Genomic DNA, 142,540 nt, shown 5'->3' with positions numbered 1-142,540 from the left:
CAAATTGTAATATAATAAGGAAATATCTTCTCTTCCTCTTTTTGCTTAACTGCTTTTTCTTTGACCACACTGATTTCTCTGGAATTTGTGCAGGGACTGTCGATTTTTTTTCTCAAACAGGAATTAATATCTTAAGTTATGAATATCTTGATCAGAAGCTTTATGCATAAATTATGGATGCTGATCGACTCCACTTTGAATGTATGGTCATGGAGCTGTTTAAATGAGATTGATAAGGTAGGGTAGCTGTGGTGCTTGCTCGTACAGGGAAATGACTCCATTTTCCGTTTCTCTCGTCATTCCGGTAATACGCTGTAAAAAGAACTGCTTTAAATTCACAGTCACAGGATTCACAGTTATATTGTGTTAATTCTGGGAACAGTGTTTTGCAGGAAAAACCTCTGTGATCAGCATCAGGTTTAACGACTGAGGGAATCATTTTGATTCACCCAACAGCCAACGTATTATGCTGTGGCGTTTTTGAGAAAAATAAGACTCACTGATCTTCAGCGTTTTTACATTAATCAGACAAATGTTAGAGAGCATGTGGGCTCAGAAAAAAAAACATTTGAGAAGACAAACTGTGGAAGCTCTATTTTCTATTAAGTAAAAGCACTTATCTCGGTCCTTATTGCCACAGGAATGCTAAACAAAAAATTAACTGGGAAAAGCAACTGAACGTGTCTGAACGGTCACAGTGTTTATTTATTTATTTATTCTGGAAGCTGGAACCGTGGAGCTGGAATGCAGATAATAAAAGAAATCTGATCGGTGGTTCTGCATCTATTTAACACACTGACTCAGAGCCAGAGTGTAAGATTTGACCTTGCTGACCTTTTACCCTCCCTCGCAGGAGATGTCTAAAACATTTGTGAAAAACACCTAAGAGTGTTTTCACATGTAGTCCTCTTAAGAAGAACCAAACTTGGTCCAGTGGACCGAAAAGTTGACTCTTTTGCGTTCACATTATCAGTTTATCTGAAACATATTAGGGCTAAAATACAATGGAAAAAGACGACACGTACGTGGAGCGTGTTGTGTTCACGATGCACAATTAAAGCAAACTACAACACGGATCTTTAGCGAAATGAAATCAGACTCGGACCACCTTTGTTTCCCTTCAGAGTGGTCTGAGTCCTGTTGGAGTGTGCACAAGAAATAATACTGAGGCATAGGTCTGAGTTTGCTTTGATTGCTGAAAGGGTGAAAGAAAGCACTCTAAAACATCCATTCCTAATTGCATTTGCAGGACCTGCGGGATTAGGGGACTGTTTGAAAAGGTGAGATGAACACAATGGTAATGTTCAAGTGACAAAAATAGATATGATTGCACAAAAACAGAACCCCCAGCCCTTATTGACATTTTGACATGAGATTCCGCTCGGACTGGAAACCAGAGCTTAAGGTGCCCACCTCAGTTAGCGTACCACACTCAGGTCCTGACAGAGTTGATCATAGAAAAAAAAAACCCACTTCCCGCTGGTCTTTCTGAGGACTGTTAAAGTCTCCAGGAACTCAAATAACCTCTGCAGCACCTGCTAGCAAGTGTGTGTGTGTAGGTGGCCAACAGGCAATGACTCATTTTTACACAAGAGCTGAGTGCCTGCAGTTGCTCCAACTACAGGGAGGCTTGATCCACAGGCCAGCGTGGTGTAGCGCTCCTATTACGATCCTCATCCAGCTGAATCTTGCTGATGCTAATTGCACCTCTGTAGTGATATTGGTGATCATGTTTGATTGTTTTATTGACAGTTTTATTGCAGCTGTTAGGAGATTAGAGTGCAAATATTCAGGAAAACAGCAATGAGACTTTGGAGTGCATCACAACTCTATGATTAACCTCTTACTACCAAATCTCACCAGCTCTACATCCAGACCTGACCCAACTGCTCTGGGTAGGCAGTTCCTCACATAGTTAACAAGTATGTGACAGTGATTTGTGTAGCTCTGATGTTTGTATTGGAGTCCAATACTCAAACACCACAGATAGACACAGGCTAGACAAAACAGATTATATGCTGAAAAAAGAAGCAGAAAAAGGAGAATTAGTTTTGTGAATAATTATAGTTGCAACTGCCGCAGCTGCACCGTGAGGACACTGTTAAAAAAGAAAGAAAGAGAAATGCTGCCTTTGTGATGCAACAACCAGGCAGCTCCATTTTTGGAGCATTGTGTTTTAGCTGAGGCAATCATGAATAAACATCGTCATTATCTCATTATTTTTGGCGCCAATGTGTCAGACGTCACTATCACCCCCATGGTAATATTAAGTACAGTGATGTTGAGGTGTACTCACTTGTGATATTGCTTAATTTGACTAGTCTGTCCTTCAAAACAGGATGGGTGAATGGCCTGGTGTCTACCTTTATCAAGTGTTTAATTTTCTGGTGGATTTGCCTGTAATTTTTATTTTATGTATCTGCTCCTTGATTGGAATCATCTGACAAACATGGAAAGCGATGTAAAAATTCCACATGATATGTGACAAGAAAAGAAATTGGATAGTTTCTGTTAACATTGTGTCTATTTTTAATGCAGTTTTACAGTTTTAGCCAATCACATTTCCCTGATATTCGCTTGAAAATATTAGCATGTACCAGACTGATTACTGAATGTTGATATTTGTAATATTTTGAGATTTTGAACAAAACAGCGACATCAAGAAGTGGTTACAAAATGAGATTCCTGCGTCTTTCACTCGCCCTGTCGCCCTCCTTTCTCCTCCTAAGCTTGCCAGTAAGCTACGGTGGCCTGTGCACCTCGTCGACCTTCTTCTTTCGTTGGTTAATTTTAAGACTCAAGCTCTCACCCTAATTACAAGACGTCAGCTGCCTGGGAGCGAGACCCTTGCTCTATTTATATGAATGAGAACAAAATTACTTTTATTGTACTGCGATTATACAAGCTTTTACGGACATAAAAATCATGAATCAAGCCAAAGAATGAATTAAAATTGAATTGAAAGAGTTATGCACTGGACCTTTAACCTGAAGCTACGAAAAGCGTAATCTTGTCCGCCAGGTTACCCTTTCTTTCAACAGGTTGGGCCTCTTCTGGAGGTTGTTCTGGGTCAGTGAGTCAACAGACTGAGGCATGACAAATTGCAGGGTTGTATAAAGAATATTGCGTCTTTCTGTCAAGATTGCATACTGAAAATAGACACAGAGAGAAATCCAGTTGTCATAGCTGCAGGATACATCAGTAATCTAAACACGACACCAACGCAGGGGCCCTGCATGTGGTGGGTCTTAAAATGGAAATATTCTATAAAAGTCAAAATGTCAAATGTCAGCTGACCTCGCTTTTTTATAAATTATGGTGATATACTGGTGAGGGCCGCATGGTGGTGCAGTTGTTGGCACTGTTAGCTCACAGCAAGAAGGTTGCAGGTTCGATCTCTGGGTATGGGCCCCTTCTGGAGTTGGAGTTGGATTTGATATTGATTTATGCTGATTTGTGTGTGTTTTTTATAGCTTTCTTGACTACCTTGTCTTTCCCATGAATCTTTCCCCATAATGAATTCAAATGCAGCGAAGCTTTCAGTAAGACTGCAGGTCCTCATGCTGCAGGTTGCAGATTACTAGCGGTGCTAAAGAACTCCCACGGTCCAAATAATTTGAGTACCAGTTGTCCTGTGTTTCTCAGAGAGCACAGCCCCTTCTCCATCTCCTTATTCCCTTGTTGAGGTGCCTGACCATGTACTGTCTGCCCCGTCAGTCTGTTCTGATGCTCTCAGTGACTGCAGGGGACTGATGAAAGTAGTTATTTTTCATTTTCCCATTTTCAGTCACAAATCTCCCGACCCCTGTCATGGCCATAAACATCTGCGCTTGGGCACAATGCATACATAAATAATACATATACATATACATAAATTAAAGTAAAGTATGGGATGACTGGAGACATGGGCATATGGAGGGTATCTTCACGTGCTGTTTTGTCATTCTTGGCCTGTTCGCCTCCATAAAAGCCTTGTGATAACTTGCCACGAATCATATTTCCACTTCCCCTTTAGTTGTTGAGGCACTTTCACTCAACGATTACTTACGGTTGGCTATCTCCCTGGATAATCAGCTGCTTACATAAAAGCATCTGCCTGTAAACAGATTTACTGCAGATTGTTTTGTTGTTGTTTTTTTTTTTTTTCATTTACTGTGGTATTGTTAGTATTTTACTGGGACCAGAATGCTATTGGTGAAAAATTCAGCATTTTTTTTTTTAATAATTAAAAAACTGTCCAAATTGGTTAATGTAAATCAAAAATTAGTTCAAACCGTTTGGTGACGGTAATCATTTATTTTATTTGTTCATTGTACATTTTATTTTTTCCACTATGACAGGTGCCTGTCACCTCTGCCTCCCCTGCCTTTCCAGACATCACGTCACTGATATCATAATAGCTCTTAAGGCACAAGGCATGATAAAGCAGAGGTACATTGTGCGACGAACCTGCTCATTTAAATGTTGAAGAGACTGTGTTCTGTTTTAAAATCCTTGGCAGCAGCGACTGCTGGCCCCAAACGCTGGGGCTTGTTACATCATCCTGTAATCAGGCTTGCATTCATATCCTCATCAAAATTACTCAGCTGCATACGCCAGGATATGGAGCCAATTTAAATGATTAAATACGAACGGAAAATCTGAATGGGATTCACTTTCACTTCTCTTCTGTTCTCATAATGGCAAAACCCAACATCAAAGCAAGGCAAGGCAAGTTTATTCGTATAGCACATTTCCGCAACAAGGCAACTCAAAGTGCTCCACATATTGGCAAACAAGAACATAAAAAAATGAACATTATTAAAAACAAACACGAAAAAGAATTGAAGCAGGTATAAAACAGTAAGTAAAACACTAAGGGAGACAGAAAAACTAAAACAAGAACTAAAACAGTAAAAAGATACAAAATAATAGAATAATGTTACAGTGCAGTAAATGAAACACACGCCAGCAAATGAAAGTCTTCAATGTTGATTTAAAGGCACTGAGGGTTCTGGCAGACCTGCAGGTTTCTGGGAGTTTGTTCCAGATAGTGGGTGCATAGAAACTAAATGCTGCCTTGCCTTGTTAACCTCTGACTCTAGGTACAGATAGAAGACCCGAGAGGTCTGGACAGCTCATAGTTGAGTAGGAGGTCAGAGATGTATTTCGGCCCCAGGCCATTTAATGCTTTGTAAACCATCAGCAGTATTTTGAAATCTATTCTGTGAGAAACTGGAAGCCAGTGCAGAGATCTGAGGACTGGAGTGTTATGGTTCACTTTCTTGGTGTTAGTGAGGACTTGAGTGATATCGTTTGGAATCAGCTGCAGCTGTCTAATGGACTTTTTAGTGAGATCTGTAAAGACATTGTTACAATAGTCAAGCCAACTAAAGATTAATGCATGGACACATTTTTCCCAAGTCCTGCTGAGACATGAGTCCTTTTATCCTTGATATGTTTTTGATGATAGTAGGCTGACTTTGTTATGGTCTTCACGTGGGTTGTTCAGATTCAGGTCTGAGTCCATGACAACACCGAGATTTCTGGCTTGGTCTGTGGTTTTTAGCATCACTGATTGAAGTTGGGTGCTAACGTTTAGTCGTTCTGCAGTGGCACGAAAAACAGTGACCGCAGTTTTATCTTTGTCTCATTGAAGATAATCCCGGCACCAGTCATTGATTTGACATCAGTCCCATCCTCTTGAGGACACCAATTTCAGAGCCAAACAAGAGCCTCCATCAATTAAGTTAGCGTATGTCTGGAGTAGGGGGCGTAATGATGATGGCAAAAGTCATCATAATCATTGTTTCATTTTAAAATGGAAATCCTGATTATTACTAACACTGGTTTGCATTCAGTGAACCATTAAAATACATTGGAATTAAACCTGAAATATAACTTAAATAAAGAGTTCTAATTTAGTACTCAAATAATGATGATGATGAGGATGAAGCAAGACACAATTTGGCGTGCAGCACAAAGATCGTTTTAAATTCACTTATCTTGTTTTCATGATCTGAGGAAGCCAGAATCGTGATCGAAGTAGAAACCTCATTAAGTGGTTTGGTCAGGGGCCGGAGCGATGTCAAGCTGACACGGAGGCTTTGCGAGGTAAAGGATCAGCTTGCTCTTCCTCATCGGAAAAATCTGCCAGAAATGAACATTTCCGCTGAAACTGGCCTTCATCTGAAACTGGCCTTCAGATGAAGGCCCGTAGGGACCCACTGTCCAATTTTAATGGTCATGTTCTTAGCAACAAAAAATCAAATAAGGAGTAGATTTTTTATTTTGTCTGGCCACCAGATGCCTCAGTATATTTGAACTTTAGTGTGTTTGTCAAAACGAATGTTGCAAACATAGCATTAGCCATTACAGTATCTGTGAGACATTGATCGTTTCAGCATGTAGCTACTCAGCCTCACAGCAGCCCACAAATCGAGCTGAAGTTCAGATGGTCTATTGGGAAGTTGTCATGTTACATAACCCACATTGCTTTATTTAACGTTAGTACGTTGATCAGAAAATAAAAAATAAAAAAAAAAAAAAAAAAATCAACACATCTTCATAATGCATCTTTATTAAAAGTAAGTGATGTGAGTTTTTTTTTATAATCATTAACGTTTACTGTTTTAATGATTTTTTGTTTCCGGTGTTTGGAACGTTTGTTTTTCATGACAAATCTAATCTATTTACTTATTGATTGGCTGTGTCAATTTTTGAATGACACATGTCAGCCTCAAAGTACCTGACAAACGAGCATTACTTATATGCAGAATCTCTGTTTTGTCAGTCTGGCATTTATTTTTAGGTCATTTAGCTGCATCCATCTAGCCTTCCGCCACAAACATATCTATAAATGGCTTCTGTCTATTAACAGAGAGCACGTTTCATTTGTTTCTAAGTCATAAATGCTTTTACAGAAGCTAGCCAGTCTCTTGATTAGAGCTGCAAATATGGTTGACAATTATTTTTGAGTTGTCACTGTGGTTGTCACTGTCTGTATAAAAAGTTTCCTGTTATTAAACTAATTGAGCTTGGCCCTAGTTTGAAAGTGACAATAGTCCCCTTTTTTTCTTTTTGGTATTTCTTCGGTATTGTTTTGTTTTCCTGTAAATTCCAATTTTGGCTGCTGCTTTGTCATTACATATCTGATACAGTGTTGGTAGCTAAAGTTCACATGATGGTGCAGCCAGTCTCACAAAGTACACAAGGAGCTGGAGAGCAACACAACACACTACCGATGCTACTAATGGGAAAGTGCTACTCTGTTGTTCTGCGTGTGTGTGTGTGTGTGTGTGTGTGTGTGTGTGTGTGTGTGTGTGTGTGTGTGTGCGTGTGTGTGCGTGTGTGCGCGTGTGTGTGTGTGTGTGTGTGTGTGTGTGTGTGTGTGTGTGTGTGTGTCAAGACTCCCATGATGTACTTCCTCCTTCAGTGCTGATTTCTGCCACCTGTAGAGTGCTGGTAGAGCCACAGGAAAAGCATGAATGGTCAACAAGCAGGATTAGAAGGAAAATGAGAGCAGGATAATATTGAAGAGATCCCTGTTTCATTATAAATTCATAAATTGTAGATGAGAGGAATGACACTGACCAAAAATGAACATAAACTAGTGGGATTAGACAAGAATAGAGAAACAATATATCAGTGGGACTATATCGGATTTTGTATGTTTTGAAAACCAGGGCAGAAAAATAAAAAATACAAAAAACATCCAGGGGAAAAATAAAATGATTCCTGAGCACTCTTGACATTGAGACAAAGATGGAGTGCATTATGTTTTGCAATTATTTTTTGCACTTGAACCTCCCTCCCTGCTGTAAGAGGCTAAATACTGTGTTGTGTGCTACTCTTCCAAGTATCACAGTAGATGGAAGCCAAATATTCCAAATAGAATTGGTTTAATATGTCCAAACCGTATAAAAATGCTCCATGTAAACATCGCATTCAGAATGCAAAGCCACAATCCGAATGGAATTTCATTCGCGTAGGGGTCGAATCTTCCTTTCTCCCAAACTGACAGACAGAAGTAAAATCCTTTCATTTAAACGGTGAAAGAGCAGGGGGTGCGGTTGCATTTTTTCTATTATATTTGTTTATTTTTTTGTCTCTTTATTATTTACATGAAAAGTGTGAATTCTGATTTAAGGAGTAATATGGGTTTTTCATTTTTAATAACCGAGGAAGATTGATTTTACAACACACAGAATCACGTGCTGAAGGGCACTATTGCCAACTGCAAGAAAAATCTCATTTCAGAGAGCAATTTGCTGTGTTATTTGACAAAATTAAGGAGTTTTCCACAGTTACAGTTCAACCGTGACGCTGACGCTGGTCCTCCTCCTGCTCTTAGTGAAACATGAGCTTCCCCATGGAAAACCTCTGAAAACAACATGATCAGTGAAATCAGATGAGCGACGGTGGTTAATCATGACTGTCCCCGTCTCGTGTGCTGATGAACGCCAGCGTGCTGCTCGTCCACCAGACCGGTGCCAAATGTCCACTTGGCAGCCGTGAGGTTAACTCAGGCGTGGGCAAACTACGGCCCGGGGGCCATATGCAGCCCGTTAAGCTTTCTAATCCGGCCCACCAAAACTTGAAGGAATTATATTAATAGTCAGTAAGTGATAAAACAGCTGTCTTTCATCCATTTTTTTCTGTGTTTTAAGAGTCATCTCAATAAAGAGCTGAGCACCGTGGGGCTTCAAAAACACATATTTTGTCGTAACTTTGCTTTTGTTCGTTTTCAATTGACATTAAAACACGTTTTCTACATATCCCATGATAGATTTTGTTCTCCTATGAGATGGGTCCCCAAAACACTCCATACATCTGCTTCTGCTCCGGCTCCTCTGTCATATTTTACAACCCGTTGTGGCCCGCCAGTCAAAAGGTTTGCCTACCCCTCGGTTAACTCCTGGTCAGCAGGACTCTCATCAGGCTGCACTCAGAAGATCCAACAGATTGCTTCAAACCTGCATTTCCAGTATTTAAATATTTTTTCCATTCGTGCTCTCATGACCAGAACTCCCACCTCTTGGTGTTGTGCAAAGCCGGCGCCAGTAGCACGCATAATCAACACGCCAGTCGAGAAAACAACATTGAAATTCATCAGATCCACTGCTTTGCATATGGAGCCGATCTCAGTCATCATGTCTGTGCTGTGAGCTGACCTACATTGACTGGAACAAAGCTGTCCACACAGCGAGCCACGGCATCTGCTGGTCTCGCTGCAGCTCAGACGGGGGTCTGGTTAGTCAACAGGCGGCGAGGAGACGGCGCCGCATCACAAGGCCGAGATCTCAGCGGCAGTCGGCAGAAAGTTTTCTCCATTAAAAGGGAAACAAAAGTTTGGTCCCGGCTTTTTGTTTGCCGCTGATTGCGGCACAGTCACCGCGTCTCAGCAGGGACCTGGAGGCGGAGCAGCAACGGTGGAGTTTGACTGAACAAAGAAAAAAGACTTTAACAAACAAACGGGCAGGCTGGCAGGCAGCGGGGCCGACAGGTTTGAAAGGACTTTATCTGGATGTGAGGTCACTGAGGACACCTGGAGACGCTCTTAAGGCCCAATGTTCCAAACTTGTTGCTGATATTTGTGGGGTGTGTGGTTCATGACATCCGACAGCGCTGATGCTGATCCAGTCTCTAGGCTTTAAAGACACAGTCTGTAGAATTCAGTGGCGTAATGATTACACAGCATACGACAGTGTTCCTGATGATTCTTATTTTCCATGCAGCTTGTGGGCAGTTTGCAGGATGAAAAGTGTCATCTGGTGTAGAAACTTGTATTGAAATGTAGTCTTGTGCAGTAATCGCACAATAGCGATGCGTTTTCTTTCAGTGGGATTTTATTTGACAGAAAACTTTTCATTAATTAACCAACTAACTTCATGCAAATTAACTGAACTCCGAAGCAGAATGGAAAATCCACATCAATAAATGAAATAAAATATACTTTCAGGGTTTTTGTCTGTTTTAACTAAGTCATTGTAGCCAATAAATACATGTTTTTACAGTCATTCACACGTTTAAATTCTCATATATTGACTTCAAACAAATGAAATGCTTAAAGAAAGGACATGATTTGTTCTAAAAAATGAATAAAAAGCCCCGTCTTTTCACGAACTGCAGTTTTTGGCTCACAGCATTTGTGAAGCATGCTATGATAAAAAAAAAAATAATAATAATAAAAAAAAATGTTATTTGTGTTTTTGGTGTGGAGCCCTCAACTACACTGCAGTTGGTCCTTGGCCATTCGAATCTTGCAACAACAACAAAAAAAAGTTGGCTTGTTGAGTCTTTAAATTTGAACTGCCACTTAACCATCTCGACAAACTCCACTCACAAACACGATGAGCCTTGGCTGCAGTTGCATGCGCACCAAATCCATTGGCATCAGTCGTCATATTGACAGATTCCTTTTCGCTCTCTGAAAGAGAAGGACACTGAGCTGTGCGACACAGATTGCAACCTGACGGCCTTGCTGCCTGTCATATGCAAATACGTCTACTGTCAAACTGTCAAACCAAGCAGTAGGGGGGGTCAAGATGCCATCGCTCCGTTGCCTATTTCTTGCTTTTCAGAATACATGTTGGCTGTCTCAGTGGAAATAGTGTTACAGGAATTCAACCTAAATCTGTTTAGGCTTTGTCCGTACAAAATAACTGGCACCATCATAGAGAGACCGTGCTGACAATACACGGGTCGTGTCATGCTTTGCACTTATATTTATCGGTTTGTTGGTTGATAGAGGCTGTGCGACCAGTGTTTTCTGCAATGTACCTGACAAAATGTTCCAATAATCCCAAAATATTCATGTATTCAGTCATAATGACGACTTGAATTGAGGAGGACTTAATCAGTGTCACAGTTTTGAATGTGATTGCCGTATGTTCTTGTTATTATTCCCCTCATTACGCCATCATGGCTCACATCCCTGCATTAATACACCTGGCTGTGTGTGTGTGTGTGTGTGTCCGTAAATTCAAGTTACTCAACAAACCTCTAACTCTTTATAAACACTCACCAATTAAAAACTTGTGAACTTGAACTTGTGCTTTACATTACATAAAATGTAAAGTGCAAAAAAAAAAAAAAAAACACTACAGTGCTCTTATCGACTGAGTAAGTGACAATTTGCAAGGTTAAGTAATACTTGTTACATAAATTTATGGGAAATAATGTTTGAACGCATCCATTTTTTTTTTGTCACCAATACATTACATCATATTGCCTGCTAGTGATTAACAATTCAAGACATGTGTTAAACATAAATATAATGTCTGTTTGCACAGTATGAAGTACTGCATCCACAGGTTAGGATCAATAGTATTTCGAAGGTCAAGCAGTACTGAAGTAAAGACCAGGGGATTGTTTCATACTTGTTCTTCAACTTAATACAACAATTGTTTAGTTCATTTTTTAATTGCTTCACTACTCCCATTTCTACTACGCAGTTTTAGAAATGTACCCCTTGTGATGTCACAAAGGGCACTATTATCTCACTCTCTCAGCCACCAAGGTGTTGGTTCGTCCATACAAACACATATCACCAAGCTAAAAACTGAGCATCTTGGCAAGTTAAACTCTCTTCACTGCACATCTGTAGATTTTTCATGGATACACAATTCATAGTGGCAGGCTGCGCCCCCTGGGGTACAGGATGAAAAAATTAAACCTTCAAATGGGAAACCTTCACGGGACCTTGAGAAAATGTACAAATTGCTGTCGCTATAGGCGGCAACCCATCCCTCATGCAATTTATGTAATCATTCCTTTAAATGATTCCTCCCCTTCTGGCTGTGTTACATAATCTCGTCCAATCTTTTATGAAAACTGCAACCACATGTTACTCTTTCACAAACAAGACAGCCTTGATGAGTTGTTTTCCTACTGGCTGCACTTTACAACTGTTGTGAGGACAGAAATTGGGAAATTAGTTTTTGAAATTGTCACTTGTTGCTATTTTCATCCTTCCAATTTTGTATTCCTTGCTTGTTGATCAGGGGCTTTATTGGCTGAGGATGAGCAATGTGCTGTTTTGATGCAATATTTTCCCCTTCCTCTTCCCGTAGCATGTCTCATGTCCTCCATGTGTCCCAAAAATCAATCCCATCAATGCATCTCAGTTCCAAGTGAGCTGATGGAGACACTTGGCTGTCACCTCAGCCTGGATTAGATGTCCTGGGTTGTTTTGTTTTTTTTCTTCTGAGAATCGCAATCTCTGCCAAGCCGACACCTCTGTATACACCCTCTTCAGCCCAGCCTTCTGTTACACCCACAGCTTGATTCTGGATTGATAATAGCAAAAGGAGTGCATCTGCAGAGTACACAAGTGTTTTGCAGCGTATTCTTGCATTCTTCCGAGGGCCAAGAAACATTTCATCCATTCTTTTGGGGGCCCACAGTTCCATTCCTACTTCTAAATTTGCAGTGAATAGCTGGCCCTGGCCCAAGTGGCCTTCTGAGTTGGTGGTGAGGGGACGTGGCAATTTGCACCAACAGTACCACAGCGTGTTGTTGAATTCAAACTCAACCTCGCGTGGGACATGTGAATTGATGGAAGCAGGGCGGACACACAAGTCTTTTCTACTCAACTTGAGTCTTGTATGTGTTTAAATGAATGCCCTGCACATGTTTAGCACTCTTAAACTTTGTGGCTTGCATTATGAGCCCAATGTGTTCAAGGTTGTTTGTGTTGCCGTGCTGAACCGAGCCTCCTGTAATTTACTGTTGGATTGTAGTTTAATATTTTGAAGTTGATTTCCTCTATAAACTAATGATGTAATGGGAAGGCAGGCTTTGCAAAGGTGTCCAATAATCAGACTCTAGTCTTAGTCAACGCTAACATTTGAGAAGATGTAGGCAAAATAGGCAAATGCGTAAAGTGTGGCTGACGGAATTCTCAGAGAAATCCTTTGAGGAAAATAAGGTGCAGGTGAATGTTGTTTTTGTGAAGTTGTTTTTACCCAGTTTGTGAATCACAGCAGCTGAATGAACACAGTGTAAAAATGCCTTACAATATCTTTAAAGTTGATTATAAGTGAAAAGTTGCTTCATCAGTTAAACGTAGATGCATATATGAGTAATATTTGATCCAGTGCGGTCAGTGTAGAGCATCATAGAAATAAGCCCCTGGTGGGAGTGGTCTGAACATCTTGCTGGGCTACTTGTCACTCACCCGGGAGAGATCTCAGTGAGATATCTGAGTCCTCAGCGACATCACAATAGGACAGTCCTTCTTTTTCACCCCCAACAAAATCAAACTGGTTCATATGTCAAAACTGGTCTGGTCGGTCTTGTTTGTAGCAACCACTGTCCCTTGGTTTGGCAAGGAATACGCAAATAGACTGTTCCCAAAGCACGGCACACATTATCTTGTTATATTATTGTCCCATTTTGTCGAGTTGTGTTTCCCCTGCCCACGAAAAGCAATTTCTCAACAAAGCTAATATTTTTGCGGCTAACTGGTGATCGAAAAAATAAAGAAGTCGCGGTGGTCTAAACAAAGGATTAGATTGTTGACGCGCATGCAAAATTACATCCAATCTTGCTTCGAGGTTATTTGTATCTACTTTGTTCTTATCACTACGAGCTCCAATAAACAAACAAACACAGGAAACACAAAGCGATCTTAATTCAGGCAAAGCGGTCAACAGAAAATGTCGCCTCCGACACTCACCCCACCCCACCAACACCTTCGAGGCCCACAGGTGAATGCCATTAAATAGCGTCGTGGCTACACCCCAGAGTGACACACACACACACGCACACACACACGCCCCCTACCCAGGTGTCAAAGAAGTGCACTCACAAATAAACATTCGGCACTCACGGCTCCTACAGCTAATCTTGCAAACAGCGCGTGTACTTTGAAAACGTGTGAGTCGGTCACAAACGGAACATAATTAGTGAAGGTAAAGAAGGTGAGGCTGAATATATCACAAGAGGAAAATGTGCCTCAGGATTGTTGCAGCTCTAATTTGAGATTGTGTACGAGGTCTGAACGCTTTTAAGTGTGAAATACTGACCAATAGCATGTGATTTAGTGGCTCATTGGAGCTCATTGTTAAGTTTTTTTTTTTTTTTTTTTTTTTTTTAAACATTCAATACTCTCCGACTGTCCTAATTGCTTAAGTTTAGTTAGAAGTTCTCCAATTGTCTTTAGACATTTTTTACAGTCTAAAAGAATTTGAAGGATGTTTAGCAGCTGCTCCAGACGGCATCGTCATGGACATCTGAAAATCTTACACACCTTCTTTTGTCTTGGGGGACACGGTGTTGCAGTGGTTAGCACCATCACCTCAGATCAAGGTCTTGGGGTTCGATTCCGGACATGAGGCCCTTTCTGTGTGGAGTTTGCATGTTCCCTCTGTTTCTGCGAGGGTTCTCTCCGGGTTCTCCAGCTTCCTCCCACATTCCAAAAACATGCATGTGAGGTGAATCGGAAACTCTAAATTGTCCAGGTGTGTGTGTGTGTGTGTGTGTGTGTGTGTGTGCGCGAGAGAGATTGGTCATTGTGTGGCCCTGCGATTAACCGGCGACCTGTTCATGTTGTAACCCTGCCTTTGCCCCATGACAGGTGGATAGGCTCCAGCAGGCCACCTGCTGCAGCAAACAGGTATAAAAGTCGACCGACTGACTGACTGACTGACCTTTTTGCCTCTTCGACCCTCATCAGGTTGCAAGGTGGGAGCACCGCACTCGAAGACTCTCCAGGCTTTTTGGCAGCCCCCACATGGCTTGCTACTGCCTCAGCTTTGTCATCATCCTCCTCAACGCGTACCGCAGCCACAGGTGAAACGCTCCCTCACATCTTCAGGCTCTGACGCACCAAACCACCGTCTCACTAGGTGTTTTTTGGGGTGACTGTGTGGTTTCCGGCCAATCTCTGCGGTGCGCTGCAGGGCGCCGTCGCCTCACAGCAAGCAGGTCACAACTGATCTCACTTCTTTCTAATATCAGTTGTGATGCCAGGCTGAAAGCATAAAGGCATGTGCAGATCCACATTCTGGGCTATTGCAGGAAAATGATAGCAGAATGTGGCCACATGCTCACAAGTGGACCAACTCTTAATGTGAATGTTAATGCTCTTTAACAGTGAGAAAGTTGTCCATTTAATAAGTATAAATAAAATACAAAAAAGAAACATATTTGTTGGTATAGGTTTTATGTCATAACATTACAGAATAATAATTACTCTTACATCGGTCTTATACAAAAAGTAAGGTATTACATTTATTTTACGTAGATTCTAATGGAAAAATGATTTGGTTGATGAAATAAGAGCATAAATAAATGTCTTTCTATCGTCAAAAGTGAAGGCTACCAGTCATTGTGGAACACTAATGCATTGATATGATTGCATACATGGCATCATGGTTTGCACATCAAGTTCCCATGTATTCATTTCTCATGCTGCACTATAGTGGAGGAAGAGCTTTGTGCAATTAATTATCCATAAATCTATGTGCCACCTGAAAACAGTGTATGTGGCACTTTGTCCACGGCCTCCTGCTAAAACCTTTGCCTTCTTCTTCGGTAGCGTTTCACTCAGTGAGTCCAGTTTTCTTCCCCCCCCTTCCGTTTCCTCTTCGGTCGTCAGCTTCTTCCCAGTATTCTTCCATTTCTGTCGGCAACCTTTCTGTCCTTTTTTTATTCAGTCCGGCCATCCTCGTCCACGCTGAGCATTCTGCAATGCGCCAGTGTCGCCCCACGCCTCCCATCATAGTGCCCAGAGGATGTGCACATCCCACACCGCCCACTTGGCACCCAGCAGTGACAAAGCACCATTCTCAAAACCACATATTTACAATATGCCAAGGGAGAGAGGTTGTTTTGTTTTTTTCTCTCTCTTTCCTTTCCCTTCTCTCAAAGGATGTCTGCGGTGCCAGTTGCTCAGCAACATGCTTTCGCAACTAGCTGTGTGGAAGCGATAAATAGTCGGGCCAGTTTTCTCTTTTGCTTCAGAAGAAATTGTTTCACGATAAGCAGTTGTACGTCACAAAAACTGTATTTTGGACATTTTATAAGCCTCCATTCACTGGGATGCGCAAGAAATGGTAAGAAGTGAGTGACATAACTTGTTTCCTATTCCTATATCCAGATTTTCAAGTTGGGTAGTTATTATATTTATGTGCTGGGTGGCTTTCCTGCTATTGAAGGATTGAATGTATGCATGGGTAGAAGTAGTAATTGCCTTGTATGACGCCAGAAATTGCAAATTTTTGGAACAATCTGTTTTTTAACTACACAGTTTGTGAAAGTAGGATGAAACAAACAAAGCAAAGGATAAAATGTCTCATTTCTTGGAAGCTCATTGCCAGATAAGAGATGGATATTATAGTTCAAAAATATGTGGCCGATGTGGCAATCTAATGTTGCATTTAATGGGCCCTGTAAGCAGAAGTCACTTTTTAAGTCTCCATTCTGAAGACATCTACACACACGCATTCCAATACAACATCCAAACACCCTTTTCTAGTCTGATGATAGTTTCAAGATGTGTCTTTTTACTGTATTATTCATTTATCACTTAAGTCCAGTGCACAAACATTACTTGAAATGAACACTCACTGATAATTGTGTGACTTGTACAGCTCCTTGTTGACGTCCCAACAGCTCCAGTTCTAGTGAGTCAATAGCTGACACACCAAGATTAACTTCTGTGGTTTATGTCATGCAGTAGTTTAATAATGACATTTCATACTGGCACTAATTTGAGAATAAACTTCTCAGAAAAAAAAGAAAAACCTTTTGTTTCTTTGTTTGTGTGTGTCTTACAGCTACTGGTATAAACAAAATGTTTATTGAGGGAAAACACCATAACTTGGTCAAATCCCAACTAATAGATGCCCAATGCTATTGAGATCCCCTCACAGACTAACGTGCCTGACGTGTGTGTGGCCACAGCGATAATGTTCTCCACTGATTATGCAGAGGGAAATCTCATGGGCCTCGACTGGGTTCCGCAGTTAATTATCTTTAATCAGCAATCTTTCTACTTACAGGATGCGTAATGATGGGCGAGAAGTGGGATTTATATATTCAGAAAACTGAACGGTGGGAGAGGAAGGAAGTCGCTCAGGAAAAAGAAAGAGAAAGAAAGAAAGAATACACAGAGCTCATATCTAAAATACATCCAGTTGACAAAGTGCCACAGAGAATTAAGGAGCAGCTTTTCAGCTTAATTTTTTTGGCCAAATTGGACACACTTAGCACCCATGGGGATATTCTGTATAACAACATGATCTGGAGTGAGATAATTGCCAGCATTTTTTACAACAGCTCCATTAAATGAATAATAAAAAAAAAAAAATCCAAATACTGTAAAATATTGTTATTTCATTTTAATGTATTTGGTTTTTAATCATGTATTTTTACTACGTTAACACAAATAGTTCCACAAAAGGACCAGGCTGACTAGTTTGCAGTTCATAATGTGAAGTTTTTCATGAAACAATTTCTAACATCTAAATTTATCTGACTGAAACGAACAAAGGAGGATTTTAGACCAGCACTGTAGCGACAAACATGACACACCAGCTTGTTATCCCTGTAGCCTGCAATATGTTTGCACTCCATATTAGAGACTTTAGTCAGATGTTGATACAGTTCAGTTTTTCAGTTTTAGCCTCTCATCACATCTCCAAGTGCTGTTCTCTGCCAGTGAGGGCACCGCAGAGAATTGATTCACGTTTAGTTAGTCATATGTTTTTGGCAAGCACTATGAGTCGGCTGCTGTCACACGTGTGTATTTTAATTAAAACCATCTAACAAAAAACAAAACAAACAAAAAAAACTTTCAAGCAAATATTTAAACTCGGGAAAGTTTCCACTTTCTTTAATTCATTATTTGATCAATAATCTGCTGCTCAAGGAAACGTTTACAGTGCATTATCTTAAAAAGAAGTAGTATTTAAGAAGTATTTTAATACGCGTGACAGCTGTAAAAAAAAAAAAAAGGATAAAATTTTGCGAAGAAAGTGACATTGGAGTCAATCAGTAAGAATGGTCCGCGGGTGGAACACGTGTATCAATAAAACAGGTGTTGTGCTGTTGTGCAGAGGAAGATCAGGACTCGTGTGGTATTTTCGCTGTTGTGCTTTAGTTTGTGACAGTGACAGTTTTTAACTGAGGTCCTCTGCTGCTGCATCACTTTTATCAAGATAGAAAGTTTTCCTCCCTGGTAAAAGTGGTCAACTGCAGGCTACGAGGAAAATGGAAAATGGGAGGTTGTGTCGATGGTCGCCGCCGCTGGGCATTCATTTTTTTATCCCACATCAGCCGCATGTTAAAGCTGACATTTTTGAATAAACCTGAATAACTTGAACAAACTGGCAACGTCCTACATTCTGTTGGAAAGACCATTTGCAACAGAATGCATGAAATGAAAGTAGTGAAGAATCAGTTAGCAGTCTGCTAAGCAAAATGCTGCATTTGGGATTTTAGTGACTCAACCGTCTTTGCTCCAGTTCACCCTTTTCTATTTTTTAATCAAACCATTGAAAAGGTCTTTTCCTTCTGTCCTTGACCTTCGTGACTGAGCAAACACTACCTATGCATTTTCAGTTCAGTTTCTTCCATAGAAAGACAGGAAATGAGACAGACGGCAGACGTCGTATCGTTTCTCAAGAGTTGCAGGCGTCAAACAAAGCAGGATTTTAACTTGGCTGCAGACACGTTTTCACGTATCTTCCGATGTGACAGGGTTCATGCCAGAGGTGCGACTCATTATCACTCATAACAGTGAGTCCATAGGGTCAGCCCCTCGTACCCAATGGCCCCCTACTCGCACCGCCATCCCTCATGGCCCCTTTCCCATCTCTTTTCCAATCCAAATCCCAGCAGTGTGCCGTGCACCTTATTTACCAGACAGCCCAGGGGTTGTCCTTTGTGTCTGACTTCCTGGAACAACGTTACACCCCTTGCGTCGGATAACAAAGAGAAAACACCATAATACTTGCAGCAAAGACCCTGTAACCCAGTTTTCACTATTGCACAAAAAAAAACCTTCAGTTTATTTGAAAACATAGAATTTTGCATTTAGCAACTCAGGGACACGTATTCATGCTCGGACAAATACATGTAAACACATCGGCCTTTTCCACTATGTTGTGCAACTGCCCAAACCTGAAATCATGTGATCTGAAGAGGAAAGAAGGCTCAAAAAACGTTAGAATGTTTAAAAAGGTGAAAAAAAAACACATAACTTTTCATGAATAGTCTGTCTTTGATGAAGGAAATTGTTCCCCCAAAAGTAGACGGTTCACAGATCTAAATTGCAAAAATCCATTCGATCTGAGAAATTCGTCTTTATTCTCCAGGACATCAACATCTTCCGTGTAAGGGAAAATATTTGACTGTCTGAAAAGTTTTGATTGACAGTTCGAATGTGGTGCCCACAGAAGGTCTTTTGGCCATCTAACCATTTCCGATCTTCTAAATCCACTGGCTGATATTATCAGCCAATGAGAGAAATGGCATTTTGATGAAACCAACAGATTTTATTGAGCCATTACACACAAATTGACATCTCAAGCAGTTCTTTGTTGTAATTAAGATTTTCAGCTTATTAAAACCACAAACCCACAAACTAATTTTCTGAGTTTTTGAATTTGAGTTTTTTTTTTAAGCCGCAAGACCTGATCAGCAAAATCCAAAGTAATAAAAACTTGAAATATATTGATTTGCACATTATTTGTTTATATAATATGTCATATTCACATTTTAAGTTGAATTGCAGAAATACAACAACCTTTTCGGGATATTCTAATTTTCTGGGTAGTACCTGTATTTTTACATATTTAAATTAAAAAAAAAAAAAGAAAAATAGATAGTCTGCGCCATACTGTTCAAAATTCAGCATACAGACTTCTGACCAGGAGCTGGACATGATCTCATAGCACTCCCGTTTTAGCTGCTCTGGAATGGATCACAGTACGTTAAAATGATTGATTTTGATATTTTGCTGCTTACTGTGCACCACTCCGGTCTTCCAAATGAATAGCACGTGCACAAGACAGAACTTTGTCTTTTAATAGTCCAATTTCAACATTATTTGATGGTGGTGTTTTACTTCCTTTTTTTTCAGTATGACTGTGGCAATGAAGTCCCAGGCCAGGTGGGAGATGATGGACAGGACAGACGTCTTCTACATTGGAACAGGCCTCATAGTTGTTGGCATGTTGCTGGTTGTCAGCAGCTTCCTGGCTCTCGGAATCACTGGAACCTTCCTAGGTTTGTACGAATACACCCAGTTCCCTCAAAGCGTTGCATATTCAGCTTTAAGTCCATAACACTGACAGTGAATAAAATAAAAGCCTGTTGCGTGCACATTTCGGACCAAATGTCATCTCAGATGTCCCTGAGACAAGCATGTGTCTTCCTGCCATCAAATCTATCCAGAAAAGAATAAGTAGGGCATTACCCTCACGGCTGTAGAAATCCCAGCTTTCTGCTTTCTGGGTCAGTTCCTTTGGTGAGTCAGACCCATGACCCTCAACATTGTGTCGTGACCCAACACAATCTTTGCCCATGTGAAAATGGCCTTCATAAAATAAAATGAAATTTCTTCACAAACATAGCTTTGAGTGTGGTTGCCAAGTTGATCCTTTTGCAAGTGTTAAACCGTCAGCGTTAAACATGTTTGATTCAAAGATGTAATGACAGTCATGAACTGAAAACAGTCAAGTTTTGTGTCATGTTCATGTTTAGAGTTTCACCTTGTCTCATCTTCACTTCCTGTTTTCTTTTGTACTCACTTTCTTCCCCTTGTTCCTTACCCTAACTCCCATATTGTGTACACACCTGTCAGATTAGTCCTCGCCACATGGATTGTCTCCACGTTGCCCATCATAGGGAGAGTGTGTGTGTGTGTGTGTGTGTGTGTGTGTGTGTGTGTGTGTGTGTGTGTGTGTGTGTGTGTATTGTCTGCGTTTCCCTTTGTCGTGGGTCAGTTTGTCCTTCCAAGTCATGTTTGCCAAGTTGCTTGTCGCCCAGAGTTTGTAAAATTTGAAAAAGTGATTTAAATAATCCTCCAATTGAGTCCTTTGTGTTTCCTTTCTGATCCTCTTTGTGAGTTTTTTGTTTTTTGACCATTTTCTCTCCCTTGTCAGGATGTTTGTTTGTACTTTGTATGTAGAGTGTTTTTTTCTTTCTTTCTTTTTTGTACCTTGCTTCCTTCCTTTGAGACCAATTGAGACCAAAGGCCCCATCTGGGCAAGTAGCTTAGAATACTTGGAGTGTTGGGGTTTGTTGTTGCAGAATGTAAAAAAAAAAATCCAGGAAATCACATTGTATGATTTTCAAAGAATTTATTTGTATAACGGTAAGTATTTGATCAATAACAACAGTCCACCTCAATACTTTGTAATGTAATCCTGGTTGGCAATGACGGAGGTCAAACGTTTCCTGTAGTTCTTCACCAGGTTTGCACACGCTACAGCTGGTATTTTAGCCCATTCTTCCATACAGATCTTCTCAAGAGCTGTGATGTTTTTGGGCTGCCACTGGGCAACACAGACTTTCAACTCCCTCCACAGATTCTCTATTGGATTGAGGTCCAGAGACTGGCTAGGCCACTCCAGAACCTTGAAATGCTTTTCACGTAGCCACTCCTTCGTTGCCCTTGCAGTGTGTTTGGGATCATTGTCAGATACTGGAAGACCCACTGATGGAAGGAGGTTCTTGCCCAAAATCTCTCTATACATGGCCCCATTCATCCTTTCCTTAATACGGATCAGTCGTTCAGTCCCCTTTGCAGAAAAGCAGCCCGAAAGCATGTTTCCACCCACATGCTTCACAGTGGGCATGGTGTTCTTGGGATGCAACTCGGCATTCTTCCCCCCCAAACACGGCTAGTGGCGTTTATACCAAAGAGGTCCGTTTTGGTCTCATCTGACCACATGACATTCTCCCAATCCTCCTCTGGATCATCCACATGGTCTCTGGCAAACTTTAGACGGGTCTGGACATGTGCTGGCTTAAGCAGGGGGTCCTTTCGAGCACTGCAGGATCTTAATCCATGACGACGTGTGTTACTAATAGTAACCTTTGTTACTGTGGTCCCAGCTCTCACTGGTCAGGTCATTGACCAGTTACCCCTGTGTAGCTCTGGGCTTTTTCCTCACCATTCTCAAGATCATTTGCACCCAATGATGTGAGATTTTGAGGGAGATTTTCAGTGATCTTGTATTTATTCCATTTTCTAAGACAACAACCACAAATTGATCTCTTCTCACCAAGCTGCTTGTCTGTTGTAGATTGGCTAATCCCAGTCTTGTGCAGGTACAATCTTGTCCCTGGTGTCCTTAGACAGCTCTTTGGTCCTGGCCATGGTGGAGAGGTTGCAGTCTGACTTTTTAGGGGTGTGGACAAGCTTCTTTTATACAGATAATAAGTGGAGGGTAGAAGTGCTTCTTAATGAAGAAGTAACAGGTCTGTGAGGGGGCCAGAATTCTTGCTTGTTAGTAGGTGCTAAATAATTATTTTTTTTGCACCATTATACAAATAGATTATTTGAAAATTGTACAATGTGATTTCCTGGATTTTTTTTTACATTCTGTCTCTCATAGTTGAAGTGTACAGATGATGAACATTGCAGACCTCTCACATCTTTTTAAGTGAAACAACTTGCAGAATCAGTGACTGCCAAATATATTTTTTTGTCCTTCTGTATAACGTGGGAACTTCCACTGCTGTTTTTAAGGAGTAAGGTTGCATTCACCACAAATCCAAAAACACAGCAAACTGTTTGAGATATTAGAGATTTGCAAATGAAATTCCTCAAATGGAAGTGTCTTGTTTTCAAATCACTTGTTTGTTCCGTAATTGCTCTTAATGCTTGCATTTTTCATGTTCAGTTTTTTCGAAGTTTGATTCATTTATTAATTGATTTAAAACCACTCAGGAAAAGGTTTTGTATACTTTTTCTACATCACTCTGACTTTCTCACCTGAATCTACCTTTGTGTTCTCCTCTGGCATTATACATTAACAATATGCCCCCAAATAGCAAAGAATATTGCCTCTGGCTTTGTTTGGTGTTTTCATGCGCCTTATTTGTTTTACGTGTGGAATCGTGAGTCATTGGAGCCTGTTGATAGAGACCGCTGGCACTGGGACAGAATGAAAGATCTACACAATCCAATTAGACCAGAAGGACAAACCTAAGAAAAGCAGACTGCAGCTATTGATGGCACCATAAAATACCACAATTTGCCCTCTATCGATGTGTGAGTCATTGGAGGTATTTTTCTAATGGCATTACAAAGCCAACAGGACAATCAAGGTTTATAACTTGAACTATGGTTTCAACTCCAGCAGCCTCTAGTTGTTCTCCTGTAGGAAAAGTGGATAATAAAGTTTGCCTGTGAAAATAAGCAAATAATACTGTTACTACTAACTATGTCCACTGATAGAACAGGGAGCCTTGTTTAGTGCAGACAATACAAGACTAGCTTCAAAGACCCTTATGCTGTTCGGGAAAGTATATTTTGGAGGGAAATAATGCAAGGTTGGGTCTTCAATGAAGTATATAGAGAAATAAATGTATCGCTATTGCCTGTATGTAAAACTATTATAATAATAAAATACACAATTAAGGTATATATATTTCGTAAATTATATTGTCATGTGTATTGTTTTGCTGTAGCGCTTGTGTGCTCTGCCGCACGCCATGTAAATGCAGCACATTTTACTGCCAAAGTTTAGATTGCTCTTGTTTTTTATTATGAAGCCGTCAAGAGGTTTTTCTCTTACTTTCTGTTGGGCTACAGGCTACTAACAGACCGCAGTTCTTTTATAAGTTGACCTAGTAGTGTTCATTCAACAATTGTCACACAGACCTTAGCTGTGGCCCACAACAGTGCCGTCACTCTTCTGCCGAAAATCCAGGTTAGCCATCAACATAAGGGCACAAAGACTTGAGAAAGAAAAAATAAGTGTGGCTTTTAAATCTGAATGGGATCCGAGTCATCACTTTAAAAAGGTCAAAATTCAGTTTTCATTTTCTTCTTCTAGAGGCTAATTTCAGTGTTGGAAAATGCCTTTTTAACAAAAAGCCAAACATTATTGTTTATATAATCTCTCTTTTTTTATTGTCCTACTTGCTGTGTTAAAAGGGTCATACATAATGAAAAATGTTATACAACTTGAACGTAGTGGAAGTGACTGATAAAGGGGCCGCCCTTATGTATAGCTCAGTCAATGCGTAATAAATACATGCACTTCCTGGTTTATCGAAGTGGTTCAGACAGTGTATACACACATACAAACACACGTGTTTGGATAATGACCTCACTGCGTCTGTCTCACAGGTGATTACTTTGGCATCCTGATGGACAAGAAAGTAACGGCCTTCCCCTTCAACCTCATGGAGAACCCGATGTACTGGGGCAGCACTGCAATCTACCTCGGCTTGGCTCTCATGTAAGTGTCAACATGTGTACATGTGTGTTTCTCAGTGAGTTTGGTTTGTTTTGGGTTTTTTTTTGTTTTTTTTTAGTAGGCTCATCATTGAAGTAATACGCTGATATTTTCGTATTATGCAAATCGAACTGAGGGCCTATCTCACACCTGTGTGTCGTGCTTCACAGGGTTCTAAATATGAGATGCCGCTGACAATCAGCTGCTACCTGTAAATGAAAAATATTGTTTTCTTCTCCCCAAGTTGACTACTCTCTGTCAGAGATGGAGAGGGAAAGTATTTTCTCTGTGTTTGGTCTCCATGACGACTGTGTCCACATCTCTCTGATTAAGCAGGCAGGTGTCTCAAAGTTGGAGTGCCCATAAAAGCTCTCTGGCCCCTGTTTTTGTACACGCTTTTTGTTTTTAAATGGAGTCTTGCCATCTTAGTGGTAAGTGTGCGTTGAATTTATTTTCTTTTTTTTTCTTGCATCTGATTAAGTCTGATTGTTAAGAGCTTGTTGCAATGGAGGGAAACAAAGAAGAGAGAAGACAAAAGTCAAGTTAATAGCACCAATTAGAGTGATTAATAAACAACATTAACTAAAAGCTGTAGGCATAAGTTGGGGAGAGAGACTGAATCTGTAATGAGCGTAATGTGTGGGTGAGTCATGTTGCGTGAACCAAGAAAGCCGAACAAGCCTAAAACCAGGAGGACAAGGAGCCCAGGAGAGAGTGAATAATTGTCAAACCAATTTTAAGCCAACAATTTGGTTTACAAATTTAAAAATAAAAACAATAGTGCTTTTATAAAGCAATTTCATGTGAATTACCGAAACCGTGAAACATAAGTTAGCGACTGTGTAAGAGTGACACTGTGTGTTAAATGGATGCAAAGAATACAGAGACAACCAAAGGACACATTTCTTGTCTCCAACTTTACTCAGTATTTCTCACGTATTTTGTCTGTAAGTCTGTAAGCTCTAATTGTTTTCATATTAATAATGATGATTAAAAATGTTCCTTATTTTTTAGTCGTTATTTTAGGTCTGGACCAAAAGTTTTATCTTTTGACTGTGATATTTATAGCTGCACTTTGTCTTTTGATGTGTGTGAAGCAACCTCAGAAGAAGACCTGGACAAAAACCTGCTGCTAAAGAGAGTAACGTGGGTGCTGCAGTACTGGCACTTTAGGCAGACTGCAATTACACGTTGAGAGAAAAACAATGTTAAAGAGGACCTTGGCCATTTCCAGATTTAATAAATAAATTTTAATTTATAAAAAAAAAAACTCCCTGACAGCACAACATTAATTTGCCAAATCCCAATACCCAAGAAACTAAATTTCACCGTCTGCAAGCCATTAATTAATATTTTGGAATCTGCGAAATTATCTTTTGCACTTGTGTAGTCGGATATAGTAATATTAATTTAGGTCTGTTCTTTCAGGAGAGAACTAACAATCTAAAGGCATAAAAACAATTCATCTGTACAGCATCAAGATCTGAGGTTCAGTTCATTTTTTTGATTTCTCTGAACAATGTGACCCATTTGGACGCCCTCTATAGCTACTTCTACAGAGGACACACGCAAACAAAATCCATTCTCTCTCTTTATCCCCATTTGTCCATTGCGTCTCTTGTGACGCGAATGTGTCTGTGAATTCAGGCACAACAGATCCACGAATGCGAACACTCCGTGTCAATGATGGGGTGTGTGTGTGTGTTTGGTTTCTATAGAGCATGTGGCAGTTATATTACAGAGCACAAGACATGCTGTTAACCCAGTTTTTTGAGGGGGGAAAAAGGGGGAAGTCCTTCAGAGCAACCTCCTAGAGACTAAAATTGATGATAATTATAAGATGCAGTGATTGACTGAAAGGGCCAAGATTATTTCATGGGCCCCATAGTGGATAAAGTTCAGAAAAATAGGTCAGTAACTGGAGAAAAAAGTGTTGGTCAAATGGTTATTATCTTTTATTATTTTTTCTTTTGGCAGATAGAGCAAATATGACATTTCACTGTTTCACTGGACGCTTGTCAATCCTTGGTTAATAGTTAGCATACAAATGAGTTTGCATTACCATTAATAAAAAAGAAAGTGTAAACAATCACATGCTCACATGACCTACTAGCTAACCTTAATTATTTGTTCAGTGATCGTGAGTCACGCGTAGCGTAACAAGGTGCAAAATGGGGCACTTGAAAATGAACAACATTCAGAGGGTAACGGCACAAAAGAATTAGTGTCACGAAATTCTGCACAAATTTGAAAAAAAAAAAAAACATGCTCTAAATCCATTCTGTTTCTGAAATTAAGCCTTTTATTCGCGGTTTTCAATTTTGGCACAGGAAGATCAGCTGACAGCTTGACCAGTTTGCAATTTGGGTCATTGGTGATGGAGAGATGACGACACAAAGTCTGCTTACTCACTGTGTCAGATTTGTGGGTCACACACATTGCAACAACATGACGCCAGCAGCTGCAGACATAATTTCAATTAAATTACCCTCAGAATCACAGCAGACCTGCTCACAATGGCTTTAATAATGCTTTTTTTGTACTATTGAATATTGACATAGCAAATCTTGAATGTCACATTTAGGCACTGGGGCATCCAAAGAAGTTATATATATATATATGTATGTATGTGTATGTATATATATATATATATATATATATATATGTATATATATATAATATATATATGTATGTATGTGTATGTATATATATATATATATATATATATATATATATATATATATATATATATATATATATATATATATATATATATATATATATATATATATATATATATGTATGTATATATGTATGTATATATATATATATATGTATGTATATATGTATGTATATATATATATATATGTATATATATATATATATATATATATATATGTATATGTATATATTATACAATGGAAAGATGTGTGTGTGTGCACATACGTGTGCAATGTGCATGTTTCATTTAGATCCTTCCTACTTTCAGGTTCTTCTGTCCTGTTGGTTAACTGTAGCTACATTTTTTCCTACGCATTTATGTAAATGTGTGTCTTTATGTAGGTTGGTGTGAGGAATGAACATGTATTTATCCGCAGGTCAGACAGAAGTTCACTTTTTTATTATTTATTTATTTATTTTTATTATTATTTATATTGTCCTTGCTGCCCTACATATAGATGAGACTGGCTGTACACTAGAATCTCTGCAGCTCTGCAACAAAACAAAAGCAAATGCTTTGTTTTCCAAGGTCGCGTCGACCTGCCCTGACACCTCGTCCACACGCGTGCATGTGTTCTATTTGTTTGTTTGTTTGTTTGTTTGTCTCAGACAAATGTACCTTTCTTTCTTCCGCCTTTTGTCCACACACAGACAGATTTTTAGGTCACTGAAACCATTGAGCTCCGTTAACTTCCTACTCCAGTGTGATGTCCAGTAGTAGAACGTTTACTTCCTGTGTAAATTAAAGTAAACATACATAGCCTGGTGTTTTTGGAGGGAGAGGTCTCTTCAAATGAGCTTTTGGCATTCGGACACTTTGTTGTTCAACCATTTATCCAACCAATGCCTTTTCGTCTCTTATCACACATTCTCTTCTCTGTCTGCAGTGGTGCGAGTCCCGTCGGCCTCGTCCTGACTCTCCTTGTGGCTGTGGGGTACAAGGTGGCCATCAAATTTGAGGGGTGAGTACGTTAAAGTGGAATGGATTAAATAAAAGTTTGCAAATTCATCAACAAATGTGCACTCAAGACTCAAGTCTCAGATTTGGAAATCCACCACCCTCACAGGGCTTTTTTTTACTGCACAGTTTTTTATTGAAATGTTTAACTTACTCTACTTACTTTAAATTGGGAACAGAAAGTTAAATTATTAAGTCAAATTATCGGTATTAATATCATTTAAAAAAGATATTTGGATTCACATGAATTTAGCAACTTCTTGTAAGAATGAAAAGTTAAATCTCACCAGAAAACCAAGTCTAATTGGATCTCTAATGGACAACATGATGGATTTGTGTGTCAGCGACATGCTTTATGTTTTATATATATATAAAAAATGTTGTTCTATAAAGCTGGTCAAATCTTGTCTTTTAAACGTAAGCACATGCGCAGGAGCTCTGCTCTCTTTTTAGTCCGACTGTTTCGTACTTTCTGGGTGGGCTTATTATCGGTGTTAGTCTGGTTTAGACACACACACACACACACACACTCATTAGTTCACTTGCATCGCAAAATGTTCCCCATATTCTGAAAGATTGAGAGACATTTAGGGAGGCACATTGAGGTGTCTGTTTTCTCAAGTATAACTTTCATTCCATGCTGGTTTCATGAAAACACTCAGAGGAAGATTGTTAAAGACCGCAGGAAACCCCCTCTGGGGAAGACTTTTCAAGAAAACAAAAAAGGCTTTCATTATTCCTGATATTTGATCCTTTCTTCCAAAGGTCAAGTTGCTCCAAATTCAAGCTGCGTTTGTTTATTATTGTGTCCCAGTTTTGGCTTTTTGAATACTCCACTCTGTGCCAGTTGTTTCTTATTTGTACCTCAACTTTGAATACAAGATGAGTGCCAAAAAGAAGAGCAATGCAGTATTTCAATGTAAAAATGTGTTGTGGTCATATGGATCACTTCTCTGATAAGAGTTGACATTAGAGTTTATATATTCAAACTCCAGAATCTGTGATACCAGAGGTGCAAATATAATGTGTTTCCGTGACACTGCTTCATTGAGGGGGGGGGGGGGGGGAGGAGGAACCTTACAAACTGGTGGCAACTATAAACACTCATTCATTGTGGTCGTTGGCTTTTAATTGAATGGATTGACAAGTCAGAATGAGTTAGAATCAAACGACAACATTTAATAAGTCCGGATCAGTTTCTGTTTATTGACAGACTCCAAATGCATTATATGAGAGACACTGCTTATTTTAGTTTTCAAATAGCACTGCTGCCAAGGAAAAAGTCAAAGCAATTAAGTTGAGCATTTCTCATCTGATTACTTCTGTCCAACATTAACTTTTCAACTGTTTGTTTGTATGTTCTTCCATTTTATATGGAATATTTCCTGTTGTGCTATGTTTATTGAGAGCTAAGCAGTGTATTATCAGTGTTTGGTTGCCACAGAGAATCTTAGTTGCTGTTTGATATTTTTGCCTTTTTCCCTTTTCTTAACATATGCTTTAAAAAGCTTCCATATGATATCAGCATACCACTTGGGTTTACTTAGTATCAGATTGAAATAAAAACCCGTAGTTTGGCACGTCACCAACTAATGAACTATTCCTGTGCCCAACTCCTTCTGTTGGCACGTTTGTAATGATTTTTTAATGTATTTTTGGTCAAAGTTGTTAATGTTTTATTTAAGCTATTCAACAAGAAGTTGCCGTTGTGGGTATTAAACACTTTAAAAGGCTTTTCCCTCTCTTCCTCCTGCCATCTGACGATGAAAACAAGGAGATAAGAGCTAAATAAATAAAAAATATGTCTGACCTACTTCTGGTTGTCCTTCCACAAAGATGCTAGTCCCCAAACACACAACCATGCAGCGACTGCATAAGCCAGTTAGAAAGAAGACAGAGCTCTGTGTGAAAGCAGCAGCTGCTGCTGGATGCTCACTCATTAAGCTGTGTGTGTGTGTGTCTGTGTGTGTGTGTGTGTGTGTCTGTGTGTGTGTGTGTGTGTGTGTGTGTGTGTGTGTGTGTGTGTGTGTGTGTTCGTGTGTGTGTGTGTGTGTGTGTGTCTTATCACACAGGGATGTTTGTCAATGTGTGTGGTCACCTTGCAGCTGTACTTGGCATTGCATGTAGAATCCAACAAGAATGTAACTGACATAAATTGATTGATCGTCTGAAGCAGAGCCAGGAGCAGATCCTCCAACAAGTCACTTGTTCCTCTCTGCACCTGCGCCTGCAGGTGTCTAGCGGAGCGTCTGAAAGAGCCATGGGAACACAACCAGTGACAGCTGCGAGGCTGTGATATGGCAACTGCACAACAGGAAACTGAAGTGTGTCTCACGTTAGCAATGTTGCTCGTGAACAAATCACCCAATCAACTGTCAGATCAAATCATTACCGATAGCCAAAACGCATGCCAATAGCCAGCATGCCTTTTGAACACGTGTAACACGTTCAACACGTGCGTTGTAAAGTTGTAAGGATTAACCTTCGTTCTGTGACAAATAAGTTACACAGACTGCCTGCGATATTTATAACAGATCGTCGCTACAGCAGTGAGATAGCGAGCTCGTTGTGTAGCGAGCTATGTGGCTAGCAGACTGCTTCACTAATGTGAAAGCCAAGATGGCTCTGTCTTCATATAGCAACAAGATCCATATATTACCTTTCCTGTGATATTTTTTATCAGCAGCAATGGCTACAGAAGATATAGTTTTATGTCAGTATGTGTACTGATTGTCTATAGTGGTTGAAATAGCAAATTTTCTAAAAACTGAGAAGCCGATGAAATCCTTTAAAGGTTAATAAGTGTGTAATATTTGGAGATTTTGAGAAGAAACAGCAACATCAACAACTGGTTACATTTCAGATTGCAGCGCTCTTACTCTCTCCCTCCCTCTCCTGACTTTGCCAGTGAACTACAGTGGTTTGCGCAACCAAACCTGGATACCTTGGCCACCTTCTGCCTTGTTGGTTTATTTGAGGACGCGAGCAGTCACCCTAAATATGAAACGCACTGTCAGGCGGGCTGTATTGTCCACACCAGGCTCATTTAGAAATATGGTGGTGCAGGATGGCAACTAACTGGCAGCAAGACCCTTGATCTATGTATATTCTCATATACATATATGTATATATATATATATATATATATATATATATATATATATATATATATATATATACATTTATATACATATATATATACCCATAGAACAACCGTTCTATGGGTAGGAAGACCAAATTAATTTTATTGTATTGCAAGTATACACTTTTATGAATGTGTTTTACGGGCAGTTAATGAAGCTTTCAACAATGTAAAAATCGTAAATCAGGCCAGATATTACACACTGGACCTTGAGTGAATATGGGTGAATCCACTCCCAATACATTAGTTGCCACCTGCATTGTCATCAACCTGAAGTGTAGCCTCCATATAAATCATTCACATCCCTTCATCCCGCTAAAATGAAGGTTGTTACACAAGTCACCCATAAAATTTAACCTATTTTCTGCCATTTTCATAATGGCAAACTAACTGGGAAAATGAAAAAAAGTCATATTAGACGTAAAAGGGAGCGTGAGGTAAGAGTTTACAGCGGCTTTTTATGGGGTCTAACACATTTACACAAGCTGGGAAAGAGAGCGCAGGTGTCCGTGCAGCTGCACCAATTTCTGCTGGAGCTCGTCCATTACTGTGTTATTAAGCCCAAAAGTGTGAATTGGGGAAAAAAGCCAGGTGTCTCTCTCTCTCTATATTTATCTTCCAATCTGCCGCGTGTTCTGAATGGACTCGTTACGCTGGCGTCTGGGTGGAATTTTAAAGCGCACGGTGAAAGGAAATAAGTGACCAGCGGGATAGGAAGAGGTCCGTGCGTGAGGAACAGTGTGTGACCGGAGCAAGTCCATTAAGTAAAATCATGGCTCTCAGGTTCATAAGACCGTTAGTGAGTTTCAGATACACTGTGAAGTACAGATGGATGATTTTTTTTTTTTTCCCCTGAAAAACACAGAGAAGTAAAAGACAAAGTAGTTGTGTCTTAACTAAGTCATTTGATGACATTAACATTTCTTTTTTTTAATAAGGATGTCTGTGATGTGTGTGTGTGCGTGCGTGTGTGTGTGTGTGTGTGTGTGTGTGTGTGTGTGTGTGTGTGTGTGTGTGTGTGTGTGTGTGTGTGTGTGTGTGAGTGCACGTGTGTGGAGGGGGGAGGGGGTGATTACTCTTATCTTACTGTTGTCATCGTCAGATAACAGGAGGATGCGAGGAAAAACGTTTTTTAAAAGTGTTTAATACCCACAATGGCAACTTCTTGCCACTGTGGCAAATCACAGATTCTGTGTGGCAACATCGCATGCCATGTATACAGCAGGACACATTCTATATAAAATGTGAGAGCATAGTGGATATTGGTCAGCAGTCTGCTACACTGTAAAAACTGAATACCAGCACCTGCTCTGTCAATAAATGGACAAAACCTCCCCAAAAAAAACTGCATCTCCATAAAACAACCAAACTTTTAAATCCAGAAAGATGAAATATCCGCCCCGCTGCTCTTTGATTCGTTGTTTCTCACTCGCTGGCACTGCTTGAGGATACGGCCTGGTCTGGATGGAGGCCACTGATTTGCTGGAGCCCCTCCTGGAGGGAACTCTCTGCTACAAGATGACGCAGGGCCGGCCGTCGCTAGGCGTGCGAGTGTGCAGTGGAGCGCGGGAGCGTGTGAGGGCACAAGGCACCTCGCTATCGTCCACCACACTAAACCCCGGAGCTGCCTCACGCTTGGGCACACACGCGGTCCCGGCGCAGCCTGGTACGGCATTCCAGCCTCTGATTTATCATCCCATTACCTGTTTGTTCTGCTGTATTTGCAGACCATTCACTGCGGCGATCTACCAGGAAAGGAGTCAGCGGCAAAAGCGTGAATGATGCCCCCCACCCCCACCCGGATGTTTCCTGATCCTCTCTTGGATGAGCGGACGGTGGGAGGGTGAACAACCGTCACCAGTCAGCTTCTCCAAACTGCTCTCTCACCACAAACTGTCGTTATTTTTAAGTCATGCTGAGCCACTTTCGAGCATACAAGCATACGTCTCAAAAAATAAAATATTGTGAAAGAGTTGAATATTTTTGGTCAGTCGTTTCAGAAAGTGAAATTATATATAGCTTCATTACACATAGAGGGAAATATTTCAAGCTTTTATTTCTTGTCATTTTGACGGCTTCCGGATAATGAAAACCCTGAAAAGGAAACCCAACCCAAGTATTGAGGGCATAGAAATGAACAAACTTTTCAGAAGCCTGACATTTGTGGTGAAAACAGAAATGTTTGATTGGGCTTATGTGATATTCCAATTTTATGAGACTCTGAATTTCAGGTTTTCATTATCTATAAGCCGCAATCATCAAAATTATACGAAATAGAAATTTCCCTCTGTTGAAATTTCACTCTGTCTAACGAAACTATATAAATCAGCAGTTTCACTTTCTGAAATGACAGAAAATTTAGAACTTTTTCATGATTTTCAAATTTTTTGAGATCTACCTGTAGTTTTGGTTGACAGTGCTGTGATGTACTTGGTTGCATCATCATGCTTTGTATTAAGAGTGGGATTTAAAGGTTGATACTATTCTTGTTCCTGAATTGAAATATATTCATTTTGCTTCTATCATATCTTAATATACAATCAAGCTTTGTCTACAGTTGTCTTTGTTGCTTTGTGTTCTTTGCCGTTTTTTCCTCACTTTTACTGCCCACTGAGAGAAAAATGCTACCTTCTGCATTTGGGTCAGAGGTAATGTGGCTGTAAGACATTTCAAAAGTGACATTTCAGTTCAAAACATTTTAAACTCTTTTTTTTTTTTTTTTTTTTTTTTTCTTCAAAGAACTTCTCTTTATTCATTGCCAGGCTGAATCACATTCTATTATTTGGACGCATTGATAAAAGAGCCCTTTCTGTGATCAATTAAAAGGAAAAACCCATTGGTGTTATTAGAAAAAGACTGAGAATATTTGAGCTATTGGGGCCAGAAATCATTTTCCTGAAGTGTTCTTAAGCATTAACCACTGCCATCCTTCACTGTCTCATCCTAGCAGAACCTAATTCAGTTTTAATGACATCACATTTGAACCACTGTGAGTGATGGTTTGACAAAGTCTTGCGAAGCTGGTGTCACTATTAGCCCCATGTTCAATGCTGCCCTCGTAGGAACAATATTGCCGTCCCAGTAAGTCAGCCAGTTAACTCAATGTCAAGTCAATGTCAATCCTTTTATATGTGAGAGGACCAATAGACACTCTGTTCTGTACCTATGCAAAGCGTTAGTGGGAACAACACAAAGACCACTGTCCATTGATGTGCATTGCATCCAAGGAGCAATGATGTAATAAATGGTCTGTATTTCTACTCTGGTCTGTGTTTATTTCCCAAAGGAATCAATAATATCAATATTTTTGTTTCAGTAAATTCTGCATGTGGACAATGTAGTGCAGGGGATGCAGGGCTGCCACGTGTTGAGTCTTGTGTAGACACAAGCCAAACCCTTGTGTTATCAGTCAATATGTCAATGCCAGAGAGCTAAACATGGGAGAAACATGGGAGATCAGTTACAAATCAAACAAAAACACTAAAACCCTGAGCAATCCAGGTTTACTTTTTAAATAGTTATTAATAGTGCTTGGACTTGAGATTGGAGAACACTTCACCATCAACACCATTAAGTAGAGTTAAAGTAAGGGGAAATGGAGTGGGTGAGTACTGGGGAATACAGTTAACAGTGAAGGATCAAGGTGATAAGTACTTCATAATGACCAATAAAGACAGTATGCTTTTAATTTGCTTATGAATTAATATAGTAATAAATTAATAGTAAATGTTTCCTAATCAGAAAGTGCTACCTAATAACAGTAATAACACAATTTAAAAAATAGCTGTAGGTCTACTGCATGGGGACTGATATTTCTAATAAATGCTGCACGTGGATGCTGACGTGATGATACAATTATACCACAGTCAACAACAAAACAACGGACACTTGTAGCACTCCACGCCGCAGGATTCAACATCTCCACGCTCCACACTCCTCCGCCTCTCGCTGTGTCTTTTTACGAGCTGCCGGGAAGAATTTCTATTTGCTCACCATCAGCGCCGTTTGTTTTTCCACCTCCCCCTGTTCCTGCACGGTTCGCCTGCGCTCTGCTTCCTCAGCTGTCTTTCTCTGTCGGCCAGCCAAACATCAGCTGTGTTTTCTTCACATCAACTCTCCTTCTCGGAAAAGTGGCATTGTGGACATTTTCTTTCCACCTGAAGCCTCACACAAACAATGTTTTTTATTTGGGAGTTTTCTTGTGTTGGGAAGGGGGTGGGGGGGGGGGGGGGGGGGGTTGGTTAGTGTGTCTTTTTTTTATATGTTTGCAGCAGGTGGCCTGGACTCAGAGGGTCAGTGTTACTCCTCAGCTCGTTAAATATCTTGTTTATGTGAGGGAGATTTCACCTCGTCCGACACCTTTTACTCAAAGCAGGCTAGTCTGTTTCCGGCCACTTGCGTCCTCGCAGTGCAACTCTTCCACCAAAAACACAGCCTCAAGAGGGCGCTGCTTTTGCGCCCCTCCATGACACGATCCTCGCATTTGTTGGGTTTTGAGGAGGCTTGGCCATGTGGGCGGAATCATTTCCGTCCATTCAAAATCCGGATTGGTCTGATCAGTGATTTTTTTTTTTACTGGTGGAGTCTCAGGAAGTCGCAAGCCAAATTTATTCCACAGCGCTCAAACTGATTTGACAAAAATAAAAACCCTAGCCCACTTTCTATCATGTCTTGTAAATAAATTATTGAAATCATTGAATTGAGTTGTCTGTCCTGCAAAATAAATGCCTCATGTTCTCTCTCTCTCTCTCTCTCTCTGTACATATATGTCATACAGTCTGAGTCAGTTGCATACTTCAAAAGAAGTTGAATTCAATGAAGAGCTGAAGTAAAGTTCCAGATAACCATTTATTGAAAGCAAAATATCAGATACACCCCTCAACCTCTCATGTGACTACCAGGAATCCTCTCATCCTTGCACTCGAAATTATAAACTGGCGTCACAATCTGTTTCTCTTATTCACGTGAAGAAGCTTGCTGTCTCGTGTTTTTCAGGTCTGAGCTTTTTTCCCCCCCAACGTGTTTTGAAGTGGGGAGCAAAGCTTTAAGGCAGCCCAGTCACGTGCCTGATGTGCGTCACCGTTTACGGTGTAAGTCTGTCTCCATGGCTCTTTGTTCTGAGCTGCACAGCTCCGGGCTACAATTTCCACATTGGCTGATGCTGAAAGGAGATTTTAATTTTGGGGGTCACGTTTTGACATTTGGGTTTTTATAACAAGAGAATGAAAAAAGGCACTTTTGCCTCTCTCATGTTGACAAGATCACTGCTCAGAGTTGCTGTTCATGCTCAGTCTGACGTTGAGCCAGGGTGAGATCCTGAGGCCGAGTTGAAGAGCCCCCTCCTTGAGACACTTATTACTTTTTTTTGCCACACAAATTGATCAACCTCAGATTATCTGAAGTCCACGTGCAAGACAGAGAACAGTGTTTGCACTGTGTTTTACAACGTCCCACAACATCATATCTAGAAGGAGGCAAAAGGATAAAACAAACCTGACTGGGGGTCTGGTCAGTAGTCTGGAAGGGGGACAAGTGCACCATCACTGTCCTTTTTGACGTCACAAAGGACTGTTTTCTGGAGCTGCTTACTTTAGCAAAGAATCTTCAGAAAAATGAAGCAAGCTCAATCCATTTTCATGTTTACTTTTCTGTAGAATTTCACATGCAATAAGGTTGCAGGTTTGATTCCCTGAGCCGGGACTTTCCTGTGTGCATGTTGTCACTGTGTCGCTTCTCTCTGGGTACATCAGCTTCATCTCACAGTCCAGAAAAATGTGCATCAGGCTAACAGGCAACTCTAACTTGGCTCTAAGTGTGAATTGGGGTGTGAACGGCCCTGTGACAAACTTGCCAGTTTATTTTTAAGTTTTCTAACCCAGATTGTAACCTACTTTCCCCCTAAAACAGCTGGGATTGGGCAGTCCAGTGCAGGAGAAGCATTGATAGAAAATGAATGGATGGATCCTTTAATATAATAATAATAATAATAATAATTATTATTATTATTATTATTATTATTATTATTATTATTATTATTATCATTATTAATAATAATAATAATAATAATAATAATAATAATAATAATAATAATAATAATAGTTGTGTGTGTGTGTGTGTGTGTGTGTTGTTAGGAATCAGGAGGTTTTCATGGGTATTGAATGGCTGTTGGGAGGGGGGACGTGGAGGTCCAGCGGTAAATGCACCTGCCCACTCTACCCCAGCGTATTTGAACAATATTACTGTCATATTAACGTTTTTTTGTTTGTTTGTTCAAGGAGAGGCGTTACTTGGTTTGACAACAGCTTTCTCCACTTGACAGATAGTTAGCTGCAGTGAGGAGCACAGCAGTTTTGCATTTGACAGCAATGACAGGAAGAAAAAAAAATCTCTCGAAAGCAACGCCGAATAAACAAAGGAGAAACTGCTTACCGCTCGTAGACACAGAGGTTTTTTTTTTTGCACGCGGAGCGTTCTTGAGTATCTCGTGCCATTGAAATACGGGAAATCTGTACTTCGGCGCCCCCCTTTGGTATTGTGCGTAAACATGAGTGCAACTGTAGCCCAAGTTATAAATCCAATAACTTATGAATGCAAAACTCTTATCTATCCATCTATCTATCTATCTATCTATCTATCTATCTATCTATCTATCTATCTATCTATCTATCTACATATGGAAGCAAACCAGATTGTTTGTCTCTAATTTCTCCCTCCCGTTTTGTACCTTGGTTTGATTCTGCCTTTGTGCTGTTGTTGAACAACATCGCCACTTTTCCGAGCACAAAACAAACGAAACAATTCCCGCTTTCGGGGCGCTCGTGTTTACCGAATGTGCGGGGCGGTCAGCGCGGCTCTCAAGCGCAAAAACACGAGTTTTTAACAGCGGAAGAAGCGTCGATCATTAACTTTAACGGTGTGTGTAGCATTATTGTTTTTGTCCCTCAGTATGCTGCTTGCTCTCCATTCTGCCCCGCCGTCTCGTAGTTTATTTATTTCGGCCGCGCTCTCAGTCAATGTTTTCCCACGGCTGCCCTGTGTTTTTTTTCCTTTTTTTTTTTTTTTTTTTTCTATTAGAAGTGACAGACTGACGCGCCAGTGAGCGCTCGGTCCGCTAGAAACCCACTAGGCTGTGACGTGTACGGGAGGAGGGGCGCTCGGCGCATAAATAGGCGCCTCCAGCACGCAGACGGGCAGAAAAAAAAAAGAGTCAAGTCGCGTCAGAGACCGAGCCGCAGCCGAACCGCAGCCGAACCACAGCCTCCCTGCTTCCGACGCATCTCTATCGCGAAGCCATGATCAAGAAAATGATGCCGTCCGAGAGTGATTTCGCCATCCCGGCCAAGAACTGCTACCGGATGGTGATTTTGGGATCCACCAAAGTTGGGAAGACGGCCATCGTGTCCCGCTTCCTGAACGGGAGGTTCGAAGAGCAGTACACGCCGACCATCGAGGACTTTCACAGGAAACTGTACAGGATCAAGGGGGATGTTTACCAGCTGGACATACTGGACACGTCGGGCAACCATCCGTTCCCCGCCATGAGGAGACTATCCATACTGACAGGTAGGCGCGCGCAAGATGCAGTTCCCCCTGTGTGTGTTGTAAGGGAGTGTGAGTGCGGGTGGTTTGCAAGAAGTGGGCGCACCGCGCGCGCTCGGTGCACACTGGCTGCAGGGCGCACCTGAATGCATGAGTTGGGAATGATGCTATGTGAATTATTTTCAGTTTATTTTTTTCTTTTTCTTTTCTTTTTCTTTTTCTTTTTCTTTTTTTACTGCATGCATGAAGAAGAAGCATCGCAATTAACGCGTGTTTCCCCTCCTCTCTGTCCCCCCCCCCCCCAAAGGTGATGTCTTCATCCTGGTCTTCAGCCTGGACAACCGGGACTCCTTCCAGGAGGTCCAGCGGCTCAAGCGGCAGATCTTCGAGACCAAGTCGTGTCTGAAGAACAAGATCAAGGAGAACATCGACGTGCCCCTGGTCATCTGCGGCAACAAGGGCGACCGCGAGTTCCACCGCGAGGTGCAGCAGGAGGACATCGAGCAGCTGATGGCCGGCGACGACCAGTGCGCCTACTTCGAGATCTCGGCCAAGCGCAACGAGAACGTGGACAAGATGTTCCAGACGCTCTTCACGCTGGCCAAGCTGCCGCACGAGATGAGCCCCGACCTGCACCGAAAGGTGTCCGTGCAGTACTGCGACATGCTGCACCGGAAGTCGGTGAAAAGCAAGAAGATGAAGGACATCGGCGAGGCGTACGGCGTGGTCACGCCGTGCGCGCGGAGGCCCAGCGTGCACAGCGACCTCATGTACATCAAGGAGAAGGCGATCGGCGGCGGCGGCCAGGGCAAGGACAAGGAGAGATGCGTGATCAGCTAGGCGGAGGTCGGTCAGCGACTCGGCTTGGTTTAGATCTCACCATTGATCGGAGACAGTCTGGCGCTTCGGATTGAGCGGAGAGGAGCTCCCAACCTGCGGAGACGCCGCCGCCCCCGTGCGTCGCCGGCGTGCGCCCTGACGCAGCGCCCGATCCAGGGACACTGACTGGAATGCGCAAACCGCCAAAAAAAAACAAACAAACAAACAAAAGAAAAAACAAAAAACACAACATCACCCACAAGACGTGAGAATGTTTGCGTGTGCTTGTCAATCAAAGCCCATGTGTGTGACGTGGCTTCATACTTTACCGGGACTCGAGAGCGTCGGCGCTTAAAGAAATATATAAATATTTTTTTTGTTGACGTCATCATGCCTTGTTACAGATGGCAGAGCAGCAGAACGACGTCGACTGTTGGCTCAGGACGAGAAGTTCTGGGGGAATGTAACCGCTGTTTACATCTTGTAAGATAGTTTTATAACGGTGATGTACAACTTGAATGTTTTGGTTGAAATCCAAATCTTTTTTTTATTGTGACTGTGTATTTATTGTTGATTGTCAATTTTGCAAAAAACAAAAAGAAAAAAGAAAAGAAAATCTAAATATGTAATAAAAACATATAAACGAATTCTGTGGAATTGATTGTCTTTTCTCTCAACATCTCAAGACATTATTTTCATCTCTTTAGATTCAAACCAAACACTTTGTATTATTATTTGTATTAATGCAGTAAAAAAACCACATTTTTTTATGGACCAATCCCTCCATCCTGATCTTCTTTGGGAAACTAGTGATCCAGGATTTTAGCTTGCAGATGCATCAGCTGCAACTGCAAAAAAAAAAAGTCACATTATAAAATGTGAACAGACATGTGGTCCAAAGTACGGAGAAATTCCTTTAAATTGAGTAGCGACAACAATAAAACAATCAGTAGTCTGAAAACCATGATTGGCCTCCGCAGAAATGGCAGCTAAAGTTAATGATCTCACCTCTCCAAAATCTCATTAGCTCCCATAAGCACTCAGCTTCCTACACAGAGGAGGCAGTGGGTTTGACTATTTGTGTGAAATCAAAAAAATAAAACCTCTTGCCATAAAACATTGCTATTAGTTTGATACTCACAGAGAAACACAGTGTTTCTGAATACCTTTTGTCCCCCTTTTCAAATAACATTTCTAAACATATATATTTATTTTTTTAAATAGAACATTCGTGAGAAGAGAAACACTGTTGTTCTCCTTTCACTGAATCATGGAATTTAGCCAACACGTAACGGATTTCATTAAAATAAAATGTGTGTGCGTGCATGTGTGTGTGTGTGTGTGTGTGTGTGTGTGTGTGCATGTGCGCGTGCGTGCATGTGTGAGAGCTTCATTTAGGTTTTGACTTCTGTAGTCCATTTTCACATTGACTGACTCATATGGAAATATTGATGTTATTTAGAAGTAGTAATTAAATAAACTATATGGATTAAATAGATTAATTTGGTGTGCGTGCATGTATTCATCAAAGAACAAATGTTCAGGGAGCTGTTCCCTGTACTATTTCTTCCTCCACCTCTGAATGAATGCTTCAATTTGCCAAAATGTGTCCGTGCTGCACGCCCACACACGGCTCCACTGAGGAGAGAAGCAAAAACCTTTGAATTTGACAAGACAACCCACATGACGAGATGCTCTTGCATTGTGAGGAGGACCATTCCAATTTTGAAGCTGCTAGACTCTGTGAACTGTTTACAATTTGGCAAAGTCTTTGTTCCCACTGAAATTTGAAATGGAATCATTTTTGATTTTAGAAAACTTGGAGATGTACATAGAATCACACCCAACCCACTTCACAAGTATGTATGGCAAATGTATGTATGTATTTAAAAAAAAAAAAAAAAAAAGCAAAGGTTTTCCAGGCTGTGTTACTGCTTAGTGTCATTGATTTCCATCCTCTCTCACTTTCTTCTAGTTTCAGTCGTAGTCTCGCTGCAGTTCTCGCACAATAATGACCCTTTGTGCTCTCTGCTTCTGGTACATTGTGTCAGGAGGTTGCGGCTTCAGCCAAGAGGTTGTAATCATGTCCCTCACTATCAAGAGCAGCGCTCTCATCAAATAGCTACAATCTCCGTCCATCAGATCTCTGGGCAATATACCAGACACGGTTGAGTCATGCAGATCAGTAGCTGGAATTTTCTTGGCGTCCTTTTGTATACATTTCCAATAATGTCAATGTCTAGAGTGCAGTCACGCAACGCCCCACAGTTCAATTTAATCAGACGTTCTACTGTATTTTGAGGTGTAGCCGAGGTGCTGAAATGTCGCTACTTCTGTCGCTACTGACAATATGTTGGACCATTGACTTCTATCCACATCGGAACGCTTCCTCCCACTTATCTGTTATCATGACATTTGCTTCAAGTTCATTTTTCTCTGACCATCCAAACATTTGCACATTTGTCATTGCTAACAATGGCGCAGAATGGCATCCATATTCGGTGTAATCACTGTTACTTGCAGTGGGTCTTTTGTGCTGCAAGTGTTGGCTCAGTGTTTGGGCATGCAGTGGTAAAACATGTATTTCAACGTGGGACTTTAACACTTCAAATCATCACTAAAGGGGAATCCATTCCATTCCATATCAAAATCAAGTCTGATCTGTGAACATCTCTGAAACCAAGCTTGGTCACTGAATTGAACCTGCAAGAAGGTTGCAGGTTCAATTCCCGGGCTTGGGGCCTTTTCTGTGTAGAGTTTGCCTGTCCACCCTGTGACAGTGTGGCATCTCTCCGGGTACTCTGACTTCCTCCCACTGTCCAAACCGTCCAAGTGGTGTGAAGGTTGTTTGTTTTTTTCTATATTGGCCTGCGATAAACCAGAAAGTTGTCCAGGGTGTCACCCTGCCTTCGCCTGATAGTCTCCAGCAACTCCCACGAGCATCAGTGCAGGAGGAGCAGGTATATAAAAAAATATTAAACACTCAGTCGAACGACACACATTACACACTGCAAACTGTGTAACGTGAATGTGCAAAGTCAATTTCTGCTGGAAATATCTGCAACTTGCAGCTGTGAGATGACCGCATGCACAACTTGTTCCATGACCCTTTTAATATCTTCCTTGCCCTCGTTAAATTTCCCTTGAGACGGTCCAGAAAATCCAAGTACAGTCCCCCTCCCTCGCTGCCCCGAGCCCTCCGGCCCTCTTCATTTCCTCTCTCCGTGACGTACAGACTCAAACGGCGCACAGACTCGCACTCGGGACCGTTGCGTATCATCTGGTGTTGGAGAAGATGTGCGTGCCGTCGGGGACATCCAGCAGAGCAGCGCACCGTAACGCCGCAGCGGCGCTCGTAATCGCCAGCCGTAATCAGTTATCAATATGCATCAGTGCCACTTTGAGTCAAGGGGCAACATCTGTTTTTCTTTTCTCTCTCTCTCTCTCTCTCACTCTCTCTCACTCTCTCTCTCACCAGGAAGGGGATGATCTGTGAGGATCAGCGGAGGAACGGTTCACATCAGCCTCGGCGGTGGCGTGTTTATTGCATTACGATGTCTTGTGCACAGCAAATCACTGTGAAACGCACGCTAATCGTCGGACATCGCAGCCACTGTCAACATTTTGCAAGGCTGTCAGAGCGCCAGAGGAAGGCCAGTGTCACTGTGCAAATAAGTACGGAGTGTTCCAAAAAGAAGAGAGAGGATCACAGTGTGTGTATTCCTCCCCGCGGACATCTCCTCATCTGTAAATATGTCAGTCGGCAAGTTTGTGTTTTTTCTGTTGCCGCAAGTTATAGAAGACGCACACTCGCGGTCTTTGTTGGGCAGGAAGAAGCGGATTTGCTGTAGTGATGATGTCACTGCTTTGACCCCAAAAAAAAAAAAAAAAAAAAACCCTGCCATTAAATACTGTTACATAAGAGAAGAACTTGTTGAATCCACTCTGCATGCGGAGGAGATTTTTTTCAAATGGACGTTTTACATGTTATATTTTAAACTAACATGCTTTGACTGTCATATCATTGTCACGGCAACCTGGGCGTTTTTCTCATCCCCTCAAGACAAGTCAAAGCACAGCAGGACTGAGCTGCTGTGAGTGTCACCTGCTTAAATATAAACTACAGACTGTGCTTTTTTTTTATGGTCGCTTCATGGCGTCAACCAACTATTCATCCATCCCTGTACTATTATTATGCTACAGTTACAGTTTTTCCTGCAATAAGTCCAATGCGAGGTGGTGCAGGGATCAGCACTGTCGCTTTACAGTGATCACAGGTCAGGTGGTCTGTCTGTCTGTCTGTCTGTCTGTCTGTGTGGAGCTTGCATGTTCTCCCTGTTGTGTGTTCTGTCCAGGTTCTTCAGGCCTCCTCCCTCACTACAAAGACATGTTTGATTGTCAGCTCTAAATTGGCCCTAGGTGTGTGGATGGTTTTCTCTCTGTTGACCATGTGATGAACTGGAAAAAAAAAAATTGCGGGTGATTGTGTGCCACCACTTTGAATAGTATAAACCGAGATCCCGTAGATTACAGATACATAGATTCTATTGTTTTCTGTTGTTTTTTTGTTGTTTTTTTTCAACATTCAAAGCCCTTTTGACTATTTTTGCCACTATTTTTGATTCCACCCCATCGGTCTTAGAGACTTCTTCGCCCCCTCTCTCTCAACACTACCACTGACTAACAGGTAAGCTTAGACAATCTGAAAAGATTCATGATGGATGAGATAAAGCAAAAACGAAAGGGTTGGAATCAGCGATGTGTCTCGTGAGCGCGGGTTTTTTTTTTTTTTTACATCTCAGCTTTATTTGCTTGATGTGTCTAAAATAAGCACTTGCACACACATCACACACACGCACACACACATTGCGTTTAATAGCAGCAAAACTGTCCACCCGGTGTGTGCACAAGGAAATTAAAGGACACAGTGATTGTCATGGCTGACCTGCACTTCTCAGAATTCTACATCGCTCCGAGAGAAAGAGCCATTATGAGGAGAAGAAAAAAAAATACAATCTCCTCTCCATTTAATAACCGGCCAACTTCACCCTGAAACACATCATGGAACATGTATGGTAAGAGACTGGAGACTTAATCACTGAGTGGGTGAGTAGAATCACTGAGTCGCTGCTCATATCAGTGCTTGTGTCTGTCATATCTGCTATGTGAGTTTTTGAGACTTTAACTATTAACATAAGTAGTAGAGTATAGAGTGTAGTTCCCAAGATCATCCCAAGAGCCCAGAGGGCTCACAGTGGCGTTAACACCGTGTTTATAACCAAAATATCCTGAAAAGAAGCAGAGGATGAACTTTTACCTAATTTCTGTTGAGTTCACTGACACCATTAATGGATTGCAATAGAAGCATTAGTGGTAGATGGTTGCTGTGGTGATGAGAGAACTAAAAAAAGAAATGGTCCAGCTTTTAAAAGTTGAGAAGCAAAGTTCTATTGTCCTGACTTTTAACCTCTCATCGTTATCATCTTACATAAGAGCCTCAAAGGAATGGCTAATGCTTCAGGCAAAGTTGCCATTGAGATGCTTATGTTTATGAAGAACAAAAACCTTCAGTTTTGCAGATGATGCTCCACTTCTTCATCTTGTGCCAGGGGAATAAATGATCTGCAGTCGTTGCACAACCCGGATCCGAGAAGGCACCTTGTCGTTACTCTAAACTGTCAGCTCTTGCACAAGAAATGATGTGCTGATACTGAGGCGATGAGAAGCCTCATCCCCGCCAGGACACGGCCTTAATCCGTAATGTATTTAAGGTTCAGCAGGGCACCGTAGCACAGCGGACAAGGCCCAGACATGCCAGGGTCGATCTGATAGGAGTGGCCTGCATTACACAGTGACATAATGGCAGACTCTCACCACCTGCGCAGCCAACTGTGGTGAAAATAAAGCCTGAATCTGGTAACGACCTACCCAAACAACCTATGAGCAAAAAATATTCACAAGGAAAGAAAATATATCTAAAAACAATTGTAAGAAAACAACTAAACAAAAGGTTCATTTGGAAGAAATGGTAATAGTTGCTGGCTAATTAGCTGACTAACTAGCTAGCTAACTAACGAGTCTTTAACTCTGCAGAGTTAGGTGATGCGCACCATGATTCAATGGCTTCGCAAGAAAACAATGATGCAGAAAAAAATTCATCAATGCTTTGCAGGGCCTTCAGTCACAATACAAAACCGCGTTCCGTTTTTCTTTGCTCTCTTATGTCAGTAACTCGATGCAATGGTTCGAAACACACGGGCAAAAACATATAGTTAGCTCAAACTCAAACAATCTCAAACCTTCTCACGTTCAAAATATTAAAATCAATAAGCAAGTGATCAGTTGCTTGATGTTATTTCACCACCTTCCACCCCCACCACTCTTCAGCCCATTGTATGTTGTTTTTAAAAGAAATGATGCACTTTTCCACTTTATTCATACAGCTCTGCATGCAGACTAAGAGACTTTGGAAAATATAAGCAGATACTGACTTTGCATCATGAAAAGATGTGGGGACCTACAGTGCACCTCTTATAGTGATTTTATAATTTCACCACCTTTTTAGTTATGCCAACAGGGAGTTGGCAAACAGAAGTCAATGGCACCTTGTTGCTGCTCGTATGCATATATGTGAATGCGTGCGTGTGTGTGTGTGTGTGTGTGTGTGTGTGTGTGTGTGTGTGTGTGTGTGTGTGTGTTTCTCCGCCTTGGCTCCAACAGCACATTGCCACATTCTCCTCCGGATGAAGAGGCACATGACAGCCAACATGGTTACAATGTAACTGAGATACAGGAAGTCAGGTTTGGTTAAAAGTTAACAGTGTTAGCGAGTGTTTTGTTACTATGTATCGGGTAGACAGATTAATGTACACGTGCAAAAGAAAGAATCAAATATATCTATTTGTATGTGCAAACTGGGCGTCTTTCTCAATAAATTGTGTGACTTTTCAGACCACTTGGTAACATAAATTGTCCAAAGCAACTATTAAGAAATGTCGCGACAGAACCTCACCACTTTGAACCAATGCTGCAAAATGAGATGTGTGTACACAACTTGTCTTTCCCCATTGACGTCCACTGTACCCAAATTATGAAGCGCGCAAATTTGTCTTATGAAATTGTCCAGTTACTTTTTTGGTTGTTGCTTTTCTCCCAGGCAATTTGGCAAGGCTGTTCCTGGGCTGATGAAGACATTTTCTCATGGCACCATCATTAAGAGCAGATACAGAGTTTGACAGATTGTCATCATTGCAAACGTCCCTCACTGGCGTGTTAGTTACTCGGTCTAGATAGACTGCATTTGTTGTGTTGAGACAGCCTGAAATCAGATGCGGGCTGTATTCAAAACTTGCTAGTCAAGTGCTTATGAAAGGCTGATTTTGTCAGAGACAACTGCATAATGTTTGGCTGATAGGAACATTTTGTTCATACGCTGCGAGTGCTACATTTCCCAGCTGCAAATAGATTTGATGTTGTCGATTTTTTTTTTGCCTGTGGTCTTTACGTAACATTTTACAGCGGTGTGAGTGAATTTTCCTACTTGTACTTGACAGGCAGGCAACTCGAAATCACTCATCAGAAGTTGGCAATAGCTTCCATGCAGGCAGACGCAACGTGTCTCGCCGGTGATTGTTGTGAAGTTGGTTCTCTGCAGCAGCCCTGATAGTCTGCACTGAGCTCAGTAAAGCAAGCTAGGAAAACTCACCGCTGTTGAACCACAAACAGGTCCTCAAACGCCATCAAATTGAATGATTAAAAAAACAGGGACAGAGCGTTAGTAAGACACAAAGTCACGTTACCATGCATTTAAATACAACTGAAAGCGACTAGGACAACTAGCAGTTTTTGTGTGATTTTAATGAGAGAGAGGAAAATGATTGAAATTACCTTAAACCAAGAAAACACAATTGTTTTTCCTAACGTTTAATGGTACACTGTGTAAAAATCTGCCATCTAGTGGTCAGATTTTAGATTTTAGCGCTCATTCACTTCCCCTCCCTCTTCCAAGCTTGCCAACGAACTACGCTGGTTTATTTGAAGACGTGAGTGTTCACCCTTTATACGAAATGCACTGTCAGACGGGCTGGATTGTCGACAGCAGGGTTCTTTTTGAAAAAAAATGGCTGTGCAAGAGAGCAGCTAATTGAGAACAAGACCCTTGCTCTATGCATGTTCTTAGATATAAATAAGAACAGTTCTATGGGTAGGAAAACCAAATATCTATTGTACTGTGAGGATACACTTTTATGAATAGATATAAGTAGAGTTTATGAAGCTTTTTATGTAAAACTCATAAATCAGGCTAAATTTTACACACGGGACCTGAAAGTCTTTATTAACAGGAAAAATATGAAACATTTGTGAGTTTCTTTGGATGATTGAGTCTTTTCCGCTTTAATCTTGTCTTGGAAACATCTCATTTGAAATGTCCTGAAAAGTCTTTGTTGGGTTTTTGAAACAGCGTAATTTCAAAGAACTTCCTCTAATCTAGAATAAAGTTTAGACAATCGCCCCCGACGCCCCCACGCGCCTTTCCAACAGACACACGTGTCTTTCCTGGAAAATTGGCCCTGTTTTTCATCCCACAAGAGGGTCTCTGCTTTGCACTGGGAACTTTTTTTTAATCTGTTTTTTAATCAGCGGCGGGTCAACGGGGACTCGTCTGACGGGACTCATTCTTTACGAGAAGCAGATGACTTGTGTGCGTTTGAAGATGATCTGCCCCTCCAAAAATGGTTTCAAACCCGAGCGGAGGAGGAGACGCAGGGGCGAAGATTCGGTTAGCGACGACACAGGTCGTGTTGTTCATCAAAAGGGCCTCTCTGATGTGACTTGGAGATGTGTGTGTGTGTGTGTGTGTGTGTGTGTGTGTGTGTGTGTGTGTGTGTGTGTGTGTGTGCTCCGTGGGCGTCGCTCAGACAATAAACTGCGTTAGCAGGGCTCAAAGCGCCATGTAGCGTTGGCCACCAGGACTCGTCCTCGGTGATGGATTCGATGTGTCGCAGGTGGGCAATGACTCAAAGCTTTGAAGGACATAATGGCTCTGTTGCGGTGCGTGTGTTGACTGTCCAACACGTCACTCCGAGAGCTTCGCTAATGCAAGTCAACACTGGAGCTTTATCCCTCAATCAGTTTGAGTGCAGTTTTGGCAAAAAATAAATAAATAAATAAATAAAAGTTCTCCTCTGCGCATATTTGGTCTTTGCTAAAAGGACAAAAACAAATGTCAAATGATGCATGCATAATACTGCTAATTTGTGGATAATGGCTTAAATAATGAAGCAATAGTGTGATTGTTTTCCCCTCTACTTAAAAAAATAATCAAATCATGGCGAAGCTATATAACAAAGTTTCAACGCTCTGGAATGCCAGGGTTGGAGTTGAAGTTTTGACAAAAACAGGAAGCCACAGCGAGCTTGTTAACAACCGGTGGTCCCACTATGGAAACTGCAGCGTCAGCTGCTTCAACAGAACTGAACGGCATTGCCTTATTAGAGGAAGAGCCAAGACTAGCAGGACCGGCTTCTCCAGTCAGCTTCTCCTGGGGACGTCAATTGACTGGTACGACTCAGTCAATAAGCACTGAAGAAACGCGGTGTTTAATTGGCATTGCGATTGTGTTGCTCCTACCGCCCTCATCTGGGCTGGTGCCAAATAGTTTTGAATGAAAAAACAAAACAAAAAAACAAAGCCTTCACAACCAGATGAAAGTATAATAAGAAACATACTATTATCACTGTCCCTAATGACTACAGAAATCTATCTATTTACATTCCCTGACACATTTTCTATTTTTCCTATTTGACCAAACCAGTTGTCAACTGTCTGAGCCAGAGCCGTGCAAGGTGGAGTGATTTGTTTCAAGGCTGTACTGAAAAGTGTCTCTCTATCCTCTCAGTGAACTTCAGGATTCCATACTTTACTTTAACTGCTGGCCTGACTTAAACAAATGTTTGTAAGTATCCAATTATAGGAATTTATTAGTGCTCAACCTCAATGAATCCAATGAAACTGGCAGCGATGCAACCCACCACACTAGAGGCGTTTCAGCTCGCTTTTGTTTTTGTATAGTGGCACGTAGTAAACTCATGGGAGTTTGACTTTTATGTGTGTTGTGCAGCAGATGAGCGTTTTATGACGCCGATGTGAGTTTCACGGTGCAGGCACCCTCTTGCATGGCCGTTCCAGCTATCTGCGATCACATGAGCAGGGATTCACGTCAACACTGTTTGAGAACATGACAGCATAAGATTAGCTGCGATGTGTGCTGAACTGTTAATGCCGGTGTCAAGCTGGATCTGGATGAAAGTTCAAGCTTTGAAAAAAATAAAAAAAAACAGCGGAGCAGACGTCAGTTCCAGGTTTTTCCCCTTTAATATAAAACGGTTTCAGCAGCATTTTTCGCACCTTTCTTTGTTTCTTACGTAACACAAATCTCAAAGGCTTGACCCCTCCTGAGTGTTTTTTGGTTTTTTTTACAACTTTGCGATTGCAATCGTTGTCATTTCGTGTATTATCCTTGGGAGTGGGTGCGTAATGTGCGAGGGCTGATGCAAGAGACATCCGTCACTTGGCATCTCATCACAACAATTAGTCAGCCCGCCGCTCTGAACATCAGGTCACACTGACAGGTTCGGAACACCTAATCACTGTGTTTCACACCTCGGATTGAAATAGGCCAGAGCCAAGGACCTCCAGGATTAACCCAGGAAACAGCCTAGCGCGAGTGCGCACGCACACACACACACACACACACACACACACACACACACACACACACACACACACATATTGACATCTTGTAATACTGAAAACAGAAGTTTGCACCTCTGTGTGATGATGGGTTTGGAATCAGGATCAAAAGAACAAAAGCTTTCTGCGGTTCAGAGAGGTGTGATGGCGCTGTTATGTGATGGCCTGTTATGTCAGTTCACTCACAATTGAACGTTCACCCATTTTACAACTCGCCTCCGCCGTGGCTGGCGGTGACGTTCATTCATGCACAACCGCTCCTGAGCTGCTCGCTGCGGTGAGATTTCTCTTAAAGCCGCGTCTCTGACATCGTGGCTTTTTTTTTTGTCACCTGCCGGCCGTCCGCTACGTGCGTGTCGCCCAACAACTGGCTGTACGAGCAGGTGCACGGGAGCTAGCTAAACGATAACGAGCGCCTGCTCTCCTCCAGGAGGTTCCGTTGGATATTTGGACTGAAAGCACGGTGGCAATGTTGCTGTTTCAACAGTTTAGTCTCCCACCGGAAGCTCGGACGACGCTGCGCGAGTCCTATGGAGGCTGGTTGTGCATTAACCAAACTTCTGTTAAAGTGTAAAGAGCTGCTTTGCCAACAAAACAATGTGTGCATTTTTTTTTTCGGGTGTCTTGTGAGTCACCGAGCGGAAAAGGGGCAACATGACTGGTCCACTGTCTACTCAATTATAAATGCTCAAATTTTCAACGTTTGATCTTTTTATTTTTCCAATTTTTTTATTCTGCATGAAAGGAGGATATTGTCTGATTTGAATCAATAAATTCAACAATTTCCCTCCCACCCCCCAAAAAAATGTCATGGAACTAATGGAGTGTCACTAATCACATTCTGAGACGACGCTACATTTGCGTCACTCTGCCTGTTTGTGTCGGGACGGCCATGACTAGAAGGCCAGATCACACGTGACTTGAAGATCAGCACGAGCGCTGTCACACGAGCGCTTGTGTGACAGCGGATGAATATCACGCTATGAGAAGAGGAAGAAGAAGAACCGTGGACTGTGGACTGTTTACTTTTTAAGGATAAAGTGACAAAAGACTTAAAATAATTCAACAATAACTGGAAGAAAAAAACTAATTCAGCTTGTTGTCTGTGTTCACTATTGCCACTAAAATGACTGTTGACATCTTCTTGTATTTGCTCAGACCTGCGCATCATAGTCAATCGCTAAATGATCAGTCATGGTTCATCAGTAACACCCTGTTCTCCGCTACGCCCTCTGCAAACATCTGTGGCTGGATGGTTTTACAGTCTGCAGCAGCAGGACATCCGACACACCACGTGTGAATGCTGACTGGAGAGCAAATATTGACGTTTTCTTGCGGCCATGCTCGTTGCTGGTTAAACCAATTAGCACAGTTTGAACCCGCGCACCTCATGAGTCAAAGTGATGAACTGGCAATACTGTACACACGAAAGTAATGACTAATAACTATAGACGTAGATTATCGTGCATGTTTTTTTTTTTTAATCACTTCTTTTTCACCTCCTAATTATTGTATTATTTTTTCTTATCTTTTTCTTCTGGCATAAGAATCACAGATTTTATTTGCAATCCGTGGTCCATTGTTCCCCAAGCCCATAGTTTGGATTGTTTTCTATTGCATCAATGATTTAACATCAGGTTTATTATCCTGATGTTGTCATATAAGTTATTCAACATTCATAACATATTGCTTTTGTAAATGTTCTGAAAACCCCATTCTCTCTATACTCTGGCCACAGCAGATAACATTTATCTAAATCTTGATCCACTTCAGCACTTTTAATTTAACACGGACTCTTCTGACAGTCCACGCAGTTCACAAACCTCTTGAACTGCAAACTTTCCCCTGAAATGCAGCTTGAAATCAAATCACAAGCTCATTTCAGTCGTCGCCTGACAGCTGCTGCACATCATATGATCTTCCAGCTTTCATAGGCATGGCACTGACAAGCAGTAATTTCGCCTGCGTAGTCTCAAATGATGAGCCGTGAGAGGCTGGATCGAGAAAGTTGCATTTCTAAATTAGATGTTTTATTTGTTGCGCATCAACCTCGAGATGGCAAAACAGAAAGGTTCGTTTTGAGAGCATCTTAATGTCAAAATGAGATATATTCTGTTGTAGATGCCTGTTTTATTTTATTTTATTTTATTTTATTGAAGAAACTGGGGACGTGTTGGTTTTGGGTCAAATTAGGACATCTTAGCAGCGACGTCTCCCTATATCGTCGCTAACTGTGAAATAAAATGACTGTTTTACATCACATAGTGCAGCTGCTTGCTGGTAGCTTGTGACGCGTGGCAGCAGGCAGCTGTGAATTTGTGCACACTTCAGCTGGCGTAGAAAACACTCGGCCTGATAACAACCTTAATAACAGTGTGATGCGTTCGAGGCAAGACTTACAGTGAAATAAATCACAGGGGACAGAGATTGGAAGGAGCAGTTGGTGGGGGAGCAGCGATTCTTACTGATGCTCGACCCTGAATTTCTCCAAGTCTTGAGAGCAGGAATCAAACAAACGGAGACAAAGGGAAACAAATGCATTTGATTAACGTGTCAAACTGCAATGAGCGGGGAAGGAGTTTGTGCGTCACTGCAGAAAATGTGCCTTCCAGTTTGGTGACCTTCCAATGGAACCAGACTCAGAGGAACAATAAAGCGACAGTAAAAAGTGTGTCCGTGAGACTGCACTGTTTGAAGTGTTTTGTGTCATCAGTTGCACTTGGAGAATAAACTACCACCCGTCTAGTTCTTGCAACCACCAGAACCAACTTTGTGCAGCTCGCTAGTGAGTGAACCATAGAGTCCGTAGTCTTGTGATTGCTGGAGGGTGAAGAGATACTTTGATAATTTTATAGTGTTTTAACTATGGTGCTTTCACTGTATGCACTACACGCTATACAGTATGGAATGTGTGTTATGTGAGGATGTTTTTTCTGTGGGATGTGTGCACCACTGCAATACGTTACTGAGATATATTCTTTGCATACTCAAATAAAGATCCTTAAAGCAAAATATTATTTGAGTACAAGACAAAACCTTTCCTGAGAGGAAACAAAGTTTTTTTTTATCGTATTGTGTCGTGTTGTGTTGTATCACATGATCCCCAGAAGTGATTGCAGGCTGCAGCTAAAGGGATTAGTGTTGGTTTTACTAGAACACGTTGGCACTTTTACACAGAAGGAGTTCTAAAAAAAAAGAAAAGAACTGAAGTCCTTTCTTGGTTGGATTATTTTACTTTAGTCATGTCTGCCGGCTTCTGGTGACAGATGTGTGTTGGTATTTCTGATATTTTCTCCTTGGTGTTGAGCAACGGTTAGCATCCATCTTTCAACAACAAATACACAACGGCTCCAGAATGTGGCCAAGTGATTCATTTGCATTCAAAATTAGTACAGAGCTAATTGTCTTAGAGTAATCACATACAACGTGTTTTTATTAAAGCACTCATATTAATGCACATCTATAAGCACTGGTGCATAATAACACAGACGATATTTTTTTTGATGTGTGTACTCAGCAGCAGCTGTTAGTCATAATATAACGCACATTACCTAAAATAGACTTTATTGTTTTAGTGAACGCACCATGAAACCCACCTGAGAGACTTTGATTGGGGCTTTGTTGCTGTAATGAGCAACAGGTGTGAGGCGTGTGGGGCGTGTGGGCTTGTGACACTGCAATCCTCAGGGGCCAGCCCAGCAATAGGGTGTGTTTGTTTGCAGATTAACACAGACTGTGTTGCTAAACAATTATGACCATAGTGAAAACAAAATGGACAGGTGACGTGCAGAGACATCTCATCAAGTCAAGCGCAGCCTGTTAAAGTTTTGTTTATCCTGTTGTGTCCTGGGCGACACGGTGGCGCAGTGGTTAGCGCTGTCGCCTCACAGCAAGAAGGTCGTGGGTTCGATTCCGGGGCCCGGACCTGGGACCTTTCCGTGTGGAGTTTGCATGCTCTCCCTGTGTCTGCGTGGGTTCTCTCCGGGTTCTCCGGCTTCCTCCCACACTCCAAAAACATGCATATGAGGTCAATTGAACACTCTAAATTGTCCGTAGGTGTGCATGTGAGTGTGAATGGTTGTCTGTTTCTATGTGGCCCTGCGATGAACTGGCGACTTGTCCAGGGTGTCACCCTGCCTTCGCCCTAAGACAGCTGGGATAGGCTCCAGCAGACCCCCGTGACCCTGAGCTCGGGACTAAGCGGGTATGGAAAATGAATGAATGAATGTTGTGTCCTCACGTGAGATCACAGTGGAGAGACACCCGAAGAAACATGCAAGTTAAACTGAGACTGGAGCAAGGAAAACTTGTCTTACTGGAGTCTTGCTTTCTAAAGAATTGCTCTGTTGTGAGTCATTTTCAGTGGGAAACTGTACCTAATGCTTTCAGAGGTAATTGACAAATTACTTGCAAAACAATCCGATTTATAATAATGTCATGCTTGATATAATTAATTAAACTAAACTAATTTATGATGTAACTATTATGTCATGATAATAGTTATATCAGGCAGATCAGACAAATCTGAGACTTCTGAGTCTCAAGAGTAAAAATAGATGTTCCCATCTGCTAAGCCTCCTCCACTTTATTGGGTCAGTGTGCTGCTCATGAGTGATGGCGGTCCATTATCGCGCAAACACAGGACAAATTCCAAATTAGCCCGGTTTAGCACCCGGGTTTTGAAAATGACTTTTTATTTGCAGATTTCAGTAAAACTTGTTAATCAGGTATACTGAACACCTGCCAAAGAAAGTGTCATTTCCTTTGTCTCGACACTTGAATGAAAAGAAGTGAAGTGATGTTCCACAACCTGTTGTGGCTGACACAGCTGACACTTCTGAACCACTAAAAGTGTGTACTCCTCATCACATGTTCACGATTTTTGCATTTTAGGCAGATAGTTTCAGTCAGAGACATGAAAGGAACAGCTCTTGTATTGTCGTACATTACAGCATGTTTAATGTTTGTCCATCTGACCTTTTCAGTAACAACCTTCTTTGTTCATTGAGGAAAATCACATGATCCTTTCAGGCTCTTGTTCGAGCAAATGCAATGTTTATGGGAACGACTTGTTAGCAGTGCATCTTTTGGGACCCAAGCCTTTTCACTCTTCTTGTGGTCCTGGAGCAGTAATTTGTCAATGTTGGTCTTTCTACAGGAGCTGGAATTTCGGAGTCAGACCTTCAAGTGCGTGATAGCGACAGTCTCAACATCATTTCCAGCCAATATTTATCCTTAGTTGACAGCTACTGTTGACTTTATACTCAGCTCTCAAGGTCCCCAGTTCTGCGGTTTTCCTCTTTTCACACCAGTTACCTGTAGCTGCAGGTTTGCCACCGTCTGCTCTCTACGGGTTTAAATCCCAGTCGTAGTAGCAATTCTCGTTCACCAACAACTTCACACCTCCATCCCCCCATGTCCGTATCCTCTTACGCACTGGCACCGCTCCAACCCGCCCATCCCATCTTTATTATCACCTCCTCTGAAAGCAGTAAATTTGTGACTTTGTAGCAGTGCCTGATACACTGAACGGCAAGGCGGGATAAAAATGTGTCAAACCACGCCTCCAACACGCAGTAAATGTGAGATATTTTTTTTTATCACTGGTGCCTTTGTATTAATGGTCTGGTTTGCTCCATTGACGGCCTATAAATATGGACGTAGCGTCCGGTGTCAAAAGGGAGGCCAACGTGGAAGTTCCATAAACCTGCACGTGGTCGTTTGTTTGGCAAAGACTGACAAAAATGGTTGCAATGGTTGTCTGGTAATCCATAGAGAAGCAAAAACATTTATAAAGTAGTAAAAAATAATAATAGGTTGGTCTGAATCGCTAGAAGAAAATTCATTAAATAGGCCCATTTCAATTTGGTCTCATTTTGAGTTAAAATGGCCAGAAAGTTGATGGCCATTGGTTGATGGCTGACCAGCAGGTGGGCAGATGTTGGGGCTCACACTCTAGTCACACACCAATCCTTGTTCACCTCTGGTTGTACTCACCTGGTTTCAGAACAAAACAGAAACTCAAGGTGGCGCTGACCATGAAACCAAACTCTAGGCTTCAGAACAGGTATTCGCAACCAACGGTCAAACCAAGTCAGCTTCAATGGTATGTCAATACCAAACATGCACACTCCAGCGCTTTCATTTGTGCGAAAGTGTGAAAGCAAAGGGAAGACTTTTCCATTTTTAGAAATGACTCCCAATTAACTGTGACCTCAATCTGCGAAACCGGGCGGTGTTTTCCCTCCAAGCATCAAGTCTCTACCCTGCGACCTTCCCGCAGCTGCACTGATCACACAAGAGCACTTTATTATGTGTACCGTATGGCTGTAACAAAATATATTACTACTCACATGAGATTAAATAGGCCACAGTGTTTGTATTCTTCAACACTGTGTAAACCGTTGAGAGAGATGTCGGATAATGACCCCCAACTATGGAAGGCTGGTTGAAGACCTGTGGCAGTAGTGTGTGCGTGTCTGACAGCTAATAGGTAGTCATCTCTTAAGGACAACATGAGCCATTGAAATACTTGCCCGGAGGCATCAGGCTGAATCAAAGGTACTCGTCTCTCACACGGCACCTGCCCCCTATTGGTGCATCTGCAAGAGCACGATAAGAGCCAATAAACACTGCTGCTGAGTGAATCCTTCCTGTGCCACATGATGATGATGTCATGTTTAATTTTCTTCTCTCAGGGATCATGGAAGATGTTCTGTTAAATTAGAACAATTCCCAAAAACTATAAACCTTGCCAGGAACTCTCAGCCCCTGATAGTGATTCATGCATTTTCACCCTAAAATTTGAAGACGCTGATGAAGGCGATGCAATGACTTCCGTTAACTCCCCACATTCCCCAAGGCTGATTGTGGCAGCCACTTCAAATTGTGATTCTGTCCAACGTTTTTCATGGGTGACACAATTAAAGTGGATCATTTAAAGGAAAAGACAAGATTAAAAAAAATAATAATAATTCAGTGCAGTGGCGTGAAACAGTTCCCAGTAGGCTTGTCACAGTTCAGCATTACGCAACAGCAGCCGTCATGTGACCTTTGTTTTTCCGGTAGAACTTTCTGCCATCCATATCATCAGTTTAAATGTGATTACTGCTTCTAGGAAAGTATGTTTATAGGGTTGGCCATGTCATCTTCAATGAGATCAAAGCCTCATCACTGGGCGGCTGTGGCTCAGGAGGTCGAGCGGGTTGTCCAATGACCGAAAGGTTGGCGGTTGTGGCCGTCATTGTGTCCTTGGGCAAGACATTTAACCCTAAATTGCTCCCAATGGGGCTAGGCAGCGCCTTGCATGGCATCAGCCCCCCCATTGGTGTATGAATGTGTGCGTGAATGGGTGAATGTGAGGCCTTTGTAAAGCGCTTTGGGGTACTGCGAAGGTGCTGGAAAAGCGCTATATAAGTGCAGTCCATTTACCATTTACCATCATCACGAAAACACATTTAGAAAAAAAACAATAGTCATCAGAAATTAGAATGTATTTTCAATGACTGTCACAGTGCTCCCATGAGTTGATGTTGTTTGTTCTTGTTCTTCTCTTTAAGGAGAATTTTTGATGTTTTATATTTTTAATGTAGGCATCAACATAAACATTTTTTTTTTTAAATGTATCCACCTATTCTAAAATGCCAGGTAGCTCAACCAAGTAGCCTAATCTATGTTGTGTGCACTACGATAGACAATGTGAGCCACAAAGTGATAGATTTCAGTACATATTAATGAACATCACATGTAAATAATATGTCAGATTATAGCCATCTGTAGTCCCTTGGCAGGTTGATATTCACTATAGAATGTTTACAGAGAATGCACATAGTCATTTTCCAAGGAAAGGTAAATCATAAATGAGATGTGATGAGTGTGCAGGGCTTTTGCTAAACTGAATAAAATAATAAAATAATTTCTTCCCATACACATTAGTTGCTGATGATGCTTTCCTTCGCACCATATCAAAGTTGCCTCAACTTAAACCTTCTGCATTAAGATGACCTGGAAGACTGAAATTCTTCACAGGCATATACAACCTGTCCCATGTTTTCTTGTTTGCCTGGATGCAGAATCTAAACAGCTCACAGTTATTGGAGCTGTTGGTGGATAGTCTCAGCCTTTTTAATAAGCAGTAACACTGCACAGCGGCTGGACAGCTCCAGTCACTGGCAAAGGAATCTCAAGCTGATTAGTTTTTGTCTTTTCAATGTTGTCTTGTGACTTGCATCTTCCCATTTTGTCTTTCCAGTTGATTAGATTACCTTTCAGTGCCCCATCTATAGCTCCGTATCGCCACATGTATAGTTTGTGTTTACATTGTTCTTGTTGTGAGTGTCAGACCTCCAGCTTCCACTCTGTGACACATTTTTTGACAAGTTTAGTGTTTGCTTTGATACTTTGTGCTGTTTCATTGTCATCGTCTGGATTTCTCAATTTAATACTTTTCCTCTAAATTATTTCTTTTTACCCTTTTCAGCTGTTAACGTTGTCCCCTTTTTTCTTCTGGGTGGTTGATTATTATTGTAGGAAGACCTTTCCTCTCCAAGTGTTTTTGAGTGTTTTTTTCTTGATACTTTGAACTTTTTGAGGCATGTCAGCTGGGTTCAGGTCCAATCCCAGTTGTTACACTATCATCTTGCCAAGCTGCAATGAGGGGGGTGTCTTTAGTATCGCTTAAAATTTCAGAAGTTTTTTTTTAACACGAGTCGGCTTCCTCTGTGCATGAAAAGAATGCAAGGGTGAAGAGAAACTGCTCTGAATAACCAAGAAGATTACGAAGAAGGACAAAGCTGCAACAGTAAATCCTTAAGAAAGTGCAACAACTGTTCTTTTACATAAAAAAAAAAAATATGGCAGTGACAGTGATGCTAACGTCTCACTGTAACTGTATCTTACTAGTCTTCTAGATATTGATAGACACGTGTTCACCCATTCACCCCCCCGTGTCTCTACCTTGTCTAATTTACGCATGTGATAAACTGTACAACTAGCAGAGCGGTAAGCTTTGAAAAACAAGAGGCCAGACTCCAGTTTGCCTAAACAGCCATCTGCTGAAATGGTTCCCCTACTTTTGTTTCATCCCTCCCTTGTGATCGGCCTCCGTTACGTCAACAGAATCACACTGACACTGTGGCGATCCACAATCCCAGAGGGACAAACATTGATCTGAAGCTTCAGCGTCACACAGTGACGGGCCTGTTCGCAGGACCAGCGGGTCTTTGCCTCTGCGACCACAACGAGCTTGACGGCTGTGATTATTAACCGAAGCCAAATAATATAAATAACATTTATTTGCAAATAAATGTGGATAATAATTTCAAGAATTTTTGGATTACATGTGTAGTTCCCCTAGATTATTTGGCTTGTTTGGATGATAGCGCCAGATACTGCTTCACAAATCTATTTGCACTTTCATCTAGAAAATGCCCGTAGAACGTGTTTTGAAATGCTTCACAAAATAAATGAATAAAACAAGGTTATTAGATCATTGGACAACTGCAGAGGTACAATAAGGGATATCTGTTACGTTCATGCTGCAGGTCAAAAATATACATCATTTATATATTTATAGATTCATTATAATGTGGTTGCTCACACTCTAATTGGAATACTGTCATCTAAATGGACCCTTACAGAGAAAGTGACGATGATTGATTGATGAAATTGCATTAATGGTGTTAGTACCTGGGCAACATGTGAGCCTTGAGTCAAAAGCAGAAATTGCAACATGTTCTGAGACTGTTAGTTCAGTGCTCGGTTATGAAAACAGAATGTTCTGAAGGTGCGGAACAGTTTGGGTGATTTCCGATGATTATGTGTGATTTATGCATGGGAGGAGCAGGCAGAAATGAAATATCGCTAATTTGGACACTTCAAGGACTTTTTAATGTGAGCCGGGATAAATGTAAATCGGGTCTCCGTCTGCATTGGTGACGAGAGGTGTCAGGTACTAGCTCCTTGCGCTTAAATGTAATATTCAGAAGTAACTCAGATTCAAACTGCAGAGGGAGCTCTCACAGATTACCACTATTTTATGTTAAAACAGTTCCTGACTCACAGCCTATTTCTTATACCATCCAGTTACACACAGCATGTCATAGGACAGGATGAAGCAGGCTTCCAACTGGCTGATGACGACACACAGCGTCATTCTGTGGCTAAAAATGACAATGCCCCATGGAAATGGAGGGAATGCCATGCAAGCACTAACATACTGACTGCTCAAAGACTCTCTTTCTCTCTCTTTCTACCTCTGAGCGACAACTTGGCATCAGCGAGGTGGCACCGTGAGCCTCCCTCTCTCTGCGGCAGCCTCAATCTGTTGAGCAAAGACGTCAGCGTGTGAAGTTTTCCTGGCAAAGGCAAAGCAGGCAGAGCCCAGGATGCAAAAAAAATAAGATAATAATAAAAAAATAAGACAGGCGGAGGAAGTCGAGGACAAAATGGTCAGCAAAAACCTTCCTAAATTTATGAAGGTAAAATTAAAGGGGTCCAAATATGAATACATTTTTCAGTTCTTTAACATGTATTTTTGCATCACTTTCATGCCAACAAACACATCAAGTACAAACAAGATGTGTAGATTGGCTGGCTTTTTTGTGTTACTATGCTGAAATGAACCATGAAGACACATCACATGTCTACATCACAAGTGAGGGAATGAGCAGGTAGGGGAAGAGTTGTAGAGAGAAAAAAAAGAAGAAAAAAAAGACTTTAAAATTAATTTATTAAATCTGGTTATAGTTATAATAGGGCACCATTAAAGATCCTACAGAGTAACCAACATCGGTTGCTGCTTCCTGGCACAATCTAATATTCAAACAACTCTGTGGGTCTCCAGAAAACAGCATGTCTATCACTGTGTTTACAGCCTCCTGTTGAAGTTGATGTTTTGCTGGAGCCTTTATATTTTTGGAAGCTGACAAAAGCAAGGCAGCTGAGGATGGAACCGGCACCTGGCTGACGATGTGTCACTAACCTGGGCTGGTCTCCAGAACCACTTGTCTTAGCACACACTCTTTTGATATGTGGAGCAAACAAAAGAAGCATAGTTCAAAGACTCATTTCTGAGGAGCTCAATGTCAGGCTACACTTTTAAACATCAATAAAGTGAATTTTGCACAGTATGGCACATTTTTGAAATGAAATCAAAGAAGATGACTAGAAAAGGGAAGCAGCACTATTCAGAGCCATCAATTAGTTATTTTGGTCACACGTCCTCCCAATCGTGATGATTAAAACCAGCAGGACTTCCCTGTCAAGTCCCTCCCATTAGGAGCTCTTGGAAAATATCCTGTTGGCAGTATGACTCATTGTCCAAAAGAGCAAAAAATAATTCATACCGTATCTCATGTCTCTACTTTTAGCCCTTTTTTTTCTCACATCACAGCGTGATCATTCAAGGTTTGCAGTAGAAGCTCTCGCTGCCTCCCTCGCTAGCTGGCTGTCAAGCTCACCAAACGGCAACAATCAGACACTGTGAGTCAATCTGTGCAGGGCTCTGCTACAGAGCCCTCGTCTCCTTCACCCGTCCCACCTTTCTCGGGATCACAAACCTGTGATCAGCGCACAGATTCAAACTCGCATGGGGTCTTTTGCGTCATCATCGTCTGGCCTGAGGCTCCTCGGCTTGCAGCCTCGCCTGCATTATTCATCTCCTTGCGCCGAGTGGAAAACTCGCCGCCTCAAAAGTGGCCCCTGAAACCCAGTCGCACGGCGGAAAGAATCGGTTAATCCACTGATTCTAAAAATGCTAAAAATACATGGCGATACCCAGGAAAAGAGTGCCTCAGATAAGGTGGCCATCCTTGCAAAATGTAGCAGCACACATGCATTTTCAACATGGTGAACATTTGAAATGTATCACTGTGTTAGGGTCTGCCTTGAGTGGGCACATTATACATAAATATGACTTCAGCTAATTAATTGTCTGATAGAGACGAACATTTTGTCCTGCCGTCTTTTATTTCGGCAAAAAAACACTTTGATCAAAATCCGCCATCTGGGAAACAGTGGAGAACCTGTTCAAACACAGTGCAATGATTGTGTTATGAAGGAGTCGGTGCCATTAAACATCAGGACTGACAAAAACATAAAGTCAGTCTAAATTGCTTCCAAAACTGTGTGTTTCTGTCAAGTTTAGCAAGGATTTCTCTAAAAGGCAGCCTTATGTAATAAAATTATTTTGTTATGGGGTAGAATATAAATGATAATGATTGATCATAATGATTAAGCTGATTGTGTTACAAATAAATTCACTTTTTTACGACATAAAAACTCAACAAAAACACTGGAGATTAGTGATTTTGGATGTACAAAATGAAATCTAAGTCATCAGGATGCATCGTTGAGTCCGAGACAAGATTTCCTTTTCTTTTTTCCACCTTTTAATCATCATGTCAATACGTTTTTGTTGGCAATGTAGGTACATTCAATCAATGGAAGTACTCAATTTTCCATTGCTTCATTTTGCAAATGACCTGTGAATGTGTCTTTGGAAATGGCTAAAATCATCAACTCCCATTGTCAGAGGAAGGTATCGTGAATTTGTTTGATAATTGAACTTAGAGTGAAATGCAACTCGTGACCTATGTGTTTTTCCTTTTGAAATTGATGGCGCCACCACTGATGAGCCCCTGGCAGCTGACTGGTGCGCTGGTATCAACGCATGTGCACAAGTGTCCGTTTTAACAACATTAGCATGTTACCACATAAAGAACCTCTAGACACTGAAACCTAATTAACGGCATTATGGACTGACATAAACACACAAAAACGTGTGTGTGCGTGTGCGCGCCTGTGCCTCTGCCTTGTGCCTTGTGCCTGTGACGTAAGCAGCCTAATGTGAAAATTTTCCAGCTCGCCCCTGTGCCTGGAAATGGAGCAGCTCTATACAGAGATGTCACTTCTGCTGCCATCAATGTGTCAACAGCAATATCTGCTCCTTGTGGAAATGGGTGGCAAAACAATTTGGTGTTCTCTGTGGAAATTTACCAGTTTTGTTTTCTCTGTGTTCTAAAACAGTGACAGGAATAGGTGGACGCACAAGACATGCTGTTCCTCTAGTGGGGACCAAACATATGCTGTTATTTTCCATCTCAATGCTGGCGATGACAACATTTCTTTGTTCTAATATATGCATATTACATTTTGATTAAAAGAAGTAGATTGCAAAGACTCTATTTGTACAGTCTGTCACCACAGCATTAAAGTTAGCGCCACTGGTTACATAACTAGAGTTCTCCACCCCCACATGTATACATGAATGTATGCGTATATGTAGATAGATAGATAGATAGATAGATAGACAGACGGACGGACGGACGGACGGACGGACTGACAGGTAGGTAGGTAGGTAGGTAGATAGATAGATAGACAGACAGAAAGGCAGGCAGGCAGATAGATAGATAGATAGATAGATAGATAGATCACTTTGTGTTCAAGATTAGGGTGTTATGAGAAAACCCAGTTTCGATCTATGATCTTTGAGGGTTTAGACCAGTACTGGCAGTAACGCACATTAGAAAGTAAACGGATAAGTAAATGGACATGTTTTTCATTTTAATTTGAGGAATGAAATGGGCAATCAATAACAAACTGATTTATACATATACACACAGTATGTATGCATACTGTGTGTATGTATATTACATATATATATATATATATATGTATACATATATGTCCAATCTGTGTGTGTGTGTGTGTATGTATGCACTGTTGTTTAACTATTTAACTATATTGTTTACTATTTGTCTAATAGTTGATCGATTGTTCCACATAAAAGTCACCGACAACCTCCAACTTGCATGTAAGAGTGGCAAAGATGATTCGCTCTAGTTGACGAAAGGGGGGTTTAAGTGACTTTGAACATGGTCGACATGGCTGTTGGTGGCAGGCGGGCTGCTGATCCACTGGGGGTCTCCGTACTGGCACTGCCATCTCTGGGGTTTACAGGGAGTGGTCCCAAAAAGAGAAAATATCCACTGGAAAGAAAAAATGTCTTGTTGAAGTCAGGGGTCAGAGGTCAGACTTGGAAGACTGGTCGAGGATCATAGAAAGGCAACGGCAACTCAAATAACCAGTGGTAACAACCCTGTTCTTCCAATAACCAGACCCCCCTCAGACTCGTCCATTCATTCCTGAGCAGCTCTGTGCCTCCAGGCCTCTCTCCCGCATCGCGCCGTCTTCACACGGACTTCAGCCGTTACCCCTGATGACAGTTGAAACAATCGTCCCTCAGATCTCGGCCCCTTCAACCACCACCTGTTTTCCCTAGAGGACTTATTTGCTTTAGCGAAAGCAGAGATGCTCAAGACAGAAACAACAGCGGCCAGTGTCAAACCTGATGGACTGCCGCTGCTCTAATCGAGGGCAAGCACGTGCGGGCGTCCGTGTGTTTGACTTCCACCAGCAACACCAGCTCAGCAAAACCGGGCGTCCAGTTTCTCTGGCGGACAGACGGCGAGCGAGCCGACAGACGAGAAGAAGAGGGCAGCAGGACGGCAGACTGTGGGAGCGCTGCCCGGGGGATGAATCACCGCGGGCAGCCGCTGGCATAAACACGCAGGCCACTGACTCAGCTCAGACGTCGGCCCGCCAGCTGAGACTTTTCTCACGTGAAAAAAAACAAACAAAAAAAAACACACAAGACTCGCGAGCACGTGCAAACAAAGCCGCGCTGATACGCAGTATGCGAGGCAAACAATAGGAGTGAATGACCGCAATCACAAAACCACTTGTACATTCCAAATTAAACACTGTTGACCGGCCAAATGTAGGTCAGTGCGGCACCGTCGAACAGGATAGCGGCCTGCAAGGTGCAGTGGAGGGCCGATGGCGGTTTGCTGGTGTAGGGCAAGATAAGAATCACAGATTAAACTTTGTAGCTGCCGCAGCGTCACCAGGAGCTTGTTCTGTGATGATTGTGCTTTTCCCAGTGTGATGACCTTCTCATTTTAATCATAATTGATTTAAGACTGAGACAAACGTTTTGCGGGTCAAGGTCAGCTTTGTTGGTAGAAAGAAAAATAAATGAAAATGTTTGTCAAATGATGTGAACTCCACTGGTGTCTCCATTCCGAGCTTTTGCAGGCACCCTGGACTCAATGAAATAACAGCGGCGCATCACATGGCCCGCTAATTGCTTGTTGCGAGTCTCTCAAACACACCAAAAATAAATAAATATATCTGCCTTCCTTTCTATAAATAGTCAATCAATGCTTTTGAGGGAAGGATTATTGGCTCAAATATGAAAAACAGTAATGAATAAATGAACGAAAGCATTAATGAATCAGGAAGTGAATGAAAACTGGAGCTCACTTGAGGATCCTTGCCTGCACTGAACAGTCAGATGGACGAGTTGAGGGAACTTTAATTCAGATTTGTAAAAGAGATGAGCTGAAGGACCTGATTGCTTTTGGTCTGGTGGAGATTTTGATGACTCTGGGTGAAATGTTGATCAATTTTATGACAGCAGTACTGCTTTAGAGAGGCAGCATCCAATCCACGACTACCATAACTTGCTTTTGTGTTGTCAAAAACGGTGGCCAAAGCCCAAAAAGACTTCACCTCAGCGGAAATGGTCATTGCGATGAAGCTGTTTACATGTTGGGAAGTCGGTGCTGCTGCCTTGTTGGCCGTGGCTCGCTTAAAAAAAAGATTTTGTGATCTCGTTGGCACTCAGCTTATTAAATAAAGAATAAACAGAATTAATAATAAATAAAATAGCCCGAGTATGACCAGCATACTCCACGTGTGACGCAGTTACTGCTGACTAGGAACGTGACCGTATTCCGATGAAGCTGAAGACAAGCTGTTTATCATCCTCGGTTTATGAACTTATGGCCTGGGCTGCTATCAGAAGAGTGTGTCGTGTGAACTGTGGCTTTCACTGACAGACGAGTGACATGTGTGATTCTCGGAACAGGCTGGTGAAGTGAATCCTGCGTTATGCTGATTGCACGAGGTGTTGTTTTGAGGCCAACACTGAAACCTATTCCAGTTTTTCGACTTAGGCGGCTGTGCGGAACGAAGGAAGGAGAGCGATCCAAACAGTCAGCCAGCCAGGAGTGTCAAACACGAGCGAGAGGGAATGGAACAACAACAGGTCAGCAGACAGGAAGAGCGCCACCTGTGCTGTTTTCCGCAGGCCACAATATTTTTCTTTCCAGTGGTGCTTCCGTTCCGTTCCGCTCCGCTCCACGCCACCGGCTGCCCTGCGTTTTCCACAAATCATTAGTTCACGCACGGCACGACGGAACCCGGCAAAGCTCTGGCGAAACACGCCGACTCCGAACGCCGGCAACGTGCGCTCATAGCCGTGAGCGTAATCCAAACAGCAGGCCGGTTCCGACCATTAGCGCTGACGCGGGGCCCCTGCGTATCGAGGGCATCTTGTTATTTGTATCTCTGCGCTGTGCAAACATCACAGCCTGTGCAGTGTGCAGGCGGAACTCCTTGAGTATGCCTCAATGTTATTGCGCCGCGTATTCAAATTGTAAGAGAAACAATTCTTGCTATGGCACACTTTAATTGCTGCCCAGGGATTTCCTCGGGGCTCTGACGCATTTGCCCAATGAGGACAAAGTATCGCGCACGTGGCACATGGTCAGCAGCACGAGGCCGTTGCTCTGACTGCGCGGCCGTTTGCAGATCTTTGAGGAGAGGCTGCGGCCACACGCAATGATTGCCGTTGCATATTGAATACATTTTTATGTTACTTATTAGATTTGAGTCGAGATGCTGCGTGTAAGTTGTGTGGTTAATATGATGGTGACAGGGCTCTCAAGTTTTGAATGCAGACCAGAGTGACACCCGCTCAAACAACCTGAGATGGTTCGCTGATGTGTGTGAGTATTTCTGACTTGCTCTGTTCGCATACTCCGGTGGTCTCTGTGATGCTCGTAGCTCATGAGCCAGTCGGAATTTCCAAAGAAAATAAAACTTCCAGGGAATGCCGCCGGTTGTAGCAGAAGTGCTTTTTTCATTGGTTGTTGCGTTAAGATTTACCCAGACACAGTAGTGCTTCTGTTTCTGATTGGCTACACCATAGCCAATCAGAAACAACTTCCTTTTTTTGACTGACGGTACTGACACAGGCGCTCTGATGGGAGTCGTGCTGGATTCCTGCCGGTTCCGTAGCGAGAGCGGCATATATATATATATATGTACATATATATATATATATATATATATATATATATATGTTTTTTGTGTTTTTTTTCAGCGTGAGAAATACAATGTGTGGCAGGAGTGCGTGCGTGACAAAAGATCCAAAAAGTGACTGTCACTCTCAATGCGTGACACTTGAGAGCCCTGCGGTGAAAACTGCCTGAAGGAACATTAGCTTCGGGATTGTTGTTCAGTCTTGTGTGACCTCCAGATGTTTTCTGAGGGAACAATCCTGCTTTGTGCTGCAAAAACAATAGGTTGACTGACTCCACACATAATGTAAAAGGTATTTTGTGCCCACAGACAAATCTGATTTAGGGTTTTTTCTTTTCTTTTCACTGCAGCGGAGCAGCCTTTCATAATTCAATATTCAAAGAAAAACAAAAAAAAAACAACCTGAGAGCACGAGAAACAAGCACATTTAACCCTGTATTTACAGGCTCCTGTTAAAATGCTCAGCTTTAACTTGATTATTTATCTTTGCTCTGACTCTTTGTGTGAAGGGTTTTCAGAGGGCCTGCTGCCTGGAGGTCTTCTCACTAACCTTGAAGAGGTATCGGTGCCCTCTGTGACATCACAAAGGCCGTATTTCCAGATTGAGCGTTTCCGCATAACCTTCCAGAAAGTCGCAGCTGGCAAAAAAAAGATGAACAGATGAATATTTCTCATCGCTCAGAATCATATTGACTGACAAGAGGCACGCATTAATAGTCAACAATTTGCAAAGTGAATTTAAAATTGTGTTACAAAAAAAACAAAAAAACAATTAATACAAGCATTTATTCAAAGCACCTTGTAAAAACAACATTATGAATGTTCAAATTGTTTGTGTTTTCTCTTTCTGACAAATTTAATCCACTTTGTGTTTATCTATTGATTGATTTACTTATTACGACTTGGTGAAATATACTTTGATCCCGGTGAAATGATCGCTGCCATGGATTTGGTTGCAGTGAAGCAGTAACACTTCTCTTCACTTCTCAAAAATGAGGGTCAAGGAGACGTCGGGCAGCACCAGTATGAATCTTGCTGCTGTTTTGCCAGCAGATACACAAGAAATATGGCTGTTGAGTTTGTGTCTACCAGAAACGCTCGAGAGCGGCCACTGATCATCGCTTGTTATCATTCTGTGTTGGAAATGAGTCACTGTGGGAGTGATGATTCGCGGCACGTCTTGGTTATTTAAATACAGATGGAGGGAATTATGCACAGACACAATTACCTGCTGCCGCGATGCTCCGTGCGGCTGTGATTTGTTCAGGGGATATTGCAGCCCCTGCATCGTTGGGATAATCTCATAATTTAACTAAGGAGAACTGGGGACAAACATGTTTGAAGGTTTGGCACAGCGGCTAATGCTGTTTTCTTGCTGTTTCCAGGAAACTCTCAGACGGAGAAGCGGCATGTCACGAGCTCGCTGATTTGGAAGCTGCTGGATGACTTGTCAGGGCCTTTTGGTCAAGAATCTGCTTGGTTTTTGTTTGCCTCAAGGCTTATGAAAAAACTACCATAAGAAATTCTTGGAAACTTAGACAAAGAATTAGTCACAATGTTACCACGTGGAACTTCCTAAAATTTGAAGCAACAACAATCCACCCTCAACATTCAATGCAGCTCCTGTTAGCGGCTTCAGACCACCAGGTTTGGTACATAGTGTCCTTTGTGTGCTTTATAATAAAACTGATGTTTCGACCCTCATCGTGCATTAACTTTATGCCCTTCCTGATGGGACGTTTGTTCTTGACGTCACCGTCAATGTGAACTTGTCCTCAGTCATCATCATAATCACCATCATCGTCAACTTATAGAGGCTGATGATGATGAGGAACAGTTCAGGACTTGCAGCACCTTAATCTCATCAGCAGTGCGTGACTGGCCAAGAGTGAAGGTTTTGCTGAGTTCCAGCCTGGATCCCATTGACCTTCCTGCCTTATCAAGTTTTTCCTCGCCGGAGTCACTTGACTGACACTCGCAGCATCCCAGTGGAGCCTTCTTCACAAGTTAAGAGATGGCTTTATTATGACAAACACAGTCCGAATAAATTGAGAAATGGTTTTAACCAGTTTGGCCGAACGCCAGGTGACTGTTGAGGCAAAAGAAAAGAGAGATTTTTGTTAACTCTAAAAAACATGTGTATAGAGCAAAAAATCCAAACAGATTGCACCGTTCTCAGCAGTCATTAGACATTTATTTTAAAAAAACAAAAAAAAACACAAGGAACAGAGAGGCTTGACATGCTACTGACACACATGTTTTCTTACCGCAGCAGGAAGGTTGTTGGTTGGGTGATCACACGGAACGGACAGACGCTTCCGCCCTCTGCTGAGGCTTCACTTATGAGACCAAGGTGACCCACTAGTTGTCGGTTAAATGGCACTTGTACGTAAGCAGGTCACATTTTGTATTTTTTTATGCCAAAGAAAAAAAAAAGATGAGTAAATCTTACCAAGTGTATTTATGTCACTAAATTGGCTCAATGGACATGGAGGTCGGGAAAAGGATGTGGAGATGTTGGCTTTGGATCAAGATTGAAGATCCTTATCTCCACTTGAAGTGATCTTCAAGAACAACTGCTAGAATGAATTGAACTTGTGCCCTGTGAATTATGAGTAATGTTGGCACCCTCTTTTACTCAAAGTAAAAAAAACAAACAAAAACAGCTGTGAGCGATGAAAACCGACGGTATCTTTGGCACTGCTGCGTGGGAGAAATGTCAGAATCCTTTCATTGAAAACTGTATGTGGTTGAAGTGAAGAGAATTGCAGCATGAACAATAGTTGCCTAAAAAACCCTCAGAGTGGTGAAAACTTATTTTAAATGAATACATTTTTGTTTTTTATTTCGTTCAGTCGTATTCACCATTTGTCCATGTAACACATCAGGCAAATTGAATTATTTTGTGTCTTTTGTTTGACCCCCGACACATACACCCAATGGATTATGTGACACTAAGTGCTTCAGTTTATTCGTCCAGTGTGGTGGGTGGAAGAGGAAGTGGTTCGATTGAGGTGTCTCATTTATTCTCACTAAGGATTTTCCGTTAGCGCTAAATTGGCTCTCAAGTGTATTTCTAAGAAGTCTGATGGTTTTGGCACATGCTTTTACTTTCAGCTAACAACCCTGAGGTGTCATAGGGAATGGGAATTAATCCTTAATCGCATGCATTTTAATACTCCTGTGTGGTTGATCCAGGGCCGGTTTCTGTCTCTGTAATGTTCAGTGGAGAGGAAGAGGAAGTTTTTCTTCTCCAGTGCAATTGTCCAGCGTGCAATTTGTGCAACTTTTGGTTAAAAAAAAAAAATGAGTAAACATAGTTGGACAAGGCTATGACAATTTTAGTAAGAACACCAATGAAAATTTTGTCTGCATTATTTTATTCATCTCTTTGACGTGTTTCAACTGAGGTAAAAATAAAACACAGTACTTGAAATGATCCATGTTTCATCTTCGGCATATAGGCACGACAGCACAACACTTAGCACCATGTACATCTGCTGTGGAGCATAATTCGTAAACATGCTTCTTGTAAACTGAAAGCATGTTGGCAGCCCCAGGCAACCTGCCTGAACCCAGACAAACAAACAAACAAAAAACAGTGTAAAGGCAAGTTGAATATAACTACTATTTATGATTCATGTGATAATTTTAGAATAAAACGCTTTTCTGTGTTTTCTTTTTGTTAACCTTTAAAAAATATTAAAATACATGAATTTTGTTGCTAAGATATGCACATTTTTTTTTTTAAAGTGATAGAATAAAATGCATGCATATGCAATGTGTAACAAAACATATACTTCTGCGGTTAAAAGAAAAAAAGATAAAGCGTGCAACATTTTGATGTTTAAAAAAATAATTAATTTTTTGTTTATCTAGTCATGCTAAAGTTGTTAATTTTAATCAAATGTAAAACAATATATTATCTTGTTAGTATTGCTCATATTTTGTTTTCTTATTTTAACAAAATCATATTTATATAGTTTTTTTTTTTGTCTAAACATCTGATTGTGCCCCCCCCGATTCCGTTCGTTACTTTGAACGTTCAACCTTTGAGTACATGCATCTGTATGTCTCATGTCTGTGTCGAAGGTGCATTGTCTTCTTCTTAGTTGTTCACTGCGCCTCTTAATGTAAACCGAGGAGTTAACGGTAAAAAGAGCACCCATGTGTGGCCACAGTGGCTCATCAAAAAGTAAAGGTTGTACCCGTGCGTGTGTTCTCTTTTGTTTTTTTCAAAGACACGCTGGCTCATAATCCACATGTGCCCGCGGTGACTGCTGAAAGCTGCCGACTGTTTACACGAGCGTGGCGCGTGTTGAGAAACGGCGTGTTCCGCCGACTGACTCGGGTGCAACGCAGTTCAACCGTCGCTTAAAACAAAACAAAACAAAAAATTATCTAAACACACTCGCTCTCAGTGGAAGACAGAATAACAAAGACTCTCCCCTCTCCTTGGCTGCGTTGGTGAAACTGGGTTGTGGAAAGTGGTTCGCTTCGGTCTCGGCGCGCCACCCTGTGGCCAAAAAAAAGGTGACCGTCCTCTCCCGACGGAGGTCACCGAGAGATTGCTGAATGAACGCCCGCCTTCCCCTCTCGCTGTGCTGTATTGCATTTAGGTGTGAAATTCAAACTTGTTGACCCGGCGATGCCGTGGGCGACTCCCCCCACGCCTGGACGCCTCCGGGTGTCGGGCGCTCATGTCGAGGCTCCTTGCGGCGGTCAGGCGTCCGCCCAGCCCGCACCCAGCCCGCACCCCCCCCCACCGTCACTGCCTCTTGCTGTCCAGGATGGCCCTCCAGTCGTCCGACCAGGACTGCAGCCGCCTCTGGGGCGGCCTGGTGGCGACGTGCTTGTTGTGGCAGGCGGTGAACAGGATGTGCTCCCATGCAGGATTGGGCTCCACGCCTGATTGGGCGAAGGCACAATAGGCGTTACGCAAGTGACGACCACGCACATGTCACAGTATGGGACGACGGAGGCGCCGCTTAAGACGCCGCGGACTAATAATGCGGCGCTCGCCGCGGCAGCTGTTGGAGGGATGCAAATGAGGGAGAGAGCGTGCCGAAGATGTAATTACACCCACATGGCGTTACACAAACAAGAGTTACGCAATTCTGTTTCGAACGCAGCACTTTTCCCTCCCGTTCTCCTTTGATTAGTCGCCGGGCTGCCCTTTATTCAAATGCCGCTAATGGCCTCCCCTCGCCGCACCTCACGCGTGTTATGTAAGTACATTTGTGTCAGCGGCGACCTGTAGCTCAGCAGGTATGCGTCAGTGAGGTGTTGGCGAACTTTGGCTTGCTTTCAGTCCCCCCCCCCCCCGAACCGTAAATGGCAGACTTGATTCATGTCATCTGACAAAGTCAAAGTCGTTTTCTCCCACTTAAAAAGTGAACACAGCAAAGAAGGGAGGGTTGCTCCTCTTAAAGAGCACTTAAGATGGAATTATTGGTCTTTGAAGAGCCCACATTCAACCCATTTTCACACCTTTACTTTACGGCTTGAGCTACATTGTAGCCTGATCTCTGACCCAAAAGACTCTATAGATCCACACAAAACGGCCTCGCTATCAAAACTCTCTGCCAAAACTGATGTTGTGTTACACCTGTCATGTATCTTGGAAGGGGACAGATACAAAGTGGAACCAACATCTGTCTTGTTACTAACCCGAAACAGATGTCACCGCCCTTTGTGACATCACAACGGCCTGATTTCTAGATCAGTGCGCCGTAGGCAATGTACATGACCTTTCTTTACCATGGGGAGCTCACTGACAGGCTGAAGACACATTGTTGTTTGTTAATGTTGGTCCACGAAAAAAGAAGCATATGTTGCATTCGGTTTGGCTTTCTGCCAAAACTAATGCTTTGTTATTATACCACTGGTATATTTGGAAGGGGACATAAACGATTGAGAGACGCACTATAACACTACTGGCCCATTGGCTCTCTCAATCAGAGCGTCAGCCACTTCCTTTGACTTCCTTTCAGATATAAAATCAGGGCACAAGGTTTCCTAATGACGAAGGCTTTATGGCAGCAGGCGCCTCCAGGTCCTTTACCTTGAATGTCAGGCTTGTCATCGATGAGGAAATCTCCAGCGATTAAGGTCTTGTCCCGGGTCAGGATGACCTTCTCCAGAAAGTCATGACCAAAGTGTTTCTCTACCCATGCATACTGGACACACACACACACACACACACACACACACACACACACACACACACACACACACACACACACACACACACACACACACAAACAGAGATGAGTTCATCGTAGATTTTTCCTTATGATAAATGTTCTGGGTTATCCGTGATTATTTAAGATTTTGGATGGTTTAGGATACGCAGAAATAAGCCTTGGCTTGGGCTTCAGCCGACTCCTTTTTTGGTCACATATCGTGATTTTCTATGCTAAGCCTCTCCTTTTTATTTCTGCTTTGTTGTAACCAAAATAAAGTAATTTGTTCATTCTTTCGTTCAAGAAAGCTTGTAATAACTGAACAAAGGTGGAAGTAGTCGAAGAGGAGCAGTTTACCTTCTCGTACGGACAGTGTTTGTACTGTTTTATCGGGCTGGTGCAAATAAAGACATCTGTACTGAGGAGAGAGGAAACAGGTTCAGTATGGAACAAAGACAAAACATTCCTGTATGGGGGGGTTGGGTGGTAAACTGGCTTCAAGGACAGATTCAAAACGAAAGTGAAACTACAACAGATCACATGACTGACTTCCCAGAATAACCGCCCTTACGCCCCTAAAGAAATGCAGTCAGTTCCTTTAAGGCAAAAATGTATATATGACTCCGTTCCATGCCAGGGATGGGTAGTTTACCACATCGTTCCGCTGTTTTGTATTTCATATGAGTTTTTAGATTTAGAGATTTAGTTTTTAGAGGGAAAAAGGAATTGGCCATCAGTGCACCTTTCAGGTTGACTGAGACCTACTTAGACAGTTACAACATTCTTTTGCCTAAAGTACAGAGTCTATGGACAAACACTTGCCTAAACTACTTATTGTGTGATAGATATTCAGACTGACGTTGAGAGGTTTCAACTGTATCTATTAATATCTAATGTTTTTATGATCCGTTTGTCTCACATTTAGATCTGGGCACAGGTGAAGCTGCCTCTGCAAAAACAGCCAGTCAAGACACAAGAACTCCGCAGATAAGATGCTTTGAGCATTCAAGCGTATGTTCTCTTGTCAGTGATAAGTATAATAACGTCATGTTATTATACAAATGACAAACATCGACTCATAGACTGTTATTCCATATATGTTCTTTCTGAATTGACTGTGAAATTCTCAGAAATGCTGAATATTAATCTTCAGTTATTCCAAAGTGGTATTTCTCAGATGATGACTGCAACTGTGATAATATTGCTGTTGTTAGACTTTTAAAGGTCCAGTGTGGAAAATTTTCAAGGAAGCCCAGTATTTAAGGAAGCTCGCCTGATAGCGCGTTTTGTATTTAGGGCACTGTCAGGTGAGCTTCCTTAAGAAATGGTGGTGATAGATGGCAGCTAACAAGGAGCAAGACTGTTATTGCTCGATGTATGTTCTTACTTTCATTGTACTGCGAGGATACACTTTAATTAATGCATTGTATATGGGCAGCATGTTAACTTTTACCAATACAAAAATTACAAACGAATCTGTGAAGTCAAGACCTACTTATCCATCGTTGCCATCTCCTTGACTGCCTCCACTCCACCTGGCAGTGGCTCCAAATCTATGAAGAAGTTCTTTGACTCCCAGATAGTCATGGCTTTCTCCTGCAATTCAAAAGCAACAACAGATCAGAGATGACTCGATATCAGTGTACACTGATGAGGCGCACGTTTGTCAGTGCAACTGGTCCTCGTGTGAAATTAGAAGGCATTCACGCACGACTGATCGACACGACACAGTTACATGCATGCTATATGAGACATAGGGAAAAACAATGTTGACCCATTTTCAGATCTTGTAGAAGTGGATTTTGCATACTATATCGGATCTCTAAATCTGTTACTTACTTAACTAATCTGGAAAGCTGCAGCTTATCTGGAATATTTGAATAAGATTTACAATAGGGGTTAGGAAAAGAACAACCCTTGGACCTTTGTGTGGTACTCAACTAGACGTTCAAACATGGCTTACTGGACAAGTCGTATCTTTAGAAGTGAAAAAATAAATAAATAAATAACAGTTGGAATTTCAATACCAAAAGTTGTTCCAGCTAGGGAACATTAGTCAGATCTTCTTCTCTGTGCTGTTTGTTTGAGTGAGCTGACCATGTGTATTTATCTACATGAGGGAAGTCCCTCACCGGAACGTCTAAAGAACCCTTTTTTAGTGTCCTCAAAGCAAATAACTAATTTAACAGAAGTTGTTCATCTTTAAGTAACCATCAGATCTCAACTGCAGGTGTTTTTCCTGCTTTTTTTTTTTTGGGGGGGGGGGGGGGGTATGATTTAGTTCACACGGAACCTTTTTTTTGGGGGGGGGGTGTCAGCATAATGAGGGGATGCCTTGACTCTCCAGGTATCAGTTATAGTGATGAAGATGCGTTCACTTACACACAGGTCACTCCTCAGTTGGCCATACTGTGCAGACACCCAGAACCCTTTCCTGTCCTCCAGGGAGATGTAGGGGTCGTTAGGGTACCTGGCCCGGTACTTCTTCAGGAAGCCCCCCTCGAAGTCCGCCAGCACCCCGTCCACGTCAACCAGGACCCGAAGCCTCTTACCGGAAGCAGAAGACATATTCGCCGAAATCCTGTGAAGCGGATCAAGCAAAGCTGTCCCTCCTCGCAGTAGGCGTGCTGCATTCGAAAGAAGCATCGTTGGCTCTCGCTGTCGAAAAACGACACTTTCTCTTAAAGACAAACGACCGAACACCGAGTTCGCATCGGGGAGTCGAGAACTTCTCCGAACAAGTCGCAAACTTCGAGATCGGCGATGTGTACGGTGGTCGGCGTCAGCTACGTTGTCACTTTTCTTCCCTTGGAATTACACTGTCAGCTTAATGTTACACATTCTTTGCGTCTCTCAGTTGGCCAGCTGCGGGAGCTATCTTTAGCGTTAGCACAGCGGCGGCCAGGTCAAATGGGACGCCACACCAGTCACAGTGCACATGGAACTGTTTGCACGGCTTGGACACTGTGCATTAACCCATAGACAGGCACAGGGACACTCAACATGTGCATAGGAGGCAGCTGGAGGATGCAGAACATGCCATCGTATTCAGGCTCTGCAGTTGTAAAGGGCAACGCGAACAAATTCTTCTGCAAATCAGCTCGCAGCGAAGATAGTCTATGGGGAACAGATGCTCACTCCTCAGGTGCTGTTTTGGTTGTTTGTGTTTGTCTCATTTGCAATTGTTGATGAGTTTGTGCAGTAAAGGGATCCCTCGTTGAGAAGTGCACTGACAAATTTAGGTTATATCTTCATGGTTTGTATTTTTTTTTTATGTAAAAATGTTTTTTTTTTTTACTCAAACAATTTCCACATTTTTACTAAGATAAACAGTTACATTATGATAGTTATTTGTTGTTGTTTTTTTGATTACACCACAAGTGAATATCTAACAGTACACATACACTGCCAGCACAACAGTGAAACAACTCGTCAAATATAACTCAAATAACTTACACATCAAAGTTAGGAAATGCTTTGAAGTAGGATTTTAAGAATAGAATAGCATGCAGTATGAGACATTGTGTCACACAAATGCATAAAAATTCCACAATGATACGCATTGAATGAAATCTTTAAAATAATCAAAGGGACACGTTTACAGCTCATGGTGCTATTGAAGCGCACCAAAATTGGGACATGGTTAAATGGATTATGGACTTATCTTTTCAGTACCCAACTATACGTACTGTAAGGTGCGCATTTGTGTGGTCTGAACTAATTACAATTTAGTAGATTATATGTTTGTATTTGTGATCTTAGACATTGAAAACACAACCAGACAGGAGCGTCTGCATCATAACGTATCTTTGTAGGAAACCCGGTCAACAGGACGTCAGTTCCTGTAATTCGAAGTTTTCCGAAGTGAGTTTGGCGTGTCGATGAAAAACACATAACTTACGTGTTATCAATCATAGTGCAAGCATAATACATCATAGTCGTATGTTAAGAATAAGTACGATTGTATAACCTTCACGTGGAAACAACGCACCAAAAAAAGTGTAGCAAATATTGCTACTGTCACTTTAAGAATTCGTCGGTCCACCCGAAAACGCGTTGCAGTCTGTTCTGGTTACATTTTCTCGCGATAGTTTTGTGTCAGTGGCGGCTGTGTGGCCCCCTGTCTCAGTCCGGACGGAGTTGTTTCTGGCGTTTGAATGAAAAACAGTGAAAATTACCTCCACTTTGGACCCAGGAAATAATGGCTTCAGCCTTGGAGCAGTTCGTGAACAATGTGCGGCAGCTCTCCGCTCAAGGTACAGTTGCCGAAGTCATTAGAGTGGCAAGTCTTAGCCAGTTAGCTAGCTTATGCTACCCAATGCCTTGCCGATAGCTAGACAGTTCAACTGGCCAGAGCCCTCTTTTTTGCTTTATCATGTAAACACACATCAAATGATTGCTTTCTGGGACTGCGGGAGTTCTGTAAAGTGCCGGCAAACGTTGCGTTGGCGCTCTGGAATCTCTGTGATAATCGCGGGCCATGTAGCTAACCACAAAGCATGTCTAAATCACACTTTTTGTTTTTGATCTAGAAAATATTTTCGGGGGATTGCCTACCGGTAGTCCCGCCCTGGTCGAACGCCATTGGTCAGTGGTCTGAAATGGCAAATGTAATTGGGTTAAAGGCACCTGTCAATCCCGGTGGCATTGCCTCTGTTGCAAGGCCTTGACAGGACACTTGACCGGCCGATTTCGGAACATTCTCTGAAACAGCACGGTAGCCGTAAATACATTTGCGAGTTACTTTAGTCCCCGCATATAAAATGAGCGACCTTTGGTCTGTGCAGAATTTTATTGTAATTTATGTACATGATTACTTAAGGATAAACGATTAAGTCCATCTCTGGTTACACATTGTTGGGAATCTCATAAAATCTAACTCAGTTTCAAAACAACTAGATTTTATCACTTCGAAAATGTGTTGTATGCATTTTGTAAGGTGTTTATTAAGTATTTATGCTGCCGCGATGCCATGAAGGCTGCGTGGATAAATCAATTTACTGTGTCCTCTGCTTATTTACACCCTGACCCCCCTCCCCCCAGGCCAGATGACTCAGCTGTGTGAGTTGATCAACAAGAGTGGAGAGCTGTTGGCCAAAAACCTGTCCCACCTGGACACAGTACTGGGGGCCTTGGACATCCAGGAGCACTCCCTGGGCGTCCTGGCTGTGCTGTAAGTAGTAAACACCGCCCAAATCCCTCTAAAGTCTGCTCAGAACTTTCCCTTGATCTCCAGTCGCTTTTCTTCCAGTTTTGATTCTTTTGCCTTTCACCTCGCCTGATTTGTCTGGAAATGTCGCAATAAGATTCCTTATTATAGGGCTTAAATTACTCGTTGCTGTGGACACAAGGATGGGAAATAATTGTGACTGAATGGAGACACTATGATGCACACCGCTTTGATTGCGACTTAGTTTGTAGTTAGCAAACTTGTGAAATTCTACGAGTTTTCAGCATTTTGTATTCATGTTAAACGGAACGAGTTCTGTTTCCCTGAACACTGTCCTACTAGATTACTAGATTCAGTGTGTAGTGTTCAGCAGCGTTAGGCAGTTTCAGAATTACCTGTTGCGCTCACATCCAGTAATTTTGTGTAACACAATTGATGGAAAATTATTCCTCTTTCTATATAAATAACCAATGCCTTCCCTGCATGAAAAATGAAACCCTTAAAAAGCCAAATGTATTTGTAAAAAAGACAGAAATATTTTTTTTTATATCAAAATCAAAGGTTGCAAGTTGAATTCTTTTTAATATATGAAGCTGTACGTTCTCATTTAAATCCAACATGTCAAATGTTGTTGTTTTTTTTAAATGTTTTTTATGTTGCATAAAAGTCTCCTGATTGTCTGAACTCGACTCTTCCTCCCTGGTAGATTTGTGAAGTTCTCCATGCCAAACGCCCCCGACTTTGAGACACTCTTCTCCCAAGTCCAGCTCTTCATTAGTACCTGCAATGGGGAACACATTAGATATGCAACAGACACTTGTAAGTCCAACTCACGCGGTCTCACTTTCTCTATGTGAACAGTCTGTTCATAATTCTTCCGTTTGTCTGCATGATTCCCACACCTCACATTGTCTTTATTATTTTTTAATCGCCGATTTTCGAAATTAGAAAGCGCCCTCGGTGAAATGCATTTGTTTGAAATAAACGGCACAGTCATGCTGTGATAATGTGGTGTGTGTAAAGGACGCTAAACACTCGCCACATTAACACGGGAAGTGACATTGATCGCTGCCTTATCTTCATTTACAACTGCTACGGCACAACAAACCCTCGCTAAAACGACCGCGTCAATTAAAATACTGCACCGGTGCCACAGGAGGCAGCGCTGATCTGCAAAGGTGTCCGGGCAGAATGTTTGTTCATTTGTCAATGAACGCCAGGGTCTAGAACAGCACAGCACACCGCTGTGTTTGCCATCATTTCCTTTGATGCATTTCTTCCCTTTCCATTGGATGCTAGAGGCACCATTACACCACACATCTGCTTGCTTTTCCATAAAGAACTGAAACCACTGCTTTCCCTCCCACTCTTCTTTATTCCTCTCTGTCCTCATGCAGTTGCTGGTCTATGCCACCAGTTGACAAACGCCCTTGTAGAACGGAAACAGGTAAGATTGCTGTTTTGTTTAAGTCAAGAGTCAGCCGTCACACATTATATTTAGAGAGCAGGTCAACGTGCGCCCGATGCATTGCTTTTATATGTGCACCGAATTTTTCTTTTTTTCCTTTTTTTTCTTTTTCAAGAGCATTGTGTGTCAAGTGAATTCAAACGATTTTAAATATCTGCAAATGATCTTGAATAGAAATCTACTGTGAATGTAGGCATTGGCTGGTGCCTTTCATGTTCCACTGCAAAACATCAGCAGCCTGTGGATCCGCCAGTCACAGCCTTTGCAGCAACTCGCAGCACTCTTAGTCAGAATGAAACACCGTGAGACAAACACATCAGATCCATTTGCAGCATTCTGAAAATGAGGAGTCCATCACCACTGACAGCCGTCATTATAACTATGATGTGAATGTTGAAAAGCAGTGTGCGCACAGCACTTGTGCCTGAGTGAGTTGCTAAAACCGTTTAAAAAGCTCTCTTTGCAACGGCAATGAATTTGTTCACTTTATTCGACCTGCGTGCGTGCGTGAGTCATCCCACTCATTTTCACTTCAGTCACTTTCACTATCCAACTGTAACATGTTTCCTTTTTTCCCTCCTCTTCATCTAAATATTTTAAAACATTTCAGAGCAAGACGCAGGCCAGGCCGTCCTGGCTTGCGCTGCGTTTGCGCGCCTCAGAAGGGCTGCGCGTCTTTAACGTTTCCTCTCCCTCTTCCTCCTCTTCCAGCCTTTGAGAGGTGTCGTCATCCTTAAACAGGCAATAGACAAAATGCAGATGAACACAAACCAACTTACCTCAGTTCATGCAGACCTGTGTCAGGTGAGTCACCTGAAGTCTGCTGCATCGTTGCCACGGCAACGGAGGATTTTGCTTGTCCAATGCATTTAATTTAATGTTTTGTTGTCCCGACCCAGAAGTCCCGTTGTCGCCTGGATGTTTTTGTTTTTCTCCTTTGAAATTCATCCTTGTTCAATATGCCTTTCTAATGGGTTGCATTCAATAATTCACACGCGGGCTTAGTCTCGACACAGCTCCTCTTTAGTTTGACGAACATGTAACAGAACAACAACAACAACAACGTGCTCATCCTCCCTGCGCTTTTGTCTCGCTGCAGCTGTGCTTGCTAGCAAAGTGCTTCAAGCCCGTGCTGCCCTTCCTGGAGCTGGATATGATGGACATCTGTAAGGAGAACGGAGCTTACGACGCAAAGCACTTTTTATGTTATTACTACTATGGTGGTATGATCTACACGGGCCTCAAAAACTTTGAAAGAGCACTGTATTTTTACGAGCAGGTAATTGAAAGAGAGCCGCGACCTCACGGGCAAAGTTTTAATCCAGACGGACTCGGTTGCAACCGTGAATTCACCTTGTGGCTCTCGTTCCCTCTCATCACTAGGCAATAACCACTCCAGCCATGGCAGTGAGCCACATCATGTTGGAAGCCTACAAGAAATACATCCTGGTGTCACTCATTCTCCACGGCAAAGTGCAGCCGCTGCCCAAATACACCTCACAGATAGTAGGAAGATTCATCAAGGTAAGCACAGGGTGTGTGTGTGTGTGTGTGTGTGTGTGTGTGTGTGTGTGTGTGTGTGTGTGTGTGTGTGTGTGTGTGTGTGTGTGTGTGTGTGTGTGTGTGTGTGTGTGTGTGTGTGGCAGATGTTCGCGGCCCTCAGGACTTTAGGTGATAACCAGAGTTTTTTCTTTTCTGAAATGTTGCTACTTAAACATAAACCCCAGACTGAACAGTATTCATTAAAAATAGCAACATCAAGTATCGCAATACTATTAACATCTGCTGTGATTGACATTGAGATGACAGCATTGACATCCTTGCATTAGCATTTAACTGTGCCAGTAGAAGTTAGTTGGCATCCTCTGTATTATAACTGGTAGAGAACCAGAAACATATTTTAAAATGTAACATTTTTCATTTTTTAGTTGACTAAGATCAACATGCAGAATGAAACTTATGAGACTGAGAGCAGCGTTGTAACTGATGCAGCACTGCAGTGTCTGGGATGACCTTTGTCCTGAATACAAGATACACTGAAACAAAACATTGACTCGCTGGGTACATTTAAACACCTTGTTACTTGGAAATTTGTATCCAAGCCACAAAAACAGTTGTCTTTCTAATAGTAATGTGCCTGCATCTATTGTTACTGTTACTGCTTCACACAGCATCAGTGCATATCAGGTTTTGTCTGTTGGAGAGCAGAATGAAGCGGCTGAAAGTTGCCCTTTCCAGCCATCCAAACAATTAACAAGGTTTGTTTAATCAGTTTGACCTGTACAGGCCTCACAAACATAAAGTTATTTTCCCACTTGGCCTGAAGAGGCTGTTTTTGAGGTTCTGTCACCTTGATGGCATCAAAGGTATAATTCATCCACCCCATTCTTCTTTCCTCTGACACAGGGAGCCTACTGTATGTAAAGCCTGGTGCTGATGTTTGCAACCCTGGACCGAATAGTTAGTCTGTGTCTTTAGAGGTGTTGCAATGAAACTATGAACCCAAAGGCTCAGTTGAGTGCAGTAACACGGACAAAGCGAGCCCATCTAGAAATGCTGAAGTTGTCGTTTTCTTTATATATGCCACACAATTAATGCAAAAATACATGTTAAAAAGCTAAAAAAAAAAAAAAAAAAAAAAAAAAAAAAAAAAACGATTTTTTTTCATAATATGCAATTTCTAAACCAAGTTTTTCATCATGCTGCAAACATTTTGCCATTTTGTGTGTCTTTTACTTTGTCTAAAAGTATCTGTCCACTCTTTTCCCCCCCAAGGAGAATCATAAGTAACTTATTGAATTGTTTGCATTGTGAGCGCAGCGCAAAGCAGTTAAGATTTCTATTTTTATTACTCGCCCCCTCTCTTCTGTTCCGTAGCCCTTGAGCAACGCATACCATGAGTTAGCTCAGGTTTACACCACCAACAACCCCGCTGAGCTGCGCAGCGTGGTCAACAAACACAGCGAGACATTCACACGAGACAACAACACAGGGTTGGTCAAACAGTGCCTCTCCTCCCTGTACAAGAAGAACATCCAGAGGTTAACAAAGGTAGGTCTATATGTGTGTGGAAAACTGCAGGAAGACACTTAGGTAGACTAACTTTTAGCAAAGCATCTTTTGTGAAATCTCCATCTCCACTTTCTCCATTTTTTATTGCATTGCCTCATTTGTGTTAATATGCACAAGAATATGTTTAGAGTTCCAAAAGTAATATTATGACACTTGGAAACCCAGGTAAAACTGTAAATCACTGCAAATGTTATGTTACTAGTTCCATATTTTTATTCTGAATGCCGCAGCTGAACGATTCAGAAAAAGAACCTTTTTCAATTGAGTACAACACAAGGCTACTTACTGTAAATCACTGGGCGTATGTCTCACAATGAAAGGTCCTTTTGCATAATTGCCACACATGGAATGAACTTTATTTCAAGATCTTTTGGTCCTTTTCTGTTCCATTCACACCCGGCAGACTTTCCTGACACTGTCTTTGCAAGACATGGCGAGTCGAGTGCAGCTGTCAGGCCCGCAGGAAGCAGAGAAATACGTCTTGCACATGGTGAGTTGGTCCTGGAGATGACCACAAACTGCTGATTTTGATGACGGCGTACTAAAAGAAGTAATTCTTCATTGCATTCACACAATGTTAGAACTCCTTTATGACACAAGTCTTTTTGGGGTGGCGGGATTGTGCACAGATTGAGGATGGTGAGATCTACGCTAGCATTAACCAAAAGGATGGTATGGTCTGCTTCCATGACAACCCTGAAAAATACAACAATCCTGCAATGCTCCACAAAATCGATCAAGAGGTGAGCAAAAGTGGCTTCTCAGTTTTAATGAGCATTTATAAGCCGCTAATAAAGCACATATGAACTTGGAAGTTGGAAATCACTTTACACATGGCGTTTTCTTTCCCTTTGCAGATGTTGAAATGTATAGAGCTGGATGAAAAACTAAAGTCCATGGATCAAGAAATCACTGTAAACCCACAATTTGTGCAGAAGGTGAGGCAGCATGTCCGTGCCAAATGTGTAAATGGGATTTTTTTTTGTGTGTGTTATTTGGTCTGATGGATTGTTGTTTGTTTTGAATTATAGTGACAAATCACGTGCATGCAAGAAACACTTTAAACAATGTGGCAGAGTAAAGAACCAAACCATGAGCATTTAGTTCACCAGCAGCATTTTAACAGCTGAAGTATAGCATTAGCCAGTACAACATAGCTGTTTTATTGTCATACCAAGTGCAATACATGTCTTTTTTTGTCTTGAGTTCATTAGTGCAGTATTGAACTGTCAATGGTTGACTTTATTGGTCTCCAGAAAACAGCATATTTAGCCCTCTGTTTACAGCCTCCTGCAAAAAAAAAGCACCGTCCATGTTTTTGGAAGGTGTGGAAAGTAGAACCAGCAACTAACACCTGGCTACCTGTTGTCTTTAGCCTGGAAGAGAGAGGTGTCTGTGGATAGCAATGCTCAGTTTTGAGGGAGTTTGGAGACGCATTATTTACCTCTTGACAAAAATGTATGGCTATTACAACACAACAGCAGCTAATGTAAAGCTGAGGCTGAGGTAAAAATTCATTAGTGGGAAACTGCATTAAGCAGTGCATTTGAGACCATTGTTAATGTGTTTGTGGGCGCACTGGCTACATGTATTGATTTCATTGATTTTTATATGACAAAACCCATTCCATTGATAATAGATTTCATGAGTCATAAATAGTCCAGTCAAAACAACTAAGCCTGCAGCCAGCATCATCATTCGCCCATTTACAAAGTCATCATAACGGTGCAACGTGAGTAAATAGTATCATGGAAAATACACCATCAGCATATCACAGTAAGTTCCATGACCAGATATCACAATACCACAATGGCTTTACAAAGCCAACAGTACACAAGCAATCAAAAGACGTGCCAAGAGATACACTTGTGGTGAAAATACAAGTCAGTCGCATCATTTGTACGCCGTGGCCCAAATCCAGTGATTCATTCACACCAGAATCTTAAATAGTGGACAATTCATTTATCCAATCCCCAATTCAATGAGTTCTTTGACCCATGTCTGTCCTCAACTCAATAGTACATTTTAGTCTCATCAAGCCATGTTTTGTGTTTTTCGCTGAAAAGGCCATTGATGAGTAAGAAAAATGCTGTTGGAAATCAGCATTCCTTTCTTCATAATGATTTCACTCTCTTGTTTTTAGAGTATGGGATCGCAGGAGGACGATGTTGGAAGCAAAACGACAAGTTATTCCTGAGGGGCCTTGGATAGAAAGACGACGCTGCAGCCACCCAACCCGTTCTACCCCGGATGAGTTGGACTTTTGTTTTTTTTTTGTTTTTTTTAAGGAAAACAAACATTCTGTTGCATACGGACATTGTTCAAGGAAAAATCTAATTGTGTGGAATGATGATGAATTTGGTTATTCTTTATTCACTTTGTCTTAAGGATAACAAATGGTCCTTACAGAAAAGGAAAAAAAAAAAATTGAAATTTTGTCAGTGTTTTATTTATCAATGTTCAGGTTGGAGCACCACTGCTACATTAACAAAAAAAAACACAAAAATAAAAACTGGACTTAGTCGTTCCAAACTTATGTGTGAATAATCTCACAGTTTGTTTTGGTTCTGCTGCATGACGGCGGGAAAAAAGAGGGCATTACAAATGAGAACCATCTATGGCTGACGAGGAGTAAATCTGATACATCCACACTTGTAAAGACTGCAACAATCATTACCCTCGCACTCCTTTTTGTTTTTGTTTTGTTAGAATGTAGATATCACCATCGATGATTCTTTATCTGGACATGCCCTTGACTAAACTCGCCACAACGGGAAGAGTCGTTCAACAATCTGGTGCACTGTTTGTTGTTTTGTGTTCTTTTTTTTTTTTTCTTTTCTTTTTGTTTCGTTTTCTCTCACTTTCATTTCTTTTCTTTTTTTTCTTTTCTTTCTTTTTTTTTTTTTTGCTAGGCCAGATCCACTAGAGGTCGCCAGAGCACTGTGTAGATAACCGTTTTTGACAACTTGTCATTACAAGAGGTGAACATCAAACAGATGAGACCAAATTGTCATGTCATTTTGGGAGCTTAAGCTTTGCGATTGTGGGTCTGTTAATAATAAATTGTTTAAGAATATATACCCTGGGTTTGATGCATTTATGAGAAGAACAAAAAAAAATCATCTTATCTGCGTGGGCTGCTCGCACTACGTGAAGTTCTTTCCGCTCCTGCCTGTCTGTCACATTCAGCCACTTTTGTTGATGCACGAAAGCCGACTCTTGACTCGGCCAATCAGCGTCGCGCCACTAGCGGATGTGGTTTGATGTGGAGTTGGAGCCAATCGCGACGCAGCGTCTGTACCGGGAAGGCGGGACTTGAACGAAAAAGGAAGGCTGCTAAGTGCCAATCACGCTTGGCGCTCGCTCCTCATTGGTCGGCTGTGAACGGAGGTGGGTCTTGACGGCACTCACCGTTTAAGCTACTGTTGAAATTCCACAGCTAACCAACTTTAGCCGTCTTGCTAACATGTAATACAGCGCATTGTAAGGTTTGATATGTAACAACCGGGATCACAATTTACGTGCGGCACATTTGCACGCCCCGGAGCTGTAAAGCGGGCTCGTCAATTGGATGCTCGCCGCGGGCCGCGTCTCTCCGGAACCCGCAACTAGGACATGTTCAGATAGCCGCCGCTGGAGCGCAGCAATTGGTGGACAACGAACCTGGGGAGAGCTAAACCAGAGGGAGCGGCCCCGTTCGGACCGGGACAGGGACCGGGACCGGGTCTGCGCTGAGGGAATTTTCTCCGCCTTAAGAGGACATCGAGGACCCCGGATGCTGTGACTACCATGAGTCCCGCGGGCTGCCCTCATGTCAACAACTTCAAAGTGGACAACTGGAAGCAGAACCTGAGGGTCATTTACCAGTGTTTCGTGTGGAGCGGCTCCGCCGAGACGAGAAAACGCAAGGTAACAAGTGACAGAGAGCCGGGAACGGAGGGGACGGAGGTGGGGAACGAGGGGAACTAAACGGGGGACACCCTCCCTCGGAAATCACGCACGGCGGACAATGCGTGTGCTTGTGTAACGCGTGAGCCGCAGCAGTCGCGTGCGTGCGCGGACGCTTCCCCGCCCTTCTGGAACGCGCGCGCGTACTCTCTCTCATACACACACACACACACACACACACACACACACACACACACCCGACACACTTGACACGTGAACGCCACTTTTCCTTCCGCGCATCTCCCTACCTCCGCGCCGGGCCGCGGCATCAAACACTTCCGAACCGCTCGAGCACGGTCGCTTGTGTTTAACGCGGGAGGCGCGCGCCTCAAGATTAGACCGCGTGATAGATGCATCAGTTAAAGCCCGCGTGTGCGTGTGTATCTGTTTGCGCTGGCAGCGCGCCCGCAGCGGCGGTGCCTTCAGGGTCCTCGCTGCTTACACGGCACCGTGCAGCGGGCCGTCGTTAAACGACCGTATTCTCGAGTTGGAGTACGATATCGTTTCATGAATTAAAACGCTTAAAACACGTTTTTTTTTGTGTGTGTGTGTTGTTGCCTCTTTTGTCCTTTAACCCTTTTTATGAGGCGGGCTCCCGCTTTAAATGACAGGGATGCATCACCGCCGTTTAAACCATCACGGTGTAATGTAGCAGAGCGTTGTCATAATAGTCCGCCCCTCTGTCACGTGTCTGCGGAGGAAAATCATCCTTGTTTTTTATTATTATTATTATTACAATCCGTATATATGTAATGCCGCCCGCCCAATGTGTGCTCGTCCATGTAAGAGTGATGATGATATGATGATGATGATGGTTGTGTGTGTGTGTGTGTGGGGGGGGGGGGGGGGGGGGGGGGGGGGGGGGGCGCGTTCCTGACGCACTCATGCGCTGCACTTGCACCTTGTCATCTGCTCAGCATCATCGGGGAGCTGGCTGTCCTCGAGCATCCATTATTCACCAGAGTAAATGTGTGTGTGTGCGTGGGGGGGGGGGATTGGGGCGGTGAGTAAACATTTGCAGGGTCCCCCTCCTACCGTAATTGTCTGTTCCTCCCCCTCCTGCCCTCCTCACACCCCCAACACAACCCACCTCAAAGAAAGGATAGAGGAGATGTGACTGGCAGGAGGTGTCGGCTCTGCATGTTCCTCATCGACCGCGGCTCAGTTCAGGCTCATCCTTCAGTCGTCCTTCCTTGGGTCTGTGCTGACCGTGTACATCAGCCTCAGATGATCACACGCATGTTTTCTTTTTATGTTGCGGTTCAAACGGTTCACTCATCCTCAGACGCAGTTTGAATGTTAAGCATCCGTTCACCTTAAAAAAAAAAAAAAAAAACACACACACACCACAGTGGCTTAATGGCAGTTGAATGGCATACTTGTCAGAGTTGAGTAATCCATTGTTACACCGGCTCATTTTGCCTTGCTTGAGGGAAATTCTTCAATAGACATTTGGTTCTTCTGGCCGCCGGTCCAGGCTGTGGCCCTCCTTCGCCTGAAGACAACTGGGATCAGCTCCAGCACCACCATGACCCAGAGTGCAGGACCGACGCTAGATGGGAAATAAAAATGGCACTTTTCGTCTTAGTAGATGGTCTAAGCGGCTCAACGTCTTGCATCTTCTTTCACGACTGATCTTACCAATGGTAGAAGAGAAACATCTGCTGCAGAATATGCAGGTCAGGAATGTCAGGTGGTGTTTTCTTTACTCTTTAAGCTCTTAGCATGCTAATCTGAGATGATTGTGCTCTCATAGTGCATTGTGCCGGTTGTTACCGCTGATTTCCACGCTGATCTTCTCGTCAGCCAGTTGTTTCCAGGCTCGTAGGTTAATGTTGCACCTGGACATGCTGCCTCTTGCACTTGTCCTTGAATCTCAACTTGGGGCCTCCTCTATAGATAGAAAATAATTGGACAAAAATAGATGAATGCACGACATGGTGGTGCTGTGGTTAGTGCTGTCGCCTCACAGCAAGACGGTTGTGGGTTTGGGGGGTAGGTTCTTCAGCTTCCTCCCACAGTCAAAAAACACGCACGTGAGGTGAATTGGGAATTTGAAATTGTCCGTAGGTGTGTCAATGGTTGTTTGTCTTTGTTTATCTCTATGTGGCCCTGCGATGAACTGGCCACTTGTCCGGAGTGTCACCCGGCCTTCGCCCTATGACAGCTGGGATAGGCTCCAGCAGACCCCCACGACCCTGAGTGCAGGAGGAAGCAGAGTATTGAAAATGGATGGATGGATGGATGTGTGTTTCATGCTATACAAACCACAATGATGGAGCAGTCTATGTTCGCGTGCACCCAGCTGCAGCTACATGAAACATATCATGGATTTAAACATGTGAGTCATTCTATTTCAAGTGCTCAGCTCAGTAATGGGCCCATCTGTGCTGCTGCTGCTGCTGCTGCTGCTGCTGCTGCTGCTGCTGCTGCAGTATGTTCAAGCATCCCTGCTGTAAACACTTCAACCCTTCCATCTCCTCTGATTATAGTTGGCAGCTATAAGGAGTCTGGACGTGTTGATGTAGGAAGACACAAATTCCAAATGTTCCCCGTGTCGAGAAGCAAAAAAAACCCCAAATCTTTACTGTGACTGCGTGACAGACGGTTAGTAGAATGACTGAGGACAGACTGCTGCATATTGATACATTTCCATAATTCGAGTGCTCTCTGAAAAAATCCTGTTCTAGTTTCAAAACTGAACCCCCCCCCCCTTCAAAAGCCGTCGTCTGACTCAGTTTCAGCAGTTCAAGTCATGCCCAGACTAATCAGCGTCCTTTCGATGAGAAAAAAAAAATTGCTTTCGACTCGAGTTTCAGGCTTTCGTTAGTTCTAAATTGGAGAGCTCAAGACGCTTGTACACACTGGCGGCAGTTTTGTCAGAGCAGGAAAATCCTTATCATTAAAAGGAGAACAGAGCCTGGAACTTGGGGTTCTCCTCCTTAATTCTGACTGGCTCGGTGTAACTGTGCGGCCGTGGGCCAGTGAAATTGGTCTCGTGTCCCTCGGCGGCAATGAGAAGCTTTGCCAACTCGCTTATGTAGCTGTGAGGGAATCTAAGCTCGTCTGTAATTTGACCAAAGGTTTCATTTAGTCACCTTTCCATTTTGTCTGATGGACCCAGAAGAATGTGCGAGTTCAGTCCACATTTCTTATGGCATGTCCAAAGGATTTTAGCATCTTTAATAACGTATAGTCATCTTAAATCTGAGGCGTGTTTTTATGTCTGTTTAGAATGTGTTTCATTGTAATTACATTTTTTCCTGGATCTTCATTTCATCTTGTCGTCGTGTTGGCCTTTTCTTTCACTGCACACGTTGCAAGTTAATTTGGACGTAAAAGACAAGCCTGTTTTCAGCCCGATACAACTTCCTGCTGTCAGGCCATCGAGCAGAAGGACGCCAGTCGCCGTCGCCTTTCCATAAAAATAATGGATCTCCTTTTGCAACAATAGCTTTCTGTATCCAAATTTGCTGAGCAGACGGGAAGTAGTGAGGCAACACACACGACTGACTGAAATGTTTTGTCCTCTTTTGTCCACGACACTCTGCCTCTCCACCGTTTCCTTTGGTATCGTTACTTGTGTCGCAGAAAGGATTTATTGTTGGAATTGTGGATTTTCCCTCACACTGTCTAACCCTCTGCAGGTGGTGATAATGTTGGGGATGCTGAAGTGCCATTTAAATCCACATAATTATTGTCAGAGATATTGATCGTATTGTGGACATGGTCCACGTAATATATTAGCCTGGATTTACAGTGTTGGCCTCCACAGAGGTGCATTAATGTCTGCCACCCTCTCGACGTTCTGTTTCCCCATCATGCTCCTCTCTCTGGATTTAGAATGACTTACTGCTGCTTTCTTCCTTCATCCAGAGTCTCCTGTTTCTCCCCTATTCCCACAAGATGAGCATCAGAAATACCCGTATTGAAAATGAACCATCATATACTGCATGCTCCAAGGTCTTCCTGGTCCAATGTTCACCGAGGTTTCACGCACATATAAATACGTTTCCTTGTTTGATTCCTTTTGCTTATTAAGATTCTATACCAGGAAGCAGGAGGTTTGAGCAATTAGAGGAAAGAAAGTGGAAAAGCGGCCTCGGTGAAATAGCAGAGAGAGCTGGAAGTTGTTGACAGCTAACCTCAACAACCACTTAAATGTCTTGACTAATGAATTCAAGAGGGACATTTGACATTTGAAGATGCCAAACATTATGTTTGTCCACAGCAACTTGTTTAGTGAGTTGGACTTGTCTCCAAAAAATGAACGCAAACGATTGATTTTGATCTCAGTTGGCCGAGTCCTTGAAACAAAAACGTTGTTAAAAGTCTGAGCGAGACAAAATGATCTTTAGACGACAGAAGTCATTTACGTGCCATGAATATAACCTTGTTGCACTCTGGCTCAACACTTGCCCAGGTACACTTTGCTGAAGTTTGGATCATGATGTGATCCCAGAGTGTGATATTTTATATTTTGGTTATTATAGCCCCTCATTAAGCTCAATGGTCTAGTGGTAGAGTGTCCACAATGGTTAGGTTGTGGGTTCGATCCCCCGGCACAGTCATACCAAAGACTGTTAAAATGCTAGCCACTAGCTCCCTGCTTGGCAGGGGAGCATGGCATTGGTCCGACCTCGCCTAACTCCACCCCTATCCCTACTGGGAGGTCGGACCAATGGGCAACGTGTCAGACTAATGGGCAGTTCCCCTTGGGACTCAGTATTCAGGGTTAGAATTGGGGGGTTAGATCAGCCAGTGATTCCTGGGTGCGGCACCGCTGCTGCCCACTGCTCCCTCGGGGGATGATGGGTCAAATACAGAGGACAAATGTTGCAATCACTGGGACTTAACAAAAAACTCTTCGTTCAATTCATAGCAACGTGCGAACGCTAACCACAATATGAGCTGATGTGCTTGCATGTTATTAGTCATCACGCTGGCCCCTTCTTTCAGTTCCATTTTTAAATTGTTGACACAAAAACTAAAAGGTTGAGCTGACAAAATGTCGTGTCACTGTTCTCCAAGTGGCCATTAAAAGCAGCACATTGTACCTAGATATTGAATTTGCTGCTAAACAAAAGGAAACCTGGAAGCAGCAGAATTATTTCCTCCTCAATGTGGTCATTCCAGATGGCAGAAAAGCATCGTGGGAGGAATTTGGCAGTACCTTTGCTCAAGGACGACCACTGTCACTGTCTGGGTACCGAAAATAAAATAGAATGCGTCATGAATTTTTGATGACCATCTCCATGATTTGACTGCTGTTCAGTCCGTGCACAGCAAACTGCCCGTCTACCATCCATCCACGCGCAAGACTGTTAAAAATCACAAAGCCTGCAGACGTCCTCAGCTGTGTCTCTACGAAAACCGTCGTAACGATCGCTGTGTGTTTCTCAGTCACAGCCATGTCTCCCCTCTCTCTCTCTCTCTGTCTCTCTCTCTTTTTGTCTTTTTCTCTCTCTCTGTGTTGCAGGCCAAGTCATGCATCTGCCACATGTGCGGCGCCCACCTCAACAGACTCCACTCCTGCCTTTACTGCGTCTTCTTCGCCTGCTTTGCCAAAAAACACATCCACGAGCATGCCAAGAGCAAGAGGCATAACCTAGGTGGGGCAGACCTGCTGTGCACGCACACATGCACACACACACACACACACACACACACACACACACACACATACATGTGAAACGTTGCCTCGATGCTGCAACGCTGGTGTCACAACAGCAATCCAGAGACCTGCAATTAGGCCCATTAGCTAAGATCAGTTTGCCCCGCCCACCCAACCAACCAACCAACCAACAAACCAGCAACCTGCCAGACATAAACACGCACCCTTATCACAGTGATTTTCAACCTTTTTTGAGCACACCATCAACACAAAGTATATTGAAATGACACTTTTCAGTCTAACAATGACATTGTAGTCTCTTAATTTATTGATACTCGCACAGTATGAAAGCTGGGCCTGTTTAGATGCACACAAAAAGCTGATCTCCTTCTGAAGCAGAGTCACTTGACAATGGAATGTTATATATATATATTTTTTTAGACCAATTAAGTGAAATTGGAGGTTTTTTTCACAGCGCACATGACGTCATAGAGTGCAGCGGCACAGTGGTTGAAAAACGCTGCCTTACCGGAGTAGTGGCATCACTCACTCCTCTTGTCTCAAAACAAAAGGATGCTGAAAAGGCTAATTACACAGCTGACTGCTAATGAAGACAGAGTCTAATTTGAAGGCACAATGCACACGGGCTCCGTAAACACGGAGGCAAATGTGAGCTCCGCGCGGTAATTAATGCACTCGTACATGTGTTGGACGTTTTGTTTTTCGTTGTAATCAGACGTGCAACAACAAAGCGCCCTTATGCAACTGCGTGCAACGCGGTTTCAGCAGGACCCCGGCGGCCTCTGGGGAGGGGATTTTGCAGGTCACCTGTGGATTTGGGCCCGTGCAGCCCATTAGTGGGAGTGTGCGCACCGGTGAACTTATTAATGAGCGTGGACGGAGGTCTGTCACGGTGGCTGATTCAAAATGAAGCTCTTAAAGAGTCGGCCGCGTCGAGTCCGCTCCCTCCATGAAGACACAAGAACCGCTGGCGTTTGTCTGTCGTGTTCAGGAGATTTGCGTCAACCTTGTTTTTGACGGGATTAGTGGTTCAGGTCAGCCAAGTTTACAGGAAAACATAGCAGGCGAGTGATGTTAAGGCGTAATCCTTGTTGAATTTGTTGGGCGGTGTACACTGCAGTGGAAGAAAAAGCTTTTTGGACACCCATAATATTTGACGGAATCTCAATTACCGTCATTAAATATTTGCTAGAGAATATATATTTTTTTTTTTTTGGTGTGTTTGTTTCAAACGGTTTGACTGCATCAGAGGAGAGGTTTCCTGTTAATAAGACAAAATAAGAAGACTGCATTGTTGAAGTTCTTGTAGCCTTGTTAGGACGTCATCTTGATGAAACATCAAATTTAGAGCTGGACAGAACTGAGCACGTGCAGCATGTGGTTAAATGTTGGTGACTGCACGAAAATACACAGCACTCTGAGACTGAAGAGCGATTCTTGACTCAAGACTGTACATCACAAACGCATGAGGTGTCCAAAAACTTTTTTCCACCTTTGTGTGTGTGTGTGTGTGTGTGTGTGTGTGTGTGTGTGTGTGTGTGTGGGGGGGGGGGGGGGGGGGGGGGGCTATTTTAAGGGACGCACCACCACACTGTCCCTCTCACCACAGATCACAGGCTGCCAATGCCGGCCACCTCTTTGGCAAGTGCTTCGCAGTGACAAATGGTGAAGTTGCAGTCAGGTCCCCCACATTGGGGGAAAAAAATATGAAGAATTGCATTCACCAATTCACCAATGGCCTCTAAACAGAGTGACAAATCCAAAAGGCTGACAATTACCCAAGTAATCCTATCCAGGTTCTCAGGAGAGAGCGAGGAGGAGGAAATTTCCCCAAACATAAAACAACTCACACCTAAATACGGAGGATCTAAGAAAGCCTCTGAAACTTTAAAAATGAAATCAAAATCTTACTTAAAGAAGAAAACAAAACAGCGATGAACGGAAACTAAGACGATCACTGTGACTGTGGACGGGCTCGGGCGAACTGACCTGCGGACAAAGACACTCTGGCACGAGACAAGGGACATGCAGACTATTTAAGGGGGAACAGGTGAAGACAATTAGGAATCAGGATCAGACACACTGGTGACACATGAGGAAGGGCAAGTGCTCTGAAACGAGAGGAGAGTTAATTCCTTTTCAAAATAAAACAGGAAATGACTAAAAAACCCAAGACAAGACAAACCCGACCACGGTGTGACGTCGTGTCAGTGGAGTTTCTGATGACGAGACGATAACGAGACCGAGAAGGCTGCTTGCTGCGCACGTCTGAGGTGACCAGCAGTCAGGATGTGCGGTTGGTGTATTTTGGACCAGCTAACAGTGTGAAGACGGAGGTCAAACGTTCCAGTTGCCACCCGAGTTCTCAGGTTCCTTTAAAGATTCATGATTGCGATTGTTCCTCAACTCTTTAGAGATCGTTGAGAACACTGTTTATGATACATTACAAGTGGCCTTAACCAATAGTCAAAATTCATTCTCTGCTATACACAGCTAGGCGACCTCATGTAGCTAACCTTCGCATTCTTCAAGCGTTAACATGCAAACCAACAAACGCCCAATGCTGCTGCAGCACAGATGGAAGCAATCCTGCTTCCAGAGCGAAACCCGTCCCCTGTCCGCGGCTCCCTGGATGCAACCTGCCTTCGCTGTCGTCAGCGCTGAGGAGGGCGGGACTTGGCATGGAGCAGGGAGCCACGTGTCGAGACATTTAGCGCCACGGAGGGTAGAAATGCACCCAGCTTTTGGACGCACGACGCCTTGTGGGGAGGGAGGGGTTGACACTGCGCCATGATTTTAACCCAGCTTTAAAAAAAACATGAGGCTTCAACTCCGACTGCAGCACAGCGCCCCCTCCTGATGTTTTTGAATGCAGCGGCGCGGCGTCCACGCCCGCCTGGCTCTCCCCTTTTATTCCCACATAATGGAATCAGGAGGTCGGAGCTGCGAGGGCGATGCAGTTCGGAGGAGAGCATCGCCGCTGCTGCTGCTGCCGCTGCTGCTGCTGCTGCCGCTGCCGCTGCCGCTGCTGCTGCTGCAGACTCCCAGGGTGCCCACAACAAAAGCCTGGGCTTGACAGATGTTGAGAATCTGCCAGTTTCTCTCTCTCTCTCTCTCTCTCTCTCTCTCGCTCTCTCGGCTGTGACGCCTCCCCTCTTTTGCTCTGCGTTATCGCTCGTCTCAGGAAGACCCCCTCTGGTGCGTGTGTGTGTGTGTGCGTGTGCGTTTGTGTGGCTGTAATTGTGAGTTAAATTAGGTTAGCTAATGATTTGCTTCAAAAATAGAGTGAGGGACGGTGGCGCTGGGGGGCGGGGGGCTCTCGGCAGACTGCTTCGGAGGTACTTAAGTCGTCTCTGACAGGGCCCACTGGAATCAGCCTGTGTTCACCCCACCCCCCACCCCCCCTCCCGCGCACACACACACACTCCCAGCCTTTCTTCCTCCCCTCCTCCCTCCTCTTTCATCAGGCGGCCTCGCGCTCTAACGCTCGCAGCTTTGTGCTGGAGGTCGCTTGCAGTTGCAGCCTGGCTGTGTGTGTGTGTGTGTGGGAGGGGGGGTCCTCCGTCCCGCCTCGGTCCTCGCCTCCTGTTCCCATGGTTACCCGGTGACCCTCTCCACGTAGCGATTCGCACGAGCCTTTTATCCAAATGGTTTCCCATCGCGGCAAGACGACGTTCCGTTCTGCCTTCGACCGATTTATTTCCTCCCTTTGCCGCGTCCTTTATGCCCCACCCCACCCCACCGCCCCTAACCCCCCCTTCCTCCAATAAACCTGCAGCAGGGTGGGGCGGCGGCAGTTGCGGGCAGGTTGGCAAACGGGTAGCTGCCGCAGAGGCGGCCAGTGGCCCGTCTCTCGGCGTTCAAGTGAGCGATTGGCCTCTCGTTCCCTCTGTGTTTCCTGGACGGCGTCGACGGTAGAGTTGATAAGTCAGCAGATAAGGAGCGCAGCCAAAAAACGCGGCCTGAATAGGAAGAAGGCAAGGAGGCGAAGCAGCAGCATGCCTTCTTCCTATTCAGGCCGCACACAGCAGCGCACAGCAGCTCGGCCTCCTGCCAGAGAAACAGCCACGGTTTTCAATTCAAATAATAATAAACTGTCTGTTTTGTGTTGCTCAGCTATAGACCTGCTGTATGGCGGGATTTACTGTTTCATGTGCCAAGACTACATCTACGACAAAGACATCGAGCAGATTGCCAAAGAGGAGCAGAGGAAAGCCTGGAAGCTGCAAGGTGAGCGGACGCCGAGGTCGCAACCAGAGTGCAGCAGCGAAGCTCTTCAACCTCCACACGTCTGACCTGCCTGTGTGTGTGTGTGTGTGTGTGTGTGTGTGTGTGTGTGTGTGTGTGTGTGTGTGTGTGTGTGTGTCCAGGCATAGGAGAGAAGTACTCGACGTGGGAGCCCACCAAGAGGGAGCTGGAGCTGCTCCGCCACAACCCCAAGAGGAGGAGAATCACCTCCAACTGCACCATCGGTCAGTATCAGCAACACCTCTGAGGAGCTCATCAGTCCAGTGCAGCTCAGGGACAGAAGAGGCAGAAGAAGACGGCCGGTCGACCCCCGGAACAAACTTAGTCTGAAATAGAATGTCCTCATGACATTCTCGTGTGTGTGTGTGTGTGTGTGTGTGTGTGTGTGTGTGTGTGTGTGTGTGTGTGTGTGTGTGTGTGTGTGTGTGTGTGTGTGTGTGTGTGTATGTGTGTGTGTGAGAGAGAGAGAGAGAGAGAGCGCATCTCCCGCATCGTCTTCCCTTTTGTTTTTTCCGCAGTTTTTTTCACTCTGTTGCCTGTTGCGCATTCTGTTCCCTCCCCTCCAGGCCTGCGAGGGCTGATCAACCTGGGCAACACCTGCTTCATGAACTGCATCGTCCAGGCGCTGACGCACACGCCGCTGCTGCGGGACTTCTTCCTGTCCGACCGGCACAAATGTGAAATGCAGAGCAACTCCTGCCTGGTGTGCGAGATGTCGCAGCTCTTCCAGGAGGTAAACCTCCCCGTTCTCCTTCTGGAGGTTAGAGGTCCAGCGCCATGTTACGCTAAACTCAACTGACCAATGTATTTTGGTGTTTTACAGGAAATTTCATTTCACTTCACTTTTCAGAAAGTGTGCTAAAACAAACCCTCTGTGATGTCACAAAGGGCACAGTTACCGTTTACCAGTGTTTGGGAGTAACAAGTTACTTGTAAGGTTGTTTCGTAATTTAATTACAAAATAAAGATAATTGTAATCTGTTAATTACTGGGGGAAAATGTGCAACTAAATTACTGTTACTCTTACAAATTTTTCATGTTTAACATCTGATCATTTTTTTCAGTCTGAGCTTTATGTTTAATGACTTCTGATTGCCCCCTACCACTGACCTCAACAGTACGCTTGTTGGATTGTCTCACTCTGGAGCGTAGTCTGAGGGATTCCAACGCTGCAGCAGCAACAATGTTGATTAAAAACGCATTCCAGTGCTGCAATTATAAAACAAAAAACAGTTTGCACAGATATCAGGAAAGGGTGCACATACCATTGTCCAATGCAAAGACCGTTTGCCGGACATCAAGACACATCTGACATCTGTTTCGAGCCCTGCTGGAAGCTCAACACTGTCGAGTCTGAACAGCTGATCAAATATATTCAAAATTTAGACAAGTAATCAAATGTAATCAGTTACATTACTTTGTATTGCATTTGTATTGCATATTTGTATTACTAAGTATTTGAAATAGTTTCACTACTATTCTATTTTCAAGAGGGTAACTCATCATTGTAACCAATTACATTTTCAAAGTAACCTTCCCAACACTGCCTTTGACGTGCGCCGTCTGCACAGTGAAGTGCAACTCATTCATTCATTCATTCATTCATTCACTCAGCAACCGGTTGTTTTTCTTCTCCTCCTCCTTCTCACACCCTCTTTTCCCACAGTTCTACTCGGGCCACCGTTCGCCGCACATCCCCTTCCGCCTCCTCCACCTGGTGTGGACGCACGCCCGCCACCTGGCCGGCTACGAGCAGCAGGACGCCCACGAGTTCCTGATCGCAGCCCTGGACGTCCTGCACAGGCACTGCAAAGGTCGGCTACCGTTTGGGATAGAAAATAAAAAAAAAGAAGAAGAAGAAGAAGAAAAAAAAAAAATGCTGCGAGGGACAGATAAGAAAAGGAGCACGCACGATAAACTGAAATAAAATAAATAAATAAAAAGCAGATGCAGTGACAGAGAGGAGGCTTTAAAGTGGAGTGACAGGCGGAGGGCTGCTTGAGAAACGCGGAGCCGAGGGGCTGAAGACAGCTGACAGGGAGACGCAGAGGCAGCACGCGCGGCTTTTGGATGTGGACGTCTCTGCAGAGATGATGTGCAGAAGAAACATCACTGTGAAGTTGTGATGATGGAGTAGCCAGTGTGTGTGTGTGTGTGTGTGTGCGTGCGTGCGTGCGTGCGCGCCTGTGTGTATTTTGTGTCCACGCAGACGACAACGGGAAGAAAGCCAACAACCCGAATCACTGTAACTGCATCATCGACCAAATCTTTACCGGGGGCCTGCAGTCGGACGTCACCTGTCAAGTCTGTCAGTAAGTGTGTGTGTGTGTGTGTGTGTGTGTGTGTGTGTGTGTGTGTGTGTGTGTGTGTGTGTGTGTGTGTGTGACCGCAGTCTCTGCTCCTGCCGTGCCAGAGTTCCCCGGTGGCCGAGTCAGTGTTGCTCCCTCTGACTCACAGCTCTGCGTCCTGAAGCGGCTCTCCAGCCGTCTTCGCACTGCGCACTTTCAATGACTCGCTCGCTCTCACACACACACACATGCGCACACACAGCAGAGAGCCGGGGAGAAAATAAAGAGAGCCATGAGAGGCTCTGCAGACAGCAGAGCTGATATCTGCCGCCCCCCGGTGGCCAACGTTGATATTGGCAGCTCAGTTTGAGGGGAATCGGTCCGTTTGAGGGCGACTGAACGTGAAGGTGCTTGTGAAGGGTCTCCGAAAATGGGCCGATTGATTTTATCCTCAGCCAATGCGCTTTCATTTCAATCAATCCCTGTTTCTGGGTGATCTCCTCCACCAGCTGACAACAGATCCATACACTGGGCTACAGGAGATAATTGCTGGCTGCCACCTTCCAAGTGGACCTGCGTGTGAATCAAAAGGAATCCGTCTGTATGTTATTATCATTTCACGCCAGTAGCCTCTATAAAGGCTGCGGACGTCCTTCAGAGCCTGCAACCGGGTGAATGAAAACCCAGCCAGGTGTCCCGAGGTCTCTAGCAGACACGCACCGCTTTGTTTTATGTCCTTCAACTTGCTGGCGCTGAGCTTCTGCTGCTGCTGCCCCCCCCCTCCCCCCGTCTGTGGCGGCGGCTGCCTGTGTTCACATAAAGAGGGGGGAAACTATATAGCGTCGCCTGTGAAGCGACGCATCTTCATCTCTGTGTCTCCCCCCCGCCCCCCAGCGGCGTCTCCACCACCATAGACCCGTTCTGGGACATCAGCCTGGACCTGCCGGGCTCCTCCACCCCCTTCTGGCCGCTGAGCCCCGGGGGAGACGGCTCGGCGCTCAACGGAGAGAGTCACGCCACCGGAGCCACCACGCTCACCGACTGCCTGCGCAGGTGAGCGACGTCGCAGCAACTCATACATACATGCATAGCCAGCTGTGTATCCAGCCAGATCACCGTGGGTTAAGAGAATACTATCAATAAGTAAATAAATGCAGTAAAAAAAAAAAAAAAAAGAGTGAGGCCTCCTCTCTCTCTCTCTCCCTCCCTCTCTCTCTCTGTCTCCCTCTCTCTCTCCCTCTCTCTCTCTCCCTCTCTCTCTCTGTCTCCCTCTCTCTCCCTCTCTCTCTCTGTCTCCCTCTCTCTCCCTCCCTCTCTCTGTCTCTCTCTCTCTCCCTCTCTCTGCCCCCCCTCTCTCTGTGTCTCTCTCTCCCTCTCTCTCCCTCTCTGTCTCTCTCTCTCCCTCTCTGTCTCTCTCTCTCTCCCTCTCTCTCTGTCTCTCTCTCCCTCCCTCTCTCTCTCCCTCTCTCTGTCTCTCTCTCTCTCTGTCTCTCTCTCCCTCTCCCCCCCCCCCCTCCCTCTCTCCCTCTCTCTCTCTGGAGCCGCTGAGTCCGACTGGCTGAATGTTCTCCTCCCCAGGTTCACCAGACCAGAACACCTCGGCAGCAGCGCCAAGATCAAGTGCAGCGGCTGCCACAGCTACCAGGAGTCCACCAAGCAGCTGACCATGAAGAAGCTGCCCATCGTGGCCTGTTTCCACCTCAAGGCAGGGCTGCGTCTCCAGCGCTCCTCACCCCAGGCCTGCGTTTGCACCCGGATCCGTTCGGTAGCTTGTCGGCGTCAGGCCGCGGCAGCCAAACACATGCTTCAGCAATCCGTCGCCGCACTTCCGTGGCGCGTTTTAACGCACACAGTCACCGTCTCCCACACACGGCCGGCACTCGCTAGCCTCGGCCAGGTGCCTTCGCTACCCTCGGATCCGGTGTGAACGCAGCCTTAACGGTGCCGGCTGCTCCCGGCTGCTCCCGGCTGACTGGTTTCTCCGTCATCTTTCGCTTTCATTTCAGAGGTTCGAGCATTCAGCCAAACTGCGGCGGAAGATCACGACTTATGTTTCCTTCCCGCTGGAGCTGGACATGACCCCCTTCATGGCCTCCAGGTGAGAATCAGTCCAGGGTTCAGTACTGTGAGTGCAGGCTCCTAGTTCTGCAAGATCCAAGTGTTGCAGGAAAAGAGTGAAGAATGTTTGTTTTCTCTTTTTAACTGTTGTTGTTGGCATCGAAGCTTCTGCTGGAAGATTCGTCCACAACATTTTCAATTTTGCACACTCAAAAACGCGTTGAAGTTGCTCCAGTAGTTCCTTGTAATGATGTAAGAAAATTAAGAAAAGTATGTTTTCTGTAAACCTTCTGGTACTTGTAATGTCAATAATCATGATACAAGTGAAAGTTCCATAAAGGTGAGACAATTTTTATTTTTTTTGGTAATTTTGTTGTACACATAGGTTTTTATACTTTATTATACAATGATGTTATTTTATTATCAGTGTGGCATCATGAGGAAGGTAAAATCAAGTGGAAATGCTCTCCAGATGTCTCTATTTATTTATGTTTATGCATTTCCGTCACTGAAGCTGAGACGGAACCTGGCGACTGCACTTGATCTTGTGTCTCAATTTGCTCCGTCTTTGTGTTCCAGTAAAGAGAGCAGGATGAACGGACAGTACCAGCAAACTGTGGACCCCTTCAACAATGACAACAAGTAAGTGAAACCGTCTGCGTGTCAATAAATCTGACTTTTCAAAATGAGCCACGTCATTGCCGCTAACAGACGTCCATCACGGATGCATTGAAGCAGCGAAGCCGAGTAACGCAGTGTATTGACTCTTTTAGCTTGTTGCTGTTGTCTCTTGGCAATGACTCATCATTCACTGGTCGTTCACAGGGTTGTTTTCTCCCTGATAGTGAACAAATTTATTTCGTTATCAGGACATGACAGAAGGTTGTGGGATAGTTATCCAGAACCGTGTGCAACGCTCACTATTGGCAGCGGGTTCATGTGATCGCACTGTGTCAGTTATCCCCTTGGCAGCTCCTCCCGTCACACTCGCCCTCCTCTGTTTCAGGTACAGCCTGTTTGCAGTTGTGAACCACCAGGGGACGCTAGAGAGCGGCCATTACACCACCTTCATCCGCCAGCACAAGGACCAGTGGTTCAAATGCGACGACGCCATCATCACCAAGGCCAGCATCAAGGACGTGCTGGACAGTGAAGGGTGAGCCACCCAGGCCACACTGACTCACTCTTAAAGGTCCATTACGTAACTTTTACTGGTCCAGAATGCGCGAATATGTTTTCTAAGGTCACTTGACAGCGTTCCGAACCAAGCTCAGCTTCCACATGTTTTTCTTCCACATTTTCTTTTCTTTTCTTTTCTTTTCTTTGTTGAACTGGCAGGATGTGGTAGGCGGGAGGCCCTAGAGGAACGAGCAAAGAGGACATTCATGGATGTTGTGAAAGAGGACATGAAGTTAGTCAGAGTGAATAGGATGCAGAAGATTAAAGTGATAGATGATTGGTCGTGTCCACCCCCGCCCAAACAGCCCAAAGCCAGAGAAGAAGATCTTTATATGAAGAGCAGGTTGCTAGTAATAATGGAGGAGGAGGAGCAATGCAGGAGTTGCCTGCTTACTTGCTGGTTGCAGTTTTCCATTTGATTTTTTTTTTTCATGTTGAACAATAAAATGAATCAAACAACAGAGAGACAATGCAATGTAAAGTAAAAGTAAAAAAAAAATAAAGTATTGCAATACCAAGAAATAAACAGATATACTGTACATTGGCTCAATGCAGTTAATGCAGTACAACAACAACATATTATATCATGAATATGAATAAATATTATGACACGTATATGTGATGTCTATAGCTAGCAACAGCATAAAACCATCTCTGATTGATTCTGCATGTAGGTAAAAATGTATTATTATTATTTGCAGTTCCCTTTTTGACCACTAGATGTTACCAAAAGTCACAGAATGGACCTGATTCGACTGGATAGTTTCCGTCCGGGATGATTGGTGGGACTGCTCGTTCTCTATACACTGATGGGTTTTTTTTCTCCCTCTTCTACCAACAGGTACCTTTTGTTTTACCACAAACAGTTTCTGGAGTACGAGTAGCTCCTTGCATCCCTCCGGCCAGCAGAGGGAGTCATGGGAGGTGGCGCCGCCTCTGCTGCTCTAGTTAGAACGAGGACAAACAGAGTGACAAGTAGTGGCCCGGCGACAGCCGCGCGAGCTGAGCACCAATCTCCAACTCACTCCAACGTAAAGCCACCGCCAGTACATATATTACCCACGTCCACTCAAAGGCTTTCTAATGGAAGCTTCTGCCGCGCAGGATCATGCAACGAAATAGGACGAAAAAGGCCGATCTTGAAGCGAGCCGTGTGGAAAAGGGGGTTTTTTTTTTTTTTTTTTTTTTTTTTTACAGAGGGGTTTTCACTTGAATTCAGGACATGGAGGAGAACAGCAGCCGTGCTTCTCAACTGTGAGCGCAGAGTCGGGCAGAACGGCGGGAGGGTTCGGTTGTTTCGCATCGTTCTCAACCGAGCGAGGGTTTACTTAATCACAAATGCTGTTCTTCACCGACATCCCGTCCGATGCTCAGCGAGCAAAAGCGAAGCGGACGCCTTTTCATCGCGCTGTTCCAGAGCCTGTTTTAGTGGAGCCGAGTGGACTGAAGTGAACCGGCAACTTCCGGACACAAGCACAGATCTCATTTGCCACGCTCACAACCCAAGCATAAAAAGAAACACGCACGCATATTTCAAGGACGGAAGTTGTCTTATTATGCATTTTTGTTCAGTGGAAACAGATGAAAAAAAAAAAAAAAAAAGAAAAAGAAAAAACAACCTTCACTTGACACCTAAAGACGGCTGATTCTCCAGCCGGGGTTCACCGGCGCTTTGGAGTCACCTGACACTTCAGAAAACAGAGAATCTGCCTCTCATGCTGCTTCCGACAGTCCCACAGGGTGGGGGTGGGGCTGGGGCTGTGGGTCAATGACAGTAAAATATTCTATATTTTTATACATACTGTAATTTAAGGTGTTTGTTTACAGTTTTGGCATTCTCCCCGGACACTCACACTCTGTGTCACATCGTGCGGTCGTGTTTTCTCGTGCACACAAAAAGAGAAAGAAAGAAAAAATAAAATAATGAAGCTGCACCTGTGAAAATGTAATGTTCCATGGCTCCATTTCACTTTGATTTGATTTCATTTTCTTCGGGCGGGGGAGGGGCGTATCTGTGTGAACAGCGCCCCTCCCCTCTGTGTGGCCGTTTCAGGCAGTGAAACAAATTAAAAAAAAAATAATAATAATAATAATGATTTTCTTTTTTTTTTTTTTCTTCTTTTTTTTTAAAGATGAAAAGATGCAAAAGAGGAGCAGAGCGTCTAGAACAGGATCGGAAGTCAGATCCTGCAGTGTTTAACCGCCGGCCGCATGTCGCTATAGTTTTGGTGTGTTTGTGCGTGCACGTGTATGTGAAAGAGAAAACAAAACAAAACAAAAAAAGAACACGAAAAGTTTAGTGTACGTGTGTTCGTGTAGCAGGTGTTATTGTGCATAAAAGGGTAGTTGGGGGATGTGCGAGTGTGTGTGTGTTTGTATGCACGCGCGCAGGAGTGTGTTTGTATGCACGTGCGCGTGCATATGTGCAGTTTGTCTGTGTACTGAATCAGTACTTCAATACAGCATGCCGTCTGAGCTGGGTATCACAGTTTGATGGGATTCTTCTTTATTTTATTTTATTTCTCCTGCCCTACATGTTAATGATGTATGTAAAGATAAATATATATATATGCAGTATATGTATATACTGTATGTACAGTTTGTATGTAGGAGACAAATGGTGAAACCTTCAAAGGTGATTCTGTTTTTCTGGCCGGCCACAGCGAGGGGGAGGGGGCTAGGGGAAGCTCCTCGGTCCGGCCCGGTCCGGTCTGGTCTGCTCTGGTCTGGTCATTCCTCGTGCACATGTGTAACTGCTGCAAGAAACTGGACTCAGTGATTGAAAGACACTCAAATAAAGACAAATCTATATCTGTAAAGATTTCCTTGTGTCTCTTGTCCTTTCCAACTTGAACACGTCTGATGAGTCAAGTCGGAGTCTCGCAACGCACCTGCTGCTCTGCTGAGATTTAGAGCAGCACTGTTGTTTCTTGGTGTGGTATGACTACATTCCTGTGGGTGGCTGCCCAGCACCAGTAAGAACACACCAGCCCCCTGCAAAGTTTTTCATATTGAAAGTTCCCCTCCGGAAGTAACATCGCTGCGATGGCTGACAAGATTATTTGATTTGATTCAGCAATGTGTGGACTCAGCCTGATGTAGAATCTAGACTTTATAACATTTGATGTTTTTGTTTTTTTTAAGTCCAAACAACCTTTTGTCTGGGAAGGTTCTCAGTCGTCCAGGTCTATGGAAGTAAAACAGTGCCATCGGGTTTTGAATCTGAATTTATAACACTGAATTTTTCTAGCATCGAAAACAGACTTTGAATTTTTAGAACCAACAAATTCTTAGCACTGAATTTTGTAATGCATATGAATTGCTTTCGATGTTGAAATAAATTCAGTGCGGGAAAAAAAATTAAGTTTTTCAAAATTCGTTCATGTAAAAAAATTTAACATCTTAAAAAATTTGTTGTCTCAAAAACTTCAGCTGCAAGATCGGGGTCAAAAGGGAGAAGCAATCGAGCCAGGACTCAAGCCGTTCGACGTCCGGCCAATCAAGGTACGATTGGATTGGCCACGTGACACCGGTTCACGTTACGCTAGCTGCAGACTGGTCACCCTGCAGACGACCAGCGGCAACCATGGCCGTGTTTTCATTGCCTCGCCACGGTACGGTTGTAAGGTGTTTGCACTGGCCGCTACACGGTTGTAGGGGGTGCTGTTTCGGTACCTCAATCGGGGGCCAAGCGGCCAGGGGCCAAGTGAGACGAAGCGAGTTCAGTGGTGACGTGGCAACGAGCATGCCACTGATTGGCTCAGTGTCCCCGTCGATATTCCCTCTCGTAGCGGACATCGACGCCAACTCCTTCGACACAGAACTTCCGTGTCAGGTACATTTTACCATGAATACAAGCAGCTACTATTGATGGTGTACAAATACATTTATATGTGTATACATTTTTTGAAAACAGCTATTTCAATACATGTTTATTTTGTCTTTTGGGGAAAGGCAGGCGAACCGGGAATGCCCTTGATGTCGCGAGTGTGTTCAACCATATTCGCGAAAACGACGTGCGGCAAATGGCGCAGCACTTGGTAAAAAAAAAAAAAAATCGAGTTGCTCGTGCGTGAGGTGCGTTGAGCTAGGGGATCCGAGGAGTCTTGAGGCGAGAGGAAATACGGATTCGTCGAGAGGACGTGGCTCTTCGCCGCCACGAGGACGCCTCGAACACCGCGGCATTTAAACAAGCCGTCCTTGGCTTGCTAGGGCAATTTCAAATAAGTAGGAGGCTCTATTTCGGGCGTGTTTACTGTCTGTTTTTCTGTTTGTTTGTTTTTAAATAAATGCTATTTTCCCGTTATATCTGTCTCGTGTTTACTTTTGGTGAAAATATAACGGTTGAGCTACACTTTTACTCTCCCAGAAAACGAAACAATAAATTATACATTTTGCCTGCATAAATCATCAACTGTGACTTCAGTGAGGAAAACTGTTCTTTCTTTAACAGAAAAGCAACCACAGACCGAGCAGCAGGTATAAAACAACCTCTACTTTGTCTATTGCTGCGCAGTGCGCTGTTGTGTGTTGCACAGAAATGATGCAGACGGAAACATTGTCCCGCTTTACCGCGTCGACTCCGCCCACGGTCTCGTGATTACACAGAGCCAATGAAAACACAATCGTAGCGAGGCAATGAGAACACGCCCCATGTCTACCAACCCAGGTGATGTCACGCGGCCAATCCCATCGTACCTTGATTGGCCAGACGTCGAACGGATTGAGTCCTGGCTCGATTGCTTCTCCCTTTTGACCCCGATCTTGCAGCTGAATTTTTTAAGACGTTCAATTTTTGAATTTGAAAAACTGAATTTTTAGAGACATCAAATTTTTTTTCACTAAATTTATTTCAACATCGAAAGCAATTCATATGCATTACAAAATTCAGTGCTAAAAATGTGTGTTATAAATTCAGATTCAAAACTCGATGGCACTGTTTAACTTCCATATAGGTCTTTGTACTTGTACTACATCGAAGGTTAAGTTAAGCCAGCTGGACTGTTTTTTATTTATTTTTTATTTTTTTTGTATCTTGAAGGCGTTTCACCATCACTATGAAACTGAACTCAACTGAGCTGAAGACTTTGTGATAAGAGGTTGAAAACCTCTTCAAGATACCATGTGCCTCAACTTTACCATCAAGACCATCCAACCTTCTGCTGAAAAGCGGCATGTAAATGCAGTCAATTTACCATTTTACCATTTTTAACTCAGAATTTGCGGTCATCCTGTTGTCCTAGGCTGTCGCAAAACATTTTCAGGAGTGTCCAGAAATGAAAACTTGTTTGTGACTCCCTGTTGCTGTGGACAAACTCTCATTTTCCATGTCCAAGCCGCTAACTGAGGACGATGAGGCAGTTTGAAAGACTTCTAGTCACCTTAACCTCAGTGCATTCTATGACATTTAATTGGTTTGATTTGTTTAGTACAGTTGGGATAGGTTCCAACAGACCCCCACAACCCCGAGTGCAGGAGGAAGCAGGTAAAGAAGATAGATGGATGGATTTGTTTTGTTCAGAAAAAAAACATGGTTCACTTGTTTCCTTTTTCCCCCCCCCACTGATTCAGCTCCATGCGAATGGCCACCAGAGACTTCAGTCACAGCAGTCGATGCCAGGTGAGCTCATTATGCCCAAATAGTTAACGCTGCTTCTGTGATGAATTACACAAACTGCTGACGGACCATGAGAACAAGAAGCAAATAGTTGCTGCAGCACCAGAGTTCTGCTGAACAGGAAGTCAGTGGCTAACTTATTGTGGTTTTAAAATCCGGTCCTGGTTCTGGCCTGGGGTCACGTGTTGATGTTAAGAGTCTGCAGAGACATTTGGCCAGACAGATTTCCTTGGTGGTCATTGGACCTTTCACTGTCAACATCCCTGTTCGCACAACCATGTCAGTGTTTGTGTAATGTAGCTTAACGCACAAAAATCTGCTGCCACTTTGAGAGTTTTCCACTTCCAGCTTTTATTAGTGATGAATAGAAAAAGTAAACAAAGGCACAGAATTACAGTTTTAATCGTCAACCTAGAAATACATACATCACAACTTTTTTCGATGGTGTGTCTCACTTGTTTTGGTCAAGTTACTAGTAGCCCGTTGACACTTGTTTCCTAACCTGCAGCAAAATCATCTCCAGCAAAAGAAATCAGCTTTCAAATGATTCCTGCCCATTCGTGCGTGTGTGTGTGTGTGTGTGTGTGTGTGTGTGTGTGTGTGTGTGTGTGTGTGTGTGTGTGTTTGAGAGACAGGGAGAGACCAAAGCGGCTTCTTAACACAACTTCTTTCAGATTCTCAACCTGCATCACAACTTTGACTGAGTTTTTTCCGTTGATGTTATTGATCTTGGAGACGAGGACGGTGCGCGAGTCTTATCTCACCGCAGCATGTCCCTGCATCATTTCCGCAAAGTTCACCTCAGTCTGGTGCGCTGTGTCATTCTGGGCCGGAGTTTTATATGTGAGCAGGTTGGGGTATAACACGTACGGCCTTTCGCCGCTGTGGACGACTGACTTCAGATCGGGAAAACAGTGGACGCACACGCAGGTCTCGGTCGGGATGGAGTCGTCCGACGGCTCTTGCTCTGTGGGGTAGCTGTAGTTGGGTGCAGTTTCTGGGGGACAAGAGGAAACAAACTTTATTCTTTATTCAGACCATCAATAGCTTCCACAGCTGTGCTCGCTAATCTTTCTGTGGTCCACATAAAACTGGTGCAAAATATGATGTTGGATTGAAGGATGTGAGTGAGGTAAAAGTTCAGTGTTGCAGCACGTTCTATTTATTCCCTCCTACACTGACCTTTAGAGCTCTGCGGCGGCTGTCCGTCCTCCTGGACGTGCTGTATGACCGACTCCTTCGCGTTGCCGCCCTCCTGCGGCCGCGGCTCCGGTGTTTTCGCCCCGTCGCCCCTCAGGAAGACACCCAGGGCCAAGGACAGGCTGAGGAGCAGCAGCAGCAGGCTCACGGCCAGCAGGGAGTACACCAGCAGGGTGGAGTTATCCAAGCACATCAGCACAGAGGAACACGGTGCGAGCGTCGTGACCGGGTGTGCTTCAGTTGTCAAAGGAGTCAAAGGAGTCGTCGTAGCTGAGACACAGAAACAGCAGCAGCAGCAGCACTGGGTTTATTCTTAAGGAATTATGTGAAGACGACACTGTTGCAAAGGTTCAAGGGAAAAAAATGAGATTCCCATGATAAGCTCATCAGACGACAGTTCTGAAGCATTCAATGTTCTTTTCATTGCTTTCAAAATGTTTCACCCCTCGCTGCAAACATTCCAATTTTTAACAGACTTTTAGAATGATTCATACAATTTATTTTGAATGTGCAAATTTGTCAGGGCTTCCGAACTGCAATGAAACAATTGCTTAACATAACATAATGTAGAAAGAACATTAAGGAAGCAAAGTTAATAAAACAGAAAAGAAAATATAGGGTAGCGATAGACGTGAGTAAATGAGATGTGATGGATGTTCCAGGTGCAACACCCTAGAACTTGATTTCTACATTGAGCCGACGCAGATCGGGGAGAGGCTGGCCTCGGTTTGAAAAGATGAACACTTTAAAGATTGTTTACAGGGGTTTGCACATCTATTTAACCCTGAGAATGAGACTGACTTGTCTTGATGCTAAATTGTTCCTCGCTGCTTCCCCCAGAAACCAAAACTTAAAGGGTGATCATCTGGTTCCTGGTTTGAAGACACACTGTGGTAGATGGCAAACCTTATATATAATAAGAATAATAATAATAGGTATATTATAAATACCTCATCTGTACAGGCTTCTCAGTTTCAAATATCAGATACCATTGTTGACGTTGGTTTCAGACTGATATTAGTATGTTGGGATGGTTTAGTTTCAGTTCCTTCTCAGCGTTTCATTAGAAAATAGACGCGTCTTTGACAAACGCTCTTTCAACATGGAATTATCATTATTGTTATTATTATTTTTATATACCAGTGAAAAGAATGTTCATTTGTCTTGGTGGAACTATCTGCCATCTGTGGTAAACCTACTTGGTTCTCCGTTATGTTTTATGTCGTTGTGGACGGCTGCCACCAGGCGGCAGTCTATCGTTCCGCCGGGTGCGAGTTACAGAGTTCTTCGTGTTCTTTTCTTCTTCTTCTATGTTTGCACACGAATAAGAAGAGGTGTTCGGGCATGGGTGTGGGGGAATTGTGGCATGTGTTCACCAAGTCGTGAGGATTCAAAGTAAAGCCAAGTACGGCCATTACGAAGTGGGCTGAAACGTTAAACAAGCAGGTTTCAGTGTGTATGAGTGAGCGTGCGTTAGCCACGTGCCATGAATACTGAACTGGCTAATTGGGGAATCTAAGCGTGACTGACTATCACGCATTGAGAGTGTACCATTTCAGTTACAGGTGACCGTGTCGAGCGGATCAAGCATCTCGTTGATTTTAGTCCAGTCAGTGTAAGCTATTTTCTTTTATTTATTGAAATATGTTTTTACGTTTATATACGTTTTATGATGTGATTGGATTTTGAGTGTCTTTTTTGTGGTTGTCAATCTGCAGCCACTGCTGTATTTTTTCTTTTTTTTTTTTTGCTGCACTTTTTTATTATTATTATTTTTATTTGATGTATACTTTTATTATTCTTGAAGGGGCATTTTTCTTTTTTGGTCCCTGCCATTAAGCCACCTAAAAGAAAGGATGCACACCTGTTCCCTGAATTTTTTTTGTTTTTGTATTTGTACGCCGGGGGAACGCAACTTCCGCTGGCTACGTTCAGTTGGGTCAATATGACATTTTCATTGTATGGATGGTGGCTTTGACTTCACCATCCAGACAGCTGGGAGAAACTGGCTCTAGCAGCCCCTTCAACCTTGAATGCAGCAGAAGTGGCAATAGAAAAAGGGGCAGATGGGTGAATTCACTGATTGTTTTCCACCTCCAGCAGGCCTTGAAACAGCCAAAGTGATGCAGAGAGACAGCAGAATCAGAGTTTCACTGCTGCGACATGCCTGGAATTCCCCCGACGTGTGTGTGTGTGTGTGTGTGTGTGTGTGTGTGTGGAGAGGTGGGGGGCATCATCAGTACTCACTGCAGTGCTCGGAGCATTCTGGTGGGTGTTGTGAGCAGATTGCAGAGCAGCTCACACACGTCTTCAGCAGTCTGTCATAGTATTGGCCAGACTTGCACTTGAGGGACTCTGGAGCAGCAGCGGTAGTGGGACGAAACCAGTCAGAACAACTTATCCTGGCAGTCTGACACCATTCAAAGATAGATTTGTCGCAGATAAAACGCACACAAGAACGCACTGGAGTCTCGACGTGAACTCACCGCAGTAGTTGTGGCAGCTTGCGATGACAGTGGCTTGTTGGCAGTTCTCATGGCAGTGCGCGCAGCCTCTGACCAAGGAGTCCCAGTATTGACCGCCGAGACACTTCCGAGCCATCAGTTCTGCTGGACTGATGATAAAACAATAACAAAACGACACAAACAGCTGGTGAAACACAAGCGCGGCGTATTGGACGATACATTGGCATTGGCATACGTTGGCTTTTCCCTTGGCTGGAGGTGAATGAAACTGAGAGGCACTTTGGAGCTAACGGGAGGCCTTGAGCTAGCAGGAAGAACTCTTAAGCCGCGTTCAGACTGCAGACAAAATCCGATTTTTAGCCCATCCAGATTGAAACCGGACGGCTCTTTTGTAGTCTGAACAGTCACAAATCACATGAATTCCGATTTTTGCAAAAACGGATTGAAACCACGGCCCCAAACACAGCGATTGGTTTTGACTGTCCGTGACGTCGCTCTTTGCGACGCAAGACCAAATGCGCCAGACCAGAGAGCGCCATTCCAGGTGCGAAGCTGTAATCATAATGGAGTGGACAGAAGAAGTAGAAAACAGCAGTGCCTGGACAGAGGAGGAAACCCACTGCCTCATCAGTCTGTGGGGAAATGGCTCCATTCCAAGTGAAGCTCAAGGGTATGTGTCGCAACAGGTCAGTTTTGTTTTTTGCCGCTGTCGCAATTATATGACGTCACACGCTGGACGACGCCTCCGCTCCGACGTCGTTGCTACAGCAACCTGTCAGATGGGTCAATAATGTGGGCCAGTCTGAACAGAGCCAGGTGCCATTTGGACACTTGCTAAAAACGTCGTCGACCACCAGCCCTAAAACTAGGATTTGAGAAGGAATCTGATTTGAATCAGATTTGCCTGCAGTCTGAACGCAGCCTTTCTGTGAAGAGGAGAAACCACCGTATTCGGCCTCTTCATCCTTAACACTTTCCATGGGCTCTTTTATCAGACGGACGCGTGAGATGAGCTCAAACAAATCAGGAAAGGATCTGTTGTCCTCGTCCTTAAAACCACCTCACTCCCCTCTTTATCAGATTCTCATCCAGCGTCACGACTGAACTGGCGGTGAGTTTCCTGCCTTGACCAGACCTCCAGTCCCAGACCACCCAGACTGAATGAGGAACAGCCACTAGTTTTGGGAACAGCCACAGGTTAATGATCACGAATAATTGTTTTGGTTTTTGTTTCAATTTTATATGTCAAATTGGTAAGTAGCACACTGAAAATGTTTGCTGAGGAGGAAAAACCTTTGTCTTCAAACTTATCTATTTATTTATTTATTTTTTAAAGTAAAGGGACTGCTTACGTGATTAGAGAGCTTGTCAGGACGGATGTGCTGGATTTCAAACTGGAAATGACAGCCATCCAGCCACCTTGCAAGATTATATTTACCCTTTTTTTTTTTTTTTTATTAGAAATCTATTTCACCGTGTTTGTAATTACCCAAAGCTATTTTCAGAACAAATATCAAAATCAGTTTGCAAAGTGAAAACTTCAGTTGACTGCAAAAGATCTGATGTGGCACAGAGGCCAGAGGGAAGACACCTCGGAGGGGCGGATGGACGTTTGACGCAGTGTCACTCAAAAAAAAGCTCCCAGTTCCAACACAAGAGGGAAGAGGGCGCCGCAAGTCACGTGAGAAAGTGAGGACCTCACTGGACCCCAATGCGCTCTCTGTCTGAGAGGTCCGTGCGTGAGTGCATGTGTGAATGGTGGGTTGGTGAGCAGCTGGCCATCCACAATGCAGACGATGCATGCAGTGAATGGATACGAGGAAATGGATGACGCCTCTGAGCATAAAGCACTCGGAGGGGTCAAACCGACTAATCCGGCCTTTTTTCCATTTAGCGCCGCTAATGCGTGATAATTGCAGGGGATGGTCTCCCTCTGCCACAGTCAAACATTATCATTTGATGCGAGCGATTTGCGAACTGTGAGAGCAAACCGCTGCCTCCGTGCCCCCCCACCCGTCCCCGCCTTTCAAGAGAAAACCTTGCAACGCTTGCCCAATAAATGTGCAGTGAATCAGAGAGTGTGACGAGCAAAAGGAAAAAAAAAAAGAGAAGCAAGTTATTATTTATGTTAAAAAAAAAAAGAATTTAAAACGATTTTGATCAGGAGAAAAATATATTTTAAAGATTAATGTGGCCCACTGATTAATTATGCAACAAATGCATTTCCTCTGGAAGTTCCTCGGTCCCCATTTGCATGAATCGATGCAGCTTTGAGTTTCTTTAATGGATGAAAAAATCCTTTGAAAAAGGAGTTATGCATCGGTGGTGGGTGGGCCGGCGTAAATTATTCAGCTGTCATATCTGCCCTCAGATGTGCAGCTGGAGGAACCGTTTATAGGACAGTTTCATCAATATGTAGCAAATTAAAAACAGGTTTTTGAGACTCACTAGGGAAGGCCTTTGGACAAGACAAGAATGCTAAAATGTCAATTCAATAATCCTTTCAACAGCAAATATTTCTGAACAACTGGAAACGGACTCCCAGTCCTTGAATTAGAAATGATGATCTGGTTTAAACCTTGCGTGGCTGTCGGGTGGCTGGTGGCCGTCTTCAAATCTATCTTGAAATTTAAATTCACTGGTAATCACCGAGTCTCCTCCATCTGCTCTCAGAAATCACTGGAGGAGATCAGGAAGTAGCTAAACCAATTAGCATTCTCTACCTCAGGAGAATAAAGTCAATCTGCCACTGACGTCTATTTTCATCAGACGGATTTGTTGCTGCTCGACTCCCGACTGGTTTTTGCAAGTTGGCTCTTCCCAGCTTTGTTTCTCTTCCTTGTCAAGTGTCTTTGGCCAGAGTTCAGCTGGATCGAATGGTGAGTCGTGATGTTGCCCCTGGAACCTTGGAAGCCTCGACATGTAGCTACCTGGCCAACGAGCAGCCCGACGTCTGACTGGTCTGCTTGTGTGTGACGGGCACAAGGTTCCACCAAACACCCGCCAAGTTTGTCTGTCTGTGGGTCTTTACCAGAATTTTTTTTTTCTTTTTTCTTTTTGTGCTTCGATGAATTTCTGTATTGAGGTCATTTCCATTCAGTTCCTGTCCTGAGATGCCTTGTCCTCTCCGCTGCTGCACTTGACATTTTCGCTGGGTGTCAGGTTGTGCTGCTTGAGAACGGCTTGTTGACCTGTAAACACTGATCTGTGTGATGTGAAGACCCCCCTCAAAAAAACCCACAAATAAACAAATAAATAAGGAAATCATGTCTTGTTCTCTTCACTCTGCCATTTCCGCTCCAATGAGCAACTGAGTCAGCCAAGTGGAAACAGCAAACACATCTAAGCTTCCTCCACCCTCTGCTGCTCTCTCACTCTCTCCCAGCCTCTCTCTCTCTCACACACACACACACACGCACATGCACACACAGGGGAGCTATGTTTGTTCTTAAATGTTAACAGTGTTAACAGTCCAAGCTTGTTGACAAGAATGGCTGACTGGCAGAACTCTACCTTCATTCTAGATATTCTAAGAAGGCGTCACAATCACAAGACTCGAGCACGGCAAAGACGCCAATTTAGAGAAGAAGAAAAAAAACAAGATAAAAAGCTATAAGATCCCAGACTAACCTACAGATATATTGGGACTTTAAACTACGGCACGGCACTCGGTGGCGAGAGCGACCGCGTGTAGAGAGGGGCCACTCACCTGTGGAGATGAAGCTGCAGCAGCAGGAGGAGAGTTGGTTTGGAGAGACGAGAGTCAGAAGGTTTCTTGTGTGAGAGCTCGACTTGGGAGTTCCCCCTTCCCACTGCGAGGAGGACCCAAGACCACTGACACGTCTTCTCGCACTGTCGACTTTTGAGAAATTTGTATAAAATACCAGTGTATCTAAGGACGCCGTTGACCATATAAGAGAATCTTCCTTTACAGTAAATGGTGAGTCAAACAGTGAACGTACAGCATGAATATAGACGACTGACAATCGTTTTGCCCAAACTTGTAAGAAAAGCAGGTGAAAAATATTCACATTTATTTCTTTTGCATGGATTGTCAGAGTTTACAGACAATAATATTTCACTTTGTAGATGTTTTGTGCTACATTTAGACAAAAGCAACCTCCACTGAGCAAACAGCTATTACACAGCTGGCCGTCCTTGTTGCACATCCTCTTTCCTAATGTAACATTAGTTTTTTTCCATACAAAGTTGATTTCCATTTTATTAATAGTAAATTTAGTATAATAATAAAGTATTGTTTATTGTATGCCACGGTTCAGCAGGGCAGATAAGTCTGTCAGCTGCACATTTTAGTTAGGAATATTCTATTGAAGAGTGAAGTCCTTTCACAGCCATCTGTTTAAAACAGATCAACATTTGACTCTATTATTTCAAATATTTAGAAAAAAGATGAGTACAAATTAGATTAGATTCAATATTTGATGTCAAACTAGTCACTAAGTTATTTCACCGTCCATCTTTAAACACAGTCACTGGACAGACCGAATCTTTACCCGGCCACCTCTCAACGTTTTCGAGAGCGTTCACTGTGTGCTGGCACGGAAGTTGGCAAGACAGGAAAAAAAAAAGTAGCTTTGGTCCCAGTTTATCAGTTTATTTACCTCCAGTTTTAGTTTCTGGCTTCCTCACAATTAACGCCTCTGTTAATCTTCAAAACTACAGAGGCCAAGCAATGGCAATGGAGCGACCTGACTGACTCAATGACACGTACTTGCGTGTATGTGTGAACGCGTGCGTGTGTGTGTGTGTGTGTGTGTGTGTGTGTGTGTGTGTGTGTGTGTGTGTCAGTGTCAAATGACTGCAGAGCTATGTTCTGTGACTAAAGTGACTCTCTCAGCATCAGAGTGAAACTGCTCTGGGCAATTGAAAATGAAGAAGGCAAGTGAAAATGCTCTGGGCTGTGTTTCACTCCTCAGTGAGCACGCAGCCACATGGCCGAGTTCCTCTGCTCAGGCTGCCGAAGGAACAAAGAATCTCCGGCAGCGTACAGGTTAATTGTCGGCCGAGCACGTGCTATTTTCATGCCGCAAGAACACCTGAGGATGTGAAACATGCGAAACAGAGAAAAACCTGGGTATATTTTGGTTGCGCTGTGCTCTGGAAGGTCCTAGAGAGCTGTTGTGTCAGCACCCTCAGCTGCTGTGCAACTTGTCCTGTATTCATTTTTAAGGTTTTAGAAAGGAAGGCAGAAGATTCAAATATATATATATATTTTTTTGCTGGATTAAACAAGACTCTATAGGACTTTAGAGTTTTGCTATTGAGGCACTGGAGTGCCACCTTTTTTTACCTCCTTTTTTTTGGCGCTTTTCTTAAGGTAGCTTTTGTTTGCAGCTGTCGCCAGACGCAGGAAATTCTTCGTTGTGATTAAAAAGGTGTTACTTTTGTTTTTGACTAATTTGGCTCGACTGTGTGGCAGTTAACCGAAGGTGTGCGTGTCAAAGAAAGAAAAGGGAACCTTTAAAAATGTGTGAAGGAAGCGGATTCAAGCGTTAGCCGCATACATAACCGTCACTAGTTCATCAAAACACACAAAAAAAGAGAGACAGAGCAAATTCTAACATTTGTACCCAACCAGTTCACCTCCCTGAATGAAGTCCATTATATGAGACACTACAGGAGTCCCTCAACCTCGCAATTTATCAACTGTGTAGTAAAACTGTGAAACTTCCACTTTGTGTACATGTTTATGTAAATGTCCTGACGCAGTCTTGTGTGAGACTCAAAAATCCCAAAATGCCTGAATTTGAGTATGCACATCAAAAAAAATGGTGACTCAGCTCCATGTTTGACTCACAGTGAAACTTCACATTTGACATGCAACAGCAGCTGAACTGAAAGGCACAGTGTGTCTTGGACCACCTCACGCTGGGCGTTTCCTTCGTGTGCATTTTAACGGAGGGATTTTCTGCAATAAGATTTCCTTTTCTTCAGCTTTCCCCTACATTTTAAATAAGAGAAAAATGCCTTTGTAGAATCGTTTGAAAAATGTGGCCGCGTGAGGTGCAGGGTGCAGGGCGGGTCTCACCGGGACGCAGTGACAGAGGGGAGAAGACGGACGTGTTGCAGACAGGGAGGGAGAGAAACCACCGTCCTCTGGTTCTCACCTCTCATTAATCAACCACCTACAGAAACCTGAACACTCAGAATAGACCCGCTGCAGGTGGGTAGTCAAATTCAGGAGAGGATGAAAAAGGAAGCAAGCTCATAAGAGTGAAACGTAGTAAATGCAGATTTTTTCACAAAAATCAGTGGCAGCCAGCTCAGTTTAGTGTGAAAGGGGAGAGGCAGAGTTGAAATGCCTCCGACAGGATTACTGCTGGTCGCTTCAAGCAAACATATTGGGAAAAGCTCCACGCTGCAGTTTCATACATTTTTTTTTCTTCTCTTCCGTTAACTACCTCAGAAAAGCTTTACCAGGTAACAGTGTTGTCACAGCAGTTCCTTTGATCTTTTCTCCCCTAGGTGCCAGAGTCGAATATTCACCCCCCCCGCGATACCAGTGACGACCAGTAGATGGCGACAGCATGAAGAGTTTCAGAACAAACCATGTCAACCAACATGCATTATTCAGACGAATTGCCGTTTTAGAACAGCTCTGCCAGAGCTCATGCCAGCCGCGTCAGGCGTTGCCGTTGAAGGCAAGATGTTGAGATGATGAGCGTGCAGAGATTGAGTGGTGCAGTCATTCTGCATAAGGTCTGATAGGAAGAGTCTGAGGGAAGTTGTTTTCAGCGACACCTTTCAGGATTTCGTCCACAAATCCGTCTGATCATTTTCTAAAATGAGAACTTGACAGTGATGCTCCATCACGAATAGCCCGACACTTCCCTCATCCGTCTGTCAAACATTTCATTTGCACTGCTCTTAGTTCCCCCTGGATTCCAGAGACACTTTAACCCTCCACTAACCTGCCTGCCCCTTAAAGATTAAAGAGGTAGGAGGGCACTTCTGGCTGCCAGCTGCTGTAAATAAATAAATAAATAAATAAATAAATACAGAAAGAGCTACTTGTGAAGACCAGAAATGAATAAGCTGCTATGAGTCTCAGCAGCTGCTTATAAAGAAATTATAGCGAGATGCTACTACAGTGAAAATAGGCTGAATTTTCTTATTCAAAGAAAAATGAAAATGAAGGTAGTTTCTCGTGACTCCTGATCCACAACCAGGACCTGTATGGTGACCAGCCAGTGGGCGCTGGTGCTCGACTGGTGTTGCAACTCACACTGGAAAGTTTACCGCCTCTTTCAAAACCTCTCTACAGCTCTTTGTTGGAGAGATGCCTCTCTGGATAATAATCAGGAGGAGATAACAGCCTTTGGTGATGATCCGTGTACACAATGATGAGCAGTGCTGACGAAGCTATTGTCAAGCAGCACACACACACACTCTGATGCCATTGTTTGCTTCCAAGCTCGCATATTAGCGTCCTGTTTTTGCCAGGGATGCCTGAAGCTTTTTTTTTATTTTTTATTTTTTATATATATATATTTAAAGAGTGCTGACTGGTTCCACAATGTTCATGCCACCCCAGTGTTTCTTCAGAAACTCTCTAAGAACCTACCCGTCTAAACTGCTTTATAAAGTTTGATCAAAGGGAAGAAAACATCGGGAAAATCTGAGATGTGCTTGGAAAAGTAAGCATGAAGCTATTAAAGTTGTTCTGCTAGTACTGCAAGTACTATTAGTTTGGATACTCATTATTGATGATGGTAGTCTAGTGGTAATGAACCGACTTGCATATTATGGTTTGTACTGCAGTTCCAATCAGCTCAAAAGGGATCCACCAAAATGTTCTCTGCTTGTGCTCAGCTCCCAGATTCAACGTGACACACAGGGAAAGAACAAAGATTCGCTGATGTACTCACAGCTCTAATCACCGATCACGACATGCCTCGCTAAAACAAAGAGGGTCAGGTTTTGTTGCTGACACATTAACGATGCCAACCCACAGTGGTGAGATACTGACTTGACGTTCTGTCACAGTTTGACAAGGTGAAATGGTTTTGGTCCAAAAAACATAGCAGCAACAAAGCCCACAATGTGATGGTGACGAGGAGGTGAAAATGTGAAGGAAGAAACAGTGGCAGGATTAAAGAAAGAGTGACAGTCAAAACTAGGCCATGCCCTAGTTTGAAGAGTTTTCTCTTTGAACCCAACTTGGTCAGAGGAACTTCTCATGTTCTTCTCACATAGTTTGTGCTTTTCTCTTTTATTCATGAGTGTATCTTCCGGCTGGATATACACCTCATGCTTTAAGTGACCCGGCTCCGACTTCTGAGGTTTTTTTTTCTTCTTTTTTTTACTTTCAAGCGTCACAGATTGGATCTTTAACACAAACTTGTTGTTGTGTGATGTCAGGTCGGCCCTCTCTATATATGTGGAAACAAAGTAGATGTGTATTGGATCTCTGGCAATGCACCTGCAGTTTAGGCAGACAGATGGGACAGATACACTCCTGATTTTCCATGTCAGAGCTCCATAAAGTGTGCTGGTGTGATTTTGGCTTTCATTTCTTTCCAATGGCCCCCAAAATGCAGATGAAGCTCAGCTCACAGCAAAAAAAAAAAAAAAAAAAAAAAAAAAAAAAATATATATATATTTCCGTTTGTTGTAAGATGCCGTTCTGAAATGGCAGCTTCTCGTCATGCAGGTCATTTAAGTCTGAAGTGGGTGTAAATGCAGTTATGGGTGATTTTAAAACAAGATGTAAGAAGAAAATCTATAAGGAAAAAAAAATTGAAGAGGCAACCTATAGCGTCAATGAGTCATAGTTGGCATTTGCTGACAATTTCAATATGGAAAGTCAAACTCAACTTTACCCCCAGCAGTCACATGACTGCTGAGGGTTGATGTGGAAATTCTCCCACTGCTTCGGGCAATTAATCCCCATTTCCCTACCGTTTATTCCCTCTTCCTGTCACCACTGTTTTGAAAACCCACAGGCACAACTCTACCCGCACATTACATTACATTCTGAGTCCTCAGCAGCACAGATTGGCGCAGCCTTCATTTTGGTGAGTCATGTGGAGGCGACTCAGGCGGCAGGCAGAGCGAGACGTGATATGAGGGAATTTTATAGCAAGTGGGCTCGTGTGTTGGAAGGTATTAAATTAAATCCTACCTACTTCTCCGTCATAGTTTGTTGCGTTTCTAGTTGGAGGGAAACTTTTCTTTTCAGAGACTTGTAGTAGAATGAATCAGGTTGGCGCTGGGCACTCGCTTGGAGACATGAAGTGCCGTTCTGGGTGTAATTTGGATTCAGGTGTTGCTGCCAAATCTCTGTCGTGATTGCAAACAGTTTCTTTTCCTGTCTAGATGTCAATATAATTACTTTACTCTGATTCAGTTTGTGCCTCCCAGACCTTTTGAATTGTAAATTCCAAGCATGTTTTCACTCTGCCGGATGGAATGAATTCCTTTAACAGCCAACGAGGACCACCAATATACCACCAGCATATGCAGCACCTTCACCACACTGTCATAGTAGCATTTCATTCATTTTCTTCTTCAGTTTTCTTTTTCCTCACTTTTGTTTTATGGTGTAAAACACATTTGATTGGACAGCCAGTTGACAATGTTGATCCTCATACTCAAAATGCCCCCCCCCGCCCCCCATCCCAAACAATGTAATCATCAGAACAGTGAGATCTTATGGCTACGGAACTACCAAAATATTCCAAGTAATGCATTACAAAAGCATCACCACGACAACTATGAATGACCTTTTTCTTTTTAAAGGAGCGGGGAAACCCATGCGTGTTAATTGTTGTAAGAATTCAGTGTTTGAGGTGTCTGCAGGGATGGACATGTTCCACACGTTCCCATTATTTTCAGTTTGTTAGAGAGAAGAACAAGGACACAATAGTCAAGTGCAATCACATGTGTGACACTGGGGGAACTCCACACCAGATGCAGCACCAACAGTTAGAATAATTTATCCAAATGTGGAGGTTTGCCCTGGAAAAGAGAGGAGTGGAGGTTAGCCACAGCCAGACAGAATACACGGGTGGGAATAAGAAGCACCCAAGTGGAACACTGAGGTCACAGGTAGTGACAGAGAGTGGAAAGAAAGGTGAAGAAGTGCGTGCAAACACGATGGAATGGGTGGAGTAAATTGCCTGCTGGGATGGGCGATGAAAGAGTAACAGCAAGAATGAAAGGAGGGGTGTCGAGAAAAGTGGTGAGAGCAGCGATGCTGTTTGATTTAAAGACAGAGGCAGTGAAGAAAAGAAAGGAGGAGCAGAGATGAAACACTGAGCTTCTCTTTGAGAGAGATCAGGATGGAGAGGATCAGGATTGAGTCCATTAGGGGGACAGAACATGTTAGAAGTTTAGGAGATACAGCCAGAGAGACCAGATACTCCTCCAGTGATGAATGGAGATCAAATGAGAAATCAAATTGAAAGTTTTTTTGTGTTAATGACAGGCCAACTAATACACCAAGTCTCTCTCTCTCTCTCTCTCTCTTAGCTGTCCATCGTGGCCGATGAAGACGCTTGCTCGCAGGATGGGGGGAAGGGTGGAGGTTCCGCTGACGCCACTTGATGTGGCTGTCGTGCACGATACGTGAGCCAATCATGCGTCCGCACATGGGGCAGGGAAGCCCCACGGCTGGGAAGATGCTGGCTTCCCTCTGGTTGCGCTGGGCACGTCTCTCGGTCCTTCTCTGCTGGCTGTTTTGGTGGATTTGTGTGGTCGCTCTGGCACAGGTGTCCTGCCATGCTGAGCGGTCAAGTGCCAGGGTTTCCATCGTCGAGGGGTTGATGGCGTTGCGCTTCAGCAGGTCTTTGGTGAAGTCCTTGTATCGCTTCCTATGTCCGCCAGCTGCCCACTTTGCACGGCTAAGTTGGCCATAGAGGACTTGGCGGGGCAGGCAGTGCCCCCCGCCCCCCTCGCCCCCGTCGTCGACACACTTGAGAGACCCCCCGAGATGTCCCGAATTTGAAACTCTAGGAGGCAACCCTACCAATCACAAGGGGGTGAACTGTTCCAAGGCGGAGCCAAAGATGTAGCAGGTGGAGAAGGAGGAGGAAAGAGAGCCAGATCAGCCTCTTCAGGCTGAGTGAGAGAAACCCTTGTCTTATAAGGCCTGTGGAGCTCACTAGGAGTTTTTATTTGACTAAACAAGCCATGTTAAATGTGATTTGATGGCTCAGGCTCAACAGGGTTTAGTACAGAGTTGTAGGCGACTGGACCTTGTGACTTCTTCAGTATCTTGGAATTTCAGTTGAGAACCAAAGAGGCCTTTTGGATGAAAAGCAAAATGTCTCCAAGTAACCAAGCACAAAGTCCAGTCGACTGTAACCCAGCACTTACAGACGACAATGATCTGGCTGACTGAGGACCTGCACAGACAATTTGGAAGCAAATGGACCAAGCTGGACCGACTGCCAACGGATAACAAATTCACGGCATGCACCCAGGGTGCTCTTCTTCAGTATCTATGGACCATTTTCCTTTTTCTTCCTTTATTCATTTGCTGTTTGGTGTTCTGAAGAATTTGCTTCGACATTTGTAGTAACCTATTAGGTTCTCAAGATACCCCGAACAAGGCTGATATCGACAACCAAACGCAAACGGTCCCCTTTTTCTCATTTCAGACCTCCTCCTGACTTCTGCCACCTGTTGATTAAAATCTGTCAGACCTTGTAAGTCAGGAGTCGACAGGTCTCGTGGTGGACTCATCAGTCCCCTCTTCAGTCTGCAGTCACTCATCCAGCGCCACACTGGTCGTGATCACATGAACAGCCTGTATAAAGTCCAATCAGACAGACATTTTCTGAAAAGACACCTTGACCCGCCCTTCTGGCACTGAGGGGGAATTTAATGCCTCATTATTCCACCTTCCCCCCGGTGTTGATATAATTTAATTGCGACAGAGCACGTTAGTCATCATTTCTGAGAAGGTGCCAGTGTCGAGCATGTGGCTGATTTTCTAACAAGAATCTTTTATCCTGGGGAAAGGGAAGGATGTGCTGATTAAAATTTGCATAGAGAACAAAGGACATGAAAGCGAGTCCCCCTCGACAAAGATCAGGCGACACGTCAACTGCAGAAGGCCGCTTAAACACAGCAGAGCAATTCCAAGAAACACAAAGCCATTTATTATCATACACATCGTATTTGGGGACAATGCCTATTAATATTGTTTGCTTTATCTTTTTTTTTATCTACTGCTTGTTTCTCTGTTGGGGCCATTCAAAAGATATCACTTGTGTTACTTTGTTCGTTCTTCGTATTGTGTCCCATGGGACATATTAGAATCCATCATTGCGTATTATTTGTTTACAACATTTTGTCATTTTTAGGAGAGTTGAGAGAGAGAGAGAGAGAGAGAGAGAGAGAGAGAGAGAGAGAGAGAGAGAGAGAGAGAGAGAGAGAGAGAGAAATAAAAACTCAGAATGCCTCTAAGAAAAGTATTCCCCTAGGAAGTACACATCTAACAGACTTCAATCTAACTGAAGCACACACGCATGCACGCACAAACAAATGCAAAGACAAAGAAAAACATAGCTATGACCATAGCAGCAGAAAGTGACCTGCATGTTTAATCGCAGGGACGAGGAAGTCGTCCGGTCCATTACAATCAATAATCACATTAAATATTCCACGCAACAACAAAGAGTCACAATTGAACACCTCTCAGACGTCGCAGCGCACAAACATAGAAGCTCAGAGAAGCAGGACTGGAAATGATACACAGCATGTGTCTGTTAAACCAACGAGTCTCTACATTACAAAGGCCTTTGGTCGTTTGGTTTCGGGGTGAAACGTTTTACAGTGTTGTGTTGCTGTAACATCGATCACCAACATGGTCTTCTAAGAAGTTCCAAGGCACACAGATATAAGTTACTGCACATTAAAGAAAAGCACATGTCCATGGCCGCACTGTCAGTCAGCAGCGCGTAAGCTACAACAAGCATGGCTTCATTTGATCGAGTCAGTTGTGACATTTTTCCTGGCCAATAACAAGGAAAAACTCTGCAGGAAATCTATCTGTACCTTTGCCTCTCTGGTCTGGTCAACACAGACATTTCAAGAGTCATTGAGGCGATCGTTGGAGGATATATTGCTCAGTGCCCACAGACAACCACCGACCAATCTGGTGCACCCTTAATATGATTTTGGGCTCTTATGGGCTCAACAGGAATCAGAGGAGCAAAAGGGACCAAAGATACATTGTGAGTGGAGGTCTTGTCCTCTTTTGTCCTTTTTTCAATTCCATGTCCACAATATAATCTCAAATCAGAGGAAAAGCCTGCATATACTTGAAATAAAACAGACACATGCATTCTAAAATGTGAATAAGGTTTGATGGTAACTTCTGTAAGATTGCTCTCCAACTTCTTTAGAATGTTTGTAATTTACAGTGAGTGTTTTCTGATAAGTGAAATATTTTATGTGAGCTCCGTTATTTCCCTGTTTGCTTGATGACCAAGTTTTTTAAAAAAAAGAAAAGGAAAAAAGAAAGGAATCATGAGTGCAATTGCCTTTGTTTGTTTGTTTTTTTGTTTTGTTTGAGCCATGGCGTGAAGCAGTGCAGCTGATGGGCTCTTGATTGAGCTGCGAATAGCAGTGTTGAAAGCCATGTGATTACGCCATGTTGTGCTTCAGACTGACCTGACAACCATCAGGCCCATCTTGTCCAGGATGTGGCAAAAACAGGATGCAGAAGTCAAAACCGGTTTTGGCTAGCGCACATGCAAGAACAAGAATATTACCACCGATACATAGAGTTGATATTGAAGAGTGCATCCTCGGGAGTGCACTCTCGTAGCCCTTCGCAAATCGACACGTGTTCTGAAATAAAGCAAATGGAGAAGGCAGAGGCTCTCCATCCTCCGCCTCTCATCTGTACACTATACAGCGGCAGGAACAAGCTGAGCCAAGTGAGCGTTGGCTTTGCCCTTTCACATCCCATAAAAGCCCGACCTCATCTCGGCTGCTCTTTTTAATGCTACATGTACAATGGTTTTGGTACAAGTGTCTCATCAACATCTATTAAACATCAGGACGATCCATTCGTTAGCATATCCAAAGAGCCGCGAGCCCAAAGAGAGCAGACGAGCAGAGCGTGTTTGCTTCTGTCTGCTTCACTGGGCCTCCAGCACACTTTAGTTTGGGTGGGTGTAAAATGTGCGTCAGTTCATATTATTCTTCATTAGCCAAACACGCCGCAGAAAGAGACAGGAGTGGAAACAAGGAGAGAGGGAGATATCAGGAAGAATTAGCAGTGAACGGTTCTTGCACTTGAGGCTTTCTCGCTCTAAATACCTTTATGATAACAAGGGATGCGAGTGTGAAATGAGCCCCCCCACCCTGCAGCACATGAAGCACAAGTTCCAAATGAAGACACACAGACGGACTTTCCTCAGATGATTAACACCCCCGTGGTTGTGGGTATTATCACATTTTCTGGTGTTTGGCTAATTCACAATATGGCACCAAAACACAAAGTCATTGGTTCAGAAGGTAAATGTTTGTCTAACGAGGCAAATTTACATCAACCCTCCAATTCCACAGAGTGAAAGTGCAGATAGAAATGCTAATCCTAATGAAATGTTTCCAACCTTAATTTGAGCCACCAAAGGTTTCAACACACATTTAAAGTGGGATTTAAATGGGGTTTGAACGAGCACATACTTTGCAATAGTACTTTTTTGCTGCTGCTGCTGCTTTTAGAGGGAGGTCAAACCACTTACAGGTCTAAAAACAGGTTTCATGACCACAGTGCATAAATGAAAACTAAATAAATAAAACATGAAGTCCGAACAATTCCAGCTTAGAAGGGAAACGCCAGGCTGGAGTTTGGATATAGAAATATTCTGTGACGCTTGATTCATTTTACAAATAATACCTTAGAATATTAATCAGTGAAAAATGCAGTCACTTTGCAACTTTCATCTCCTCCATAGTGGAACAGTGGGTTGGGGGTGTGATCACTAACCGAGGTGAGGTATCAGACTCTTTTGACAACACAAAGGGCTGGTTTCTAGTGCTCGGTGTTGAGTGGTGTGTTTGGGGAAAAGCAAAATAAGTAAACTTTGTTTTGTTCTAATTTAATGCTATTGTTAGAAATCAATGGGAAGGTGAATTCTATCGGCACTTTGGAATGACAAAACAAAAACAAACGAGAACTGGAGCCCGCCCTATAGTCGGTAAGAGCACACACAGGAATTGAGGCAAATTAGCCCATGCATCACAGCTGTCTATAGCAGTTGCTGGGTAACAAAAATCACGTTGTATGTGTTTCTGATGCATCTAACAGTAAAGAGCCAGTTCATTCTAAGCAGTCTTTTTTCCCAAACAAAACAGAATATTTCTGATGCGCTGTTTTTGCTCAGTTTTCCACATGCTCTCAATTTCAGACCTGCACAATTAGCAGGTATAGTATTGTTTTGTCGTATTTTGACGCACTGGTATAACAAAAATCTTTTTTAATCAAAAGGTGACAATATCTACCTGGAATATGCACTGAAAGTTCCTGCCCTATGTAATCAATGAATAATAATTATAATCATAATCAATTAATCGTATAGGCTTAAGATGTTAAAATGTAACTCTAGTCAATATTGGAATGCAGAGGGTAATTAAATGATGTGCTCGGTGACCTCAACTGTTGAAGTATTTTTAAGCTGATCCCAGAACTGACTGGGGAGTCTGGGAAAATACTGCAGATTGGCCTTGAAACTAAAATTTTAAACAAATCCCAGGGACCTTTTAATCTATGTTCATCAGAATTAATCAGTTATGTGTCCTTAGTCTATTGGGCCTGCTAAAGGGATTGGGTAATTTTTTTTTTGTTGCATGATTTCTAGGAGATACTGAAACTTAACAGTCACTGGATGGCAATCTTAAACTGCGGGTTCCATATTGCTGGCTAAAGACATCGCCGATCATCATCTTTTCACCAGCTTTTTTCTTAGCAAAAGCAACCCAGACAAACTTAAAGTCATTCCACCACATTTGAAGATCTGTGTACCTGGACCAAAGGTGAGAATGAAGTTGAGACAAACATAGTATTTTACAGGGGGAGTGGCCTCTTTACAGCCGCACAGGTGGCAAATCGGCACAACTCATGAGATCTTGTAAGAGATCTATGAAAAAGTACAAATGAGGGAACCCACAAACATGGTCTTAAAACTGTCCTCTCTGTCTTTGTATGAGGCCGGCCACAAAGCCATACCCCTTTTTAGTCCAATGCCATTTTTTATTTACACAGCCAAGCTCCTCTGGAGTAAGAAAAGTCAGGGAAGCCGCCAAGACAGTTCTCCAGCCTTCCGCTTGATCAATAATCCAAGACCTTGAATTCAGAGAGTACCCATCAGTGCAGCTCCTTCCGAAAAAGATGCAAGCCACTCAAAGTGTCATAGCATCCTTTGTTTGCTGCTGGATGCTGTGCCAGGAGGTTTTTGGTGTTTTGTTGCCTCGTTTGATTATGCAAGACCAGACAAACCAGCGGAAAATGAATAAAACATGACCATGAAATTTTTCGGGGTTGCAGTTTTGGAAGTCCTGCCTCAAAAGAGTCAAAGCATTTTCCAAATGATAGCTTAGCCAAAGTCCTCAGCGGCTTTTCCACATTCAACTGTATCTGTGTGAACTGTTCTCAGGCCAGTAATAAAAATAATGATGGTCGACTCTCCACCCTTGGTTAATTTCTTCTGAGAGTGAACGAGATTCCAGTACTTGTCTGTTGTATCCAGAATGATCCACAATCTCGTCAAATTCCTTGCTTGAATTTTAATGATGTTGACATTGTTGTACCTTGGTATTGTCTGGGCTCAGCAACACTCAAACTGTAAAGAATTGTGAAAAACAATTAGTCCAGCCTTGCTTCAGTGCAGCTGCTCTTGAGTCTTACACTTTTGCAATTTAAAGCGCACTTTCCATGAACTCTGAGAGCCCCTCGACAATTTGTTTACTTTACACTTGGACTTTGTCCGTGTGTCATAAATGAACAGCAGCTGTTTACATCATCTTCCCATCCTGCATCTTGAGCAAGGGTCACCAGAAGTGCACTGGTTGCTCATTAGTTCAGAGAACCCTCAAGCTCCACCACTATGTCTCTTCTCTTTCCAAATGGATCAATGCCAGTAATCTGATCTCAGATGCTGGTCTGCAGCTCGCCATTCAGGAGGGCGGCGTTGTGAACCTCCAAGCTGGCGTTGATGATCGCGGCGTCGTGGGCCATCCTGCTCCTGTCTGCCCTGCTGTCGCTCCTCTCGATCTCGTCAAGGCCCGCCACCTTCTTCAGGCACAGAACGTTCTGAAAGCTCTTCTTGAAGTTGTCCGAAAGGAAGGCGTACAAGATGGGGTTGGCGCAGCTGTTGGCGTAGCCGAGCACCACCACAAAGTCGAAGGCGCTCTTCACGGCCGACGTGGGCTGGATGGTGCCGGTGACGGAGGTGACGTTGAAAATGTAAAAGGGCAGCCAGCAGAGGACGAACACCGCCACCACGATGGAAACCATCCGCGTCACCTTACGCTCAGAGCGCTTGCGCTTTGTGGAGCCCACTCGTATGCCGGATGACTTGACCTGGAAGGCAAATGGACAGTTGGTCACATAAAATATGCACCGTGCAATGTTAACATTGTTCACTTGAGCAACACAGAAATAAGAAGTTGATGTTTGGGCCTCCTAAATACTGTTAGTGCCAAGTATGGCAGGGATACGAGCTGAGGTATGGAGCTTCCAGGAATTCACCTTTCTCCAGTCAATTTTTTCTTTCTTCTTTGGTGGTGAAGAATTGGTATGATGGAAGTGTGCAGTGAATGGACAAAGACAATGCAAAAATGGGCTACATTTAATTTATGATTGAATGGTGGAAGCTGAAGAGGACCATGTTTCCTTTTAGTGAATTCTAATTATAAAATCCTATGTCCATTAAAAAAAAAGAAGACCTTGATGTTTCATAAAATCCTGTGTTTCATGGGAATAAATACCTTGTTTTACCCTCGTATCTGAACAATTAATTTGTCCCTTTTTATCTGTTGCTAAAACACCACCAGCAAGTAAATGTCTCAGTGGTGTTCTTGGGTGTAAGGGCGTGGGATTTTCAGTATCAGGAAATTGGCTTGCATTGTAATTTGCCTTGAACCATAATTGCTTTAAAAATTGGGCATATGGAAGGCTACTGGAAGTTGAGGAGCTGGTCCTGTCAGGAAAGACGTGCTCTATACCATTCCATGTCTTGCTGTGAATTTGCTCAAATTAATTGCCATACCCATCAGAGACAAACTCTCACCTTGACGATGATTAGCAGGTAGCACAGGCATATAACGGACAGAGGCAGGAAAAATCCAACGAAGAAGGTGTAGAAAATGAAGGCTTTGTCGTAGACATCCTGAGGCTCTGGCCACATGATGAGACAGACTGGCACCTTGTTCAGCCCGCTGAAGATCATAGTAGGCAGGATGACAATCAGCGAGACGCCCCATACAGTCAGGTTAATTAGCTTGGCCACACGGGGCTTGCGCCATTTCGTGGACTTAATTGGGTGAACCACTGCCAGGTATCGATCGATGCTCATCACCATCAGACAGAAGATGCTGGTGAACTGATTGAGGGAGTCTGCAAGTGGATGGTTAGAGAAAAGAGTAAGAATTGAGAGAGACAGAGCGGGGATATTGATGTGTAGGAACTTCATCTTGTCAGACAGCTAACACCCTTTGAACTGGAAAGCGCCGTGCTGACAGAGCAACATTGTTTTTTCTCCAAAATCCAATTGGCATCTTTGATTTAGTTGAACTTTTATTGTGCCTATGCTTATGCGTCCTTGGCATTTAATACAATGATGCTCAGTATACTTACAAAGAACCTGCATTATATCCATGTCAACATTGACATTATTAGATGGGTTGAGCCACTCCTGACAGAAAGGGCCCAGCATGTCAGGGTGAATAAATCATTATCTCTCCCTATCACTCCCAACATGAGGGCACCCCAAGGGAGCGCCTCTTTCATTCCTTCTGTATACAGGCGACAGCAGGATAGACTCTGATGGCACCTGCATTGTGATATCTATCTATCTACCAATCTATCTATCAATCTATCTATCTATCTATCTATCTATCTATCTATCTGTCTATCTATCTATCTATCTATCTATCTATCTATCTATCTGTACAGCTTTCTTCCATAAAAATATCGTGAACATACATTGGTGGAACATTTTATATATTATACAAATTATCTTCAACGAAACTACTTAAATTGCTCATGCATTTAAAAGAACGTAAGAACTTATTTTTTAGCTGTACACCTACCTACAGTCATGATCACCCTGCAAAACACCTCTCCAAAAGGCCAGTGGACCAGTGCCAGCTGCAGGGCAATAAACGGCAGGCTCATCATGCAGAGCACATCGGCAACTGCCAGGTTCAAGATGTAGATGTTGGTCACCGTCTTCATTTTGGCATAGCGCAGGATTACGTATATGACCAAGGTGTTTCCACACAGGCCCACGGAGCAAACCATGAAATAGATGAAGGTGATGACCACTGAGCTTGTCTTGTCTTGATGTCGCTCCCTGTGGTCAGAGATGTTCTGGTTCAAGTCAGACTCATTTCCCAGCATGAAGCTGTCATACAGGAAGTGCTCAGGGAAGGAGAGGTTGGGCTGAGTTGGAGGAAGGGACCACTGATCCAAGGCCATGATGGCAGTCAGTGATTTGGGGTCTCTGAGGGTAGGAAAAGGTAGAATGTTTTGGTTTTGGTTTTTTTCTTTTATGTTCTTAGAAGCATTGCATCAGCCTGGAAATAGGGAGAAAAGGCTCCAAACTGTGAGAGATATCCAAGGTATTGTCAATGAAAGATCTTGAGGTTTGGGGCTTTGGGGGTGATGGGATAACAGAGGATCTCTCCTGGAGATGTAAACAAGTATTACATTCCATCAATGGAAACAGTCAGACAGCAAGATCTATATGGAAAAAGAGTAAAGAGACTGTCAGTGTGAATAGATGACAAACAAGATATGTCCTTTGACAATTTGTAACAAGCCTTTAGAAATCATGACAGCAAATACACATTTGGAAGCTCAGTATCCACATTTACCCATTCAATATGTTAGACATAATAGAAACACTTATCACTTATCTAGCTCAGGTAATGAGCAATGGCTCCTTCATTTGGGACATACAAAACAAAAACCTGGCCTTGTACACATGAACGTGCATGGGTTTTAATTTTTTTTGTTATTATTCCTCCTGCACAACGTTGTTGTCCTCAAATATTCCTGAAGTGAAGATATTACAATGGCGCTATTGTCACAGAACTGGAAATGGCTCAACAACAAACATAGTGCACAGAGTGCACATCAATTGCCATCTCATGTCTGTCTTGCCTAAACTCGTTAAAGTATGGATGTACATTTATCAAGACACATGGAAAAGGCCTTGTTAGAAATGTTAAAACAAGCATTTTAGTTTTGACTGTCAATTTTCAGCTTTCTATATCTATCTTTTTCAATCAGTTACTTTCGGCAAAGAAGCTGCACCGTTTTCTTGGAATATTTCATCCGGAAAGAGATTTCCATAAATTCAGGTTTGAGTCACCCAAAAAATCTGTGTACATGAGAAGGAAAGGCCACATGTATGTGTCGACAAAGGTGAATTAGGTCGGTCATAGGCAAGTTGTAAACCTGAAATGACTTGAGTTTGCTTTGTTAACTGGCAGCCACCGGGATGTTTCTCAATCCAGCTTGTATGTTACAATATCGATTTGCTCTCTTTTGCACTTTTGAGTCCCGAGCTCATCCGTGTAAAACTCTCTTTAAGGTCACTAATCTCTCCAGTGCTACGATGAGTCCAGAAGTCCAGTTTCGCCTGCGTGCCTACGTGTATGCCTACCTCCCTCATGCATACATTCAGAGAAGTACACCCGAGCCCGAGGACGGTGAAGGCACTGTTGCCAGAAAATGTTTATTTAATTGATCCCGCACACGAACAGCGCTGACACTGTGGCACGATCAATCGCTCTTCCTTCGTTCTGCTGGCTCACTGGGGACATAGTCCATTTTTCCACCCTTTTTTTCCTTTCGTAATTTGTTCAGATGACATGTCATTGGCCAATCTGGGCTCTCTGGGTAGCCCATTATTTGCTAATGATTTGCATTTCAGGGGGGGAGGTTGGGAACAATTATTTATTGCAGAGGAAGGACACAGTTGTATCTGTCTGAGGTGGATATGTGTTGGTCCAAAGGGATAAGATTGTACAACAGCATTACTAATCGATTGAGCCATTTATTTTGAGCAAAACAATGATGGACAGCATTGTTATCCAACACAATCCATCTGGTTGGCCGGCATTCTCTCCAGACAAATGACTCACAATAAAACAATACAACCGCTTTCCTGTCTAGGAGCTCATTGGCTTAGACTAAGTGCAGCAAGCTGCGCTATCTGTCTCGACTTTGTTTAAAAGTTGCCAACTAACCTTATAAACGACCATTTTGCAAACAAATTTTCAGATTGATTTTTCTTTCATTTCAAAATACAGTGGCGTCATACAACTGCTGAAATTCACAGTGGAATCTTAAAATGAGTTATCCGTGATAAGAATCAATCAATTCTGCGTAAACATATTGAACTGAGCAAAAGATTGAGGGGTCCATTAAAAGATTTGCAGGCGTCGTTTCTATGCGCGGGGTAGATTGCCCGGGAGTTCATATTGTGTTTGCCAACAGCTTTTATTTTAATTATAGAGCAGGGTCGCTGAATGACGGAGCGCAAATGTAGTGTCTATTACGCCTCTAGCCAGGGAATAAAAGGCTCCTCGAGAAACATCAAACGGATGGATGGATGTCAGCAGCTGCATTTTTCTCCTCAGCGCTCGCTGCGTTGGGGTGGGTGGGTGGGGGAGAGTTGTTTCACACAGCTTCACCCTGCTCCTGCAGGCGGCCTGCGTTCAGCCGCAGATTACAGTTCACAGCTCGGTTTTTACTGCGTGTCTCTTCCCGAGGACGCCTTCAAAACACTTCAAACCTTTGACCTCTCCACCGGCAGGCACACTTGTGCACACAATCGCACCTTTTCTGTTGAGTTCTTTGGCTCAACGTTAAATCTCTTGACTTAAACTGGAACTTCAACTGCATTTCCTTTATTGATTTTTTTTTTTTTGGGGGGGGGGCAATACAATATAATTGCAGCACTCATCTTTTATCAGCTCCTTTTTTGAAAAATAAAATAAAATAAAAATCTCACACACTAATGGCTATAGAGGGAAAAAATTGAAAAAAAATGTAAACGTGTGTAAGCCACGTGCTGTTGGGCTGACAACATCATTTTTGGTATATCAGCTGAGATGGTAGATCATACAGTCATTATTCTTATTCTTATTCTTATTCTTATTCTTCTTATTATTATTATTCTTCTTCTTATTATTATTGTATAAGGTCACGATTTTACAATGGCTGCAAAACGCCGCACAATAACGCAGGTCACGCGCGCACTTAGGAGAAATTCTCCAACGATCGACAATGAATCTCAGCCACATCCTCCAGCCCATCGCATTATATGTCTTAAGCGCCTCACTTACTTCTCGGAGGGAAACTTTATTCTTCCGCTAAATCCATCGCGGTCCGTGCGCTCCGCCTCGGCTCTCAGGGAGCGAGCCGCGCAATCCCGCCGCTCCAGAGCGCCGCTGAGCTGCTGCCTCGCTGCATCCCTCCCGCCTCTCCATCCACCTGCTCTCCGCACTTATTACGCACGATCGTCCTCCGGCTGGCCGCCTTTGCCAGGCAGTTCCTCGCCAGGCTTTCACCTCATTTTTTTGATTAATTTATTCATCGCGTCGGAACGCAAAGCGTTTGGAAATCAGTCTCTCCTCGATCTTTTCTTTCTTTCTTTTTTTTTCTCGTTGGTTTGAAACCAACCCCGTCTATAAGGCGGCAGAATGCGCGCCGCGTCCACAAATCAGAGAGAGCAGGGGGACGCACGAGATTGTGTGCATGAGAGAGATGGAGAGATAGAGAGAAAGGGAGAGAGAGAGAGAGAGAGAGAGAGAGAGAGAGAGAGAGAGAGCGCGCGCGAGAGAGAGCATCTGCTTGAGTCACACTCCGTCTGACATGGTTGCATTCATTTTGCCAATCCTTTTCTGATCTTTTGTCTAATTCTTCTCTGATCGAACTCCTGCGAAATGACTCCAGCCGTCACCACTTTGGCCTTATTTCAAATTTAAGAATTAACCTCAGTTATGCAAATCAGCCCTATGGGATGTCACATCAGGCACGGAAATTTGGAAGGTCTCACAAAGTTTGTTGCTTGAGCCAGAACTTAAAAGCAAAGCCTTGAGGGATACTGGAACAACTGCAGGGCTGACGTTTCTCTTATTTCTGAAAAAGAGTCACCGAATATTCCGGATAAATTGCTGCGTTGGGCTGCTCCACCAGCTTCTGGGATGACTGAAAGAGTATGTACAGTGGATTTAATGTTTCACCCGTCAGTGTACTTACATCAGTTCCCTTGGATGTCCAGACGGAAGGAGAAAATGCACCGTGTCCAGTCGCTTTTCAAAGTCTGAACAGCATCCATGGCAATATTTCAAGGGTCCGCGTGCACTGTGGACCTCACGCTCGGTGGTGCAGTAAACCGAGAAGACACCCAGAAATGGAGGATGACGCCAATTAAAAGCCCCCTCTATATACTGTATATGACAGTGACAGTGGGTATCTCTCCTGACCTTTCTCAGGGCAGAGTTCCATAAGAAAATCTCCCACAGCTTCTCCAAACTCTAAAGTGCTGCTATTATTACAGCCAGCAGCTATCGAAGGTTCAAAGTTCTGTTTATATTCAAGTATAAGAGCAGGGACAGCAAAATAGCTAGTTGACACAGCCCAAAGTGTATATGTGGGAAGGACTGTTGTGTGTGTGTGTGTGTGTGTGTGTGTGTGTGTGTGTGTGTGTGTGTGTGTGTGTGTGTGTGTGTGTGTGATGCTAAGCAGTCGTATTCTTGTGCATGGCTGTGGGCTCAGGTGTGCGGGTTGTGTTGTGAGTGAAAAAGGTGAGTAGACGAGGCTGTGAACACCAAGGGCACACATGCAATTTTCAGTCCTGGTTGACTGTTGAGCGCCAAGGTTGTGGCCTGGTTTGAAGAGGCACTGGCTGGTTGTGGATTAGTCAACATGGAAATAAGGTTTTACTGGGATTTTAGCATATTATCAGCTAAAGCCAAAAATAGACTGTTTCAATTCTCTGAAACATCCTGTATGTATTGGATTTTCTGTACCCATCAAAGAGCCCACAAACATCAAAAGCTGTCTGTGGGCTGGTTGTAAATGGTCAGAAAATTAGAGATTTGCTGAAAAGCAAGCAACAGCAGCGAGTGTATTTTTCACTTTGAAAACCCTTAGAACATTTTTTTTTTTTTTTTTTTTTTTTGCTTTTGTAATAATATAAATAAAATTAAAAAAAATACATTTCTAATAATACAGCTGCTATTGCAGCATCTGTACTAACTCCTTTAGCAGTGGTCAAGTTTGCTGGCCAGCCTGTGTTTTCTCTTTGTTTTCTGTTTTCCTACCAATTCAAGGGAAACTAACAACTAATTAACAAAGAATCTCCAATATGGATGCACAAGATCTTGGAAATTAAAGGTACATTGTGTAAGTTAGAAAAAATGGTGACATGTACAGTGACAGTGACATGCTGTGGTCAGATTGCAGCACTCATTTGCTCACAAGAGCATCAAGTTCACCATCTGACAAGATTGTGGCTATTTCAACCATTAGTTTGTCAAGCAAGACAGCCGGTTCCATTACAGAGTCCCTTTTTTCTGACAGATAGCATTTTGTTGCTAATGTTAAATTAGCTTAATTTCCACTTTCCAAGCTCCAAAACACAAGTTTATATGATGTGTTTGGATACACAAGCTGAATAGATAGTAGGGTTAGCAGCGTACACATTTGCTTGTCCACTAAGAGAATGAAGAAGCTGTCATTAGAGAAAGGGAACGGAGTCAGAGGAAGGGAGCGAGAGCAGCAGCAGCATCCAGAGAGGAGCAGCTGAGTGTAGAAGCTCTCTAGAGAGCCCCGATACAAGAACTGAGGTTTATATTATACATGTAATGATTACATTTCTATCTGGTCTGCGCTACAGCAACAACGAAACAAAAGTTGCTTTTGACATATACAGTATGCGTGCTCGTCCATTCTCAAACACTCCCTCTTATTCTTTGCTGTTTTATTTTGAGGACGAGGACGATGAGGCCATGCCAACGCTAAACAAGAATCACATTCTCAAGCTGATTGAATTGTCCGTACCAGCTGCCTTACAAACATGGGAGTGCAAGATGGTTACCCTCTCCCTTGGTATATGCATATATAAAAGAACCGTTCTAAGGGTTGGAAAAACAAACATCTTTTATTTTTTACAGGGGTTATACAATTACACACGTTTATTAATGGTAGTATATTACACTTTTGCCAAGACATCTTGCCAAATTTTATACACAGGACCTTCAAATTGTGGGAATACCATAGGGCAATGCTTTTCTCAATGCCTCTTAGCAATTACATGTACTTTCTATTTAAAATGGCAATTAAGACTTGGATGAATAAATGACTGAATGGAGCAAATCCAATTTGAAGGGGCGAATAATTAGTCAGACTGTTTGGAATTAACTGAAGATCAATTTAACTTTCTGGAATATTTAATCACGCTGTGCGGAAAACAGCCAGTAAAAGTCCTCAGAATACACACTTGGTTGAAGCTGTTGGGAAACTAATTAAACTAAATAACCTTGTCGCTCTGCAAGCCGAAGATCAGCTGCACTTGGAAAAAAATAAAGTTCCTGGAGCGTAGGTCGGGGGGCCGCATGGGACATGCAGAAAGAGAAACAGCAATTTTAGTATATACTGTAGTACCTCTTTTCTGCAGAGGGGGCTCCAAAACGAACCCAACTGAAAGTTGTTCACATAGACATTAAATTGGCTGTTTTGATTTTCTTGGCACACTGGCTATGAACAACAGGCACAATATACAAAGGATCACTCTTTATAAGTTATCAAATCTAATTTTATCTCATTTAATTTGCATCAGCTAAGTATCTCACAAGTGGTTAGACCTCCATACATTATTGCTCATCTCACATTTAGAAATGTGACGATTGTTTAAAAATCAATCAGCACTGTGTTGCCAAAACAGTGACGTGTGTTGAGAACCATGTGAGTTGGCAAACAGCAACTAATTTGGAGCTGCTTCATTGCGAGCCAAGCTGAGCCACTACTTGTCTCAAGAAGCGCAGGCGCATTCTGGAGGACTCGAAACACACACACGCCTATTCAACAATATGGGATTGAAGTGGACTGACCAGCATTTGAATGGATCAAGAAATCTTTCCACCCCCGCACGAAACAGCAGAGGAGGCTCAAATCACACAACAAATAGATGAACAAATAAAAATCTGTCGTGATTTAACTTCCACCTCGTAAGTCCTGTACTCTGGACACGTTTGACCAAAGACAATAGCAGACCTTTTCATTGTTTGCTTTTGAGCTGGGCAGAGTGGGCTTGCATTTCAATGACAGGATTTCCATGCTTGGTGATTGTGACTCAAGTGAGTCGAATCCCTGCGACAGCCAAGAGTATGCACAGTGACTCAAATACACCCACTTTAAGATCCACGTATTAAATTTGCAAATGAGAACCGCGCGCCAAAAGGGCACAATGTCACATTTCCTTTGAGGAATCACACGATGACACAAAGACGACACTTGTTGAGAATAACACAGTCAGGGTGTGTCAGTGTGACTGTACATAGGGGGGTCATTTAAAATGCAGCAAATGTTGGCGCTGCCATCTGAGATGAGCTCACAAGACACTCAAGCCTTGGCTCCTTCCATTCAATGGGCCCCATCTCAACTGGGAAAAGTCCATTACGCTGCCGAAGAGAGCAGCATTTCAGAGCCCACAGGATTATTGTTTCTGCCTGGGCTCTGCGCCATCAGACTCACCCTCAGGGTGTGTGACCGTGGGTCGGACGTCTGAAAGCGAAGGCTTGCTGAACGTGTGCCTCTGCATATCCAGTGGAGTTCAAATGGAAAAATATGTATGCTCAGGATGACGCGAGGAGATGTGCGTGTGTAACCGATGTGTTAGTTGTTTAGATTTCATCAAAATCTGTTATTGTTTATTTTGTTCATACATAAGAATTTTGTTTCTTTGTTTTGGGGGAGCTATTATTTTGTAAAATTAATTTCATTGCTTTAATTTATTCTATTGACCCTTGACGCAGTAGCGGCGTCATTTCCGGTGCACTTCGCGGTTTCGCCTCTCTTTAGCTTTAGCATTGCTGGGGAGAGGTAAGAAATGAGTGGAGGTCACAGTACTGAGATCGTTTTTATTGTATTATTTTACGTTCTTTTCTGTTAAATGTGTATGTTGACGTGCTGTGCCGAACTCATTTTGTGTTTTATTATTTTCTATGAACAGGTATGTAGGCTCCCTTTTGTTCGATTTGTTAAAAATTGTGCTTGTGTCTCTTTAGTTTTAGCATTGCTGGGGAGAGAGACGGTCGGTGGAGACGTGCTGTGCCAAACTCATTTTGTGTTTTATTATTTTCTATGAACAGAAAATAAATCCCACCCACCAAATGACCTGCATGCGTCTGCGCCTCATTATACCCACCAAAGACACAACGCAAAGTCAGTAGCGAAGGCAGTGTTAAGCCAGACCGGCTACAGCAAGATTTCAAACTCAAAAGTAACTGAAAGAGAAGAGCTTGGTGAAAGGTTAAATCATACAGTCAGTTTAAAGCTGTTGGACAGCTGTGATCCCGTCCCCTTTATTTAGAGAAATCAGGCTTTTGAATTTCTATTTTCTAAATTAAATTTCAAAGATATTTAGGGGTATGACAGCGGGCTAGTGGTATTGTCCACCTTGAGTCTGGGGGTCCATCCCACGTTTAACCCCTAGGAAGGACTTGTGCGAAACTAAACAGCCGAAACAATCTGCCGATTTTAGCGACATACCATATTTTCAACGCGATGCCTGTAAATTGACCCAGAAAAAGGAGCATAATTGCTGGAATTTCCAGTGGGGCGGGTATTTTCACATGCTCTCATAGGGTGAATTTCCCACCTGGGGTTCATTTTTGTGAGGCAGTATGTACTTAAAACGGAAAGAAACAAAAAAACAACGGTAATCAGGAAATAATGCATATGCACGAGTGGAGGCAGCGTGTCGTTATCATTTACACTGTTTAGCTCTTTGAGTGCCATGGAGCTGGAGATTATGTTTACATTTTGAATGTGTTTGTGTAAGTTGTCCAACAGGATTGTCCAAATTTGAAATTTAAAAGGGTGCGGGATTCATGCTGTGACCTCCGGTTTAGCTATGTGTCACATGTTTGCTGCGTACACAATGTCATAAATAAACGCTAATAAAGATCCCTTCAGTGTTTTCATGCAGGGGAGAGAAAATACTAGGTGGCAAAAACTGTAGCAGCAGGAATTTTCTCTCACCAGAAAATTTGCCTTTTTACATCTATGGCTGTTTTCAAAATGTGATGTGGCGGTCCTGTCACTATGCCTCCAACAGATCATGCGCCCTGGTTACTTGGCCAAATGGATATCCCTTTGGCTGAATGGTTAAGCGCGCATGGCTTTTACCCAGGAGTCTGGGGTTCAAAGCCCGCCCGGGCCCTCTGCACCTTGCCACAAAAAGACACAGAAATTTCAAATGCCTGTAAATTATTCTAGTCCTAGAATACAGAGGAAGTGGTTTGCCTGTCTTACATATTTGGCAACCAAAACCATACTGGGGGTGGTCTGAGAAGAAAAAGCCCCCTGTTGTCAGCACTGGATGTGCCATACCACAGATGCACAATTGTTCCTTAGCTTACCAGGATTGTGCTTGGTAAGAACAACATATTCGGACTTGCCCTGAAAACATTTTTTTTTTTTAAAAGAATGAAAAAAATTAGTGTGCCACGCGCTTGACCCTGTTGCGGCTGTTGAGGGAAGATCCAGCCCAGTTTCATTTTCTTCCTGGCTCTGTGCATTGCAGAGACTCGTGAAACCAAGTCGTAGGTTGTTTTCCTCAAATGACTGTGGGCCACATTCATGCAGCCTGATGCATCTTGACTTGCGAGTCAGTTGAAGTGATGATTTTAGAGCTGAAGAGTATCTTTTCGCCGGGACATAAACGGAATTACTGTGAATTTGGCACAGTCAACTTCCTTGTGATCTCCATCCGAACATTTTTAAGTGTCACTGAATCTGCAACCTTACCTTTGGACTTCGTCGCAAAACAAAAACCCACCCACTAACCCTGAGGTATTCGGTCAACAACTCGATACCTGGCCTTCACCTGTGACACTGGTCCGTGCCGGAGAAAGGGCTGGCTTGAAGTGTAAAGGTCCATGTGAGATAAGGCCTCATGTGATCGGCCGCTCTGTAAAAAATGCTTCCCCAGATTGAGAGCCCGGCCACATTTAAACAGCGATTGTGTGCTTGTGTGTGTGTGAGGGGTCAATCAGATGCATTTGAACAGATCTGGGACGGCTGCATCCGCTGACTTTGGATTTGCTGACTTTATCATTTCACAGTAAAGACAAGGTGTTACTGGCAAGAGTGTTAATCTACAAGAAAACCATGTCGACCCAAATATGGCTCCCGCCCTGTCAGCGGCCCGATGCCTCTGTCACGTCCAAATATGTCTCCACGGTGTGACTGACTCAAAACTGGTGCATAGACTTGAAAAAAAAAGAGAAAAAAAAGTCTCCGCGGCGGGGGAAAAACAAAGTGTTGGGGGCGAGACGTGATTTATCTGCCGTTTATCACCTTGACTCCTGGTAGCGAACGCAGCCACCGCAGCACGTAGTAGCCACACATCATGTCAGGCCCCCACCGCCTGCGGCAAGTGTGGAGGGGCAGCACATCAAGAGGATTCCACGGCGAAGACAAAGAAAAGCATAATGACCAGTCCCCAGGGTCGCTGAACTCTAATACGTATTTGAAGACTTTTTGCTCTCTCAAGCTGAGATGTGACCAGCCGCAAACTGAGGAGTGAAGCTGCTGAAGTCTGGTTGGCGAGGCGAAATGTTCACATGTTTGTGAAACGTTCTTTGAATCCTGCGTATGTATATCTGGTTAACGGTTGATAGAGAGCGTTTGGGAAAGGGAATTGGAAACTTGGAAGGCAAGCTATTTGGAATTGGACCAATCAGATTTCACTCGAGGGCTTCCCATCGTTGAGCCCACAAAGTGATGCGGCAGTGTTTAACCCAACGATTGCACAAGCAAATGGGAAATTAACGCAAGAAAAGCCTTCAGTGGTGATGCCGTTTTCACATCAAAGGCATTTTCCTTTCACTTGAAAATGCCATAGAGTTCTGAAACAAAATGAACCAATCACTTTAGCAGCAGAAGCCAATCACTCCTTTTTTGTTCTCCATGCTCTTTCAGTGCAGCTATAGGAGCAGCCACTTACTGCTCATCTCTTTAAAATCAATATAAATCTTTGACATGAAGGCCAATTGAA

At 43.2% G+C, this 142,540-nt stretch overlaps 7 protein-coding genes and 1 long non-coding RNA gene across 14 annotated transcripts in view; 5 read left to right on the top strand and 3 right to left on the bottom strand.

The window, feature by feature from the left end:
- pemt (phosphatidylethanolamine N-methyltransferase) overlaps window positions 1–33,781 on the top strand; it is a 38,206-nt gene extending 4,425 nt beyond the window's left edge. For 3 of the 4 annotated variants that reach the window (XM_076033859.1, XM_076033861.1, XM_076033863.1), the window contains 5 exons: window positions 14,660–14,775; window positions 20,072–20,217; window positions 24,296–24,407; window positions 28,013–28,087; window positions 32,953–33,781. In XM_076033859.1, coding sequence (XP_075889974.1) covers window positions 14,660–14,775; window positions 20,072–20,217; window positions 24,296–24,407; window positions 28,013–28,087; window positions 32,953–33,007 — 504 coding nt within the window. In that variant the 3' untranslated portion in view covers window positions 33,008–33,781. Of the gene's footprint in view, window positions 1–14,659; window positions 14,776–20,071; window positions 20,218–24,295; window positions 24,408–25,501; window positions 25,551–28,012; window positions 28,088–32,952 lie in introns of all 4 variants that reach the window. The other variant, XM_076033860.1, reaches the window with a different exon arrangement.
- A 4,656-nt stretch (window positions 33,782–38,437) lies between these two features.
- On the top strand, window positions 38,438–40,230 carry rasd1 (RAS, dexamethasone-induced 1). The gene is made up of 2 exons (XM_076033830.1): window positions 38,438–38,788; window positions 39,072–40,230. Exons 1-2 carry the CDS (start codon window positions 38,518–38,520, stop codon window positions 39,602–39,604), a joined length of 804 nt encoding a protein of 267 aa, XP_075889945.1. The 5' UTR covers window positions 38,438–38,517; the 3' UTR covers window positions 39,605–40,230.
- A 30,637-nt stretch (window positions 40,231–70,867) lies between these two features.
- Window positions 70,868–76,994, bottom strand: nt5m (5',3'-nucleotidase, mitochondrial). The gene is made up of 5 exons (XM_076033865.1): window positions 76,072–76,994; window positions 75,185–75,285; window positions 74,047–74,107; window positions 73,569–73,683; window positions 70,868–72,412 (listed from the first exon to the last, which is right to left on the bottom strand). The coding sequence occupies exons 1-5, from the start codon at window positions 76,333–76,335 to the stop codon at window positions 72,273–72,275; spliced, it is 681 nt and encodes a 226-aa protein (XP_075889980.1). The 5' UTR covers window positions 76,336–76,994; the 3' UTR covers window positions 70,868–72,272.
- A 416-nt stretch (window positions 76,995–77,410) lies between these two features.
- On the top strand, window positions 77,411–86,475 carry cops3 (COP9 signalosome subunit 3). Of its 2 annotated transcripts, none has more exons than XM_076033851.1 (12): window positions 77,411–77,553; window positions 78,733–78,862; window positions 79,566–79,678; window positions 80,257–80,306; window positions 81,039–81,131; window positions 81,427–81,606; window positions 81,711–81,851; window positions 83,205–83,378; window positions 83,803–83,889; window positions 84,029–84,142; window positions 84,257–84,337; window positions 85,543–86,475. In XM_076033851.1, the coding sequence occupies exons 2-12, from the start codon at window positions 78,738–78,740 to the stop codon at window positions 85,594–85,596; spliced, it is 1,212 nt and encodes a 403-aa protein (XP_075889966.1). In that variant the 5' UTR covers window positions 77,411–77,553; window positions 78,733–78,737; the 3' UTR covers window positions 85,597–86,475. The 2 variants fall into 2 exon arrangements, with proteins under 2 accessions (XP_075889966.1, XP_075889965.1); XM_076033850.1 differs by lacking the exon at window positions 77,411–77,553 and adding an exon at window positions 77,761–77,945.
- Window positions 86,476–86,780: 305 nt separating this feature from the next.
- usp22 (ubiquitin specific peptidase 22) lies at window positions 86,781–105,574 on the top strand. Its single transcript, XM_076033867.1, has 13 exons — window positions 86,781–87,308; window positions 92,827–92,959; window positions 97,099–97,212; window positions 97,353–97,454; window positions 97,797–97,963; window positions 98,897–99,044; window positions 99,440–99,542; window positions 100,413–100,571; window positions 101,097–101,223; window positions 101,525–101,616; window positions 102,156–102,218; window positions 102,583–102,732; window positions 103,597–105,574. The coding sequence occupies exons 1-13, from the start codon at window positions 87,189–87,191 to the stop codon at window positions 103,637–103,639; spliced, it is 1,521 nt and encodes a 506-aa protein (XP_075889982.1). The 5' UTR covers window positions 86,781–87,188; the 3' UTR covers window positions 103,640–105,574.
- A 3,124-nt stretch (window positions 105,575–108,698) lies between these two features.
- Window positions 108,699–115,964, bottom strand: tnfrsf13b (TNF receptor superfamily member 13B). 3 transcript variants are annotated; one of them, XM_076033858.1, is made up of 6 exons: window positions 115,747–115,840; window positions 115,069–115,263; window positions 112,059–112,186; window positions 111,820–111,927; window positions 109,555–109,842; window positions 108,699–109,369 (listed from the first exon to the last, which is right to left on the bottom strand). In XM_076033858.1, the coding sequence occupies exons 2-6, from the start codon at window positions 115,131–115,133 to the stop codon at window positions 109,128–109,130; spliced, it is 831 nt and encodes a 276-aa protein (XP_075889973.1). In that variant the 5' UTR covers window positions 115,134–115,263; window positions 115,747–115,840; the 3' UTR covers window positions 108,699–109,127. The 3 variants fall into 3 exon arrangements, with proteins under 3 accessions (XP_075889973.1, XP_075889971.1, XP_075889972.1); XM_076033856.1 differs by lacking the exon at window positions 115,069–115,263 and having other exon boundaries at window positions 115,747–115,964; XM_076033857.1 differs by lacking the exon at window positions 115,069–115,263 and having other exon boundaries at window positions 109,555–109,838; window positions 111,825–111,927; window positions 115,747–115,964.
- On the top strand, window positions 110,907–114,051 carry LOC142893362 (uncharacterized). The gene is made up of 3 exons (XR_012927694.1): window positions 110,907–110,993; window positions 113,118–113,234; window positions 113,561–114,051. It is a non-coding gene; the product is annotated as an uncharacterized LOC142893362 (long non-coding RNA).
- An 11,017-nt stretch (window positions 115,965–126,981) lies between the features above and the next one.
- On the bottom strand, window positions 126,982–134,978 carry LOC142893342 (somatostatin receptor type 2-like). The gene is made up of 4 exons (XM_076033829.1): window positions 134,598–134,978; window positions 131,331–131,982; window positions 130,310–130,635; window positions 126,982–129,600 (listed from the first exon to the last, which is right to left on the bottom strand). The coding sequence occupies exons 2-4, from the start codon at window positions 131,716–131,718 to the stop codon at window positions 129,169–129,171; spliced, it is 1,146 nt and encodes a 381-aa protein (XP_075889944.1). The 5' UTR covers window positions 131,719–131,982; window positions 134,598–134,978; the 3' UTR covers window positions 126,982–129,168.
- Between the last annotated feature and the right edge of the window lie 7,562 nt (window positions 134,979–142,540).

This window comes from Nelusetta ayraudi, unplaced genomic scaffold, assembly GCF_046127955.1.
Source record: "Nelusetta ayraudi isolate G7.1 ecotype Tasmania unplaced genomic scaffold, CSIRO-AGI_Nayr_v1 ptg000042l, whole genome shotgun sequence".
Lineage (NCBI taxonomy): Eukaryota > Metazoa > Chordata > Actinopteri > Tetraodontiformes > Monacanthidae > Nelusetta > Nelusetta ayraudi.
This window is presented reverse-complemented; position numbering and strand designations above follow the sequence as displayed.

Coding starts and splice junctions, on each gene's coding strand:
- rasd1 (XM_076033830.1), top strand. CDS start 38,518: ATGATCAAGAAAATGATGCCGTCCGAGAGTGATTTCGCCATCCCGGCC. Junction 38,789..39,071: donor GAGACTATCCATACTGACAG/GTAGGCGCGCGC, acceptor CCCCCCCCAAAG/GTGATGTCTTCATCCTGGTC.
- nt5m (XM_076033865.1), bottom strand. CDS start 76,335: ATGCTTCTTTCGAATGCAGCACGCCTACTGCGAGGAGGGACAGCTTTG. Junction 75,286..76,071: donor AACTGAGGAGTGACCTGTGT/GTAAGTGAACGC, acceptor TTTGAATTGCAG/GAGAAAGCCATGACTATCTG. Junction 72,413..73,568: donor TGACAAGCCTGACATTCAAG/GTAAAGGACCTG, acceptor TCGCCCAATCAG/GCGTGGAGCCCAATCCTGCA.
- cops3 (XM_076033850.1), top strand. CDS start 77,891: ATGGCTTCAGCCTTGGAGCAGTTCGTGAACAATGTGCGGCAGCTCTCC. Junction 81,132..81,426: donor TTCATGCAGACCTGTGTCAG/GTGAGTCACCTG, acceptor GTCTCGCTGCAG/CTGTGCTTGCTAGCAAAGTG. Junction 83,890..84,028: donor AGAAATACGTCTTGCACATG/GTGAGTTGGTCC, acceptor GATTGTGCACAG/ATTGAGGATGGTGAGATCTA.
- usp22 (XM_076033867.1), top strand. CDS start 87,189: ATGAGTCCCGCGGGCTGCCCTCATGTCAACAACTTCAAAGTGGACAAC. Junction 101,617..102,155: donor ACCCCCTTCATGGCCTCCAG/GTGAGAATCAGT, acceptor TTTGTGTTCCAG/TAAAGAGAGCAGGATGAACG. Junction 102,733..103,596: donor GACGTGCTGGACAGTGAAGG/GTGAGCCACCCA, acceptor TTCTACCAACAG/GTACCTTTTGTTTTACCACA.
- tnfrsf13b (XM_076033856.1), bottom strand. CDS start 115,949: ATGGTCAACGGCGTCCTTAGATACACTGGTATTTTATACAAATTTCTC. Junction 111,928..112,058: donor AAGCTGCCACAACTACTGCG/GTGAGTTCACGT, acceptor CTGCTGCTCCAG/AGTCCCTCAAGTGCAAGTCT. Junction 109,370..109,554: donor GCCGCCGCAGAGCTCTAAAG/GTCAGTGTAGGA, acceptor CTTGTCCCCCAG/AAACTGCACCCAACTACAGC.
- LOC142893342 (XM_076033829.1), bottom strand. CDS start 131,718: ATGGCCTTGGATCAGTGGTCCCTTCCTCCAACTCAGCCCAACCTCTCC. Junction 130,636..131,330: donor CAGGGTGATCATGACTGTAG/GTAGGTGTACAG, acceptor ATCCACTTGCAG/ACTCCCTCAATCAGTTCACC. Junction 129,601..130,309: donor ACCTGCTAATCATCGTCAAG/GTGAGAGTTTGT, acceptor TTTGCCTTCCAG/GTCAAGTCATCCGGCATACG.